At 37.3% G+C, this 142205-nt stretch overlaps 14 protein-coding genes and 1 long non-coding RNA gene across 17 annotated transcripts; 10 read left to right on the forward strand and 5 right to left on the reverse strand.

Annotated features, from left to right (window-relative positions):
* The first annotated feature begins 2408 nt into the window (after nucleotides 1–2408).
* Nucleotides 2409–14936, forward strand: LOC128383595 (protein phosphatase methylesterase 1-like). The gene is made up of 14 exons (XM_053343193.1): nucleotides 2409–2641; nucleotides 3809–3998; nucleotides 4108–4165; nucleotides 4694–4745; nucleotides 4975–5129; nucleotides 5225–5315; nucleotides 6173–6238; nucleotides 6671–6815; nucleotides 7637–7754; nucleotides 7924–7968; nucleotides 8808–8872; nucleotides 9442–9509; nucleotides 9838–9941; nucleotides 14866–14936. The coding sequence occupies exons 2-14, from the start codon at nucleotides 3867–3869 to the stop codon at nucleotides 14934–14936; spliced, it is 1170 nt and encodes a 389-aa protein (XP_053199168.1). The 5' UTR covers nucleotides 2409–2641; nucleotides 3809–3866.
* On the reverse strand, nucleotides 11571–30829 carry rnf150b (ring finger protein 150b). Its single transcript, XM_053343666.1, has 6 exons — nucleotides 29921–30829; nucleotides 21417–21667; nucleotides 21043–21197; nucleotides 19504–19600; nucleotides 18077–18347; nucleotides 11571–17166 (listed from the first exon to the last, which is right to left on the reverse strand). Exons 1-6 carry the CDS (start codon nucleotides 30381–30383, stop codon nucleotides 17048–17050), a joined length of 1356 nt encoding a protein of 451 aa, XP_053199641.1. The 5' UTR covers nucleotides 30384–30829; the 3' UTR covers nucleotides 11571–17047.
* A 2197-nt stretch (nucleotides 30830–33026) lies between these two features.
* On the forward strand, nucleotides 33027–35169 carry LOC128384181 (uncharacterized). Its single transcript, XR_008324054.1, has 3 exons — nucleotides 33027–33704; nucleotides 33907–34136; nucleotides 34967–35169. It is a non-coding gene; the product is annotated as an uncharacterized LOC128384181 (long non-coding RNA).
* Nucleotides 35170–37546: 2377 nt separating this feature from the next.
* On the forward strand, nucleotides 37547–39588 carry LOC128383597 (zinc finger protein 665-like). The gene is made up of 2 exons (XM_053343194.1): nucleotides 37547–37612; nucleotides 38093–39588. The coding sequence occupies exons 1-2, from the start codon at nucleotides 37547–37549 to the stop codon at nucleotides 39368–39370; spliced, it is 1344 nt and encodes a 447-aa protein (XP_053199169.1). The 3' UTR covers nucleotides 39371–39588.
* Nucleotides 39589–42017: 2429 nt separating this feature from the next.
* On the forward strand, nucleotides 42018–44755 carry LOC128384101 (zinc finger protein 501-like). The gene is made up of 3 exons (XM_053343681.1): nucleotides 42018–42111; nucleotides 42536–42619; nucleotides 43477–44755. Exons 2-3 carry the CDS (start codon nucleotides 42551–42553, stop codon nucleotides 44518–44520), a joined length of 1113 nt encoding a protein of 370 aa, XP_053199656.1. The 5' UTR covers nucleotides 42018–42111; nucleotides 42536–42550; the 3' UTR covers nucleotides 44521–44755.
* Nucleotides 44756–48225: 3470 nt separating this feature from the next.
* Nucleotides 48226–52270, reverse strand: LOC128384136 (cell adhesion molecule 3-like). Of its 2 annotated transcripts, none has more exons than XM_053343725.1 (5): nucleotides 52030–52270; nucleotides 51309–51575; nucleotides 49359–49604; nucleotides 49077–49214; nucleotides 48226–48327 (listed from the first exon to the last, which is right to left on the reverse strand). In XM_053343725.1, the coding sequence occupies exons 1-5, from the start codon at nucleotides 52058–52060 to the stop codon at nucleotides 48269–48271; spliced, it is 741 nt and encodes a 246-aa protein (XP_053199700.1). In that variant the 5' UTR covers nucleotides 52061–52270; the 3' UTR covers nucleotides 48226–48268. The 2 variants fall into 2 exon arrangements, with proteins under 2 accessions (XP_053199700.1, XP_053199699.1); XM_053343724.1 differs by having other exon boundaries at nucleotides 51309–51578.
* A 1691-nt stretch (nucleotides 52271–53961) lies between these two features.
* On the reverse strand, nucleotides 53962–61616 carry LOC128383598 (butyrophilin subfamily 3 member A2-like). The gene is made up of 6 exons (XM_053343195.1): nucleotides 61571–61616; nucleotides 58100–58453; nucleotides 57526–57739; nucleotides 56553–56617; nucleotides 55828–55944; nucleotides 53962–54665 (listed from the first exon to the last, which is right to left on the reverse strand). Exons 1-6 carry the CDS (start codon nucleotides 61614–61616, stop codon nucleotides 53962–53964), a joined length of 1500 nt encoding a protein of 499 aa, XP_053199170.1.
* Nucleotides 61617–64344: 2728 nt separating this feature from the next.
* Nucleotides 64345–65570, forward strand: LOC128384157 (butyrophilin subfamily 2 member A2-like). Of its 2 annotated transcripts, none has more exons than XM_053343747.1 (3): nucleotides 64345–64458; nucleotides 64835–65122; nucleotides 65228–65570. In XM_053343747.1, exons 1-3 carry the CDS (start codon nucleotides 64365–64367, stop codon nucleotides 65398–65400), a joined length of 555 nt encoding a protein of 184 aa, XP_053199722.1. In that variant the 5' UTR covers nucleotides 64345–64364; the 3' UTR covers nucleotides 65401–65570. The 2 variants fall into 2 exon arrangements, with proteins under 2 accessions (XP_053199722.1, XP_053199723.1); XM_053343748.1 differs by having other exon boundaries at nucleotides 64371–64458; nucleotides 64829–65122.
* A 32-nt stretch (nucleotides 65571–65602) lies between these two features.
* LOC128383599 (disheveled-associated activator of morphogenesis 1-A-like) lies at nucleotides 65603–67408 on the forward strand. The gene is made up of 4 exons (XM_053343196.1): nucleotides 65603–65692; nucleotides 66747–66803; nucleotides 66980–67102; nucleotides 67361–67408. The coding sequence occupies exons 1-4, from the start codon at nucleotides 65648–65650 to the stop codon at nucleotides 67406–67408; spliced, it is 273 nt and encodes a 90-aa protein (XP_053199171.1). The 5' UTR covers nucleotides 65603–65647.
* A 7004-nt stretch (nucleotides 67409–74412) lies between these two features.
* On the reverse strand, nucleotides 74413–76250 carry LOC128384166 (type-2 ice-structuring protein-like). The gene is made up of 4 exons (XM_053343755.1): nucleotides 76210–76250; nucleotides 75239–75385; nucleotides 75037–75136; nucleotides 74413–74544 (listed from the first exon to the last, which is right to left on the reverse strand). The coding sequence occupies exons 1-4, from the start codon at nucleotides 76228–76230 to the stop codon at nucleotides 74468–74470; spliced, it is 345 nt and encodes a 114-aa protein (XP_053199730.1). The 5' UTR covers nucleotides 76231–76250; the 3' UTR covers nucleotides 74413–74467.
* Nucleotides 76251–80134: 3884 nt separating this feature from the next.
* LOC128384159 (type-2 ice-structuring protein-like) lies at nucleotides 80135–82378 on the reverse strand. Its single transcript, XM_053343749.1, has 7 exons — nucleotides 82257–82378; nucleotides 82093–82168; nucleotides 81659–81703; nucleotides 81442–81545; nucleotides 80922–81068; nucleotides 80720–80819; nucleotides 80135–80227 (listed from the first exon to the last, which is right to left on the reverse strand). Exons 2-7 carry the CDS (start codon nucleotides 82151–82153, stop codon nucleotides 80151–80153), a joined length of 534 nt encoding a protein of 177 aa, XP_053199724.1. The 5' UTR covers nucleotides 82154–82168; nucleotides 82257–82378; the 3' UTR covers nucleotides 80135–80150.
* Nucleotides 82379–84555: 2177 nt separating this feature from the next.
* On the forward strand, nucleotides 84556–89185 carry LOC128383600 (butyrophilin subfamily 3 member A1-like). Its single transcript, XM_053343197.1, has 6 exons — nucleotides 84556–84580; nucleotides 86021–86123; nucleotides 86259–86600; nucleotides 87401–87679; nucleotides 87774–87911; nucleotides 88239–89185. The coding sequence occupies exons 2-6, from the start codon at nucleotides 86030–86032 to the stop codon at nucleotides 89183–89185; spliced, it is 1800 nt and encodes a 599-aa protein (XP_053199172.1). The 5' UTR covers nucleotides 84556–84580; nucleotides 86021–86029.
* Nucleotides 89186–91264: 2079 nt separating this feature from the next.
* LOC128383601 (butyrophilin subfamily 2 member A1-like) lies at nucleotides 91265–99767 on the forward strand. The gene is made up of 6 exons (XM_053343198.1): nucleotides 91265–91303; nucleotides 95075–95159; nucleotides 96695–97033; nucleotides 97637–97930; nucleotides 98025–98162; nucleotides 98800–99767. The coding sequence occupies exons 1-6, from the start codon at nucleotides 91265–91267 to the stop codon at nucleotides 99765–99767; spliced, it is 1863 nt and encodes a 620-aa protein (XP_053199173.1).
* A 2925-nt stretch (nucleotides 99768–102692) lies between these two features.
* LOC128384113 (low affinity immunoglobulin gamma Fc region receptor III-like) lies at nucleotides 102693–105919 on the forward strand. Its single transcript, XM_053343694.1, has 8 exons — nucleotides 102693–102754; nucleotides 103117–103263; nucleotides 103349–103399; nucleotides 103555–103812; nucleotides 104072–104323; nucleotides 104420–104548; nucleotides 105464–105539; nucleotides 105738–105919. Exons 2-8 carry the CDS (start codon nucleotides 103233–103235, stop codon nucleotides 105877–105879), a joined length of 939 nt encoding a protein of 312 aa, XP_053199669.1. The 5' UTR covers nucleotides 102693–102754; nucleotides 103117–103232; the 3' UTR covers nucleotides 105880–105919.
* A 9843-nt stretch (nucleotides 105920–115762) lies between these two features.
* LOC128383602 (butyrophilin-like protein 10) lies at nucleotides 115763–117120 on the forward strand. Its single transcript, XM_053343199.1, has 3 exons — nucleotides 115763–115868; nucleotides 116191–116532; nucleotides 116828–117120. Exons 1-3 carry the CDS (start codon nucleotides 115763–115765, stop codon nucleotides 117118–117120), a joined length of 741 nt encoding a protein of 246 aa, XP_053199174.1.
* Nucleotides 117121–142205: the final 25085 nt, after the last annotated feature.

Here is a 142205-nt window from a genome sequence, read left to right on the forward strand (position 1 = left end):
GTATGACAAACTGCAAGTCTTTAAATTGATACTACAGGATTAATGAATGATTCATGCCATAATAAAAATACAGTCATTCAATTAAAATTAAAAACTCATGACAGGAATGTTAAAGGAATATTGCACGGATACTTCAGTAGAAACAATGACTTAACAAGCTCATAATAATGTAAAGACTCATAAATCACAATACAAATAGAAAGATTTAAAAACCACAATTCAGCATTTAATCACCGTAATCCCACTACTGGGTATTATACTGTGACAATCATAGACTCATAACGATTCATTTATCCCCCTCTCTGTCTCTACATACCTGTTCAGGGTCCACAGACAGCATCGGTCAACAGAGGCGTTGTCGACGGTGGAAATCCCATCCTGCTGTCTGACGACTGCCTACCGAGGAAGACAGGAAAGCTTCAGCTGCTCCGTCGCTTTTCCCTCCTCTGAGCCCTAACAGAGGATGCCTTTATGAATAAATAAAAGGACGAGGGAGAGAGAGAGAAAGACAGAGGGCAGACAGAGATGCCGTCTCTCCTCCTCTTTCTGTTTTTATGCTTTCCTCTTCATTTGTTCTCTATTAATGTTCTTTAAATTCTTCTATGCTTCTTCTTTTTCTGTTTCCTTCCAGTCCTTCCTCATCTCCTCCTCATCCTCAGACCTTTACCTCCATATTGTTTGTCTTTTACTCCTTTTATAGTCTTTTTACACTTTCTTTCTTGTTCTCTTTCTAGTTCTATCCATATCTTTCCTGTTTTTTCTTCCTTTTTATTTTCAGACCTCTTCCTTCTATCTTCCCATCAAACGTACAGTTGATCAGTCGTTCTGATACTTATTGTTGTACGCAGTTTAGTTTTTGTTCTTATTTCATGTTAAGAATGAATTGGATAACAAACATGTTTACAAAATCATTTACAAAGGAATTTTAAAACAGTAAATTTGAAAAAAGTACTGTGTGAAAAAAAAAAAACTGTACTCATTCATTTCAATGAGAATGCTGCTCTGGCACCTGGTTGTGACAACAACAACAAAACACAGAGTGCTGCAGTGTTTGAATATTTGATAAGAAACTAATGGATTTAAAAACACTGACTTTTGCTTGTTTTGTCTTTGCTCCAAAAACAATTAATTCAGTTTTATCCTTGTTTGAGAAAATTTTGGCACATCCAGTTCTTGATTTGATCACTGAGCACTTACTCAGCGCTTGCATACGAACAAAGTCCCCTGATGATATTGTTATGCAAATTTGTGTCGCCTGCATAATAATGGTGCAATATCTTGTTGTCATATGAGCTGTAACTGTTTAAATGCACTGAAATGGGATATAATAAGAAACAAAGCTCTTCCTTTTTTCAATTTTGCGTCACTGTGACCTGAGGTACGTGAAGCTCTACAGTGAAAGGTATCCATTATTAAAATCTTACTTAGCAGTAGAGAAGGTATGTCAGGTATGTCATACTTAAATGCACTTTAAGTATCAAAAATACTCTTACGAAAAATGTCTCCTTTGTATTACATCAGTATACCTGGAGTTTTATTACAGATACATTCATGTGAAATCAGTAAAGTGGCTAAAAACAAGTTAAAGCTCATATGCATTTTTCTTTTTTTCCAGTTTGATTTTAATATTATTTTAACAAAATAAACTAAATAAAACTTGCATTCTTCCTTTAACATTTTATCATGTTTTTTCAATAATTAAAACATAAAAAATTGATGAGAAAATTTCACACATAAATTTAGCTTCATAATCACAGCATAACTAATAAAACTTGAACTCATATACAAACTGATTTCTGTAAACACACTACTCAAAATAGCTACTACTCGATTTAACTTAAAAGTTTGCCAACTGTCGCTAACGGTTGCCAATGCTAGCCATCTAGTGCTAACAGCTTTTTGTCTTTTTCTTTAACTTTCTGACTCTGCCGGATAATAAGGTCATTTTTACATTACATAATCTGTAATTAATAACTCACAGAGACACAGAGAAAGCAGCAGAATTATAACTGCTTCAGGTTTCTTTCTCTTTTCTCAGGGTTTGATGATTCTGGGTCGGCTCTGTCAGTCTGGATGCTGCTCTGACCCCTAACCCTCAACACAGTCTTTTAGTGGTGAAGCTGGTTTACCTAGTATTATATTAATACAGTTAATCTTTTTTATTTTTTATTTAATATTCAAAGTCATGTAGAAAATCATGTAAATTAATCTTCCTGTAATTAGGTTATCTATTTTCCCCATTTAATTCATCTATTGTTAAGATTTTGGTAACTGGGGGTTACATGTAGCTATGCCTTCATCCATTGGAATCAAAGACCTCGTGAACAACCTAAGATTGAGGTCTAAATTATAAAACTGAGAATCAATCTGCAGATACCCCACTCCAGATACTTTGAGCAAAGCAGAGTGTTACGCATCTTCTGGAAACATCTCCAAACTTCTGCCAATGTGCCACTAGCTGAGACTGCCAGTCAATGAGTGACGTAACCGAAGCCTCAATGGATTTAACCAGATTTCAGATAGAAGGAAAGCGTTTCGACTCTCAACCCTGTCTTTAAACTCGTGTGTCACGCCAACTTCAGCTGTCTCAGCCAATAGGATGCTGCAACAGTGATGCTACCTGACAACAACAGCTGACGAGGTATTGTCCTATTGTCTGTTTGTGTGTTTGTACTTGTACACCAGCAGTCAGACGGCTCCCTTGTTACTTGGTTGATGGATCTGGGACTAGGTGGACAGGTGGAGGGACAGCTCTTTCTGCTGTACAGAGTTTATTAAGGAACGCCTGGTTAATTACCTCTTACACAAACATATACCTACACATATATATACACACACACACCAGATTGAAGATAACCAGCTGTTTTTTGGACGTCTTCCTGCTGAGACGCAGCATGTGGGAGGAGAACTTTGATACAGAGCAGTAAGTCATCTCGCTAAAACTCTGAAGACAATTTTTTATCTGATGTGTATGCTGATTAAATGCAATCACAACTTGAAACGTGGGAGAATTTCTCTTCAAATCCTCATACTGAATGTTTCCTTACAAATAACACAAAATATAAGATGAAAGCCGATAGTTTGAAGAAACAAATGATATTACCAACCGTTACCTTCAGTCTTAGAGTACACAACAAATATACAGACTCAACTGTTGTATCATAATCTCAAACTAAAACCAGTTATTTGTATTATTTGATAATGGATGACCAATGTAGAACCAAGTTGCTAGCTTCTAATTGATGTGTACTACTAGCCACACACATAGCAACATCATCTAAAGGATTACTATAGCAGCTTTTTGAGACACTGGTTGTTGGTTTACATGAAAATGACTGACAAACATGGTGGTAGTCTTTTGAAATGGTAAACAAGCTAGCTAAGCAACATGTATTTATATACATTTAATGTTGAATAAACAAGATAAAACGTAAAATTATAATGTACCATGCTTAGCAATAAAATGTAAAAATGGAGCCATAATAAATAAGATAGTTAGATTAGCTGAGCCCTCATGTTAGACAGGCTATAGTAGCATTTAGCTAGGTTAGCAAGCCAAATAACCTCACTAATCCTGAATGCCAGATTGAGGGTGAAATTAGAATCATATTCATAATATGTAGTTTTACCAGAGCTTCTTTTCCCCCACTTTAACAGTTAGCTAACTAGCACTTGAAGAAACTGTTATTTGGAGGCTTAGCTACAATTGAGAATTGCTTGTTAAGCTTGGTATCTACTCATGTTTCAAAATGCATCCAGGTTGTGTAGATAGTATGTGTTTGTTTCTGTTTGTCCACATGTCAACCAGTGAGGTTGGCCGTAAACTAGACTACTCGCCGGTATCATGGCGAGAGTATTTTGACCAGATGGAAGATGTGAGTGTGGGACTGCCCGAAAGCAGGGATGTCTTCAGGGTTTATAAAGCTGGAAATGAGGGACCTCTGCTGGTTCTGCTACACGGAGGAGGACACTCAGCCCTGTCCTGGGCAGTCTTCACTGTGAGTATGAACAGTCGACAAGTTGATCAGACGCTGGACTGATTGATTGATTCATAGCAGCTACATCATGAATTACAGCAGCCTGTCTTGGTGTTGTTCTGTGTTGCAGACAGCCATCACCAGCAGGGTGACCTGCAGGGTACTTGCCATGGACCTCAGGGGTCACGGTGAGGCTTTAGAAAACTTAAATACGCAATGGGCAGTAAATGCAAGATTGTTGAGCTGAAAGACTGATTGTGTTTGAGTTGGGCTGGAATCATTGGCTTGAGCTTCCAGAGGGTGTCGTCGGACTTTCGGTAAACTCTGGTCAACAAAGTACATTTTATATAATTATAAAGTTGATTTGTGACTATTTGTGGAATTGTTATGTTAAATAAGTATAATGTTGTATTGTTTTGTAGTATTGTTTGTTTGTTTTGAGTTGTGGAGTCTGGTGTGTAGGATTTGTATCCTGTACCTGAAAACATTTAATGAATTTCAATAAATAAATTACCCATCTGCAATTTATTTTAAAATCAGTGACGAATACAAGTTTATCTGCTACTTAATTAATTTGAAGTCTGGTTTCTCTAGTCGTAAATCTAAATAGTATTTAGAGGTACTTCCACTCTTACAGAAAGGGGAATTATGGCTTAGAATTATGGCACAAAAACACAATTGATTTGCATTATTGTAAGAATTTGTTCTCTGTTAAGGTGACTCATGTGTCCGCCAATCAGATGACTTCTCAACTCAAACTATGTCCAGGTAACAACACAAGACATACAAAACCACAAACCATTCAGTTTCTGCTAATCCTACTGTATCTCTTCAAATCAACAATATGTTCTTCTAATACAGCTATTAGGCTACCAGAACAACTGTCGTACTGTTACTTGTATATACTACACTGCCACTGGTGATGCTACAAATGCTGTTACTTGTACTACTATCAATTTTCATATCTTTTTCTCTTCGTTGTCTTCCCGCCTCTTAGCGACATAGCCAATGTAATTCGAGCCTGCTATGGTGACACTGCTCCCCCCATCATCCTGATTGGTCATGGTGTCGGTGGGGCGATAGCAGTACACACGACCAGCAACATGTTGCTACCGTCCACTGTGGGCCTGGTGGCTATAGATGTTGTGGAAGGTAAAGAGGTGTTTGTAAGCATTTTTAAACTGTGATATTTTGATTTATATTAATTTACACATATCTACTTCACTCATATTCTTTTCCTTGTGCAGGTAGTGCGATGGATGCACTTCACAGTATACAGAACTTCCTGAAGGGAAGACCCAAGTCCTTCAAGTCCATGGACCATGCCATAGAGTGGAGGTGAGCATTTTAACAGCCTTGCAGTTCAACACCAAAACTCTCAGGGATAAGCTGGCCCAAAGTTAGCAGTAGTACTTATAACTTCAGCTGCTTCTCAGCCCAAATCCAACGAAACTGAAGGATTAAGGATCATATGTTATCATCTTGGACAGACCATCAGCTCTGGACTTATGTACAATAATTTAACATATGACTGCCAATAAATAACTTTAACAACTATACAACAGTAGCTACAATGTACATGATCTGTCAGAATACACTATATGCAAATTATTATTCGTTATTCATGCAAATTTGACTAGTTTAGTTCACGAAAAAACAAACAAAAACACACAGATTTAAACCAACACAGAACATGGACGTGTAGAAACGCAAAACTAGCAAACTGTAAAGAGCATACAAAACAGTGTTATGCACCAAACTGAAGCATGACAGGGTAAAAACACTAAAAGACCTTCATGAAATGTTGATGAACATTTAAGCTCTGAGGGTTGAAACATTAATAAAGTGAGTATGGTGTGTGATGTTGGAGTGTACAGGATTTTTTGGTCCTTTCACAGTCACGGTTTGTGATTTGATGTAACTGTCCACTACATTTTCTGGAGTGTCAGAATTTTGTGTAGTACCAATCAAGCTGCTTTGTAAAATTCACCTTGCTTGTACATTTTAGATACATGAATGTTTTCATACTATTCATATGTAGTGTGAACTTGTTAGCCACAGCTAGCATCAAAGTAGATTCAGTATCTTCAAGCAAGAAATAAACGTTACAAACGACCGGGGAGAAGACAAGCAGCCAATCCTTCAGATGTTGCTACAGCACTGTCGTCCTAATAGGTCTTTCCCTTGTCTTCCAGCTACAAGAGTGGACAAATCAGAAACCTGGAATCTGCCAGAGTCTCAATGGTTGGTCAGATCAAAAGGTAGGCTGGCACTGTTTGGTCAGTTAGAGATGCAAACTTAACAATTTATTTCCATTAATTTCCACCATCGTCTCCTTGATTAAAAGTTGATTACAGGTGATTGTTGGAGTGTTTTCGTGGGTGCATTGTGTCTTGTTACCTATTAGGATCTCTATTTTAGATATTTGCAGATTATTGACTTGTAGTTGGAATATGTCTATTTTATCATTATTTTATCTAATGTCATGAATTTAGTCTGTGATACTACATTTGCATAAATGTGAGAATATATAGTGTTTTCTGTAGTGTTGACTATACAGTTATAGCCCAACCCCAACAAAACAAAATGGTTTGAAGCTATTCAAAGATTCCAAAACTATTGAACTTGACATGACTAAAGGACTCTGACTTGCTATGATAAAGGCCTCTCATCTGCCTCTTACTGTGTGTTAGATGTGAGGTAGAGGAGGTCAACACTCTGGAGCAGGCCAGTCCAGTGACTGATGTAGTTGTTGAGCGCAACGAGGAGTTCTACGATCAGAGCTACGTCAACGATAAAGAAAACGCTGCCTCAGAGGTGAGCCTCAGTGAAGGCCAGGTATGAAAACGACTGCACAGACACACTGATGGTAAAGTAACATTCCATTGACTTACATTCATTACAAAGCATCTAACTTTTCCTTCATTAGATATGCAATCTTTGTTTTATGCTTTCAAGGATGTATTATTTTAATTACCACTTATTTTTATCAATGTGTGACAATGTGTTCTGTTTCATTCATTGTGGAACCTCCAGCCTTCCCATTCACCATTATCATTCAAATTGTATACACACAAATATGTAAACATGTAAATTATACTTACAAGGACATTGCACTGACTTCCTTTTATTTGCATTAACACCCAAGATAAACCTGACTTTCATTAATTACCAAACCCCAGAACCTGACCAGGACTCTTACTGACATGCCAAAGATCACTTGTGTGACTTCTAAGTCCTTTGCAAGTGGAATCAGTGGAATCATAAGTACACACACAAATATGGAAACATATAAACATGGTCCTTACCTAAGAAAAGACACTATTTACCTGCATATATGCACTAAGCTTTGAAGTTATAATAATGTAACAGTACTTCCATTGGCTTTGACTAATGACCAAACTACTTTCCAGTTGCAGACTAATATTTATTCACCAACCTTCAACCCTACACCTCAGCACAAACAGTATGACTTGATTTGTGCACCAAACTTTGTAAACTCTTCAAAATCCTTCACCTCCTGTATCTCAGATTCCTTCATATACATAAATGTATGCATTCACATAAATGTATATTTCATGTATACTTCATGCCATGTTCTGTGTTACAAAAAATATAACTGATCAACCTCCCTGTGTCTGTATGTGCATCCATGCCAGAGTGTGTACAAGTGGCGTATAGACCTGTCAAAGTCAGAAAAGTACTGGGATGGATGGTTTAGAGGAACCTCTAACCTCTTCCTTGCCTGTAACCTGCCCAAACTCCTGCTATTGGCTGGTAGGTATATCAAGTCGTCTATAAATTACTTTTAGGGTAAAAAAGATCATCATGTGTGCATTAACTTCTGTAAAATATTGCCTTACCTAAATGTCATTTGATACTTGACTAACAGTGGATTAAAGCATTTTAATGTTTCATATGTACCAGAAGCTGCTTCTGTTTTCAGGCATCGACCGGCTGGACAGAGATCTGACAATCGCCCAGATGCAAGGTAAGAGCCATAGAAATACGTTGGTTGTGGTTGGTGTATGGCCTTAACTTTTTATATAGTTACATAATCTGACAAATTATTTCGGGAAGTGAGTCACAATTAACCTGGTTTCCATCAGAATATAGTGAAAACTGGCAAAAGTGAAAAATAATTGTAAGATTATTGTTATTGTATTATTATTTCTAACCACTATTGTCATGCAAAACTTAGAAGTTGGTTAGTTGGGATAAACACCAGGTGGGGTTAATTTTCCAGTTAGTGTCATTAAACCATTGCAAAAGAAGAGGAAACAATGAGATGGCCTTGTTAAAGAGTGGCAGTTGAAAGTCAAACAAAAGAAAAGCCATGTCGAAAACATGAGTGAAATATCACATTTCTGTTTCGTTTCATGTTTTCATTTGAGGAATATTTCAGTCTCATCACCTTTCTCCACAAAGAGGAGGGAGAAGGAATAAAAATGAACAGGGTTGATGGGAAATGTAGTCCTAATTTGTCAAAAGGCTGCATGTAGAGTACATGGAGAAATATTGGGAATAATTGACATTGTGTTTCTACATTAACTGTGAGGGAAAAGGTGAAGGACATCTTCAATGCTGCAGACGTCTCCAGGGACACACACACTCAGATGTACACAGATACACACACCTTGAGGCGACAGTTCCTCTCCAGAGACAGCTGCTACTGTCAGTCAACAAACATGCTGGAAGTGACAGCCTATGTGTATGTGTGTGTTTGTGTGTGTGTGTGTGTGTAGGTGTAGGTGTGAGAAAGAGAGAGAGAGAGAGAGAGAGAGAGAGAGAGAAAGAGACATTCATACCTGTCTTGCTGTCTGCCTCCAGGTAAATTCATGATGCAGGTGCTGCCCCACTGTGGCCATGCAGTGCAAGAAGACAAACCAGACAAAGTAAGAAAACCATTTATGTTACAGTCTATCCAACATTACTGTGAATGTGATCTCAACACAACCACTGTTTAACATCAAGTAGTGCCACACTCCAAGAATTGCATGATCCTTTTAGGTTTAGGTTGAAAAATGACAAAATACAGTAAAAAGTTGAAATTGTGGAGATGTTTTTTTTGCAGAAACACAGACTAATTTCATATAGTAATACATTTTTATAAAGTCTGGTTAAATAAATCCAACCAAAAAGATTCAAAACCAACTGTATTTACAATAAAAATGTGCTCATTTTGAAGCTTGATCCCTTTCAGTGTGTTAAGTAAGTCTCCTAGTTTCTATTGAACTACTTCAGGTAGCATATCCAGGAGTTTACATCTGCAAAACACAACCAGGTTACTCCAAAAACCTGATCATGACCTGGATACTAGTATGGATGTAAACGTTTTTAATGAGAACTGGTCTACCATCTTTCCACTTTCAAAACTTTTTTGCCCAGTGGGAACACTGCCAACAATAAAGGTTAATCAGATACGAATAATTTGGTCTGTGTGTGTCTGTGTGTGTGTGTGTAGGTAGCTGAAGCTGTGGCCGCCTTCCTGTTGAGACACAAGTTTGCTGAACCAAGAAAAGAAACTACGAGGTAAAACATATAATTGACAAAAATACAGTAAACTAACATTAAACCACACTTAAAGCCAATATTACACCCTGCCTCTGTAATCTCACTTATTCTCCTTTAGACAAGCTAATAGTCTCCACGTCCTTCAACTGTTTAATAAAAAATGTACACTAGATGAAACTCAGAAAATGCTGTTTTCTCTCTGCAGCTCTTTCACACAATGAGGTCTGCAGGTAAGACGTTACTGAACAACTCTCAAGAAATGATTTATAGATAAAAAAATAACTGATAAGCACTGCAGCCCTACATGCTTGTTATGAACACTGTCCGTCTTTCTCTTTTATTTCAGACCAGCACAAATGAGCTCCAGATTTGGAGTTGACTGCATCCTCATTTTCCCTGAAGACCACCACAAACCTTCATTTTCTTCCTCCCAACTTCATCCTTTTATCGGTAGCTGCTGAAGTCCGTAGTTTAATTAAACTGATTGTAAATCTAATTGTAGAGACATTTGTGAGTGACTGCTGCTGTATAGTTTCTGTTCTTCAGTAATGTAACTGCCCAACTCTTTTCTCTATTTAAGTCTTTTATTATTATTAACAGATAAAGTGCTGAATATAATAAATTACAAGAAATTAATCCTTTAAAGATAAGTGTGCATTTGCTTTGACCATGACCACTGAGCTTTCCTAAAGCCCAAATCCACCAGAAAAATATGAAAAAACATTTAAAATTAGGTTATTTTTATCCACTAAATCCAAATTATATGAATTTGAGGCAAAATTATGATGGTAAATAAAAATAAAGTTTTTCTTTTGGAATTAACAAACTAAATTCTTCTAGTTTTTTTTTCCATTGTCATTCAAGTCATACTGTTGTGAAAAAATAAAATAAAACTTTGCTGAATGTTATTAGTTTAAACCATTTTATACTCACTGAGCTTTCTGGTCTCAATGAAAGTTCGATTATACTGCTAAGCTGACACCTAGCTAGCATTTCAAATGATTGTAACCGATTGTAACTCTAGTTAACGGAGACAAAACATAAAAGGTACCAACCTTGTTAGCTTTGTCCTCCGTTTTATTTGCATTTCCCTCACAAAGGGAGTGAAGGTGAATAAAAAATGCGTCCAAACTAGGGTGTAAGACGAATACGTAGATGGTCAGTAGTATTTAACTGAAACCAACATATTATTTCTGGAAAAAACAAATGAAGAAATGTACTTTTATTACCATTAACGCAGGGAGTAAAAGATGCTAATGTTAGCACACATAACACAAGTGAGACTGTTCAGGTGTCTGAGGTTTTAGCTCCTCCTATCAACACTGTGTTTCTGCTGTTACTATGGTTACTACTTACAGACGATGATGAAGATAAATATTATCTCCATTTGTCAACGTTACGACATTCTCCGGATGTATCTGTTGTGTACATAGCGTGTAGCACTAGCAGTGTCATTAGATAAATATCAGTTTAAACCTCACTGTGATTGATTTGACTCCATCTTTTTTTCTCTTTTGGTTTGTCGTTACTGTAAATGATATTTCCTTCATGAAGCTTCTCCAGAACGTGATTTATGTGGAATAATTTAAGTACTTTAGCCGTGCCAACCACCAGAGAGCAAAGACAGAGCGCCCTTCCAAAAAACAAAGGGTGTTGCATTCAATGAAAAATAATTGATGTTCTCTCATAATTATTGTTTAGTGTCTCATGATTACAAGTCCAGTGTCTTGCAATTAAAAGATTAACTTTGCATATAGTATTTTCTTAATTATGAGAACATTTTCATCGTAATTATAAGACAGTTTTAAGACAGATTTTTGTTTTCTTTGGTAGAAACGACAGAAAATCCAAAAGGTAGCAAGTTTAGCTGAGCTGCAAAATTTAACTAGTTTGAAAACTGATTATTCATTTTTTAGAGAAAAGAAATGCCAAATTGTCTGATTCCACCTTCTCAAATGTGACTAGTTTCTAGTTTCTTTAGTTATCAGACAGTAAACTGAGTATCTTTGGGTTGTGGACCCGACATGACGGTTGAGGAGCAAACCCCAGACTGTAAAAAAAGAGAAGAAAAACAAAAACTTGCAGTAAAATTTTATTTAAATTCTGTCCTGAATCAGAACACGTGCAACAACTGAAACACAGAAACAACTTGGCGTCACGCCGCCTTGTATTTACACGTGTGTATGCAGGTGTGTTTTTTTGTGTTTGCGTGCACAGGACGATCACACAAACAGACGTTCTGTAAAACAAAAGTTACCATTAATATTGTAGAAACACACATGACACATCACACCCTGTTGTCATGGTAGCCAAGGGGGTTACCAAGACTACAAACGCATCGGATCATCTCTCAACTCTCGCTGTCTCTCTGGAAGGATCTGTTTTTTTCTTTTCTTTTCTTTCCCCCTAAATAAAAACTTAACTCTGACAAATTCCTGATATTCATGCTTTAGTGATGACACTGAAATGTAAAATCCCCTAACGGGACTACATGGCTCAGGATTCACCTGCTTCATCTTTTCATTCACCTGAAAATATGAAAGTAACAGAAACAAGAGAGAAAAGACAAAAAGAGCAGAAGAATATGTCGAGATGCGTGAGGGGAGAGATGAGAAGAGACTTTTCCAGAACCTTCCAGAGAAACAGAATTAAAGTGCATCACCAAACGAGGCTGAGCAACCAATCAAAACACAGCATACAGGGATAACAGCCAATGGGGCTGCGCAGAGGAACCAATCAGACGTCATTACTGGCAGTGACATGAAGGTCCCACTTTAAACACATTGAAGGTTCATCACAGCGGTCTGGTTGGCTATAAGCTTCTTGATAAAAGACTAACTAAACCAACTCCTTTCAAAATAAAAGCATGAAAAACAGAGGACTGTATCTCCTGAAACTATGATTTAACTTCTCTTAATTATGAGACTTTAGGTCCTAACTATGACTTTTCTTGGTGTAGTTTTAGGATTTGTGCTCGGTGAGAAAATCAAGATCCACAACTCCTAATTACAAGAGCCGTATCTCATCATTACAACGACTGGTCAATGAATCATCCAACAGCAAATGTAATCATCCAACATTTTATAGTTTTCATTGGGAGGATTTGAACCTTTTCTTTGTTCTAATGTGAAAGTAAACTAAATATTTTCAGCTTTTGAACCAATGGTTGATTCATTTAAGTAATTTAATAATGAAATTAAACATTAGTTGCAGTCCTAATGAATTATGGATCCTATATTTTACTAATAATCTGATGGAGCGACTGGTTTCCTTTGTTGCCCGTCACTCATCTATCTCCCCTTGTTTCCTGTTTGTCTTTTAACTATCAACTGTCCAATAAAGACCCCAAAAGAAACAGAGATACTTAAAATCATAGTTATGAGATACAGTCTTCTTTTGTGTGACTATGGTCCCTAATTTGGCGTCATGAATAATCTTTCTGCCTTGTAAAAAGTATGAAGCCGAGTCTTTGAGAACAGCTGCTTTCATCTTTATGTATTTAGGTCAATTAATCAAAAACTACCAATGATTATAAAAGAGGAGCAGGAAGGTTTTCATTGACCGAAGTGTATGAAGGGTTTTAGGGCTGGGTATCAAAGCTCTAAGTTCTTCTAATGCTGATGCGATATGTATGTTTTGGCACCAATACCAAAACAATACTTATACATTTTTTATCTAAAACACAAGCAGACAAAAAGGAGAACTGCACTCAAATAAAATCTATGTGTAAAGTTATAATGCCTAAGACTTTAAGCCTGGCTGATTTGGCAACAGCTGTGGTCACTGTTCGGTTTAATGCTACAGTTAGAAATCTTTAAGCAGATAGTAAAGCATAGAATATAACATAACACCGATCTGGCATATATCTGTTTTGCAATGCAGCCAAACTAACTCGTGTCGAAGGAAGGAACTACAACTACTGTACAGAGGTCATTACAAAAAAAGCCAACAATAGATCTAATCGATAAAATAGGGCTTTGATTTATGAAATGTTTACGTATTATAACTTTAAAATCAGAAAAATCAGCACAGAAATTTTGAAATCTGAACAAATATTTAAAACCAGACATTTTTTCAGCTTAGTGTTATTATGGTCACGTTTCAGTCATTAACAAAGCAATACCCAACCCTGAATGGGACCAGCATGCCACAGCAGCCTCGGTCTCTAATAGAAGAAAAAAAAAATTCTTCGGAGGATTAGTTCAGTTCATTTTCATTACGGCAGTATTTAAGTCACAATAATAAAAGTAAAAGAATGAAAACAGTGCAAATGTGAAAAATAAAAAGACGCCCAATAAAAATTCCTGGAAAATAAAGCTTACAACACAAAGAAGTGACTTTAATTAAAACAAGATTCACTTAAAAATTGGCCAAGACAAAAGGCATACAAGTCAAATCATCTTCATATATTACAGCAAATAAGCCTCTCCACCATCTTACCGGTGTTTAAATTAACTAGTGTTTTTATTATATACTCGTAACTAACTGAACGGAGAGTGAACTGGTCCTCTGCCCTGATACTGAACTGTGAGGAGAGAAGAAAGATGAAGCCTAGGAAGCAAAGCAGGCAGAACCTTAAAAAGTATTTCTGTTCTATTGAGTCTGAGAGAAATCGAACTCAGTGGTAGGACTTAAAAAAAATCACAACACCAGTACGTCTTCTTTAGTGCCAATTGTAATTCCCCAAAACGTAACTTTTCGTCATTAAAACCAATTACATTTCCAAGTTATACATTAATATAAAGTCAACCGATTAACTGACAATCACATCATGTCCACTGTTAAGACACAATATGACAGGTTGATGATGTTTTATTGACCAAATTATTAAATGTGGAAATCATAATAATAGTCAGCAGATTTGTTGAGTAGAAAAATGATTGTATGTTGCAGCTCTGAGTCTGCAGGTCTGATATTATTTTATCTAGATACAGTTAAACTTATACATTTGTTACGATTATGGTCTTATTTTCCATTTAGATTGGCACAAAACAGACACCAGTATCAAAACAAAAGGGGGAAAAAAATCAGTACGTCATTGAGATCTCCGTCCTACACTCAAGCTCAATTCTCTCAAGTTCAATTTTCATCAGGCTACATCAACAATCAGATCCCAAGTGATTACGGACAAATTTACGATAGTTTAGGTTCATATCATCGAGGTCCTTTGCGTGCTGTATGTATGTACAATTATACGAATAGTTAACACTTAAATCTACCTGATAAAGACTCAATCACATTGAGAATCACCAGGCTGTGGGGTCATTGGGGGGGGGGGGGGGGTCAGTCCTTGCTGCTGGGTGTCTTCATTACAAAAATAAACGTCTCCTCTGGTAACAAAATAGACAACACTCTTTATCTCTCTCGGTTTCAGGAAGCTCACGGCGACACCACGACACGACCGCAGCCCTGCGCAGTCTGCTCGGTGGCGGAGTGAACTTGTGAAATATACATTTTTATATTTACATGTTCGGCTTTGAGCTGATGCACATGGAGTGAACACCAGTCACTAAAGCGGGGAGGGATTCTTCGTTCAACTCTCTTGTTTACAGTTATGAAAGCGTTTCTACAACTCTAACTTGGGTAACTTTTTTGAAAAGTCGTCTTTCACAGCTTGGTTTGGTGGCGTTGATTAAAACTCCAGAAATGAAAACAGTATCTAACGTCTACTGCGGTGTACAGACTGTGGGTTTGAAACGCTTCCTAGGTTTGCTTACGTACAGAGAAAAGATCCCTGACTGTAAAGCAAAAGATTTGATCCTTGATTGTCTGATGACAGGGTTAAAGGTCAATGTGTTTTTTAAAAAAAGGCAGCATGAGGCCATGATAGCGTGCGGTCAGGCAGACAGACAGAAGGACGGGCAATAAAACAAAACAAGGCAACACTACAGACAGGGTTCGTACCTGGCAAAGTTTGGACGATGCTTACCTAAGTTTACAATTCAGGAGAGAAAGATGTGATGGAAGACTGGTGAGGAAAGTCTTTTCCAACACTTCGACCTTACAGATCTTTTAATTAAATAAAGAGAAGAACAGGAGCCATATCTCAAAAAGATCCATTAACTACCGAGTTTCAAAAAGGTTTTAAAAACTGCTTGCTAGTTTTTATACCTTTTACTTGTTTTCGTCTGTGCTTTACAGTCACAAAATCTGCAGTGTCGTCGTCATCGTGAATTTACATTTGAACCATATGAACTGTCCTCGTACTGTATCATTTTCTGTGCCGTGCTGCAAACTGTCAAGAGCATTTTGTTAGTGTGTCCAGTTTTCTGAACGTACACGGGAACCCTGTTTAAAACCACAGCCAAGCACAAAGAGCATTCAAACCGAATACTGTCATTATACTATAAAGATAAAGAAGCCTTGAATTATACAGACAGGCAATTAGAGAGAGAGAAAAAACAAAATACTGTGTGTTTCTATTGAATACTGCAGTCAAACTGTAGTTGTAATACTGCCAGGACAAAGTCCGACCTTTTAGCAAAACACAAAAAAAAAGAAAAGAAAAAAAACGTACTGAAATGTCCGTTCAGAATAAAAGTTCTCCTTTCCAATATGAAAGTCAGTCACCGCACACGTCAAGAAACAGCGGCAAAATGAACCAAATGAACCAGAGATGAACTCTTCCGAGAATCCAGACAAGGAACAAGAAGTGAGCCTCCGTCACACAACGTCCATCAAGTTTGTGTAGTTGTGCCTCACTACCTGGAAAAACCAGGCGACAAAATATTCCACAAAAGGTCCAGAGACAACAGCACTCCTTACTGAAGTAGAACAGGTGGAAACACACAGGTCAATCTAGATTCCTGCTACTTTAAAAACACAACCTGGTGTCTCGAGTCCTCCAGTTTTACCGATGAAGCAGAATATCGACGACTTCATTTTGGCAGCCGAGACTAAACATGTGATTCGTTCTGAGGTCGTTGAGACTCAGGGTTGAATCCCATCCGTACCTTTAAAAGTCCAATAAAAATCAGACGAGAAACTTCCAGACAAGTTCCACGACATTCGAATGAAGGATTAGATTTATATTTCTGTCACTGTGGAAGTTTGTCAGGAGTAACAACAGATGGGAAGGACCAAAAGAAAAAAAAGTACGTGGATAGTCAAGTTCTAGAAACGGCACAAAATGAGGCAAATGTGGGTCGATTAAGACAGAACAGAAAGAGATGAGGGTCAGACCAAGGTAAGCAGACTGGATAACAGCTGTGTTGGTCCAGGATAATTCCTGGATCTGACCTTGCCAAGCCAGAGTAACACGAAGCAGAACCAGGTTAGTCGGTTTTTCTTCAACGTTATCAAAACCAATACAAACCTTAATTCAACGTAGGTCTGCCTCAGACAAGTCGGTTTGGTTTAACAAAGTTTTGTATCACAGGTCCAAAAAAAAAAAAAAATCAAAACAAAACAAAACAATCCAGTCAAACACTGTTGCTGGCTGTAACCAAACCAGAACCTGGCTCCGGTCTAGCTCAGTCTGGGTTTTAGTCACTTAAGTGTGAACCTGATGGGAGTTTTGGGTTCCAGGTTCTGGTTTGGCTCAGTTTTGGCTCCTCTCAGGATTTTTCCCCCAGCTGAGTCTGCTCCGTTGACCCCTCCTCGTCTGACAGACCCGTTTCCACAGCGATGACCAGTGATGCCACCGAGGCGCTGCTCGCCATTGGCTGGAGCTCACCTGGAAGGGGGGGGGGGGGGGGGGTCCGAATAGATCAGCTTCTAATCCACTATTTGAATCATTCAACTCTAACCAAACTATTAACTAACTAAACTAGACTTATTTCCTGTCTGTGTGGAGCCTCAGTAGCTAAATAAATGAAACACTGACTATGTGCAGGATGTGTTCTGTCTTTAAGTGTGATCATTAATAATCTGCTGCTATTGATTTATAAGTGGGACAAAGTTTATAGATGTTTGAAGCTGTGAAACTAAATAAGACGTGATTGTTTCTCTGAAGTCAGAGTGAAATTAAAAAAAAACATGTCAAAATAATTTCCTATTTCTGTTCTTTGTCATTTTTTAAATTTGTTTTGAATATATTCTTGTATCTTTGTATCAAACTTGAATATAAAAACTAAAACCTCTGACAGTAAACTGAAGAACAATTTAGACTTTGTACTTTAGCGAATTGTGACATTTTTCACCATTTTCTGACTAAGTTCTAACTTTAAACAAACAACGATCTTGTGCAATACTCTTGACCGCTGCTTCTATCTAATCTTTCATTTACTTTGTTTAATTCTATTGATTTTAGTAAGTGCAATACCCTCGTACTATGTCATCTTTTTAATCTGGTTGTCTTGTTTTCATTGCCTTAAAAGTACAAATGGAGAGGCACTCATTATATATTGAATCTCATTATATGTTAAATATAATGACAACAAAGTTTCTATTTCTATTTAAATAAACAAGAAAATAATCATCACATTAATCAATAATGAAAATAATTTAATTCAATTGCAGCTCTACACTAAGAAGCTCCACAAATGTTAATGTGAGTAAAAGTGTCATAAGCAGAAACACCACTAGGTGTCACTGTAGCGCCACAGATCTGGTTCCTGTGTGTGTGTGTGTGTAGTGTGTGTTACCTGTGTGTGTGTCCGTGGTGGCTGTCACTGGGCTGTCTCTCAGTGTGTCGGGGTCCTGGTAGTCCTGTGGCAGCCCCACCCGTCGCACGCCGGGGTCCAGCACCACCGAGGAGCCGCCCTCGCTCAGCGTGCCGTCACTGGACGCTCCGGACACCACGGCCTCCAGAGCCAGAGCCCCGACTCCTCCCACGCCGCCTACGCCAACCCCTCCCACGCCGCCCAGGGCCAGGTCGTAGTCCAGCGGCAAGTCGTCCAGGCAATCTGCGTTCAACTGGAGCGACACACACGCGGCAGAGTTAGAGAGCTACAGAGCGGACAGCAGCTGCTAGAATCAAAGCTTTGCCGGTAAAACGCAAATAAGCACGATGTCAAACCAGCTGTTCAACGAGTAGAAACAACTGCTTTGTCCACAGAGCGTTAGTAGTAGTTAGCTTTGTTTTTAGCTTGCTATGAACTACTGTCTGTATGTAACCAAACTGTTCAGCTTAGTTTGTCACTTATCTTACCATCTGACAAATGCTGGTAAACTAAAGCTACAGGCTGAACTAACCAGTCTGTCTTCTCTCTACCAGCAGCAGGCAGGAGGAAGAACAGATACTGACTGATGTCTGTTATCTTCATTCTTTCTAAACTTCATTCAGTGTCATACATATTATTTGTTGTATTTACATGTTAGATTTGTTTCCATGGAGACATCATGGAGTTTATAATCTTGGCTTTTGCTCTTCTAAAACATTCCTGTTGTTGCTCTGGAAACAATATTTAAGATATAAATTAAATCTTATCCTGTTCTGAATCAGGATAACTTCAGGACAATGTCTACTTCATCAGTGAGCATGCTTCACTTTTCTTCTTGTCAGTGTCTGAGTGGAAGTCTGTGAAAAACTACAGCCAGTGTTGTTTTTCTTTAAATATTGTAATGAGGGTAGTTCAAAATGTGAAAATAGCACAGTTTCCAGTTAAATAACATCACATTTCCTCGGGGGAGGATCCACCTGACTGTGCTGAAGCAACACATGGATAGACCTGAACAAATCTGAGCTGGTTTTAATGTATTCCACTGCTGCTGGGCACAAATACAGGAGAATCACCAGACTGATCAATAATCTGAAGCTGATTGAGATTCTTAAAGTGACAAAAACAATGTGATGCGTCTTCTCACTCACAAGCGATCTTTGTCTAAACACAGAACTTTTTATTTCAGCCTTTACAGAATTACTGAGCTACAGCCGATCTTATCCAGCACCGGTACGTTTGTCACTTTAAATCACAGACAGCGACCGGCAGCCTGAAATAATCAGCTGCTACCTAAAGGTTTTGTTTGATGAGTTCTGGTTATTTTGCAGCCAGGTAACCTTTTCCTGGATAAATACAAGTTAAAAACAAACACATGTAATTCCCGCTCCGATGCTTCCTGTCAGACTCACAGCGATGCCGAGGGCTTTCAGGATGTTCATCTTGCACATGGGACACGTGCGATGGTCCAGCAGCCACGGATCCACACAGCTCTTATGGAACAAATGTCTGCAAAGAAGAAAAAAAACAAACAAAAGCAGACGGATTTTATTCTGCAGTTAATCTGCATTTACACAAAACGCTGCGAGGAAAACTGAGAAAAAACAGCTGTTTTCATTTTGTGAACTCACACGAGGAAAGAAAGTTTCTGGGTAAAAAAAAAAAAAGCTTCCTTTTTTATGTGTTGATATCTCTTTTCATTCTCACATAATACTTGAGTCTGTGTTGAGATCACAGGAAAAACAAAAAGTCACTGTAGTCTTTACTTTCTGCACAATCTGGACGGATTTTTCTCTCATCGTGAGAAAACAGTCTGTCGTTAATTGAACTCCGCAGTTTGCATCATCACAACATTGATTCATCAAAAAGAAGCGAGTCATTTAAAGTTTGTTCTGAAGCCAAATAAAAAAAGACAGATGGTAATAATTAAATCAGTGAGTTAATATTAGTCCTGGTTCCTCTGAAACAGAAACATAAACAAAGATTATATTATAGACTATATATAGGATGCCTTACAGTTAAGACCACACTGTGAGATTATTTCTTCTTCCTGTGTGAAAATGTTCCCAGCAGTAGCATCAAAGGCGAGCAGTGGGACTCAGAAGCAGATTAAAGATTCGGCCTTCAAGTCTTGATTCTCAGCAAAGACCAAAAAGAAGCTCCACAGAGATTCATTAAAAATCACTGTTTAAGGTGATGAATGTGTTCAAATACTGACAGTGAACTTCATACGGTTTCTCTTCCAGTCTAGAGATTCTACTACACTGTTTTATTAGCTTTCCTTATGACACACAGAGTTTCTACACTTTCATTCTTGTTGTTTGCAGAGTTTCAGGCAATAAATGATTCAGGACAGCAACTGTTTTCTCCATTAATCAATGAGCTGTTTGCCAGAGGAGACGCCCTCAAAAGATATTCAGTTTAACGTCATAGAAGTCTTATGAAACCAGAAAATATTCACATTTAAGAAGCTGGAGACAGACTGTGTTTGGTTTAATGGAAGATGTTTTTCACACCTTCCTGAATATTTTGTGTAACTCTTCCAGATGTTAAAAAGGCTCACATTTATTCTATTTTCCAGATGTCTACGCTCTGTGGACACTGCTGTCTCAAACTGCATTTTCCTCTGATACAATACAGTCAAGCTTAGTAAAGTTAGACTTCAGAAAGCTTTGAGGTGTGTTAGTGCACTTTATGTCTGTCTTAAACCAACAGTGGACATTAAGTTTGTTTTTCTTGCTGTAATCATTCCTCCTGTTTATACTGACCATTAGAAGATCCCTTTATAATGTTTACAATGGAAGTAATGGAGGACCTTCTGCTTCAGTCGTCCAAATTAGTCAAATCAAGTATTCTATGTTCCAACGTTACAATGTTTTTAGTGTATTTAGTGCCTCTTTTTGTTACTATACTTCCACCACAGCTCAACAGAGAGACAGAGGTGTGTGTACCTGCAGGGCAGTATGCGGACCACATCATTGGGCCTGTAGCCTTCAATGCAGACGGCACAGTTGTCAAAGTCGGCCTCGGTCTCCTGGTCGCCCTTCCTGATGGTGCGAACCTGCAGCTTACTGATGGCTTTCTTTGCTGCATCACCCAGACGACGCTGGTGAGGAAAGGGAGGGAGAGAGAGAGTTGGGAGGATGACAGACAGATTTACGCCCGAGTGAGAGCGCAGTGGCAGATGTTTGAGAAGCCGATAAATCTCTGGTGTGCTGTGAAGTTCCTGAGTGACAGATCGGTGTTGTTTCTGCCTCCATGTGAACAGTTTCACCGCTGTGTGATGTCACCTCAGATAAACGTGTTGGTCTGATCTAGGCAGTACCTGGTTCCTGTCTCGCGCGTTGGCATATCGGAACCTCTGGATGTAGTAGAAGACGAGCCAGGCGAGGGATATGATCATCAGCACGATGAAGGAGATGGACACAAACACCACCGACGTCCGGCTGACGTACTTCTGCAGGTTCCTCGTCCCGATGGTGATCGTCATGGTGACCGTCACGTTGCGCTCCAGCAGCAATGCAACCTCGCGGCCTTTTGGCTCTGGGATCATGATGGCGACCACCTCACCTGTACCTGAAGAAGAGCGAGAGATGAACTGAGTAAATGAGTTCAAAGTGGGAATTTACCTCCATCAATATTCAATTTTAGTGAATAAACCAACATAAAACCACGATACTGTTGTACATAAATAAAGACTCATCATAAAAAGAGATCCTCTCTATTTGTTCATTATAAGTGGACGAGCTTCCTGATTTTATGTTATTTATGTGCTGTTATGATGTTAAAATGGTCAAAGTTTCTAAGTTCACACTCTGAGATCACTGATGCTTGTTGCTATCGGCTGAGATCCACCTTAAAAGGTCAGTCCACCTTAAGCTGTCCAACCCCACTGGACACAGCTTTGTCTAGGATAAAACAATGGTCGATCAGCACAAGTTTAGTCGTCTTTAAAGAATCTTTAAGATCTCAATACTGTAAAGTAATTTTGAGTAGCAAGTGTCCTCCAAGTAATGAAAGACAAAAAGGAGAAGAAGGAGAAACAATAAATAGCAAAAGAAGAAGTTGAGGTTTTATTTATCGGAACTGTCTTCTTCTGCACTGTGAAATTGTGGAGGTCAAAGGTCAGGCTGTGCGGCTCATAACACTTCAGCAGCGGAGAGTCGGCTCTCAGCTGAACCACACTGATCTTCAACAGACACACTGTTTGTATTTGTTGAGACGACAAGTGTGAACACAACGCTTTCAGCTCGCCACGTCTCAGGAGGAAATGTGTGATGTGTGTGTGTGTGTGTGTGTGTGTGTGTGTGTGTGTCCGCTACATTCAGGCTGTCTTGATCCAAATTTGGCAATTTGGTAATTTGAGGTTATCCTTGTGACTGAGGCCTGACTCGGTGCACACGTGGCCTCAAACAACCCCAAAGGTAGACAGAAATACTCCGGGGGAAAGTTCAGCTTCACAGCCAGATGAAAAATTAAACATTTATGGTTTCATTTCCAGATCTGACACTGAAATCTGGTTGATCAGCGACTGTTTCAGCTATCCAAAAAAGTGTAGGAGTTAAAACATGCCATAAATTCCTTCAACGGTTGCAAATGGATCCCAGAGCGGCTGGGAATGTGTCACCATGTCGACACAAGTTTGCAGCTAATTAGTGACACATGCGGACGGACGCGTTCACTGACAGGCAGCTGCAGGAAACTCAGAGGACGGAAAAACTGTGTGTGGAAACTGCTCTTTTTCTTTTCTTTAAGGTGTTTTTGTCCACTCACATGTGGAAAGTTGACTGACCACTGATCACTCACCAAAATGTGATGAAGAGTTTTCAATGGGGATCTTCTCTTGTTAGATTAAGTAGATTGTGAATCAACACTGTGCATCTTCGTCTACTGCTGTAAATACACATCGGATATCGCCTCCACCCTCTTTTAGATTGTTTATCTCACTCTGGTTGTGATGCACACAAACAAACAACTCTTTTTTTGTGGTAATGATCTCGTTTCTCTTTTTATTTGTATCGACAGAATAACAAACAAACGTGTGTGTTTGTTTGGGTTTGTCACAGCCTAATTTCTGGGACAACTTTCAAACAAAAGACCGGTTAATTGGGCACAACTTGTCAAACTGGAGACAAAAGCTGTGTCCCTGCGTTGATAATGGCTGATTTTTTCGGGTCATTGGTTAAGGTTTAGGTTATGCAAGTGTGTGGTGACGGTTAGGGCAAGAGATGAATAGAAGTCTATGCAAATGTTCCCAAAAGTGACTTAAGACAACTTGTGTGTGTGTGTGTGTGTGTGTAGTGGATGTTGTTCGCCACAAGTTGGATAAACTCCCCCGAGGACACTGCTGAACTCACACTCTACCCTTCCAACACGCACACACACCAACAAAATCGATTTGTCGCTGCCTAAAAATACACCCATGGGATCAATGTCCGCCTCTACCACACACACACACACACACACACACACACGTACATCAATGTTTGCGAGGCCCTCCTCTGACATAATCCGATCCTAACCTTTAACCTAACCTTAACCTACTTACAGCTAGAGATGTGCCGTGTCAAGTGTTCACGCTACGATCATCTCGGGTAAAAATATCACGATGAGCATCAAAGTTTCCGAAAATCCCACTTCAGTTACCTCTGCTTCCCCCTCGTCATGACTCTGTCTCTTCCGTTTCACTTTGTTGCTGAGGTTTTTCCATGTGTTGGTCACGTTAGGGTTGGACGATGTCAACACAATTAGCATATGACGAAGGGCCTGTCATCATTACTACTTTTGTTAGACAATATATTCTCTCAGAAATCACTGTAATAAACAATATTACTGTCATCTTAAGACCATTTTATACCATGACTGCAGTTAACATGGCAATATTGGTTCAAATACCAGACTTTCATATTTGAGACCTTAATCATTTACACCATACCTGCAGATTACATACATGGCCCACACACTAGGGCTCGGTAACATTACGAAAACGATGATACCAGTACCAATCCAAGCCCCCTTAAAGTGATTCTGATACCAACTGAGTACTTCATTAGATACCCATTAACACATTGTGTACACTTTGTCCGCTGTATAATGTGTGTAGTGTAGATACACTTTAGAGCGTTTAGGAGGCATCTTGGCTACTGAACTGCTAAACGCGCTAACTCAAATTCACCACGACTTCACCACCACAGACGGGTCGTAGCTGCTGTAGCAATGGGCCAATCACATGTCGCGTTAAATAGAAGAACGTTTGCCCTCCTAATAAGAGACAGGAGCTAAAACATACAGAGGCTGAACTAAGGGGCTGCATAAAGGACTAGTATAAGACAAAATAGGAGTTTTTCCCTTTAAATCAAACAATATTCCAGCAGAATCCCAGAATATAAATATATACCTGGAAATGTGCTGAATATGAACTCTGACCTTTATCTAAACTATAGTGTAAAGCCTCAAATGGTCATTAAAGGAAGTGAGAGCCGGTCAGTCTGTGGTTCATTGACGGTACAAATCCAGTAGACACAGCAACGTTACAGCACATCCTGTTTCTCTGTGAAATCTGATGACAACTTCCTGCCTGAATGGCATGAGACCAACCGTCCAAGCACAGCAAGGGTTTTATAATCATAATCGGCGTCCAGCATCTCTGTGAACTCACTGCTGCCGTTTCTACATTTTACATACAAATCACAGCACACGTCATTATTCTGACTTTAGAAAACAGCGTGGTAGCAGAAACTAAACCAGCTTGTTGTTATCAGCAGCTCTGAACTGATCTGTGGGATGAACGCTGGAATGATAAAGCCAGCTGATTCCACAGAGGCTGATTTCAGGCGGATTAACCCTCTTTCACAGCTGACGGGTCTGACTGGACCAGCTTTTTCTCTCCCAGTATACACTCTCCAACAGGCTCTTCCCAACACTCCCCAACTCTTTAAGATAAAGCGACGTTTCCTTGTAATCCCTCGTCACGTCGGGTTCAGTGATTATAAGTTGTGAGCAGTTCAGAGCTACAGTCCTTTATAAGACAGAGAAAAGCCAAAGAAATTAATATCACTCATCAAAATTAGAGCTCCAACGATTAGTCAATCTATCAATTGGTCGTTTACGCCATTAACAAAGTGAAGATGGTTTTTGCCATCAATATCTTTTGGTTTCTTTTCCTTGTCAAGTCATATGACGAGTATAGAACGCAAATCAATCCAGAAAGCACTCAGCAACCAATCCTGATAATTAATTTCAGGCTGCAACTATTAATTATTTTTCCTACCCATTGATCTGCTGATTATTTCCTTGAGTGAAAGTGAAAAATGTCTGTTAGAATTGCCCAGAGTCAAAGTTACTTCCTTACATATCTTAGTTTGCCCAACCAACAGTCCAAAAACATTCAGTCCAATAGAGCTGCAGCAATAATTAGATTAGTCGATTAGATGATTGACAGATAATTGTCAAAGATTTTGATAACTGATTAACCGTTGTAGTCATTGATGAAGGAAAAATAACCAACTTTTGCTGGTTGCAGCACACTCTTCCATATCATGCATGTAAACTGAACATTTCTGAATGCTCATTGGACAAAACTGGACTCGCTAAAGACATCGCTATTGTCACTTTAATGGTTCAAATGTTTTAGGTGCAGTCTGACATTAATAACATTTGAGAAGCTTAAAACAGCTAAATTTGCATGAAAAATGGCTACAATGATCGATTATCAAAATTGGACTGTTGATTTGACACAATACATTTTTCAGTCTGGGTCCCTGAGTAAAGCCAATCTCATCACAAAAACACTTGGCAGATTAAATGAAAATGGAAACAAGTACCATAACCAGAATTTAAATAAGAACCTGAACTCTTAACAAGACTCATAATCTCGATCAGAAAAGTTCAAATCTACATTACATAAGTGAGCAAATACAGCACAACTATCTGGGTACAGCGGTGAATGACACGCTGGCTTCTGAACCCGTTGCAGATGCTATTTCTGGGGGGAATTATTTAATATGTGCACTCGTGTCCAAAGAAAGATTCCCAGAAAGTTCAGTAAGGACATCGGACGCGGACCGGGGGGTGAGGGGGGACTGCCAGATCAACCTCTCTTTAATAATCAGCTCCAACTCCTGTTGTGACACTGGAAATATCTGGGTGAAGCTGCACATGAGAAAGAGGATTTAAAGTCAACACACACACACACACACACACACACACACACACACACACACACACACACACACACACACACACACACACACACACACACACACACACACACACACACACACACACACACACACACACACACACACACACACACACACCGTTAATGCTTTCCAAACTGGCTTTCCAAACTGGCGTCTGGGGATCTTCAGGGATCCCAGACGGAGTTTCCAGCTGACAGAGAAACATTTGTGTGTTTGACGGAGTGAATAAATACAACAGTTTAGACATGAGCACCTCACTTCTCCCTCTGCACAATATCAAATTAGCGGAGAGTTACAATACCGTTTTTCCTTCCCATCACTGATTCCAATACCTCGCACTTGCATATCAGTGGATACCAACTACCAACCTGATATCGCCACCGCTCGAAACTACAGCCTTGCAAACTGTACGTGTTGCATTGTGCCAGTCAATGCTTGCTGTGTTTGGACTGTTTTGGATCAGTAAAAGTAAAAACTGATTGAGTTTTATCCAGGTGTGTAACTACGGTAAAGTTTATTGGTTCCATGCATAGACCTGTGTACTCGCCGAAAGCCGATTCAACATTGTCAGGCAGTACTGGAGGGTATTGGTATGGGTACAACTATTGGTATCTGAACCACACTGGTGTCTTCTGTAATCAGTTGGTATGGACGCAGTAGGTCTGGGATTCCCTTTTTAAAAAGTGTATTAAACAGGCATTACTCGTTTGTAGAACTGTGACAGCACGGGTTATTTTTACTGCAGTGAAAACACAACGTATCCCCACAGTTTGGTGGTTTACAGAAACCCCCCCAGCCCATCCTTCATGTTCATACACCAGTTATACCAGACAATGAAACATGTTATAAACTATGATATATAACAGTGCTGGGTTGTTTTTAGATGTCTGTGATTATGTTAATGAGCCCAACCTGACTGCAGTAATGCATTTATTGTCACAACTCCAGTTGTTTGGTCCCAAACATCAGAAAATAGTGGAAATTGTTCATCATGCCTTCCCAAAGCCCAAAATAATAATCTTCAAATGTCTTGTTTTGTCTCAACCAACAGTCCATAACTCAAAGATGTAGAGTTTAATATTATGAAATAGAAAATAAACCAGGAAATATTCATATATGAGAAACTAGAAGCAGAGAATTTTGATATTTTCTTCTTTCAAAATGAGCAAAAAAACAATCAATTATCAAAACAGTTGGCAACTAATCAATTAATCGTTGCAGCTGAAAAACTTTATATCTTGGTTTTAAAATGCAATCATTTATCTTTATTTAATAAATGAGTCAATTAACAGAAAATGAATTGCTTCTTTTTTTTTTAAAGAAATAAAACTATAATTCTCTGATTCCAGCTTCTCAAATGTGAATATCTTCTGGTTTCTTTGGTCCTCTGGATGTCATCTTGGGCTTTGGGAAACATTAATTGTTTAATTGTTATCTTTCTTTATTTTATACCATTTTATAGATCAAACAATTAATCAAGTAATTGAGGAAGTTACATCTACAGATAAATTGATAATGACAGTAACGGCTGGTTGCAGCTCTGGTTGGCAAGACAACAAGACATCAACGAGTGTTTCGATGTGGATTTTTCACTATTTCCTGATATTTTATGAACCAAACGGTTGTTCGATAAATTGAGAGAGTAGTGTGCAGTTTAATCAATAATGAAAATGTTCAGCTGTGCCACAGACCTTCAGTCAGCAGTTTGTGTGTTGGCTCTTGGAACAAGTCTGTTAACCAGTTTAGACTGACTGGGACTGGATAAAATCCCTCTCAGCTCAAACTGGGCACCACTACAACTTGCAGGGAACTGAAATCAACTTAAAAATCTCTTATTTTCAAAATTGGGTTAAAATGACAGCCACTGGTTTCTGTGTGCAGGTTTAAAGCCTTGCTGCAGCAGCTCTGTGCACCTTACTCTTGATTTTATTGTTTTATATTGATTAACAAGAGCTCTGTCTGTATTAGTTTTTATGTTGTTTGTCTTAAACTTTATGTTACTGCTTGTCTGGGCCAGGACACTCTTGCAAAAGAGATTATTTTTAACCGTAATGAGGTTTCACTGGAAAGATAAAGGTTTTAAAAAGTTGCAATACTAGATACTTATCATTTTCTACTTTGCAGCTTAAAGGGTAACTTGTTTAGATTGTGCAATAAACTTAAAACATTAACCATTGCACTTGGATCTACATATATTTCACAATATCTGTCAAGGCAAAGAAAATCCTCATTTTAGCTGCGTTTACTTGCGTTTCAGGGGAAAAAACGGACAAATTAATTAAGACAAAAATCAAAAACACCTTTACGTTACATACTGTGATGATCCTTTACACAAACTGCACTTTTATACAAGAAACTTACTTTTTGTAGCTTCATTATTTTATTTATTTATTTATTATGGCCTAACTGATGCTGAATATTTGGGGCCTGAGTATTTAATTCTGATGTTGATATATTGGCTGTTAATATTATATGTACAGAAATGTGGTTATCAAACACTTGTGACAAAGATATGATTGTGTGTGATATGTGGTTTAATGACATCAGTGCACTGAAACTTCAAATATCAGACAATATAGTTACTGATTCTGATATTTCTGTGAAAGGTCAATATCAGCTGTTAATATTGGTTGGGCTCTAATTTCCATATTATATTCCTGTATAGCAATGCATATGACACATAAAGACCATATATATATATAATACTGACTTGTATGTTGCACTTGCTTCTTTATGTTCTCCTTTTGCACTACAAGTAAAGCACTGAGTTGCCTTGTTGCTGGGATGTGCCTTGCCTAGTTCTTGATAAATGCATATAAATCTTGAGGTTATTGATCACTTTGCTGCTTTGAAAGAGAGACGAGCACAATTTCAATACAAGTAATGTAGCGTAGTGACACAGTCTCTGTCACACACACACACACACACACACACACAATCTATTATCTGTTGATGTTAGTTTTTAATCGTTTTTTTTCTCGTTCAAATGCCGCTTTCAGGCAATATGTTCATGTGTCTATTTTTGTTCATGTTCATTTGTCTATATAATTGGCCAGAGATTATGTTTGTATTCATAGTTCACTGTTGAATGTGTGCACTTAAAGATAATTAAGCTCCTAATGAGAATTTAACATACAATGCCCTGCAAGTGCTAAACTACTCATTTCACTGGATAATGTCAATTGCAACAAGAAATATGAATACATGATAGTAGAGTGGTCTACTACTACTACTACTACTACTACTACTAATAATAATAATCAGAATAACCAATTTCTACAGAGAGGACCCTAAGATAGTTAATGAACCCTGAAAGAAAGACAGAACTATCCAAAGTGCATTAAAGCTGTTAAAATAAAACCTATTGAACCTGAAGCATAAGTGTTTGTCCCATCTCTAACAGACAGACTCACAGAATAATAATTAAAGCTGCATAAAATCATTTTTAGGAGAGAAAAAAATGGCCCTTGATGTGTGCAGAGTGTTGTTTGTGCAATGTTGAGCAATTGTATGTTAAATATGCTTTTTTTATGTTCTCCTTTTGCACTATGTGTAAAGCACTTTGCTGAAATATGCCTTGCCGTTGCCTAACTCCATATATAAAGCTTAGTATAAACGATGAACGTACCTGAGTGAGGCATGGTGATGGTGTCGTTGACATTAGCAGACCCCACGTTGAAGATGACCACGGCGGACGCGTTGTGTGCTGCAGCGTGGCGGATCTTGTCCTTGTACGTACAGTTGCCCCGGGCTATGAGCGCTATCCAGGCCCCTGACCCGGCCTGAGCGGGCACCGAGAACCGGGTGTTGGGGTCGCAGGCCTGTCTGTCGTGCAGGGCTGCGGGCAGGACCACCACTCCCTTTGCGTCCCGCTTAGGCGAGTGCTCTCCGTAGCGGCCGCACTCCGTCTTCTCGGTGCGCAGCTCCGAGGTGGCCGGGTCCACGTAGGTGATGTTGACGAAGGCGGTGTACCACTCCTCCCGCTCGGCCACGGTGAAGTCCAGACACAGCAGGTGGACGAAGCAGAAGGAGAGCAGCCACGTAGAGAGGGCCAAGCTGCGGCAGGCCGCCACCAGAGAGCCCGGGGCCATGATGAGGCTCCCCGCTGAGAGAGACCCTTCCGTCGGTCGGTCGCTCGCAGGAGAGCCGCCTACTCCACCATGATAACCAGCCGGCCAACCAGGAGATTAATAAGTAGGATTTAATTTTAATCTCGACACGTCTCCTTGCACCTCTAATTTTTCTTAATTTTTGTGTGGTTATTTTTGTAATGTTTTCAGCCGCTCCCCTCAGCTTGTCTCCATTTCAGAACAAAACACACAAACACCCACACGGGGGAAAAGAAGAAAAGCTGCAACGCACACAGCTAAATATTCAACTAACCGTGACAAAGAGGCGACTAAACTTCACCTAGACACAACACCGGCTGTGCATGAGCTGTTCCGCAGGGTTCCTCGTTGGTAATTTGGTGAATATTATCCGCACGAGAGACGCAGCAGGCCGGATAAGCTGCATTGTTTTGACTGGGCCTGAATGTGAAGCGCCCACTAATGGCACAGAGCACTTCCGGTGAGTTCCTGTAAAATAAAAGCGGTTTTATAACGGGTGAAAATCATAAAAAATGCAGGATTACAACTGCAACTACTCCCCGTTTTATAGTGTCAACACACACTATTTAGTATTTATGTTGATTCAGAAGTTTTCACGCATAAAACATGTGATATGCTACCGTAGTTGTTTTGTTTTGAAGATTAAAACATGCAATATCCGGTTTAAGTCTGTCTCATTCAGTCTGTCGTCTGTGTTCACGTAGCTATGTGTGTGTGTGCGCGTGTGTGTGTGTGTGTCTGTATGCGTCTGTGTGTGCGTCTGTGTGTGTGTGTGCATCAGTCCCAAACAGCGACACCCGGCGGTCCGGCAGAAAAACAGCTGCTGCACACAAGAAAAACCACAAAAATCCAAATTGTATTATTATATCACATTATTTTATCACCAAGAAACTTCAGTTCCACTTTCTTATGTTTGAGTTGAATTACCAGTCGGGAAAAGAGGACAACAAAGGCTCCAGGCTGTTTGTGTCTCCTGTATTTATTTATTTTTAACTAAACATAAAGTAATGTCTTGAATATATAGGCTATGACCATGATATTTTTCTCACATGGTGCATATTCTTAAACAAGTATTTGTTGATCACTGATGATTACAAACTGAGAACAATACTGGGTTAGTTGACCCTGGAGTATGAATACTGGTTGATTTATAGAAAAAAAAATTGAGGAAATGTGTGTTGTTCTGGAGATTAAATCTGACTAGAGTTGCAAAGATTAGTGGATTAACTGATCTGTTAATCAACAGAAAATTAATCAGCAGTTATTTTGGTAATCCAATCTCATTTTAGTCACTTTTTAAAACAAAAATCCCAGATTTCAGATTCTAAAATGTGATTATTTAGTGCTTTACATTCTCATACATGAGAGTAAACTAAATATCTTGGGTTTTTGACTATTAGTTACAATATTTTTCTCTATTTTTTTGACATTTTATTGATAAAAATGAGTAATGTACATCAGATCCTGCAATACTAGTAAAAGTACGTTTGGTTTATTTAATATTTGACAGACAACAATCAGACAGTTTTCAAGTATTATTTAAGAAACATGTTTGTAAATCAAACATCTGCAGCTACAGTGAATAGTACAAAGGCTCATTATTAACAAAAAAAACATTAACATTTGTATATAACAAAACCAAAGGACATTCAGTGACATAATGCATTCCCTAGCGCCTAATTCGAACCTTAACCATCACAGCTAAATGCCTAACCCTAACCCATACCCAAAACTGAACCTAATCCAATTCTAACCTTCACCCTAAAACCAAGTCTGAAGCCTCAAACAGCTCTTTGAAAGTGTGTCAGAAAGTGAGAACCAGCCAAAATGCCTTCACTTTCCTAAAATGTCCTTATTTCCTAGGTATTAAAATCAAATTGGGTCACAATGATAGCCATACAAGTTCATACACACACACACACACACACACATAGCATCACAGAAGTACACATGCACAAACATGAACAGTGAAGCAGTTATACAAACAAATTCCAGGGTCCAAAAACCACGTATAAATAAACATTTCCCAGTAACACTGCCCACTTTGGACCCGGTGATCAGAGTCTGTCTGTGTTGGTCTACTGATATTTAGCCAGTAGTTTAACCAGGCTGAGGATGAACTAAAGGACCAGGAGGTGAGAGGTCACCAGGAGGAAGTCTACTAGGTCTCCCCACTTTCAGTTGTTAGAGTAATTAAGTCGTATTACTGTCACAGTGATAATGCCTAGGCCTATTTCAAAATGTTGGAACTTTAAATCCAATCATAATCAGAACATAGAGGACCTTGAGTAGCCTATTATGGTTGTCAGTTCACACTAGTTTAAATGATTTGGCCACCAAATACAACACTGGGCCCTACTTTTTGTTATAGTGCAATGACCAGCAAACTAGTACATGGACTGTTTAGTATTTTTCTGACCTGACATTAATTACTAAACTATGTGACCATTTATGAGGCTACATTAGAGGTATGGCTGAAATAGTGTTGATCCGATCATGACTATTACGTCATCCAAAGCTGGATGTCCTCACACTTCAAAACTCAATCCGGCATCACTGCTTGGCATACAACACAGTAAAAGCTTTTTTCCAGGTCATACAGCTGCTCCCCCCTCTACTGTTCACCCTCTCTGCTGCTGACTTCAAGTACAACTCTGAGTCATGCCACACGCAGAAGTTTTCTGATTATACTGCAACAGTGGGGTGTATTAGGGATAGACAGGAGGATGAGTACAGGAGCCTGGTGGAGGACTTTGGGAAATGGTGCAGAACAAACCACCTGCAGCTGAATGTCACCAAGACCAAAGAGATGGTTGTGGACTTTAGGAGGTCCACCCCGCCTCTGCTACCAGTCACCACTGCAGGGATTAATGTGGTAGGTAGTCAGGACCTAAAAATATCTGGGGCTGTATCGGGACAATAAACTGGACTGGTCAGCAAACACAGAGCACTCTACAGGAAGGGCCAGAGCTGGCTCTATTTCCTCGGGAGGCTATAGGGTCCTTTAACATCTGTAGAAAACTCCTGATGTTTTACCAGTCTGTCATGGCCAGTGTCCTATGCTGTGGTGTGCTGGGGAGGCACAACTAGGAAGAGTGCAGGGCGACTGGTCAGGCTAGTGAGGAAGGCTGGCTCTGTTGTTTGCTTTGAGCTGGAGTCCCTGACATCAGTGGCAGAAAAGGGGACCCTGAACAAGCTGCTGTCAATAATGGACTGTGACTAACACCCCCTTCACAGCACTTTAACTGGACAGAGGAGTATGTTCAGTGGCAGACGTCTGTCACTGTCATGCTCAATGGACAGGTGAGGAGGTCCTTTGGCCCCAAGGCCTTCCAGCTTTATAGCTCCACACTGTAGGAGAAGGATGACTGACTTTTCTTCTTTTGTCTATTTGGACTGACTGACTGTACAACCTGATTTAATATGGTTTACTGAATGCCTTAATTTCCTTCAAGATTGAAATAGTATCTATCTATCTATCTATCTATCTATCTATCTATCGTAGTGTTTGCAGTCGGAGCGAGAAATGTCTGGTACAAACATAGTGGAGACGGAGAGGTGACCAAGAAACATCCGGAGAGGAGAAAGGACCCGCGGACATCGGTGTGGTTTTCAAACGGCGGAGGGACAGACGGAGAACACTGGTGGAGGGACAGACGGAGAACACCGGCGGAGGGATATACGGAACCCGGCGGAGGACTGGAGAGTGAAGGCGGACGCTGATCTGCCGAACAAGTGAGTAACATCAGCTCTGCTTCACATAAACTGTAACGTTACCTGCTGACATTCAGCTCACTGTCTAGTTAGTCATGATATGTTGTTGTTGTGATGTTAGCTGTAAAATATCAGAGTTGTTACTACAGCTGTTTGACGCTCTGCACGTTAGCTTCGCAGCTGACGTTAGCAGCGTGCTAAAGCAACCTACAACGTAGCTGCTGTGTAGGTGCTCACTGTGTATCTGGTGTTTGTTCACTGCTTTCAAACTGTTTACAGTCATGAAGACATATAAACAGGTTTGCTATCACAATAACATTATTTTGAGTGATTCATGGACCAACATGCTATGTTATCCTTAGCTTCAACTTTTGTCACTGCACAGCTAACTCCTGCTAGTTTTTACTCCATTGTGTTTTATTACATAAAAAGATTGATACACAGATAAACAGATTTACTTTATTTATCCACGATTTGGAAAATCTTGATTAAGAGCAGCAGGTTATCCAGGCACTGCAGAGGAAAAGAAAACACAGTGAATCAATATTAGACAATATAAATGTATATCTGTAAAAAATCAAACAATAGCTCAATACAAAAATACAATTTTGAACAGCTCCATGTTGTTAGTTAGATGATGTTTAATATGTTTGTTTAATTCAGCTGAAAAAATCAAGGCCTTGTGATTTCCAAAAACAATAATAAAATCAGCACATATTTGCTCCACACTGTTTTTACAATCCAACTGTATATGAATATTTAACATTTCACTGAAGCCATCACATCAGTCTTCTCAGATCCAGTAACAATGGCATAGACTTATAATGGGTCTGTATTTATTCTTTTTAAAGACATCCCAGATACAAACATGATGTCAGCTCCAGAAACCTCCCAGCCTCTCATCCTGTAGCCCTGCTCTGCACTCTCCTGGATTCTTCTCTAGACCTGCCCGGCTCCAGCTCTGCTCCTACCAGTATTTCCCCGGCCCCAACTCATCTTCAGCCATTTTCTCAGTTCAATATCCTATCTCTATTCCCCTTAATAAATGTCTTTTCCTTCAGTCGGGCCTCCTCTCCTCTCTGTGTCACACTTACAGTAACAAGCTTCAACTAACAATTGAGTATCTAACTATGTAAGACTTTATACAATTTACAAATATGTTTGTGTAAATTTTTCTTATTTCTACTGATATTCTGATTGTTTTGTTTTATACTGATAATAATACATAGATTAAGTAATTTTACTCTGCAATGACACATTGAAAAAATGTATTACAAACTTGGCTGTATACAAGTCAATGGAGAATTCACCAACTTCTCACTTGATTTCTAACCTCAGTAAACGTTTTCAAAATGTGTTTATGGTCTCAATCGCTAGTTTAAAGTCTTCTTCAATGCAGTCTGGTGTTCATTTGTGAAATTTTGGCCTCTCTGATTTTATATTTGACGATAAAGCAAGCTACGTGGCTACGTTGTGATTGACAGGTTGATTGACCAATGTCCTTGAGATCCAGCCCTCGCAACCAATCGCAGCTTCCCCGCTCCGCCGTTGGTCCCGCCCATTCGTCCGTCCATGAATCCGCCTCATGCCCATATAAGTAGAATCCGTGTTCATTTTTTTCCCGGCATGCACCTGAAATTTTCAAGATGGCGCTGCCTAGATTCGATACTATTGGCTTCCGAGCAGCAGTCCACAAACCAATGGGTGACGTCACGGATGTTGAGCTCCAGGAAGAGCACGAAAGGGGGGGGTTGCTTTGGTTTTCACTCAAATATCAACAACTTTTCTCCTCGTTTTCTTCCACATCGTTTAAGAAAATACAGGCAGCTCTGTTCAGAGGCAATGTGTGTTATATTGATGGAGAATGTAGGTGATATTTCTTACAGCATCCCATAGCTTTTGGCAGTCTGAAGCATTAAACAACCGTTGTGGTGGGGGAGGGACGATGACGTCATGTTAACTGTGGCGCGGGAATCTCGCGCATCGCTATAGGCAACAGGCAAGGACCTCAAGTAAGATTAACTAATAATAATAATGTTGATATTAGTTCGTTAAAATGAAATAAGTTATCTTTAACACAAGATCAGTTGATTAATATGCTCGGTTTTCAAGCGTTGTAGGTTACTGAACACTGTTGCTAGGCAACCAGCGACAAAATGGATGCCGCGGCTTCTTTTGAATCAGAGCTATAGTTGAGTTTTTTTAGTTTGCAGCGTTTAAATGCGCGGAGTTAATAGAAGAATAAACAGAAGGAAGAAACGCTGAATCTTAGAAAAAGAAGAAGAGGACAGAAGAGGGGTTTGTTCTGCAAGCTGTGAAGGTAAAAAAGTGTTTGAGTTGTCACCTCACTTATTTTATTTTAGGTTTTTATTTTTTATCTTTCTATTGTGTACTTGATATTTTCATTGTACTTCTATTGTGTTCTATTTATTGTGTTTATCTTGTTGTTGTTCGTAAGGGAACAAAATGTCGTCAATATAAACCTAAAAAATATCCAAAAATGTGTTTAAACTCAGTGAGTGTAATGATAACATCTGTCAGGTTAAACAATAAAGCCCTGCAATAAAACCTATAAAGAAGCGTGAACTTCTAATCATTGCCTTTTCTCCTTAGTGAGCTTGTAAATTTCTTATTTCTTCTATTATATGTTTTATGTGAACCAGAATTTCAGCATTTTCTTTAAAAATGACTCAAAACTCAAACAATGACTCAATATAAGTCGAGACTGATATTCAAGTCATTAATTTAATAAATAATTACACACCAAATGAGTCAGAAGTATGAAAAAAGAAACTAAATGATGAAGGTATTTAAGAGAATAGTTTGTGTTTGTTTAATCAAATTTGGTAAAAGTTTGATTAACAGGTGCAGCTGATATCTTGTAGTTTGTTGTAGTCTTTGTCTAGTAATTTGTCTTCTGCTTTTTCACCACTAGGTGTCGCTGTTTATCCACACAGAGAGAAAACACAGAGCTGGTTTACAGCTGAAATCACAGACAGGTGAGTAGGAGATAAAACAGTAATTCAAAAACAAATATAAACGAATATAAACATTAAAGTTTTTTTTTGATTAAACAATCCAAAAAGCAGCTGACGTGTTGTATTGTATTCAGCTATTTTTCCATATTTTTCTCTTAAAATCAGAATCAATTTACACAAAGTTGAGCTGTTTGATGAGTTGAATGTCACAAGTAAAAGAAACAAATGACTGCAGTTGAAGCTTTGCAAGGAATAAACTTCTTCATATTGTTCTTTAAATTATTTACAACATAATTAACCAGCTTCATAATACATGTTATGTTGAAATGTTCCAGTTTTTCTCAAGACTTTGAACCAGGACAGTATGATGGAAAAAGTGTCACTGGAAAAAAACCCCAACAAGAAACATTGTAGATTGATGTTATCTGTTTTGTCTAGAGGAGGAAGTAGAAGATGAAGACGAGGAGTGGGCGAGAGCAGAGAGGTGTCAGAGTCCAGGAGGAGAAAGCTCCTTCCAGGGTGAGACAGCATGAAAACCCCACCTTCAGTTTCAGGTCATTGTTTAGCTGTCCAGCTGCAACTTTACTGTTTTGGTTCATCTCAGTGCTCTCATGTTAGCAAAGTAAAGCGTAGCAAAAAGCTGTAAAAGACACCATATACTACCTACTCAAAACCAAACAGCAAATAGACACTGTTAGCTGTAGACTAGCTAGTGAACATACCATTGGGGGAATGCTGGGTCCCTGTAGGATAAAAAGCATGGTCTAGACCAGCTCTATGTGTATAGTGTTGCAACTTTTGTTGTGATCATGTGGCACTATGTGAATCAAATTGAATTGAACTGAACAAGACCTTGATGCAACTGTCCCCTACACCATTTGGAATCTCATTACCCATTTAGTACTCCTCCATTTATAGCACTTTAAAGTTACCCATTGTCTCTGGTAAATTCTGTTGCCAGCTGTCCTGTCTCTCTTTCTCTATATTTGTCTGTTATAGAAACAAACAGGAAGAAAGAGGTACATATATTGCCGCTGTCAGCATTGCGACAAAGCTGTCACTTCAGATAGAGATCTAAAACGTCACCTACTCATTCACACTGGAGAGAAGCCGCACAGATGTGACCAATGTGGGAAAACATTTACTCAAGACATTAATCTAAAAGTGCACCGGCGCATTCACACTGGAGAGAAGCCATTCAGCTGTGACCAGTGTGGGAAAACTTTCACTACAAGCAGTAATCTAAAAAAGCACCAACACATTCATACTGGAGAGAAGCCGTACAGCTGTGATCAATGTGGGAAAGCTTTCGCTCAAGACAGTAATCTAAAACGACACTGCTGCATTCACGCTGGAGAGAATCCGTACAGGTGTGATCAATGTGGGGTAATTTCCGCACATGAAAATGATCTAAAACGACACCACCGCATTCACACTGGAGAGAAGCCATTCAGCTGTGACCTATGTGGGAGAACTTTCGCTCAATACAGTCAGCTAAAAAGCCACAGACGCATTCACACTGGAGACAGGCTGTACAGCTGTGAGCACTGTGGGGAGGCTTTCACTCAAGACGTTACTCTAAAAAGACACCAACTCACTCACACCAGAGAGAAGCCGTACAGGTGTGAGCAGTGTGGGACAACTTTCACTCAAGACGGTTCTTTAAAAAGACACCAACGTATTCATACTGGAGAGAAGCCGTACAGGTGTGAGCAGTGTGGGAAAACTTTCACTCAAGACGGTTCTCTAAAAAGACACCAACGCATTCACACTGGAGAGAAGCCGTACAGGTGTAAGCTCTGTGGGAAAAGTTTTGGTCAAAACGGCGATCTTAAAGTCCACCAACGCATTCACACTGGAGAGAAGCCTTACAGCTGTGAGCACTGTGGAAGAACTTTTGCTACAAACAGTCATCTAATAATGCACAGACGCATTCACACTGGAGAGAAGCCGTACAAGTGTGAGCAATGTGGGAAAACTTTCGCCAAAGTCGGTAATCTAAAAATCCACCAACGCTTTCATACTGGAGAAAAGCCGTACAGCTGTGAGCAATGTGGGAAAACTTTCACTCGTGACAGTACTCTAACAAACCACAGAAGCATTCACACTGGAAATAAGCCTTACTGGTGTGGGCAATGTAGGAAATTTTTCGCCAATGCCAGTACTCTTAAAAACCACCAACGCATTCACACTGGAGAGAAGCCGTACAGGTGTGCGCGGTGTGGGAAAAGGTTCACTCATTCCAATTCACTAAAATACCACCAACGCAGTCACTGAACATAATACTGAACATGTTTTATAGACTGTTTAGCAGTGTCCCCCTGCCTTCTCTCCACACCTGTAATAACAGTGTTGTTCCATCCTGAGCTTCTCCACAAACTGAGAGCTACCAACTGTTATTTTAGAATCAGCATATATGCCATTAGCTGCCCACGTGACCAAATTTATTGAATGTTATTTTGAGGCAATTGAAACATCTGGGTGGGGTTGTTGCATCTGACCATTTTATTAGTGTTTTTTTTATATATACATTGTTAGTAGGTTAGCAGGTTAGCATGACGGTGCATATATATATATATATATGCACATACCTACATGCACAAAGAAAAAGGAAAATGGTTAAATGAGGCAAAAAAATTGCTATTTGATAAGGTTTTGATGAATTATTTATCCATCAAATATTCAATTTTCTTTACATTTTTGACTGTTCAGCCTCTTCATGGTTGAATCACTATATTACAGCTCGACATCTGCCTCCTCTTAGAATACACTGTTCCATATTTTGTAATTGTGATCCACATATTTAATCCATTCATTCCCCTGTTTCATTTATTCCAGTTCTTGGTTTCCAACTCTATCAATTTTTCTTTTCAGTTCTAAAGTGCTGTTTGCATTTGATTTCCAGTTGTTAAATGAAGGTTTTAACACCTATATTTTATATATTACACCTATACAGCATACTTTTATTTTTCCTGTATAGGTGTCTGTTTCTAGTGTGAGTTCAGATGATGATTTACCAAACTCATTTTGGTTGGACTTTAGTTTGAAGTACCTGTTAACTTTACAAAATGTTCATTATGGAGGTTTATAATTATTTGCCAGAGTAACAACAGAAAAAACCCTGAGTGATTGTTATTCTTTTTACCATAGCTTCTCAAACAGTCTGATTAAATGAATATTGTAAATTTTGATTGTAATTTTGGCTTGATAAATAATGATGTATATATTGACCTGAGTATTCCCTCAAATAAATGAAATGGATTCCTCATGTATTGCTTTATACTCTTTTCTCTCTCTTCAAACACATTAATGATGTTGCACTTAGTTGTTCAAACATACAGAAAAAAGTTTAATATGGCTGCAACTAAACATTCCCATCCTTGATTGTAGAACATTTGAAATTAATTGAAAAAATGTATTAAATTTGAAATGTATCAAACATAGCATTGCATTTAAAATGTGATTTTTGTTCAACATTCAGGAAGTTGATCTACTGTTGGACAGATAGACCTTCCAGCACGTAAAGTCAGAGTGAGTCAGGTGATGTAAAATAAGGAAATGATCCCTGGTGCATTATTAACATTACTACAATACTAATGCTTAAGTGTTCTTGGTAAAGACACTGAACCACAAATTGCTCTTGAAAGTTATGCCATCAGTGTTTGTGTGAGTGTGTGTGAATAAAACAACAACAACATAAACTTCAGATTAAACGTTTAAAATGCAATTCCTCTTTCAGTGGAAACCTAACTGTTGTTTTCAGACTTGAAAAATGGCGAACTCGTTCTTTAAGGAAATCCAGGCAGCTCTGTTCAGAGGCAATGTGTATTATATTGATGGAGAATGTAGGTGATATTCCTTACAGCATCCCATAGCTTTTGGCAGTCTGAAGCATTAAACGACCGTTGTGGTGGGGGAGGGGCGATGACGTCATCTCGACTGTGGCGCGGGAATCTCGCGCATCGCTAGGCAACAGCAAGGATCTCAAGTAAGTTTTAAAAAAAAAATGTTGATATTAGTTCGTTAAAATGAAATAAGTTATCTTTACACATTAAACACACGATCGGTTTATTAATATGCTCGGTTTTCAAGCGTTGTAGTTACTGAACACTGTCGCTAGGCAACCAGCGACAAAATGGATGCCGCGGCTTCTTTTGAATCAGAGCTATAGTTGAGTTTTTTTAGTTTGCGGTTTTTAAATGCGCGGAGTTAGTAGAACTAACAGAAGCAGAGGACAAAAGAGGGGGTTCTGCAAGCTGTGAAGGTAAAAAAGTGTTTGAGCTGTCACCTTTGGGCGCTGTTTTCTCTGTATGTTTGTTGTTAGCCGGTTTCACCTCATTAATGTCACATTTATTCTGCCTTTAAGGGACAGAAGCTGCAGAAATAGATGTAGAAACAACGTTTACTCGCTTTATGTGTCGAAATGTTTCTATACAGACACAAGCTGGTTTGTAAGGGAACAAAATGTCTTCAGTATAAACTAAAAGCATCCAAAAATGTGTTTAAACTCAGTGAGTGTAATGATAACATCTGTCAGGTTAAACAATAAAGCCCTGCAATAAAACCTATAAAAAAGCACGAACTTCTAATCATTGCCTTTTCTCCTCAGTGAGCCTGTAAATGTCTTATTTCTTCTATTATATGTTTTATGTGAACCAGAATTTCAGCATTTTCTTCTTTAAAAATGACTCAAAACTCAAACAATGACTCAATAAATGTCGAGACTGATATTCAAGTCATCAACTTAATAAATAAATACACACCAAATGAGTCAGAAGTAACAAAGAAACAATATAATGAAGGTATTTACGAGAATAGTTTGTGTTTGTTTAATCAAATTTGGTCAAAGTTTGATTAACAGGTGCAGCTTTGTTGTAGTCTTGTAGTAATTTGTCTTCTGCTTTTTCACCACTAGGTGTCGCTGTTTATCCACACAGAGAGAAAACACTGATCTGATCAGTTCAAAGTTATTCATCTTGGTTTACAGCTGAAATGATTGCACACTTGTAACCACACAGGTGAGTAGGAGATAAAACAGTAATTCAAAAACAAATATAAACATCTAACCCAAAGTACAAGTCATTAGTTGTAGTTCTATCCTCATTTTCAAACATTTGAGATGAAATGAGTTTCTTAAAAGAGAACAAACAAACAATCTAAACAGGGTAATTAATATTTCATAAGGCAAAGGGATGTAAAAACATTTTTATCAATATGATATTTTAGAGTATTTTTACAGTAGTTTTATGTAACATTTATCTTCAGTTCAGCATCAGTGAAATGAGAACATACAGACATTATAGTTAAAGTTTTTTTTGATTAAATAATCCAAAAAGCAGCTGACATGTACTTTGAGCTATTTTTCCATGTTGTTCTCTTAAAATCAGAATCAATTTAAATAAAGTTGAAACATTGTAGATTGATGTTTTCTGTTTTGTCTAGAGGAGGAAGTATAAGATGAAGACGAGGAGTGGGCGAGAGCTGAGAGGAGGTGTACGAGTCCAGGAAGAGGAAGCTCCTTCTTGGGTGAGATAGCATAATGAAATAATGTTGGGTTTTCCCAACATTATTTCTTCAGTTCTGTTTAACTGAATGAGAGTGTTGAAAACTGATTTAAATACATTTCTTATTGTCAAAACAGACTTAAGTTTTCACCCTCACATTGTGATTGGGGGAGAAAGGGGACTGTGGATGAGGTCAGATCTCAAACACAGCTGCAACTTTACTGTTTTGGTTCATCTCAGTGCTCTCATAGCAGCAGAGCAAAGCTGTAAAAAGCCACAGTACACTACCTACTCAAAACCAAGCAGCAAACAGACACAGTTAGCTGTAGACTAGCTGGTGAACATAGTGGAGTTTAACTGCAGAAGAGCCAGATATTACCCTCATTTGGTAGAGAGCAAAAACAGAACTAGAAGAGAGTGAATATTGGATTTACATTCATTAAAACATGCAAGTTTTTCATGCATGTTCACAACTTGTGTCTGCGGCTCCAGAGTGATTGTGATTCTCATTTACTTCTTGTGGTATCTAGACACGCAGGTAGTTTATGTTTTGTAGATATCTGAGATGACTTCCTCTACGTTTGTACAATGAAGGTGAATTGAATTCAGTTTGTGCTGCAACAGTGAGTCTATTTCCAGAAACCATATCTGGAAAGACACATTATACTCTGATTATCCTTGGTCAATTGCCACTATATGCATCAAATTGAATTGAACTGAACAAGACCTTGATGCGACTGTCCCCTACACCATGTGGAATCTCATTACCCATTTAGTACTCCTACATTTATAGCACTTTAAAGTTACCCATTATCTAAATTCTGGTAAATTCTAATGTCAGCTGTCCTGTCTCTCTTTCTCTATATTTGTCTGTGATAGAAAAAAACGGGAAGAAAGAGGCACCGCTGTCAGCACTGTAACAAAGCTTTCACTACATACCGTTATCTTAAATACCACCACCTACGCATTCACACTGGAGAAAAGCCGTACGAGTGTGAGCATTGTGACAAAGCTTTCACTATGAAGAGTTATCTTAAATGTCACCAACGCATTCACACTGGAGAAAAGCCGTACGAGTGTGAGCATTGTGACAAAGCTTTCACTATAAAGAGTTATCTTAAACGTCACCAACGCAGACACACTGGAGAAAAGCCGTATGAGTGTGAGCATTGTGACAAAGCTTTCACTACAGGCCGTTATCTTAAATACCACCTGCGCATTCACACTGGAGAAAAGCCATACGAGTGTGAGCAATGTGACAAAGCTTTCACTACAGGCCGTTATCTTAAATACCACCTGCGCATTCACACTGGAGAAAAGCCGCACGAGTGTGAGCAATGTGGGGAAGCCTTTGCTCAACAGAAAGGTCTAAAAAGACACCAACGTATTCACACTGGAGAGAAGCCGCACAGGTGTGACGAGTGTGGGAAAGCTTTCACTACGAACAGTAATCTAAAACAGCACCGACACAGTCACACTGGAAAGAAGCCATTCAGCTGTGACCAATGTGGGAATACTTTCAGAAACGACAGTAATCTAAAAGTGCACCAACGCATTCACACTGGAGAGAAGCCATTCAGCTGTGACCTATGTGGGAGAACTTTCGCTCAATACAGTCACCTAAAAAGCCACAGACGCATTCACACTGGAGAGAAGCCGTACTGGTGTGCGCACTGTGGGGAAGCTTTCACTCAAGACGTTACTCTAAAAAGACACCAACTCACTCACACCAGAGTGAAGCCGTACAGGTGTGAGCAGTGTGGGACAACTTTCACTCAAGACAGTTCTCTAAAAAGACACCAACGTATTCATACTGGAGAGAAGCCGTACAGTTGTGAGCAGTGTGGGGAAGCTTTCACTGAGGGCAGTTCCTTAAAATACCACCACGCAGTCACTGAACATAATACTGAACATGTTTTATAGACTGTTTAGCAGTGTCCCCCTGCCTTCTCTCCACGCCTGTAATAACAGTGTTGTTCCATCCTGAGTTTCTCCACAAACTGAGAGCTACCAACTGTTATTTTAGAATCAGCATATATGCCATTAGCTGCCCACGTGACCAAATTTATTGAATGTTATTTTGAAGCATATGGGTGGGGTTGTTGCATCTGACCATTTTATTAGTGTTTTTTTTAATATATACATTGTTAGTAGGTTAGCATGATGATGCATATATATATATATATATATATATATATATATATATGAAGAATACTGTCCATATACATCTGCACATACCTACACATAAAGAATGGTTAAATGAGGCAAAAAATTGCTCTTTGATAAGGTTTTGATGAATAATGTATTCGATTTTCTTTACATTTTTGACTGTTCAGCCTCTTCATGGTTGAATCACTATATTACACCTCAACATCTGCCTCCTCTTAGAATACATTGTTCCATATTTTGTAATTGTGATCCACATATTTAATCCATTGATTCCACTGTTTCATTTATTCCAGTTCTTGGTTTCCAACTCTATCAATTTCTTTTCAGTTCTAAAGTGCTGTTTGCATTTGATTTCCAGTTGTTAAATGAAGGTTGAGTAGGTTTTAACACCCATATTTTATATATTACACCTATACAACATACTTTTATTTTTCCTGTATAGGTGTTTGTTTCTAGTGTGAGTTCAGATGATGATTTACCAAACTCATTTTGGTTGGACTCATTTAGTTTGAAGTACCTGTTAACGTTACAAAATGTTCATTATGGAGATTATAATTATTAATATTTTAAAAAATAGCTTTTTGATTAGCATTTGATTAATAATGCATCCATCAAATATTACCTTTTTCTTAAATTGCTGACTCTTCAGCCTCTTCATGGCTGAATCTCTATTACAGCTTGACATCTGCCTCTTAAAATACATCGTTCAATATTGTTTAATTGTGATCCACATGTTTAATCCATTCATTCCACAGCTATATCAAATAAATCCAGTGGATTCTTTATGTATTGCTTTATATAGTTTAACTCACTGTTCAATCACTGTCCACACTTTCAGAAAGAAATGTAATATGGCTGCAACTAAACAGTATTCCCATCACTGATTGTAGTACATTGATGAAATTGATTGAGAAAATTGCATTAGATTTTAGATTATCATACATAAAAACTAATTCCCATCTGTTACGCAGCTGTCTTCATGATGAATAGGTTTTCACTGCAGCTGAGGGAGCTGAAACAATGAGGTATGCTGCAGATCAGTTGTAATAATGGAAGTAGTGGTAGTGGAGGTAGCAGTAATAAGTGGTAAACCAAAGCCCTACAATTACATAAAATAAGTTACTTGACCTAAATTGACTTTAGGTCAATTCATGAGGACTGTATATTAAATACATAAAAAATACAAATAAATGAGCTGTATTAATATAATAGTTTAATAGGCGTCCCCACTATGAAAGACTATGAGAGACACCGCACCCTCTCTCTCCACCAGAGCCGACCCAGAGTCATCAAACCCTGAGAGACGAGACAAACCTGGAGCAGTTATAATTCTGCTGCTTTATGTCAAAGAAAGTATTGGTGAGTTACTAATTACAGGTTGTTTCTCATGTCAATATGACCATATTAACTGGCAGAATCAGAAAGTTAAAGAAAAAGAAAAAAACTGTTAGCGCTTGCTGTTCTACAGTTAGCCGTTGCTAACCGTTGGTGCTAACGGCGCTAACGTTAGCAGTTGTTGGCTACCAGACCAAATTATTGGGTATTACAGGCTTGTGGCTCACTGTTAAACTGAGTAGCAGCTACTTTGAGTAGTGTATGTGAGTTATTGTTAAAGTTGTGTTAGTTATTCTACTGTAAGATAATGCACCACTTCTCCCGGAAAATTGTTGCGATTGGAAATGCTTTGGTATTCATGTTTATTTCATTTATTTGCATTGGACCAACACAAAAAAACACAGAGAAAAAAAGTCAAATCTGATATAATAGCACATAGTACACAGAAAATAGACTGGACGAGTATCAGCATCTACTCAAATAATTGTATTTCAAGCATGTAATTTGTATTTAGACTCCGCCGTGGCAAATAATAAGTGCACAAAATATAGAATACAATTGCAGTTAAAAAGGAGAAAAGTTGACTGACCTTTGTGTGTTGTGTGTGTGTGTGTACCAAGCTTACACACATATTTTGAGTGCAACTATTGGCCTATTTGTAGCTTTCAAAGTGGGACACACACTTCTTTTTGTCTCCACTTCTGAGAAATGAGACTAACCTAGTTGTCACCACAATCTACCCACACATGTAAAATTTATATGAGAATGTGAGAAAGACAAAACCACTAAAAGGCAATTTGAAATAGTCATTTGTTTCTTTTAAACCATACCTTTCCCATTTAGTTTTTACCCTTTTAGATTAGATTCCACATTTGCACAATCTTTCATGTTTTGATTAATTTCTATTTTTCATTTCCTGCAGATTTGTCTTTTTGTTGATTTGGGGTTTTCACCGGAAAGAAAGGAAATGTCAAAAGGAAGAAAAAAAAAAGTAAGACAGTTGGACTAAAACTTCACACCTCGAACACTTGCAAGGTGAAAACAACTATGTAGCCCAAACCACAAACTGGCCTCACACAACCCCTTCATTTCCTGTACACAAACAACAGCAGCATTTCACAAAAGAAAGATGTAATTTGTATTCATACCTATGCACAAATCAGCCTATATGTTTTTATATGTTCCTCCTCTCTCAACCAAACATGATTACACAAAGGTCAGTTTTACTTTCTTCATAAGCATAACAGTTTTAACATTCAGTGTCAAGTGTCAGGTTGAAACACCCTAATGAGATGGTTGTCTGTTAAAGATGAAAGGATCAGTGTGTAGGATTTAGTGGCATCTAATGGCAAGGTTGACAATTTCTCCACAACTTCCATTTCAGTGGCCGGGAAACTTGCGAAAACTTATAGGAAGGAAAAGTCAGTGTTTGCTTTGTCTGTTCTACTGTATGACAGACTCTGTGGAAGAGATCCCACTCCCAATGTATAAAGGGCTCCATCTATAATACTTCTGAATATTTGCTGTGTTGCGAATTTCATACTTATACTTTTTACTTTTAAGTTCTGCAGTTGCCCTCACAAAGGGCTTACTGTTGCATGCAGTATGCATCCAGAATCTTTAATTTCTGCCAATAGGTCACTGTAAATCTTGCACACTGGTCCTTAAAGTGGCACAATTAATATATTTGATTCAACAGCCAATCAGAAGTTTGTAAAATAAGTTAATTAAGAACATTTTGAATGACTTAAAGTTGACATTGCAGATCTTGCTTGAATGTTAAAGTCCATCTCTACTCAAAAATGTGTTTTGCTTGACATCAGACACACATTATTCATGGGTGCTAGGTATTTTTGTGTCTTGAAACATGACGAAAGGAGGTCTTGAAAAGACAGAACACAACAAAACATGATTTATATTTAGTCAGGATTCAGTGGTTAGTAGGTGTAAGATGATAAGTATGTGTATGAGGAAAGAAGCTGTATGCTGTATGTATGAAGCCCTTTTGAATGGTCACCACACTCTTAAATGGCCTTAAACTGATGAATCTGCTGCTGTCAAATATCAAATATGGCAGATAATTCAGGTCAATGCTGGTGGTTAGATTGGGTCCTCAGCATATCTTGCAGTGTTACATGATGCAGAGGTGCTTTACCAGTTTGCAGCACTACACCATTATTTCCATAATGACATCATTACTTCCTCTTCTCTCTGTTTGCAGGTGAGCTGTTGTGAGCAGAAAGAGATAAACATCATCAGTTGCTATGTTTACCATGATGTTATTATGCTGAAGTAGTAAGTATGTGGTTTTACTCAGATTGAGATGTGACCTATATGTTATGTTGCAGTGTTGGGGGTTTACCCTTCAACATCAGCCTCCAGTCTGTCTGTCATGATAGCAGAACGATTCATTTTAAAAGAACTACATTCATAGTACAAAGATGTCCTCACACTAAGAAACAACACTCAGTGTAACACTATAAGTGTTTCCCATACACATACATAGGTTCCCTTCCTTATCTTGTCTTGAAACCATAAAGCCACAGCTTCTTTTTAGATCCCTTTCTTTTCCTGGAAGTATGGGGAACTGTTGATGGTTATTGGATTTTTGAATTAGATCTGTGTGTTTGTTTTACAAGCAGCTACATACCAGCTGTTTGACATTTTGCTATTTATCTTGTTATGTGAAAGCGTAATTCTTTGTTTCCCCCAAAAGGAATGCTGCTTTGGGGCTTAATGATTTTGTGGCTGCAACCGATTATGTTTCACATTTTATTTTAAAATTCAGTTTAATCAGTTATCCTTAAATTTGGAAAGTTGTTACAGAAAGTAAACAAAAGCAAAAATCTATCTTCTAAATCTATCTGCACAGTTTTAATGTTTTTGTCTGATATGAATACAGCCTGATCTGATTAGCAGACATTCGTTATTAGAGGCAAGAATGCCTACTTAAACACCTGCCAGAGTGTTCTTACCTCTGTTCCTATCTCTGAAAATGAGTCCCAGTAAGATGGTGGACAGCAAGTAAGGTATTCCCACCACCAGGTGACACATGACTCTGGAGACAGAAACTGAACAAGAAGCTGGAGCCGGAGATGGAGATGGAGGAGAAGCTGCGAAAAGAAATAAACTCTTAATCTTGAACAATGCGATAAAGATCAGACCCAATAGGTCAAAAAGAGAAACTCCCTTAATTACTGTCCTCATACGTACAGTATATTAGCATTAGGCAACTTTATAGAAAGTAGTTATTATACCTTCAACAGCCACCCAGCTGCCAATTGTTTCTTCACCCGGAGCGATGCTGCACTTGTAGAGTCCTTCATCAGACTTGGAAACATGCTGGATAGTCATCTCTCCTGTGGAGCTGCTTCCAACGGGACGGCCATCTTTATAGAAACTAAACTTCTGGTTGGTGATGTTGTTTGAATCCTTGCAGTGCAGAATCATAGCAGCTCCCTCCAACACTGGCAGCGCAGGACTCTCCAGGACCACCGAGCGATCTTAAGAAGATTTTACAGAGGAATCATATCCAACACACTACATATTTATCATAATGTTATGGTTTAAAACTAAAATAATTTCCAAACTAATAGCAGATAAATGTGACTATTTTCTCAACGTGAGATTTCTATCAAGGTTTCACTTATTTTAAATTGAAGACTAATTTTGAAACAAAGCTTTTAAGTTTTCAAGTGTAAAAAAGGATAACCAACTGTGACAAAATCTGTTCACTGATTGGCTGCTGCCATTTGTCACCATTCAAAGGTTGATTGCAACTGTCTAAAGCAGAAGATTATGCAGGTTTATAGTGCTCTGAATTTCTCGGCTTTATTTTGCAGTATTTGCGGCATGTTTGGAAGCTGACAGATGGAAAATGCTCCTTTTTAATTGTTTGTTTTTGTCTTTAGGTTGCATAATATTCAGAACAATCAGCTAGTTTCCCAATCACCTGACCAGAGTAGCCTATTTTATAAATCACCAGCAAAGATAATTAGTCATTAAATCAAAAAATGCAATCACTGCAGTCTTTCTAGGATGATTTAACATGCGTGAGAACTGTAGACTGTCCAAAAGCCCTCGCAGTTGAGTTCCTACTCTTTTGCTCCGTCAATATCACATGATGTAATTTTCAAAGGCTGCAGCCAGTATTAGACAAGGTAATACTTTTACTTTTTTCTTAGTTGTTGCTTGTAAAAAGATGTTCCTGTTGCAATCACTGACCCAAACATGATGACGACTGAATTTAACTTACAAAATGTTTTCTTATGTTATAAAATTTAGCTACTTTACCATCAAACCCCATTTATTCTGCACTGCTTACCAGGAAAAGCAGAGACGGCAAATTAACCCATTGTAATAGATTTATTTAATTTATTATTTTATTTTAGCTGCAGAACACAATAGAGAGAAATTTCACTCAGAAACCAAACCACAGAAGCTTTCAATCATTCATTTTTTTACTTTTTAAAAATTACCACGGCAGATAGTCCTACTTACTTTGTATGTCGATAAATGAAATGATGTTTAATACAACTGCATAGAGGAAACATGTTAGATTGAGTTTAGATTCAAATTGAAGTTGGACCAACAAGATTTTTGACATGCATTTTTGTAAAGGGGACATATTATGCTTTTTATGATGTATCTGTTATGTCTATACTGTTAGGATGTTGAATAGCTATATTAATCATAGTTAAAGACCCTTAATGCTTCGTTTGAAATGTTTTTTCTACGTTGCCAATAAGCTGACATCAGCTGTTGGGCATCCCCATGAATAGCCGTCTGTTACAAAGCTGCTTAGGTTTTTGTCCACTCATATTTTGGATTGGATTTGTGCTCCATTGTACAAATGTATTAGAGAAGTTGACATCTTGAGTAAAAAAATGAGAAATAGTGAAATCCCACAGCTATAGTTTTTTCTGTGTTTTGTCGTAGCCTCCAGAGCTAGAGGAAGCTTCCTGAAGCTGCCCATTTCGGAGTGGGTTCACCAGGAGGGGAGCCATAAAGAGACAGGAGCTACAATGGCCTGTTTCAGACAGAGGCTGAGCTGAGGGAACTTTTTAAGGATTTAAACAACTGGAGCAGACTACTGGGAAAAACAGAGGTATTTATTTTGTTACTAGCATCTATAATATCTATATATATTTTCATTCAAAAAATTAACTTGACTCAACTCAATACTTTTTCAGTGTTGTGTGCAGTACCAGTGACGGTGATGTTGATGCCGTTGCTCTGCTCCCCATCTGGAGACTCGCACCAGTAAACCCCGGTGTCAGATGGGTAGATGTTCCTGATGATGCAGGTTGAGTCTGAGGAAATGAAGCCCCAGCTAGAGGAACAGGGTCTGACCCCACCCTCCAACGTTTTCCTCTTCACCTTCCATCCGGTGGAGTTAAGTTTATCCTTGCAGCTCAGAGAGACTGAATCGTACTTGGAGAACTGAGACCTGTCGGGGGTGACATGCAGGCATGCTGCTGAGAAGGAGGACAAAGGGGGAAACATTAAGGAAAGGAAGAGAAGAGAAATAACAAGTGGAGAGAAAGAAACAGACAGAAGAGACATGCATGGGCATCAGGGAGATAAAGTTGGAAAGGAGCAGGAATGTATAAAAACAAATATAAAAGCATAAAAAGCAAGGACAAGGTATGAAAGGAAAAAGAAGACATGTTAAGGAAAGGGAGGAAAAGATGGGACAAGAAGGCAAGAATGAAAAAGAATAGAGAAAGCAAAGAGGAAGGCGAGAAGGGATGAACTGTAGAGAAGTAGCACGAGATGTCAGAACAAATCAACAAAGAAGAAAGCAGAAAGATGAATGTGGAATTCAAAAAGACTATCAGCAGCTTGTTGACAGGGTCTGACAAGTTTAACTAAAACTTCATTGCACACTGGTGAGATTTATTAATATCAGAGTTAGTTTGTACTCACACAGCACCAAGCAGAACGGTGTTAACTGCATCCTGTCCCACCGCTAACTGATGGACGAACTGGCTGATCTGCGCACTTCCTCTCAGAAAAATGAAACCCCCAACACACTTTCTCTCTCTCTGTAAGGTGTCGTGTCAGCTGCTGGTGTGATATTCTTCAGAATTAAGCATCAAAACAAAAAAATCTCAAATGTAATAAGACATTTTCTTACTCTTTATTCCTTATTCCATTGAATCTTACATTAGCCTACATTATTGAACAGGCTAAACTACAGTTTATGGCCTAATTGGCTTGATAGGCAACTTCTACTCTACCATGACCTGCTCAGTTGTCCAACATGTATAGTTAGTTCCACTTGTCTCACCAATAACCACTAATTAACAAATAAGCAACACCTTTTGGATAAATATAAAACCTATACTGATTAAAGAATATTGATTAGGGCAGCTATAAAGGAAAACCTAAGCAATAAGTGGCCACAAGTGTTGCATTTCCCTTTTAACGACAACCAAAGATAAGTGTGAACATCGTGCATTGTGTCAGATTTCCCCATTTTTTGACCTTCATTCCAAATTACACCAATTGCTATAATAACATTGAAGCAGGAACTGTCAAATACAATCCCAATTTTAATAATCCAGATCTCATTTATCAATTCTAAGAGCCTTTTGTCTTTAGATTTAACTTCAGCCTCATGAAACACGATCAGAAAAGTCTTGAAAAGCTGACTAATGGTGAATGAAAACCATCACTTAAGACCTGATACAAAAGCGAAGTAAAAAGGTGTAGTGTCAGAATTAATCCACCAGGTGGTGTTCTTTATCTTTTTTGGGTCAGAGAGTTTTATTACAACAGTGAGAAAGTGCACATACAAAATGACAGCTTCAAACACAAGTTAAATAACATCCTATTTTGCAGACTATGTACAAAATTGGTAAGTATGTATATTTGTTTATGTAATTTAAATAATGACACCCTACAACCCATTAGTTTGGAATTGAACATTTTCAGCAAAACAAAAAGATTTTTCATTTCCCTATTAACGTTTTATTTATTAAAGCAACATTAATAGTGTTTTAATAAAATAAATAATGATAATGGTGATAATTATAATACTAGTGTATGTGCAGATATTAATTTAATGTTGTTCGTTTATGCTCTTGTAAAGGGAAAAATCATTTTGTGCACAGACAATGTTCATTTACATCATTCATTTAAAAACACTGGCAAGATTGTAGCACCAAAATTATTTACAAGCAGTTTGTTGCATATTTAGGACAATACCTCCAGTTATTTCAGTAAAAGAAGACTAGTCTTTGCAGCATAAATGCAGTAGAAAGCCAAAAGAAATGTCCCCTTACATGTGTTATATTGTATATGTTCTTTCAGAAATATGATTTTTGAATTGCAGGCAAATAAATTAGTTATAAATTAGCTATAAATTAATGTGAATAGTAAGCCACACTGGTTGACATGTGATATCTCTGAGGTGAAGGCAGAAACATCAGACCTATGAGAGCTGTAAACATGGGATTTTAAAAAGGTTTTTGAATGTACTTATTTGCTTCGTTTGTGTGAATTAGATGAGAAGATTGATACCAACCTTATATGTGGTAAGTGAAAGCTGGAGCCACCAACTGGTTAGCCTAGCTTAGCTTAAAGACTGGAAACATGGGGATACAGCAAACCTGTCCCTTTCAAATTGCAACAAGCTAAAGCTCATTAACTGAGGGTTTAAAACATTCTTTGAGTTTATAATGAAATATCTAATATCTATGTTTTTAAACAATTTAAAGTGCCTGCTTCTTTTCCCAGAAGAATATGACAGCGATAAGAACCAAGATTTCTCATTAACAACTATGTTTTATAGATAGTAAATGGTAATGGTTTAAGGAACTCCAACCTTCACACTTAGCTTTGGGGCCTTTTTTCTTATGACACCAACATCTCTGCTTCTTCGGTCACATGCGTCAGTAGAAAGAAGCGGTTACTGGAGGATAGTCTCCGCTGAAGCCTTGGAGCGTTTGGACGTGGTGCTCTACTAGACTCACTATTTGAATGTTCATTAGCTCCTAACATTGTCTTTGACGTGCTGGCAGAAGAGGAACTGGACAATGTGCAGTTAAAAATATCTGGGCTGCTGTTATTGCGATGCTTTCTTTGGAACGGATAGCCAGGCGTTGGATTGCTATTCTGCCTCGAGATTCCACGTTTTGCTACCTCGTTCAGGGGAAACTTGCCAGAATTTGGAGGGTTTCTGTTGGTTGAGGCCATTGGTTTTGGATTGTTGTCAACAGGTACGTTTATGGCTTCAGGGCCGAGGTCAGAGGATGGACTGAGGACTTTTGAGGCATCCAGTGAGGATTTGGAAGGACTGCAGAGAATAGTTGACTGGCTGAGCTGGCATACGACAGAACTCAACCTAGTTTTGGGCTCATTCTGTAGTTTGAGGATGATTTTGTCTTGCTCACAAAGCTTTGATTTGAGGTCAGCAACTTTCCTTCTCAGTTGCTCAGTGGTGTCGTTTACATTGTTGTCCGCTATGTCCCCCTTCTTCAGGAGCAACCGACTCTCCGAAAGGGTAATCCTACTTTCATCTGACTCCTGTCTGGACATGGGTGGTTTTTGGCTCTCCGCTGTGTGAATAAGAAAAAAAAAGTGCTCTTAGTATTCACATTAATATTTTGTCTGGTTTATTACAACTTAATATTTTCTAAGGTTTAGTCACAAGTTCTGTCAGTTGTGGTAACTTTTTATCAGTAATACGTAAAGTCGGTCAAGAAATGGTCAGTCAATCAGTTACTTTAAACAAACAGGTTGGATAAACTCATTTAGATGAGAAAACAAAGGTGAACATTAAAATTGCTGCCTAAACTGTCCGTGGTAAATATCACAGTTTACATATGACTCCGTGCTTCCTAACCTAAAAAAAAACAGAACAATCACACTGTGGTATGAGTGTTGCCTCAGGTACCAGTGAGAAGATAACATTCAGTGTGACGGATCATTGAGTTTGAAGGATTTTCAGATGACGAAATACTGCACATTGTGTCATAGACTGAGACAGGATTTTACAACTCGTAAAAAACGAGGCTGCATTCTTTTCATGCACTGACTTGTTACCAACCAGTGTAATCATCTGACTGCTTTAGTAGTAGTGACACCATTGTGCACCCAAATTGTATTAATAATCACGAAATATCCTTAACTTTTGTCACCATGAATTCTCAAATGGAATAGAAATGAAATAAATGAAGAACAATGTTTGCAGATCAGTTCCTCTTAGCCGTATTAATTTCCTCTTGACGTCAAACTAAAGACTTCCTGCTTCTCTTTTTGAGTTTGAGAATAAATGAATCACCAGCAGCTTAACATAACAGAGTAGGGAGGAGAATAAATCACAATGTTTACAAACGTGACCCACATGAGCGTGTGACTGAAAAAGCTTTCTTGCGTCACTGAATACAAAGGTCGAAGTCACGCCTGTTCAGAGTTCAGAGATAATGAGTTTATACTTCAGTCTTAAGTGTTTCCACTAGTATTTGCACACAACATCTATAGCTTGGTTAAAGTCTCCTGGTAGGAATGAATTATGTTATGTTTAGAAACCCAACAGCTGTGCTTCCTACTTTGTTTATGTGTTTCAATGACTAATGTCAGAGGAGCTGATCTGGCATTTAGTGGTTCATAAACCTCAAAAGAAAGGTCGCTCTGCTGGTCAATGTATAGCCAGGCTATATTATTTTCTAATTGAGAAGTGAGTTTCTTCGTGAAATTGTCTTACTGTTGGTCACTTACCAGATTTGCGACATCTCTCCCATATAAGAACAGCTGATCCACACAATAACATTGTCACTAAAATGGTCACTCCGACAGCGGCGCCAATGATTAGAGTGCAGGACCTCAGGCAGTCAGCTGGAAGAGCAACAAACATGATGCTGATGTAAGTAAGTTATCTGACGTTTCATAAGTTTTATGTTCAATGAAACTAATTGGTCTTTAGGGCAGAGCACAAGTATTTATCTAGCATGAACAGAAGTCATTACTCTATAAATCTAATGGAGTTGGTCAAATGCTGCAAGTGAAATTTTATGAATTACCAAGAAATTGCTCCTACAGACAGTAGTATAGAATCAGACAAAGTGTGTGACAGTCAAATATGAAAATTATTTCCTAACAAGATCAATCTCAGTATGTTCAATTTACTGAAATAAGAAAAAATAATAAAAAATACTCAAGAATCAAAACATGCACCAATGACCAAAATATTTTGCCTGAATAATGTCTTTACATTAATGACATGTTAAACTCATAAAAAAGTGTAGCATTGTTTCCTCTGTTATCTCGTCTTCAGTTTCATCGGCCCAAACACATCTATCAAGAAATATTTAATTTTTTCAAATTTAGTTATATACACCAGTAGATATCCTTCGCTCCCGACAGTGAAACTACACAAAGTAATGGCAGCTGCATGTTCTAAGTGTAAATATGAATGTGTGTGTGTTGTTGAAACTTTAGTATACCTGGTATGAGGATCTCTGTGATCCTGGTGTGGCTGGTATTTGGCTGGTGAACTCTGCAGGTGACTCTATGAGTAAAAGACATTAGATTAGAGTTTTAGTTTTTTTTTAGTTTATAAATCATACATGTTGAATTTTCTCATGGAAAAAGACTTTAGTGGGTCACTCTGAATGCACACGATTCAATTAACGTTATACTCTAGGCCTTCCCTTTTAAATAAAATCATCTGAACTAATGTGTTTAATATTCTGGTATATTTGGTACAAGCACAAGAGAACCTACATTATCAGTGATCTTATTTACGTGAACAAAATATTCCAGTTCTTACCCTTAATCAAAAAATGAGAAAAATCTTTCTAAACTGGTCACATGGGTAATGAAAACAAATATTCCCCTTTTCCACCAAAAAATTCGACATTCAAAATAAACCGTAGTTCAGAATATCCGAACAGAATACGCTGTTTATTTGTATCAAATTTGGAATATTGTCATATTTGGATTAATAGTGGAATATTAGTGTTGGATCATCACACTGTCAGGTCGGTTGTTTGACCTGAACTTCTCCATCTTTTAATGTACCAAAGCCTTATCGTTGAAAATCATTATTTTTCATCAATAGATAACAGTGGATTGAGCTAAATGTAAATGTAACATGCTCGCAATGGCAATGCAAACATGCTAATGCTAATTGTGTTTACCCATATGTATACAGTATGCATATTGGTCTGAGTTAGTTTCTGCTGAGAATGCAAACAAATATATTGTTGGAAGAGGTCTGTCTGCTCTTACAGCTAAAATAAATCACTGAATGTCCAAGCAGTTGAAATTGTGCAGTTGAAAAATGTCACAACTTTTGTCAGTGTGAAAGCAGTGTTTATCCAGAGATCAGCAGGTAGGCTTTGACCTGATGACAGCACTGGATTAAAAAAACAAACTTGTTAGATGAAAGTTTTGAGTGATGAACTGAATTTGAACCTGTTGGTAGCAGTCTGCACAGTCACTCTCCTTCTCACACTGTAACATCCGGTGTGGTTTTGATCTCTTTTTGGCTCCTCAGCACTAATGTCGTTTCCCTGATCATCCAGAAACGTTATCTCTGGTTGCGGCAGCCAGCAGTTTGCCTCACATTGAAGAGTCACTCCTCCACTTTGAGCTGAAACTACTGAGAGTTTCGGCTCAGACGACGCCCCTATAAAAACAAGAATGACATAAGGTGTAACTTTTGAATTTCATCCAAAATTGTTAGTTATTAGTCATTATTTGTAATTGTTCTGTTAAGTCTTTTTCCGCTCATTAGAGATAGAAAACAGTCATGACCAAACTTGTCACGACGAAGAAAGATCAGAGCAGTGGTTCTTGCTATATATATATAATTTATCTATACAAATAAACATTTAATTCAGGAATTGAACTGAATTGGAATAATCTTTCAGGCTTTTGCAGCACTCATAGGTTGACAGTACAACATGTCCAAAACAGGCACGTTTAGGGAAACTATGAAGCAGTGGTGATACCTTTACTGTATTTAACTAAACACGACAGGACGTACCAACAACCAGCTCCAGTGTCGTAATGTCTCGGGTGTTAGGGTTGTTCCACAGTCTCATACATTGATATTTTCCTGCATCAGACAGTTGCACATTGGAGATCCTTAATGAAATGTTTCCATTTTTCAGTTCTTTGGTGACGAAGCTTGTCCTGTACTCAAAGGCCCGATTCTTCATCTCATATGTCTCGCAGCCATCCCGATACAGGAAGATGACATTTGGATGCAGACCCTCTTTGGACCACTCGATTGTTGGAAAGTCATTGATGGCAGTGATATCGAAGCTGCAGGGCAAGATGACGTCCCCACCAGCAAAGGCAAAGATTGTCTCGGGTGCACCATATACCGAGGATTTACCTGGAAAACACAGACATAAATCATTTGGAGCCTGACAAAACGCATCCGGTACTGTGTTATTCTTGATGTTATTTCTAAAACAACTGAGACAAGGTGGATAAAATATTAGAAACACCTTCCTGTGTTGACTGTATGCAGCCCATCCCTTTTTTTCTTCTTCCTCTTCCACTTTTTTTGTGTCTCAACTTCTAGATGATATTGTTTGCTATAGTAAAAATCTAGGTCTTTATCACAATACCTTTCTCAAAGTTCAGAACACATGTCCACATATTTGAGGAGGTCATATGATCTGACATGATCACATCTGTCATAGACCTCTAGACTGTGTGTAATATTGTAACTCACCTAATGAATTTGCACTTTTCAGCATGTTTTGAACGGCTACACTCAGACAACACCTGTTCTGATCATACCTTCAATGAAACACTAATCAACACATTCTTACCAGCCATGAGTACAGGAACAGCTGATAAAGATTAAGGGGCTTATTGCAGGGCTTATATACCCTCACTTTATAGTAGATTTTCAAATGTCTCAAATCTGTAAATATTGAAAGGGCACCACTATCTCAGTCACTACATTGTGGCCAAAGATGGTGCTACAGCTAATTCTAGTCTGGTTGTTGGAAAAGTACATACAGTGGCCCAATGTCTGAAATTCTGCGCAGGAAAGAAGTCTTGCATCATAGCATAACTGTTATTTTTCATGTGACACATTGTTAATACTTGTGAGTTAATCCCGTTATTGTTATGTGAAATAAAGGAATCATCCATTTATCTTTTAAAATGTCAAGAGTAACATGCACACACCCACATATAAAAAAACATCCCCTCCTTAATCATCAAAATCCTCCTGTGGTTAAATTAGTTTAGACTCACTTCCGTTGTTCTTTCCCCACTCTGAACTGCATGTGACAGGAGTGTACAGTGTGATTATGAGTGCGTGGGCAGGCAGGCAATCTCAACTAACTGAAAAATAGTAAGCATATTTTGTGACTCAGGCCTTTCTTAAGTCAAACACCTCCATTCATAAGTGTGAGACTCCACATTGCGGTGTACCAAAACCGTAACATTAAGCTGAGATCCAGCAGTTCCTCATACTTAACTTGTCAAGCAGGTCAAAACTTCCGGTATCTACCTTAAAATTTCCAACAGTGACAGTATTATAGCTGACTTACAGTGCTCTGATGGAAAACTACTGGTATGTTGCTGTTGCTCAACATTATGGCACATGAAAGCCCTAACATTTATTTGCTAGCATGTGTCTCACTGTTGTTACACTGCAGTAAAAAGTCAATTAAACAGTTATGTTTCACCGATGTAGGCTACTACTTCTTACATTACATCAATGAATTTTAAACAGGATAAAGATTAAATTTATACTAGTATACGCTACAGCTTCTGTTAATGGTCAATCTTGTTAAAAGCTAGGCCTAAGGCTTGTCATTTGCCCCAGGACTAACTCATCTAGCTTGGAGGCTATAAAAGCTCAACATCCATCAGTGATTTTTTTAAAAGGGTGCTTAAGGACAGTTGGATACAACTCTCTTTTGGAAAAGTACCTTGTGCAACAGTATCAGAGTGGATTCTTTCACTCCTACTCCCACCAACAATGTGTAACATGAGACAAACTTCCTCTATAGCCAATTCTAACGCATATGGTGTATTTGTTGCACAAGCAATCCAGCATATTTTGGATTTTGTTGAACAGGCTTAGACCATGCTCAACAGGTTTTCAGACAGAGCTCAAGCATGCATTTGACAGAACATAGATACTCTTATTAAAATAAACATAAGACATAAGCCTGCACATCAGTCTTGTCCATTTTTTGTTACGACATATAGTACACGTGCTGAACAATTCAAATAGATCATTAATAGAAACTGGGCCATTCTTGAGTCACACCCTTTGAGTAAAGTTCACCCTGTGTGCTTTTAGACGTGCTCTCACTCTGAGGGACAAGCTCATGCATTCATATCTTCCAGCAGATAAAAAGGACTTGGTTGACCAAAACTGGCTGACAATACCAAACATTGACAATGACATACTTAGGAAGAGCATATGCTACTTGGGAAAATGTTACCTTCAACCAGTTTAAGATCTCAGTGTCACTCAAACTGCTCTACTGCTAGTACAATAAAGTATTATCAATGCATGAAACAATGATAACGAGGTAAATTAACTTTTTTTGCCACACTGTAATGTTTGGTTGTAAAACTTTTAAAACAATTAAGCCATTAACCACCAACATATAACAGCACCACGTATACAACCCAATACAACATTTAAAAAAAACAAGTGTCTCAGAGGATATTTATCAAATATAAAAGTACAAACAACAAACTACAAACTAAATCTATACTAAGGCATAAATGCATGTCATGTTAACATTGTGTACCTTATTCGCGTCATGAATACACAGTCTGTATATACACAAAGAATGAGGTTTTAATTTATCTTAAGTTATTTATCTTAAGTTATTCTGCTCTTCCTGATATAAGCTTCAGAATAACAAAAATATTCACAACATGGTATTAAATTAAATCTCAGTTCTCAATTCATATCAATACAAATTTATCTGGAACTTTTTGTTTTCCACCTTAGTTTACAATATTCAGAGCAGCAGTATAGTAGTAGAAGCAGTAGTATTGGTAAAATTACCAATCAAAAGATAGTAGGGTTAGTAGTATATTGTTAATATTCACAGTTTATTTCTGTGAACTTCAGATTCTGCAAAGAGAAAACTGTTGAATGAGTGCTGAGTGAGTGACCCATCTCACTACAATGAATGTCTTCAACAACCTCTTTGACATATAAGAAAAACACTCTTTAAAAAAGCCTACCACCAAGTGTTTTATCTGACCTTTGTGACTTTGTGCTCATAGAGGAAGCGCCTACATTTAGAAGGTACTGTATTTTGCAATAACAGGCTGATTAAAACTGGGAATGCACACAGGATTTTTTACACATTTCTATACATTTCAACCAGTTTTATTTGGCTACTAATACATTTGATTCTAATCCTCATCAATCATTCCCCTCGAGATAACTCCCGTAAAAGCAACATTAAAAAAAAAGAACGAAAAAGCCTACAAATGTCTTGCAGAGTTCACATACCTGTACAAGAAGACAGCAGAGCGGCACCCAGGACAAGATGATACATCACCTAAAAATGTGAGTTGGATTTTTCCTGCTGACAAACAAACTAACTACAAAGTAAAGTTTTCAGATAAACCTTAGTCAGTCTCTGCAACCCAGAGCAGTGCCTCAACATCTGCTTCACAGAGCGTCTGAGTGAGAGTGAACTCCATTCAAAAGTTTTAACTTTCGATTTGCCCACGAACGTCATACCAAGACGCGTTCAATGCCAACTGGGAAAATTCATATATTTGACTTCTTCCCACCTTAGTGCGCTGACCTATCTTCAGTTAAAATTGAAGATGCTCTTTTTTAAATGTTTCTGTCCATGCCACCTGAAGACTCTCTGCACATCATAGCAACTGCAAGAAATCTAGAGAGCATTCTGATCAGTATTCTTCACTGATAAATAATAATATAAATAATAATGATAAAAATGCTCAGTAAACTCAAACATTTTAATTTGGCAAAACATTTTGAATGCAGCAGTTTTACTTAAACTGTTAGTGTAAGTAAAACTGCTGCATTCAAAATGTCGGTTAAACCTGCATTAACTGATTAGGATACGTTTCGAAAAGACATTTACGGTTGGTCATTGAACCCTCTCACCATTTGTCACATTAAGAGAACTGCTTTGGCAATTTACGGCCACAAGGTGTCCCTGTAGAGTGCCTGTCAAATCAAAGAGTAAATAAGAGAGTGAGAGTTGCACTTTCCACCCAACATATCGTTGAGAGAAATCAATGAATCAAGTGAAATGAAAATGTAATTCATTACTAACAACTAAATAATTAAGCAAAAACAAAAAATACAGTTTTGGAGGTGGTTTAGTTGTTTGATGATCAGATAACAGTTGTTTAAATCCGTCTTAAGACAACAGTGAAAGGTTCCTTGCCGTAATCATTCCTCCAGTTTATACTGACCTTTAGAAGATCCCTTCATTCATGTCCTTCTTTGGCAATGTCTCTCAGTCTCTCGCTTTACAGAAATGTGTCATGCTTTCAAATGTTTATGTTATAGTGATCAGGGGGTATTCCGACAGGAGGTCCAACAAATTCTCTAACCCTGAACTCTGAGTTGACTTACTATGAGATGGGGAATTCTGAGTATCCGGTGCCAGAACAGCTGATCTGAATTAGCTCAATCAACTATACACCTTATACCACCGCATCAATGGAGGCCCGATACCTTGATTCACCATGGCAACTACTGAGAGAACAAGCTCGAGTTACGTCACGTCACTGTAACTGGAGCTCCCCCTGCAGGCCTGTGGCGAATATGAACATATATTTCACAAAAAAGTAACACAGCTGCAGACGGGGAGAGAAGCAGCATTGGAGAAAATTGCTGCCCGAGTCAATGCTTTTTAAAGTTTTAATGCACCACTCCATTGACTTAACTTACCTCACTTAAAATTGTAGCATACAGGTGAGAAAGTGGTGTAACGTAATTGGAAGCAGCTAAAAATGAAATACAAAAACATTCAGAAAAGTAAGGCACATTTTGCTGGGCTATGATTGTACCTAGTTTTGATTTTATTCATAATTGACGTACAGTAGGCTATTAAACAAAGTCAATATTAATGCAGTGGCTACTCTGAGTTTTCCACAGTTGCCTAGAAACAAACTCCTGCTCCTAAACAGACTCAAAGGGAAAGTCATATCAGAAAAGCAGAGCCAATCACCATAATGTGTTTAATGTTTAACTTACTTTTACGTTGCAAATGTATTATCCGTTGATCTTTTATATGCTGTAACCACATTGCTCTGTTCTGTTTTAAGTAAGGTGTCTGGCACTTTGTTCGTGTAGAACAGGAAAGAAGAAATAGAAATGGTTTTCTGCAAGAATTGAAAGTTGTCTGAGAGACATAACACACCATATAGAAGAGTTATTGATTATCCTGCAGAAAAGAGGTTACTGCAGACAGAGAAGTGTGATTGTAAACAGAATGTTAGTGTTAATGGTTGTGTAGGTCAAGGGGAAGTTGAGTCAATGATTTACAGACTTGGCAAATGGCCGACACATCTCATGGCAGGTAAGCTGTCTTCAGTTTAGTTTAGCCTTTTCTACATGTTTCAACTTCTAATTTCTGTTTTACAACTCTGTATCACCTTACAAATGGTAAGAGTGGGTCTGTGTTCTGACTGGCCCCTGCAATAATACTCTGTAACAGATTATTAGAAGTATATTTTATAACCTTTGTGTGAAAAAAAATTGTGACGGCACATTAAATGTATCTGAAAACGTTGAGTGATTTTAATATGATTATCAATCAGCCTATGGTTTATGAGGTTATTTGAACAGGAACAGAGTTAGTCCAGCAGTGTCGTAATATTTTAACAAGTAATTAAGAAACAGTCTTAACCATGCTGACAACAAAAGTGAAAGTATAAATCTATGTGAATTACACAATAGAGATGGCATGTGCTTGGACAGCTACAAAACATTCTATATGTAACTCCATTAATGGACATGTTGCCAATAAATAAATATTCTGCCAGTGAATGTTTGAATTCAAACAGAGGATCAATGAAAAGAGAACTTATCATATAGAAAATTATGGTTATTTTTGTCTTTTCATGTGTAGTCCACCCATGAGAGGATTTTTTAATATTAGCCAAATCCAAAAAACAGTTGAGATAAAAAAAAGTATAATTATTATTCATCTTAAGCCTTATTATTCTTGACCAGACTGATTATTTTGCCCAAACACTAATTCCAAGGCATGTACTCAATTTAATGTATAACTCTTTCCAAATGTCAGAACTGCAGGATGTTTCACCAGATGAACAGAGCTTCCCTTCAATCTCCACCCAAAATCCTCTGTGTTTTGATTCTCCATCTTCTCCTAACACACTCGATCTCAGGTAAATTTTGATTTCATGGTGGTGTAGATGAAAAGTTAGTAGATTACCAAAATGATACACAGTTTATTGGACATTGTTACTCAAAACTATAAATATGGACCTCATGGTGGCACTAGAGGACAAGTCACCAAACACAGTGGGATTCATCTTATGTAGACAGATGTCCATGTACTAAACTTTCATGCTTGCTTGACTGATGTTGCTATGTCTTGAGCTAAGCCCATGTGATCAACAAAAAAACATCTGTGTATAACGACCCAATAGGATTTAAAAAACTGAGTAATCATTTGAGACAGAACACATATGCTTTACTGTATGGCATTGGCTTTGTTTTGTTTACAACTGTGTTAAAAATATTTTTTTCCCACAGTGTCAGGTGCTGTCTGTTCGCCTATCATCAGATTAGAAAGTATTGACAGAGACAGAGGAGGAGTGGTGTTGCAGTGTGAGTCTAAAGGCTGGTATCCAGAGCCTGATGTGTTTTGGCTTGACGGTGAGGGAAACCTCCTCTCTGCTGCACCTACAGAGACAGTCAAAGGTCTTGATAATCTCTATACTGTCAGCAGCAGAGTGACTGTGGAGAAGAGACACAGCAACAGCTTCACTTGTAGAGTCCAACAGAATAACATCAACCAGACTAGAGAGACACACATTGATGTTCCAGGTAGAAGAGGCCATTTCTTGCCTAAAATATTGGTTTTACTTCCAAATGGCTCAACTCCAGCGTTAAATAACTTTTATGTTATTCTGTGTGTCGTATCATTTGCAGAGGATTTCTTTAAGGTGCAGTCCAGTTCTTCTCCTGTCATCATCGGTTTGGCTGTTGGTTTAGTTGTTTGCGTCGTGGTTGTTGTTGCAGTTTTCTTTTTTGGGTGGAAATGGAAACAAAACATGATCAGTAAGTTACAGTTAATTAATTGTAGTGACTCTCACAGGGTTTGATGAGAATAGTTTAAAAAATGTCTAATTGTGTAAATTGTATTTTTAAAGTTATAATATTCTATTACAAAGTACTTATGAACAGTCAAATAGTCTGACTTCTTGTATTACATGTCAGACTGACATCAACCTTCCTGAAATAAAAGTAAAAGTTTTTTATACTTTAAGGTCACTGCCTTTGTTTTACACAGAGACCAAGGAAACTGAAGGAGGAGGAAACAAGAAGCTTTCTAAAAGTGATGATCTTGAAATGCAGCCTCTCAATGCAGCAGAAATAGATGGAGCGAATCTCACAGTAAGTCCAACAGTGTCAGAAGAGAACAAGGAGAAAAGAAAAGAAAAGAAGAACAAACTTTGCTGGATAGATAAGAGTTGATTTTACTCCTTTCTCTTGTAGGTTTCTCTCCTTTTGTATTTTAGAGTGGTCTTGGTCAAAGTAAATCCGATGCCTTTGAACATGATTACTTTCTTGGCCCATACAGTGCAGAGAACTTTTTGACGCTTCTCCTAGGTTGAAAATTTAACCACAATTGAGCTTGATGTCGGACCACTTTGTGTGTGTCTTCTCTGAAATGATCGATGTGCTGCCATATTTCCTCCTTTACCTGGTGGATCCTTACATTGTTCTGTCTTAATTTGTTTTCCAAATATTCCAGTTTTTCAGCCATTTGCCATTTTTTTGCTTTAACAGATGAACCAATACTTGATTATTAATCATCGCTCTCTTTTCTAATTTGTTTATTCTTTGTTCCGCAGCTGAGACATCTTCTCTTGTTCTGTTTAACGCAGCTTGCATCTCTCTCACTTCAGTTCTTAAATTTGAGAGGTCTTGTTTTGTCTCATCGGAGCGTTGTTGAAATCCCGATCTGAAGTCTTTAATTTGCACAGCAATATCTTCTTTTATACTCTACATCAAACTTTCGAGACTGTTTTTTTAGAATAGTGATGAAACTGACATGCTCACAGTAACTCCAGCAGTGTCAGAACAGAACAAGGTGGAAAAAGAAGAGAACAAATATGTGAGTAAATACACAACAGATGAATTAGTGGAGGAAATATAAACCAAATACTTCAATATTTATATAAAGAAACAAGACTTAAGGTCTCAAAGGAGAGAGTGAAAGGTCATAAAAGGGCAGGAGAAGACAAAACAAATACTGGAAGTTAGATTTATTGCAGGCAGAATGAAACACTTTTCTGACAACTGCACAATCTGGGAAAGAAGGCCCTATACATTTTTCTGTGTCTTGTAAATTTCGACCGGGTATCGTCCATCATCTGTGTCATTACAAATGGCCAAATAAAATCATGTGTTGCATCTTGTCTCTCTTCATCTCTGATCTGAGCAGCAGCACAAAGAAGAAGCTGAGAGCCTGAGGAAAGAGCTGAAGATCAAGAACAAAAAGGTTCATCTTATAGTTTTAAGTCACATTCTTAACATCATCTATAGTCAGACAAATGCAAACAACTGGGTGCACGTCCAGACTGAAACCTGATTATTTATCTGTCACAGATGTCAGTTTTTTGTTTTAGGGTTTAAATGACAAACATTTCTCTGATCTTTTCTCTCTTAATCCTTCAGGTTGAAAACAAACAGGCTGAATGTGATCTACTCATGAAGCTGCTGCAGCTCCATGAAGAGAATCAGAGGACAATGAGAGACCTGCTGACCCTGAAGGAGAATCTGGAGACCAAGACCAAAGAGGTTCATCTCTTCATCTTCATCCTTTTGTCTTTATTTAATGTCATCATTTCTTTTTGATGCAGACTGAATGGATCCATATATCATCTTAACTTTATTAAACTTATTCTTCTCAATAACATGTTGCATATAAAATCATTTTGACTATATGTAAAGTTACATTTTCATATTGGATTTAGTGTAACTGTGTCATCAGGTTGTTTAATTACTCACATGTTTTAATATTGTAACCATGTCTCTGTTTATCTCTCCCTCCTCCAGCTGGAGACAATAAAAGCTGCCTGGTTACCAGTAAGTGTTTATTGTTAAGTGTTTGTAATGACTTTTCAACAGAGTCTTCTAAGGAAACACCTCAACACAAAACTAATTAATTATTGTAATATATCCATTATGTTTGTATAATGGAGCCTCCTCACCTTTTATCAGCAATAAATGCTGACTGGATTCTCTGCTGCTCATTCATGAATTTCTTCATGAACCTCATTAACAGATTAAATTGTGCAGCAATGAACAACTTTATCAGAGCAGAAGAGCAGCAGAGAGAATTTGAATGAGTACAGTTTATTTTGAGGGGAGATCACATGTTAGCACTCACACACCTGAAATAAAACTACACAGAACACTTTGAAACAAAGTGAAATGTAGCCTCTCTACTACATGTATAACTGAGTTTACTCACTTGTTATCCAACAAAAGTCAGATGTTTGTCATGTGGGTCATTGTGTAGTATGTTCAGTCTCATTTCTTCATATGATCCAGAGTACCAGGAGGGAGAAAGCTGAAAAAGAAGTGGAGACACTGAAGAAGGAGCATCAGACCAAGCAGAAGGAGTTTGAGACCAAAACCAAAGAGGTTCATATTTATATATTTTCCTCAAAATATTTATTCCAGTTACAAACTTGTTTGTTTTTTAGTTCCTTTGTGTCCTCTTTTTTTCTTTAAAACAACATATTAATAACATATACTGCACATATGTAAATGACAGCAGGCTGCTACAATCATTTCTTTACTGTTATTCTGTTAATGTGACAGATAACTGATCATTAATCTGCATCATGGTCTCCTTTACTACTTTTCTTGTAAATGTGGAGTTTCACGTTTTATTCTTTGTGATTTAAAACAAAAACATAGACTGAAGAGATTGACTTGACTTGACAATTTTATTATTATTTTATTTTTAATGTAGCATCTCTGGCTGCATACAGATGTATTATTTAAATCACTGTGGTTCAAAGTAAAAGTGGCAACATTAGAAACATGATATAATATAAATATATATAATATCTCCACAAACATGAACTCAGTTTGTGGTGCTGTGTGTTCACATGTTGCTTCTCTGTTTCAGAGCTATGAGACCAGTGATGTGACAGAGAGAGAGTATTAATTAGTCACCACACACTCTGATCTATATTCCACCTCTCCTTCCTTTTTCACCTACAGTATATGAACCAAAACAGAAGGTCTGCTGCACACCTAAGACCTGCTGCTTTGTACTGGATGTTACAGCTGTGTCATTAAAAGAGAGTCCCAGCAGTTACTTCAACACCTTCACAGATGTTTATCTGATGCCAGCAGCTTAAACTAGACACACAAATAAAACCACAACATTACACAGGCTTCATTGTTTCTCTGTTGTTGTATGTTCACTAAAATATGTATTAAAATATAACATGTCTCATCTTGTCTCTCTCCTCCCAGATTAAAGAAAAACAAGCTGAACTTAAGAAGCTCAGAGATGAAAATCAGAGGAAGGAAACTGACCTGCAGAGACAGAGGAAGGAGACCAACAACAAGGAGGTTCATCTCTCTAATGTTCTGTTTCTATTCAGATTTCTAGTATACTAGAAAATAATTAATAAGTATGACGTGTTGTCTGAACACATCTGAAACAGATGGTGCAAGTACAGCAGTTACTATCAATTAAGAAAAAGCTCTTTGATAAAAGTGAGTCTTAAGAGGAGATTGACAATATGACACTGAGTTTTTCTGACCGAGCTGAGCTGTATTTAATCTGTAACTTTCTCTCCTCCTTTTGTCATTTACACTTTCTTTTCAGGAACATATTGATTTGTTTTCATCCAGCAGTAGATGTCTTCTGTGTTCTCACATATAGAACATGTTTATGTTCTCTGTGTGGTTCAGATTATACTTAGTGGAGTCCAAGTCAAGACTGAGACCAAAACCCAAACATGTACTTGTTCTTTAATTCAAATGCTGAATGAATCAGACCTTTAAGTAGCCTTGAGTTTCTATCTTAGCTGTGATTGTGTTGTATAATAAACCATGTCTTAAAAAACAGCATGTCTCTCATCTAGTCTTTCTCCATGTCTCTCTTCATTCACAGTGGGAGGAAAAACAAGCTGAGCTCCTGAAGGAGAAACAGAAGAGAGAGGAAGAAGTGAAGGATATGAATAATCAGCTGGTAAATGTGATCATAATGAAGTGTCTGAATGAAGATGGCTGACGTTAATGAATTACAGATATTAGTGATACACACACATAAGCAGTCACAGTGTGTCAGTGTGATACATGATGGTAGTTTAATTGATCACTGCTGTGATGTTGATTCTGTTCACCTGAATGACAAACTGCTGAGTCAGCAGAAACCAGAGTTTGATATGTGAGTGCTGCAGCTTCCTCTGCTTAAAGCGATGGTCTGCTGCAGGAGGAGAAACAGAAAAGAGAGAAAGACGTGAAGGACTTGAATGAGAAACAGGTTAATCTGATCATAATTAACTTTTTTTACATTTTTGATAACACGAATAAACACTTTATTTAAATAACTGGTCAAAAGAAACTCTAAGATGCACAAATCACTTTTTTGTGTCATATTCATGTTTAACTCAAAGGATCATCAATCGATCAATCTTTATTTGTATAGCGCCAAATCACAACTGAGTTATCTCAAGGCACTTTCCACATAGAGCAGGTTCTAAACCGAACTCTTCAGGATTTAACTTTAAAGAGACCCAACATTCCCACATGAGCAAGCACTTGGCAACAGTGGCAAGAAAAAACTCAAAACCAGACTCAGAGTGGGAGAACATCTGAATGAAAATCACCAATGAAGCTAGACGAGAAAGCACACACAAGAAGTCTTCAAAATGTTTTCATGTTTCTGCTTCATTTATCATCGTTTATCATAATTTTAAATAGAACATACACAATCAGACATCATCTATGCATAGGCCTAATAGGTAAAATATACCTTTTGTTGCATAACATCCACTGGAGAAAAAATGTACAAGAAATATCTTATTAAAACCTTATTTCTGAGAATAAAAGGATTTAACAGATATTCTGGAGATAATTAATTTGAATTTATGATATTTCAAAATGACAACAAGAGCCAGTTTTGCATGAAAGGGTTAATCTAAACCAATAACTGCAGTCATCTCTCTTTTTTAACTTCTCCTTCCATCACTGATTTATTACTGAGAACAAACTAAACTGAGAAAATCTGAGACACAAGAAATAACTCTTTTCTGTATGTGTGTGTGTGTGTGTGTGTGTGTGTGTGTGTGTGTGTGTGTGTGTGTGTGTGTGTGTGTTGTCTCCCGTCTCCCACAGACACAAGGGGCAAGCCAACATGTCAACACCAACCCGGCTGGAAAAAACTCAACAGAGGTCTTTGTGGAGGTCGACCCAAATGGAAAATATCTCCGTCTCTTCAACAAGTCTAAAGAGGTGATGGTGTTTGTGTGGATGAACTGTGTATAAACATGAGAACATGTACTGTTAGGTTTAGTAGCTCTACATTGATGAAGTGTATCCAGGATTATTTTAAATGGACCATTAAAGCCAAGCTAACGACCCTCTACAGTATTTACCTCAGAATCTACTTTCTCTTGTTTTCATGTCAACACTTTAAATGTCACACACTCATGGATTTAACACTGTAACATTAACTTGTTTGTTTTTCCTTCATCCTCCTTCTTGTGTCCAATTTCTCTCCTGCAGGACCTGAAACTGGAAGGATGGAAGTTACGAGTGAAGCTCAACGACCAAAACCCCATCATGTTCACATTTGAGAAGTCAAATATACTCAGAGTTGAGAAGTTTGTCAAGGTAAGTCTTTCTTTCTTTCTTTCTTTCTTTCTTTCTTTCTTTCTTTCTTTCTTTCTTTCTTTCTCTCTTTCTTTCTTTCTTTCTCTCTTTCTTTCTTTCTTTCTTTCTTTCTTTCTTTCTTTCTTTCTTTCTTTCTTTCTTTCTTTCTTTCTTTCTTTCTTTCTTTCTTTCTTTCCATTTATTCAGCTCTTTAACATTAAGTGCAAAATATTTTGATTGTCATTTTATATATTTTATAATTTTGTTATTATCTGTGAACTTTGTTTTTTACAGATATGGGCCAGTGGTTGGGGTCCCCATCTTCCTCCCTCTGACCTGATATGGAAGGACCTGAAGCGTTGGACCAAAGGAGACAAACTCCTTGTTGAGCTCATCAACTGTGATGGAGAGATCGTGAAAACCACTGAAGTATAATAATCAGCCAGCTGACACACAGTGTTTTAGTTTATCTTACAGTTACTTTTTTGCTCCTTTTAAACTACAATATTCTCCCTGTTTACCAACTTTTATCACCAACTGTGAGATGTCTGTGAAAAAAGAGTTTCCATTTATAATGCTAAAATACTGAATGTGAATAGTCACTTGAAAACAACTAAATTATACATCAGGGAAACAAAAAAACACTTTTTGATATGGAATTAGAACTTTAAAAAAAAAAAAAAGTTCTTGTAAAATGGGGTACCTGCTCCGACCTGTCCACCGTGTTTATGCCCAGTCCGACCTAATCACCGGCTATTTCCCCGTGTCTGTCTGCCTAGTAGCCTATCAGAGGTATTAGTTTCCTGATGGGAAATGACATAGCGGGAGGAAAAGTGACTCCTTCACTGGAGGTGTTAGACTCACCCCAGCGCATTGAGCCTGGGCAGGTAAATCCTAAAAAATGTAGGTCGGTATTCTGCTTGTGTGGTAACTCGTGCACAAGCATTAAAAAGGAAATGATGTGTCTTGGACTGATACTGTGCTCATGTCAGCCTTTTCAGATCAGGCTGGGAAGGGTGCTGTGGCTGAATGAATCAAACCTTTAAGTAGCCTTGAGTTTCTATCTTAGCTGTGTTCTTTAGTTTCCTCTGCTTGAAATATAAACATGAGCAACTGGCAACATGTTTTTTTTGTATGATAATAATCTGATTGGTTGACAAGTGTACATGCAAGTTTAACTAGTTCTCAGGTCAGGTAATCCATTTACACTGATCCTTTGGAAGTCCTGTTATCAGTCTAATAATCAGTCTGAGATGTCCTCATATAGAAAATAACAGATCCACAAAGTGAGTCTGTTATTTTCATATATCAGAATAGTTCATTGTGTTTTAACACTTACAGAAACACTCCAGCCTGTTTAATGTGAATACAGATAAATACTGTCATACAGTACCAGTCATGTCTTTCTCCACAGAGGGAAAATACTTGATCGATACTGGATTAAAATGTTTTTCAGATATACTGAGAGGTTTGAAATTCTTTCTTAAAGCAAACTGAATTATGTGTAGTTTATATAAAGAATAGGCTGCTTTTTCACACTTTTGAGCTATTCGACACTGAAGATAATTATCCTCAGCTCAGCCCGAGACCAAGACGTGGCACTGGGAATGTAGTGGAAACAGTCACCACTGGTTAAATTGAAAGTTTAATGGTTCCACTCTTATTTACAGGTCCCATATATAGCTCCTGGGTAATTAGCAGGTATAACTGTTTAAGTTTATGACATTTTGGCAAAACATTCTGGTGAAATGTAAATTATGAGAAAAAAATTGATTTAGTAGAGTCTTCATTTCTTAAAATACTAACTAATTTACTTTCAGTGTGTAGTTTTGTGTGTCGGAAATTCCTCATCTAATATGCTAAAATCAAATTTTTGATACATTAAACTAAAATACACACTGAAAACTGAGTATTTTCTGTCAGTTGAAGAACTGTCAGCAGTCTACTGTATTAAGATTTTTTGCAAATTGACAACAACAGACCCAAATATAATGCATTGGTACTACCAACGTCACACTTTTTTCTGTTTTTTTTTAATAATTTGTAAAAAAAAAATGGAACCACTCTTTTTATAGAATCCCCTAAAAATGAACCAGTGTTAGCAAATTACTCCAGGAAATTAGTATAAAATGAATGACCTGCAAAATAAAGCATTAATCATTTAATCATATGTATAAACTAAACATACCCATTCCTATAAATATCACATATGACACATATCACAATTTAATATGAATTTGAAAGGTTTTTTTAACCATTGAAATGTATTTACTTAGATGCCATAACGAGGTGTGTTATTCAGTGCTGACCCGGTTTGATTGTTTTGGATCTGTCCCAGTTTAAGAATGAATTTCCAGAGAAGAGATTAAGAATCAGGATCATAAATACACCGCCATGGTAAATATTATTTGCACCCGGATTGAGCATCCTGTGCACTGACACAGCTGCAAACACTAGAAAGCTGTTGGCCTCTAATTGGCTCCACAGATGGGACTAAAAGGTCAGTCCACCAAAATGACTCCAACTTAAAAGTCATCTAGCTGCATCAATGCATGTAGATCGTTTGTGATTTGCTTCTTGGTAGTTTGGGAGATTAATAGTTAAGTCTGTGTGACTCACAGCACCAACATTTTGACATTTAAAAGACAGGTCTTCTTCTTTCTTAAAACAACAGCCAGCAGTCCAAATGAAAACTGAAACATGTTATTCTTACTGTAATCATTCCTCCTGTTTATACTAGGAGATCCCTTCATAATGCACTAAGATAGTGATTGGGGACAAGATCTGTTCTACGTTTGAGCAAAAATGCATTTAAAGGTTGATATGAAGCTTATATTCAGCTTCAGCTGTCTGAGTAAATTATATCAAGTGGATATCTGCCTCATTTACAGTATTTTTAGCATCAACATTTATTCTTATATACAGAAAGTTGTGAAAACAGGCAGATGTATATCAAGGAAAATGTATGTGAAGTGTCAGTGCTTAGTTAATCGTATGATCGGCATCTTGATTGTGGCAAAAAATGACAATCTAAAGATAGATTTATGATCTAAGCATTTTATTCTTGCATACAGAAAGTCGTGAGAGCAGGCATTCATTTCATAACATGTCCAGTCTTCTCTTATAAAAGCCAAAAGGCCAAAGAGACAATCCATCTTGTTTATGTCACTTGTCGCTTCATTCCTTAACTTAGCGTTACAGATACAGAAGAGAAATATGTAAAATGCGTTATCAAGCCTTCAGGTTACACATGATAGATGACACAAAACTCATCCAGTCATGTTTCTACAGATACATTAAGTTTCTGTTTCAGCTCAGGAATCACATGAGGGTCACGCCACAGACAAACGGGAGCTTAGTCTCACAGTCCATGTCATCCAGGCATCCCTCCTGGTCTTCTGTAAGAGGCAAAAATACAGCAGTCAGTAAACGCCACACTGTGATGGACTGTAACAAAGTACATTTACTCACATAATTACAATTTTAAGATACCTTACATGAGTATTTCTATTTTATGCTACTTTATACTTGTATTTTTGACCCTTATAAAGTAGTTAAAACTAGCTCCACTTTGAGCTGAATACTGTTCATACTTGCTGACTCATCATTATTAATAATGTACTTTATGAAACGTATTTATGTATAATGAAAAATCAGACTGAATACTTTGAATACTTCCAGTTCATTTTATCAATAATACCATTTTTATGCAACATTTTAAATGCAAAACTTTCTCTGTGGTACCTGGATTGTAGCTAAGCTAGTGTGTCTATTACAATAAATAATGTGATGTCATGAGCATATATGATAATGGAATAATGTGAATGAGAAGTAATTAACTGATTCACATTATTTATACCATCTTATGCCGTCAAGGTTGACTGGTTTACCTTCAAAGGTAAGGTGCAGACAGTGATGTTTGTGGTCTACAGAACAGAAATCATAAAACTGATCGAAACCCAAAATATCAGTCCAGGACCAGGATGAATCCTGTGAGGCAAAATACAAAATAATGTTGTTTGAGTTAATATTAATTTATATAATATTTCCTTTAAAATATGGTCAGACCTTGTTCAATAATGATTTATGTACCTGTGCTGTCTTACGGCCTCCAACCCATACTTTTCCATGCTCATGACCGGCACTCTTAAGCACATCACGAATGTCATGGGCGGCCTCAGAGTCATACACGGATGCAAGGTTTGCCGACCAGGAATGTGAAAGTCTCCCACAGTTTTCCTAAATAAGAGAAAAACACAAGAACAAAATAACCCCAGGACTTCGAAAGACGATCTTAAGTGAATACAGAGTTAACCAGAGGTGGAAAGTAATTACATGCTTAGATTGTGTAAAGTGAATTCAGACATTTTCTTCTAAACACATTAAGTAGTTTATAAATGTATTTCTAAAAAAGGTGTAAAAAGCATTTCAACCATTTAGATTTGAATTGTGGAGCTAGGCTTCACTAACTGTGTTTCAAGGTGACACTTGGTAGGGGGCGGGGCTTCAGCGAATGGGAGCAAAGAAAGAGGCTGATTTTTACACAACTTTGAAGCCTAATTTCATATATTTAGTGATTATTTTTAATCATTCAAATTTGGCAGAGTGGTTAACAACACACTTTTCTGTGGTATGTCAAACTCAGAACACATATTTATTCTTACTTTACACTTCTTTAAGTGTTGTACTGTACTTACTTGAATATTCATATTTTATGCTACCTTATACTTTTACCTCAATTCATTTCAACTGGAATCCAACACACTAAACCAGTGTTTCCAAACTAGTTTCAGCTCGTTGTTTAGCTCTTCAACCAAAACTCTTGGATTTACATTCACTAGGTGAACGGAAACACGACTCCAAATAAATGATAATATTAATATGTAGCAACTTCAAAATGTCAACTTAAAAGGGGATGATATGTCAGTGTTGTGTTCAAAACTTGTTTTCACTGCCCCAAAGCGGCCAAAAATATAATTTAACATCAATTGTTTTTCTTTCACCACTTTAGTTAAATTATTGTAGAGACATTTTACTCTGATTGAAGTATTAAGCCCCATTACCTCAGCTTCAGACCAGGTCATTTTTGTTGGAACATAGAGGAGACAATGAGTGCTGAAAGTAGTCATAGTCCATCCATCAGGGCAAGAAAAAGAAGCATGATGGTCTGAAGACAAATACAGAAAAAATCAAACAAGAATATGCAAATGCAAGTCTGAGGTTTTGCAGAACATTTTGTTATTTATGTTTATTCGTTGTGAAATTCGTATATCTGCTGACCTATCGAAGGTGCTGCTGTGGTTGTTGTTGTGAAGAGTGACCAGCAGTCTGGGGAATTTATCAAAGCAGTGAGATTGATAACACAAACAGGCATCGATACACAATAAACTGTACATTCACTTTCTACAATCATTTCCTCAGTCACAAGATAAGATCATCCTTGGTCTGTGGATTAGCTACATGAACAGTTTAATACAGCAGAAGAAGAAGTAACCTGATCATTTGTTGACCTGTGTGTGGACAGAGTCAGGCTGCTGTTTCCCCCGTTTCTAGTGTTTGCGCTAAGCTAAGCATTCTTTCTAATCATTCCTCCTGCTGTAATGTAAGTGATGGAGGACAAAAACCATTGTCCTTTGTTTGTGCAAAGATACATTTAAAAGTAGATTTGATGCTTTTTTGAGGCTTCAGAAGTCTGAGTTAGTCGTATCAAGTTGGTATCTGCCACATTTACAGTCTTTTTAGCATCAAATTCCCTCTTTTTGTTTTCTCGGACAGTGTTTCCCTGTTGAGCTGCAGTGGAAGTATAATAACTACGGCACTAAAAAAACTGTAATATTGAAAGATATGTACTTGATTTGACTCACTGGATCAACTTTTAAATACAGTTTTGCATTTCAAAGTCCCCCATCACTTACCTTCTAAGTGCATTATGCATTATCTACTCACCAGCAGTTGGGGTCAGAGCCATCATGACGCAAATGAAGAAAGACACAGTCAGCATCTTCATGGTGCAGAGATAATGCAGACGTTGAAGAGTTTGTAGTAAACCTGCAGAAGGATTTTCTTCTCTTCTTACTTCTCCGTCACCTCCTGCTTAAAAAGAGCAGCTTTTATACACAGTGAATTCTTATCATTTGCTTTAAACAAATACCTCTACCTACTCCACCCCACACTACATGATGGATTATGGGATTATAAAATTTATGACTCTGTGGCGGATTGCTGTTTACTTAAAGGGAAATTAGTGTCGGCCATGAAAGTGAATCCTGTCAACTGTGACCCTGAGCAGATTAAACATTTTAGAGGATGGATCAATCAGCTTAAATGTTCAATATTAAACAACATTTTTGTAGCATGTTTTACATTTCAGAAAACTCTCTTATTTGATTGTTCTTGCTCTGTGACACACTGAGTAAAGATAAAATACAGTTTTTAAGTGAGGATTTTATTTATTTCAACAAAGGATTATCCGACACCAACATGGCCTGTGTGGAAAAAGTATTTACCTTTGTAGTGACTAGATCTACTAATTTAGCAAACCTCATTGAAACTTGAGTTCCGAAGGGCTAAACGCACTCAGGCCTAATTACTGCTAGCCCTGTTCAATCTATACATCACTTAAATACATATACTTAAGATCTCAAACAGTTTAGAATGAAATATAGTATATACACATAGGAGATCTTAGAAAGAGCAAATACATTCATGGAACTGCATTATAGCAAAAAAATCACAAAAAGCACGTTATGTCCCCTGTAAATGTGATTTCTATGACAATGGAGAATATCACATTTACTTAGCAGAAGGGGAAATGTAGATGTGTGTACATGACACTTTACTGCCTTAGTAGGGGTTAGGTGTCTTAAACATGATGCCAGAAGGAGCCGGAGGTTGAACAGCTTGTGATTGGTATCTGACCGTTACCCAAACCTTCTGGACCACAGCTGTCCCTTTAACCACCTACAATAAAAAAAAAAACATCAAGCAGATGCCGCTCCAAACTTGGTAAAGGTAAAATATTGACAAAACTATAATCTAACTCATAGTTTAGAGGATAGGTTTACAAATGTTAAAGTCAAGTATCTCAAATTTGTATGTTAAGTGCTGTACCTGTACATGTGTGGACACCATTGGTTAAATTCAAAGTTTAATGGTTCCAGTCTGTTTTTCAGGTCCCATATATAGCTCCAGGATCATTTGCAGGCATAACTGTTTAAGTTTATGACATTTTGGCAAAACAATTTGGTGAAATTTGATGCAAATTGTAAGAAAAAAGACGGTTTATAAAAGGATTGATATATTATTCATAATTTGCCAAACTTGTTAGTAAATTCTACTTGTTAGTGGAAAGTTAGTAAGTTAGTAGAGTCTTCATTTTTTAAAAGATTAATAATTTACTTTTCAGTGTGTGCATTTGTGTGTCAAACAATATATTTGCACATTACATTATTTCTTAAAAACACTGGTGAGTAAGCATTAAGGAACAATTTCAGTAACACTTTATTTTACAGATTCTTACTATCTGACAAATTGCTAGAAAATGTCCAATCTAATATGCAAAAATCTAGTTTTTGACATACCAAATGACACTGAAAACTGAGTATTTTCTGTCAGTTAAAGAACTGTCAAAAGTCTACTTTATTAAGATTTTTTGAATTAACAACAACAAACCCAAATATAATGTATTGGTACTATCAACTTTAGACTTAGTTCTGTTTTTTCTGGGGTTTAAAAAAAATTGTAAAATGCCCTAAAAATTAACCAGTATTAGCACATTACTCAGACAATGTCCAGGAAATTAGTATAAAATGAGTGACCGGCAAAATAAAGTATTACCTATTTCATCTATATATGTTTAAACTAAACATATGAAGTCATATAAATATCACATATAAATTTGAATTTGAAAGGTTTTTTTAACCATTGAAATGTATTTATTGAGTTGCCATAATGAAGCGTGTTATTCAGTGCTTACCTTGTTTGATTGTTTTGGATCTGTCCCAGTTCAAGAATTCATTTCCAGAGAAGAGATTAAGAATCAGGATCATAAATACACCGCCATGGTAAATATTATTTGCACCCGGATTGAGCATCCTGTGCACTGACACACCTGCAAACACTAGAAAGCTGTTGGCCTCTAATTGGCTCCACAGAGGGGGCTAAAAGGTCAGTCCACCAAAATGACTCCAACCTAAAAGTCATCTAGCTGCATCAATGTATGCAGATAGTTTGTGATTTGCTTCTTGGTAGTTTGGGAGATTAATAGTTAAGTCTGTGTGACTCACAGCACCAACATTTTGACATTTAAAAGACAGGTCTTCTTCTTTCTTAAAACAACAGCCAGCAGTCCAAATGAAAACTGAAACATGTTATTCTTACTGTAATCATTCCTCCTGTTTATACCAGGAGATCCCTTCATAATGCACTAAGATAGTGATTGGGGACAAGATCTGTTCTACGTTTGAGCAAAAATGCATTTAAAGGTTGATATGAAGCTTATATTCAGCTTCAGCTGTCTGAGTAAATTATATCAAGTGGATATCTGCCTCATTTACAGTAATTTTAGCATCAACATTTATTCTTATATACAGAAAGTTGTGAAAACAGGCAGATGTATACCAAGGAAAATGTATGTGAAGTGTCAGTGCTTAGTTAATGGTATGATCTGCATCTTGATTGTTGCAAAAAATGACTAATCTAAAGATAGATTTATGACAGTTGTTTTTCAATGTCTAAGCATTTTATTCTTGCATACAGAAAGTTGTGAGAACAGGCATTCATTTCATAGCACGTCCAGTCTTCTCTTATAAAAGCCAAAAGGCCAAAGAGACAATCCATCTTGTTTATGTTACTTGTCGCTTCATTCCTTAACTTAGCGTTACAGATACAGAAGAGAAATATGTAAAATGCGTTATCAAGCCTTCAGGTTACACATGATAGATGACACAAAACTCATCCAGTCATGTTTCTACAGATACATTAAGTTTCTGTTTCAGCTAAGGAATCACAAGGGGCTGATGGCACAGAGAGATGGGAGCTTAGTCTCACAGTCCATGTCATCCAGGCATCCCGCCTCTTTTTCTGTAAGAGGCAAAAATACAGCAGTCAGTAAACGCCACACTGAGATGGACTGTAACAAAGTACATTTACTCACATAATTACAATTTTAAGATACCTTACATGAGTATTTCTATTTTATGCTACTTTATACTTGTATTTTTGACCCTTATAAAGTAGTTAAAACTAGCTCCACTTTGAGCTGAATACTGTTCATACTTGCTGACTCATCATTATTAATAATGTACTTTATGAAACGTATTTATGTATAATGAAAAATCAGACTGAATACTTTGAATACTTCCAGTTCATTTTATCAATAATACCATTTTTATGCAACATTTTAAATGCAAAACTTTCTCTGTGGTACCTGGATTGTAGCTAAGCTAGCGTATCTACTACAATACATAATGTGATGTCATGAGCATCTATGATAATGGAATAATGTGAATGAGAAGTAATTAACTGATTTACATTATTTATACCATCTTATGCCGTCAAGGTTGACTGGTTTACCTTCAAAGGTAATCTGCAGACAGTGATGTTTGTGGTCTACAGAACAGAAGTCATAAAACTGATCGAAACCCAAAATATCAGTCCAGGACCAGGATGGATTCTGGGAGGCAAAATACAAAATAATGTTGTTTGAGTTAATATTAATTAATATGATATTTCCTTTAAAATATGGTCAGACCTTGTTCAATAATGATTTATGTACCTGTGCTGTCTTACGGCCTCCAACCCATACTTTTCCATGCTCATGACCGGCACTCTTAAGCACATCACGAATGTCATAGGCGGCCTGAGAGTCATACACGGATGCAAGGTTTGCCAGCCAGGAATGTGAAAGTCTCCCACAGTTTCCCTAAATAAGAGAAAAACACAAGAACAAAATAACCCCAGGACTTCGAAAGAAGATCCTAAGTGAATACAGAGTTAACCAGAGTGTTGTACTGTACTTTAGTAAAAGGTACTTAACTTGAGTATTTACATGTTATGCTACCTTATACTTTCACCTTAATACATTTCAACTGGAAACATTGGCATTTTCCTTTACTACATTTATCCAACAGCTTTAGTCACTAGTTAGCTTATATGTCAGTGTTGTGTTCAAAACTTGTTTTCACTGCCCCAAAGTGGCCAAAAATATAATTTAACATCAATTGTCTGTCTTTCACCACTTTAGTTAAATTATTGTAGAGACATTTTACTCTGATTGAAGTATTAAGCCCCATTACCTCAGCTTCAGACCAGGTCATTTTTGTTGGAACATAGAGGAGACAATGAGTGGTGGAAATACTCATAGTCCATCCATCAGGGCAAGAAAAAGAAGGATAATGGTCTGAAGACAAATACAGAAAAAAACAAACAATTATATGTAGATGCAAGTCTGTGGTTTTGCAGAACATTTTGTTATTTATGTTTATTCGTTGTGAAATTCATCTATCTGCTGACCTGTCGAAGGTGCTGCTGTGGTTGTTGTGAAAAGTGACCAGCAGTCTGAAAAATGTATAATAGCAGTAAGATTGATAACACAAACAGGCATCGGTACACTTCTGAAGAAATAAACTGTACATTCACTTTCTACAATCATTTCCTCAGTCACAAGATCATCCTTGGTCTGTGGATTAGCTACATGGACAGTTTAATACAGCAGAAGAAGAAGTAACCTGATCATTTTTTGACCTGTTTGTAGACAGAGTCAGGCTGCTGTTTCCCCCGTTTCTAGTGTTTGCGCTAAGCTAAGCACTCTTCAATCATTCCTCCTGCTGTAATGTAAGTGATGGAGGACAAAAACCATAGTCTTTTGTTTGTGCAAAAGAACATTTAAAAGTAGATGTAAAGCTCATATGAGGCTTCAGATGTCTGAGTTAGTCATATCTACTCACCAGCAGTTGGGGTCAGAGCCATCATGACGCGAATGAAGAAAGACACAGTCAGCATCTTCATGGTGCAGATGATTTTCTTCAAAAAAGAGAGAAACACACATTAGAAATAATTCTGCAGAGAAACGTAGTAAATAAAGAAGACAATAGATGGATTTGTGGCAAACCTGCTGCAGAGTTAACTTCTGTTCCTCTCCGTGTCAGCTTGTAGTTTTGGACTTTCTGCATAGAAGTGATGATCAACTGTGGAGGGGAAAGCAAAACCAGCCCTTAAATACAATTACATCTCTGCGCAATTCATTTGAGGTGCTTCACACTGACAGAAAGGCAAACATAAATTTGATCTGCATTCCAAATCAAACAAAGTTAGCATGGACAGACCAGCTTGGCTCTACTGACAATGCTGTATGGATTCAACAACCATCCAGCATGAAGAACATCCGGGTATTTTCTTCACACCTGGAAGCCGATTTCTTTGGCCTAGTGCCACTGTGTAACTTTCATAGGACAAAGCCATCTTTGAGTCCCGTCCCAGTCCTCTTTAACACATCCATGAGACAAACAATAGTTGTAGTTTCTTGTTCTTTTCTCAAAATGTCAACTATGTATATGACTATAAATAATGCCCTTTTAAGGTACCAGTTAATCTACTTTCACCAATTTTCCTGGCCTCAGCCTTCTCCCTCCCTCCCCCACCCCTCTCCCACCTTAATGAGCCAGTTAGTAAGTAGCTGAAATGTAGGAATATTCTTGCTCTCAGAGGTGAGTAATTATGAGTTACATTTACTGCATTTCATGTTCTCAAGTAAATTGCACTCAAGTAACATTTCACCCATGAAAGATGCAGTTTAAAGCACTACTTAAAAAAAAAGTATACTGCAGCAGTATACAGTAAAGTTTAATGCTGAAAAAAGTATAAAATTGGTAATTTTAAGTTTTGTCTAGCCATATTTTGAGTGTGCTATTTTATTTCTTCTTTTAATATGGTGTTATTTTCATCAAAAGTCTGTGTATTTTTGTGTGTTGTGCCTGTCTGGCTGGTGTTGTGAGGCTCTTGGTTAACATTTGTAGCCACACAGATCCATGTCTCATTTTAAGGTGGACAGCACAAGATTCGGATGGCATAACTGCACCTTTTCAGTATTTCTCTTTCGGATTTCGAACAGTGATTGCAGATGAGCTGTGTTTGTGAATGCTGTTTTGAGGTCAGTAAATTAGAGCATGTTGCAGACTCTGAGCTGCCAGAGAGAAGCAGAGTGACTGTGGAGAAGAGACACAACAACTTCACCTGTAAAGTTCAACAGATGAGGATCAACCAGACCAGAGAGACACATATTATTGTTCCAGGTAGAAATGTAGTTGTCGATGTTTCAACCACTGATAGTCTTCCATCGGTTAAAGAAAAGAGAAGGAAACGCACTTGTAGGCTTAGAAGACAACTGACCATGCAACATTACATAATTTGATATTAGAAATTGTATTTGTCAGGAGTGCAGTGGTACAAAAAAGAAAAAAGAAAAAAGAAATAGGCAGTGAACTAAAGAGATGTGGAAAAAAGTGATATAATCAAATTAGTCATTCTTCATCCTATTTTAGAAAAGTGGATGCACAGGTCAGAATGCTTGACCTGTACAGTGAGCTGATCTGCTGGCTCTGTTGTGCTGTTGGGGTTATTTTGCTGCCATGATTCAAGTTCGTTTGTCTCTCCTCACTATACAAAGTTGTTGACTTTTCTTCTTAAAAAATGAGTCAAAACAATCAATTATCAAAATAGTTTGCTATTAATTTAAATGTTGTTACTTGAAAAACTCGAAGGGTCACTGATCCGTAGTAGGGATAAAGGTTTAATGTATCATTGCAAACAAGGAAAAGAAAAAGAAATCATGTCTCCTGCTGCCTCTGTTGCTCTACAAAAGATGGACCCCTGCCAAACCTCCTCCGCCCAGGTGCATGCTGGTCCCCACACCTGCACTGAACTAAACAAACTTGCTCTCGGTACTTCATACATCTACTGTAGATGTGCTGAACATTCATGAGAAGCCCAACACTGCCTCCTACAGTAAACTAACCAAGGTACCATGTTGTGAGGTCTACGTTTTCCCACAGATATAGCCTTATTAAAGAAAATTATTTGGAATGAAACTTTCTACCGAGACATATCAGAGAGGCCACTCACTTTTAAATATCAACAAAACACATTTATACAACCTGTAATTTTATCAGCTTCATCCCTTCCTGTCACCCAGTCTCTGCTTTTATTATTATTATTATGATTATTATGATTATTATTATTATTATTATTGTTATTATTAATATTTTACTGTATGAAAACCAGATTTATGGGCTCAGATAGATGTTGATTATTACATGAAAATAAAGTTGAACGTGAACACGACATTCAAGGCGACCAGAAGCTGCGTCATTCCCTCCTCTATTTTTCGGACTTTGGACCCTGCAGCTCCTGCCACAGATTCTCAGAGACACACAGCAGGTATGAAGAAGATTATGTGTTTGACTTGGACTCTATATCGATATTTATATTCTGTTCTATTTACTTAAAAGAAGAAAGAGACACACACATACATAGCCCACTCTGTGGTCTCATAGCCGCAAATGTTTACCCCTTCTCCCCTTCTCGTGTCACTTCCCGATTTTTTTTAATTCCTTATCGTGTTTCAAAATCTGCAATATGTAAGAATTTGTGCAGTAAATGTAATTCAATCATTATACAATTTATTAATCCACAAAATCCCACTAATATAGCATGCTGGTTATTCTGAGATTATTTTTTAAGGATAATTAAGGATGATCTGCGCCCGCATGTCTTGTCGTTTACGAAGATCAAACAGCCAACAGTACGTCACTTAAAACAACAGCTTTTTATATGACGATAAAATCAAAGTGTGCGCTTTGAATCTATATATTTGTATCCATATTATCATGAATTTGAATCATTTTTTCCTTCGTCACATATGAAAGTGAAACGAAACTCTCATGCGCAATGAAGTGTTCCTTTAAGGACACACAATGCACACAGTGGAGGAGAGTTATTTAAACAAAATTGTATTAAGTGTAAAATACAACAAATTTTAACTCAAAGTCAAATCACGTTTGAATTCACACGGTTTAATTCATTATGAACATGAAGATGTAGCTTAGCGACCAGCAGGGAGCGCAGTTGAGCAGGTTCACGAGGCACAGCGTGGATACTTATGTATATTAATAGCAGGTACAGTTTAAATTAGGAAAACTCCTCTACTGGACACCTGTCATACAGCTGAGCATTTATTTTTGTATCTTAAACTTTATTTAAACATAAATTAAAACAGTAGAAGTGTCTTTATTATGTGAAAAAACAAAACAAAACAGTAATAACATTGTTTCAGTTACATAAAGATATATATATATATATATATTCTACTTTTCTTTAATTTACTTTTCTTTTGATGATGCATTAACAAATATATATTCCTTTGTGTGCCAAAAAGTAATAATTCACATGTGAAGAAATGTGCATTTTATTACTCTAAACTAGTCAATTAGACCTCAGTGAGGGTCAACTTAGTTGATTAATTGATTTTTAAGGAACAATGACCAAATTCAACTTCTTAAATGTGACATGTTTTGCTTTCTTTTGTCTTCTAGCTTAGTAAACTGAATATTGTGGACTTCTGTGAACAAATTAAGACGTTTGAGGATGTCATCTTGGGAAATAGTGATCAACATTTTAGAATGTTTCTGTGTATTGCTTCTGTAAGGGATGTATGAAATATGTCAGCAGTTTAATATCATGTTTATAAACATTTATTGTAAAATTAAGTTTTACAATGATAAAATAATGATAAGTGTGTTTTTGAGGTATTAAAGAGGGACAGTGGTCAAAGTATTTGTCTTTATTACCATCATCCTAAAGTTTTATTACTATTTTTAGACCTCCAGGATGCTTCATATGAGGGTCAAATGGTGCCTCGGCTTTCAGTCTTGTGCCTTCAATGTCCTGGTTATTTACCTCGCCTTGATACACAGAAGTAAAGGTAAATTATTCACATTAATAACAATCTGGTTTATGCTAACATGTAAACTGTTGAAGTTGTTCTGGAAATGTAGTACTGTATGTCATCCAGATGCTGCAGAAATAACTAACACAAATGTACTGTATATCTTCTCAGGTGAATCTCAGGTGATTTGTCCATCTGATCCGATAGTGGCAACAGTTGGTAATGACATCATTTTTCTGTGCCGCCTGGAACCCCCCATAAGTGCTGTGGGGATGACAGTGGAGTGGGCGAGACCTGACCTGGACCCCAGATTTGTCTTTGTGTGGCGTGATGGAGTGGAACTGGAGAGTAAAAAACATCTGTCCTTCAAGGGAAGAACATCAGTGTTCATTGATGAGCTGAAAAATGGAAACATTTCACTAAAACTGTCAAAAGTGAAACTCTCTGATCAGGGAACATACAGATGCCTCATTCCACAATTACTTAAAGACTCTACTATTAAGCTTGATGTTGGTAAGTGAGCATGTTTTGTGTTTGTTTATATTATTTTGTAAGGTTTCGCTAATGCATTTATATAGGGCTGCAACTAATGATTATTTTCACTATCAATTAATCTGCAGATTCATTTCTGGGCAAAAAAGGGGCAAATGTCATTAACTATTTCTCAGAGGCCACAATGATGTCCTCAAGTTGCTTGTTTTTTGTCTTTTGTTTGTCTGACTAAGAGCCTAAACCCAGAGGATCAATTTACAGTCATATTTGAGAAGACTGACGGACTATAAGAATATTTGGCATGTTTGCTTGAAAATGACTGAAACAATTAATCAATTATCAAAATAACTGCCAAGTCATTTTTTAAAATCAATAAATCGATGATTCAACTAATAGTTGCAGTTCTACATAAACATATACAGTATACCTCTGCTGTGACCTGATAAATATTGGTATTAAAATGTACAAAACTGAACACACCTGAAACTTTTCAAAATTGACTTTCAAAGTAATTTACACAAGAGAAAAACAAGTCAGTACAGTACAATTATATCAAATCAGGACACCAAAAGCACAGAGAACTGACAAAATACCCAACAACAGAACATTTGTATGGAAATAAAACGGGGAAATAATCAATACCAGAGTGAAAGCATTTTGAAACTAAAAGCTTAAAAATATTATTTTAAGAAGATATTTTACTGATGCTGTAGAGTTATGGTTATTGCAGTGTTGTAGGTAGCAAGATAGCTAGCCAAGCATGCTAACATAGAACATATTGTATTTGAAACTCAGTATCTCTAAAATCTTTCCATTATCAGGTGCTGTCTCCTCACCTGTTGTAAGTATGACCAGAAACAGCAGCGTGGTGGTGTTACAGTGTGAGTCTAAAGGCTGGTATCCAGAGCCTGAGTTGTTCTGGTTGGATGGTGAGAGAAACCTCCTCTCTGCTGAAACTACAGAGACAGTCAGAGGTCCTGATGGTATCTATACTGTCAGCAGCAGAGTGACTGTGGAGAAGAGACACAACAACAACTTCACCTGTAAAGTTCAACAGACAAAGATCAACCAGACCAGAGAGACCTACATTATTGTTCCAGGTAGAAATGAAATGAGAACAATATAAGTTTAAAAAGCATATAAATCTGTGTGTCTCATAAAAATACATTTCTGTTCTGTGTTTTATCATTTCAGATGATTTCTTCCCAGTCCCAGACCTGCCTGGTTCTACATCCAGTTCATCTGTTCCTACCATCATTGGCGTGATTGTTGGCATCATCTTTATTCTTGCAGTTGTTCTTGTCGTGTGGAAATGGAGACAAAACAAACTCAGTAAGTCTAACTTCTTTAAAATGACAAGCTGTCTGTCACACTTCTTATTGTATAGAAATGTCATACTTACTTTATTTAATGATCATATGCCTGAGGTCTTTAGTTTTGACATGTAGGTGTCTCAATAGTCCGAAAATGTATTTCTTTATTTAAATGGATATTGTGTCATTTCCAAATGATGAAACTAGTTAAACTTTTCTTTATATTCAAATATTACCGAATCTCTTCTCCTTCACACCTCTGTTTGACTTTTACAGCTTCAAACATTTATAGGAAAGCAAAGAAAAAAAGGTTCATGTAAACATTGTTTATTGTTTCTGCACATAGAGAACAAGAAAAACAACGAGGATGAAGAAACACAGAGAATGAGAGAGAAAAGCAACTCCACAAGTAACGATCCAGAAAAAGAATCCCTGATAAAAACCGAGAGAGAAAGAGAGATGATGAAGAATGAGGACAAGAAGATGAACTCCTTAAGTGAAGAAACAAAACTTCAATGTGCAACAGAGAATGAAACACACCAAAGAGAAACTAACAATGTTCTGGTCCAGACACAAGAAGGAACACTGCAACAATCTGTTAGTGAAGAAGCAAACCTTCCTGTTCCAGTAAAACAAGAAACAGACCAACTACTGAAAGAAGGAAAGATAAAAACTGGTTTGGACAAGAGAGAAGAAAAGACTGAACCAACAAGTAAAGGAGCAGAATCTACAGGTTCAGCAGAAACATGCCAAAAACAGTCAGAGCAACAGTCTATAAATAATGATGGAGAAGGACAACCAGTGGGTATCATAGCAGGAGAAGTAAAGAAAAATGAGGAAGATGAAGAAAAGAAAACACAATCTACAACTAAAGCAGAAAAAGAGAAGGAGACAGAAATGGACAAAGAGAGGGAAAAACTTCCGAAACAACTACAGAAAAAAGAAAGAGAAGAGAAAAAATTTGAAGGAAAGATTTCTAGATATAATAGACTTATGAAGGAACAAGAAGAACAGATAAACCAACTCAGAGCACAGTTGGAGGAGGTGGAGAAGAAGCTTCAGTCAGTAAACAGTGAAGAAGACGACGCAGAAACACAGAAAGTAGCAGCAGCAGAAGAAAAATGTGCAAAGAATGATCTGGAGAAGAAGAAGGCAGAACTTCAGAAAGACTTACAAAAATTAGAGGATGGACTACAGAGAAACAAGAGTGCTTTAAATACTGCAACAGGAAAGAAAATGAAAATAACAAATGAAAAGAAGGAGAGTCAGAATGATTCAGACGAGGATCTTTGATGCTATGAAAGTCAAAAGAATAGCAGGCAACAAACTTTAAATTCTTCATTTGAACATTTGAACTGTCTTCAGCTGTTTAGAGACCCAATGAAACGTTTGTATGGGAAGCATTTACATATTCAATGTAATGCTTGAATGTGGAAATCATTATCGGCAGATAAACTGACATTCCTTTTTGCTAATTTAGATTTACTGAAATATTTTTACTCAATTAAATGTTCAGAAAGGGTTTGTTTTCTCGTCACGGTCATAAAAGAAATTAAAAAGAGGCTATATTTATTTATGTTGCAACTAATTTGTTAACTGTTATCAAAACTTCGAGCCACACAAACACAAATATATATGGTCCATGAAAATGTTACACAACAGTTACACACAACTGTGACACTCTCAGTGTGCATTTGTCATTTAAATGAGTTTTTAATATGAGTCGAACTATAAGGTCCACATTTCTGCCTTTTGTGTTTAGTTCTCAGTGGAAAATATGAGTACAGAAATTCGACCCTCTTCTCAGCAATCTATACCAGAGCTGCAACTAATGATTAATTTTTTAAAAAATCTGTCCATTATTTTCTGGATTATTCAATTAGTTTGTTTCCTAAAGTGTCCTCAAATGTATTGTTTAATTAATTTCAGCTCTGGTTCAAACTAACTTTATGTGATTTTATAACACAGTCTCCTAAACATTAGAGCTGATGGATCCTAAAACTTGGTGTTTTGTGATGCTGAGTCTGACAGTTACCATATGTTGCTCCAGTGAAACAGGAAACTGACCTAATCTTCATATAACTGCATGAACTGTTGCCTTCAGTAGTGTAAACCATCAATACACTGTTTGTTTTGTTTGTCTTTTGTTTATGATGCAATTAATTTAGGTGTATTGATTGTTGTAATTATGTCTTCTCTCTCTCTCTCTCCTTGTTTTAAATATAATTTGAAATACTTATCAGTTTGTCTTTTTAAATATATACTTACTTAAATATTTACCACCAGGTACTTTATTTGAACCCTTGAGCCTGAAAAAGTCAAATTGGACGGCCTTCAATGTCACCTGCTGTGAATGTGATAATAACAGCTCTTTAATCTTGACTGTGGTTCAACTGTAAATGGTTATTGTTGTAAGATTATTGTTTTGTGCTGTGTGAATACATTTAAAGTGATATCAGTCCTTTGTGTTTAAAGGACTGTGTTACACCTGAATAATTTATAATAACTATACAATAAAGTGATTGATGAAATATACAAGAACACAACAAATATGCAAAGCACATAATATATTATAATGTTATATATATATATATATATATATATGTATACATATTATGAAGTATTTTACATTTGAATCATACAATTGTTTATTTGTTTGGATCACCTTCCTAGTCTTCCTGATGTCCACATTTAAAACCATAAACCTTAAAGTCAACACAATTGGATAATACAGTTTGAACGTAGTCAGGCCCACTCTGATATTCCTTATATGTGGGCATTATTTTGAAACAGAAATCAAGAAAATTGTCATTTAGATTCATTCATGCATAAAAACATTTAAGAATTTAAACAATATCATGCCTTAGATTAACCTGTGTTATCAGTATGGATGTGGAGAGAAATATCTTTAGGATTGATTAAGTGAAACTTAACTTACTATTGCTCTGAACATGTGCACCCAGCATAATTAAAACAAGAATCACTGGATAGACAAAAGGAAACAAGTCATATCAGCCATAAACTCATTGACTGTAAAATAATATGTCAAACTTGAAAGGAAACAGAGAAACCTTAGACTCAGTAATCACATAGTCTGAAGCACAGTGCTGTAAACTCCATGCTGTCTTTCTCGGTTTTTTTCCACTTGAGTTAATATTTTTGGAAAGTCAGCATTGACTTTGTCACAAATACTCTCCCATATAGCAGGTTTTCCTGGTAATATTTTTTGTTTGCTGTAATTTATTGTGTTTGTTAACCTCTTCCACTATAACCTCTAATTCCATGGGATCAATTTTCATTTTGCGCTTGCAGGCTTTCTGCTCATCCAAACTCTTATCACTCTCATTGGTTTGTGTGTTGTGTGTCAAGGGCATGACGCAGATTAGTGCCAAAGAGTCTGGATCTAGTGAAGTGTGAATACACTCCATCAGATTTAAAGCAGTCTTTACAGTTCCAAAAGATCTTGAAGTTGTTTTACTGGTAACTTTATCCCATTAGTGAGCCAGGCTGATGAGCCATATGTTCAGGCTAAGGAGTCTACTAAGACATTACATTCCTTTATCAAAAGTTGGTATCGATCCATATCTGGTAAATGTTGTAGCTGACAGTAGCTTAGTTTTCCCAACAGCAGGGAAATATTGTTTTTCAGGAAATCACAGCCAGTTTTTCTCCTCATGATGTGGAAAGATCCAGTGTGGGCAATAATTTTGATGTCACTTGGATACATAGAGAGGATGGTTGGCAACATCTCTGCTAACTCCCTGACAGATGTGTTATCCACACTTAGATATTCAGTCCTAGCAGTTTGTACATGGTTGATAATGGATTCCTCAACCAGGAGGGGCAAGGTTTTCTTCTGGCTATTGACCGATTCACATTCAGATTCAGATCATTTACTGTACACTTCGGTAAATTTGTTGGGGCTATATCTCAGATTTTGGCTTTCCTTACAGTTACCGGTGTCATAATTTTCCCTGTGTCATCGTGAGTAGTAGTCAGGGGATTGTACCTGGCACCACACGGTGACCCTAATTCTAAAGTGATGGTTAGAAAAGGAGAAAAAAATGCAAGAACTTGAAACTGTACTAGAGACATGACATCATGGAATAGTTATCCTGCAGGAAAGAGGTTACAGCAGACAGAGACATGTGAGTGAACACAGGATGTTTGTGTTAATGGTTGGGCAGAGGCTGAAAGTATGAACTGTTTATGATAACTGTTCAATGGGCTTCTTTCCTGCTGCAGAAGTCAAGGAGCCTGTATGCATTTCATCTGCAACATCATCAACAATACAATACCAGCAAAAACAATGAATGGCTACACTAATAGCACAAGTAAAGGAAGAGAAAACCTGGGATTTCCACTGGGTCCGTCAGCTACTGTAGTAGCAGCACAACTAAACGGCCCGATTTTGTTAACTTGCTCAATTTTGGTTGATTTGGTAATTTTCTTTGATTTTTGTGCTGATGTCATGTGTCAGTAGACTACGTAGCTAGATGGAGTCTTTATCTGTCTGGTTTATTCCTGTTTGTTGCTGAAATACGATCGGGAGGCTGCACGGATTGTTTTATTTTGAAAAACGGAAGTTTTATTATGCCGATTCAGTGTCTGACTTCCTGTCTAGTGCAATCTGCTCTGTTGAGCTTGTCGCGAGTTGGAAACGGCTCCGTCAAAAGGCTCCTTAACGCTCCCGGTGTGAGTTGACGCCGGGCAGAGGACGGAGCTAAACCGTAGCACAGCCGTTCCGCGCCACTGACGGACCCGGTGGAAATCGAAACTACTACTACCACAAACTGCAGTCCAAAGAAATCACCACCTGGTAGGTCATCTTTTGAATTCAATTTAGCATTTTCTACAGGTTTCATCTAAAAATCTGTATCACCTTACAGACAGTAAGAGTGGGTCAGCGTGGCAGAGAGTTGTGACTGTACATAAACTGTATTTCAAATGTTGAGTGGGGGTTACTTGAACAGGAAGTGGGTTTATTTCAACATCACACCGGTGGATATTGAACAGTTTATCAAATACATTGAAAATATTGAAGACACTGGACTTTGTATCATAGAGAGGACTCTAATGAAGGCTAATAGATTAAACAAGTCTGGCAGTGTCAGAATATTGAAGAATTCAGTGAGAAGTCTCAACCTGGAAACAAAAGTGAAAGTACCATTAACCATTAACCTGTTTTGATTGTGTTTCAACTAAAAGTAGGCTGAAACGTTTTTGAATGTAAATAAATGTGTTCATGAATGAATAGTTACTTCAAATAAACCAGTCTTTAATATAAAAGCATTTTTCGCATTTTTTCAGTTTTTTAGTAATACCAACAAGATAATTCAAGTTGAACAAAATCCAAGTTAAAACAACAAAAATCACTAGTAACATCAACAAAAGTGTATTGATTTTTATTATTTTTTGTTTTACAAACATTAAAATAAAAATTTACTTCACTATGCATCTTGTTAAATTAACTTATCTTTTTAAGGCAACCAGAGGGCTGCTGCACAAAAGCAGACTTAAGAAATCCAGGATAACTGAAAAAGAAAAGGCATCCTGGCTTAATCTGTTGCATGCATGCCAATCCAAGATGAGGATATGCAGCTAGGGCAAGCCAAGTAATTCAGATATGTGCACATTCATGGCTTTCTTAAATAGACCACTTAGTCAATCGCAGGTTTACTGATGCAGAAAAAGATGTATTGCACACTTCTCACCACGTAAACAACAGCTTCTAATGGAAGCTAATGAGGAGGTGAAAAATATATTTTAAAAGGGAAATATGTCAGATATAATTAAACTGAGAGAAAAAGTCTGACAGACAATAACAGATCAACTGAATGTGTAAGTAGTCCAAATATATTAACCACTGCTCCACTGAAACCGTCACAATAACAATTCAAGGAGTTACTTCTCATTTTTACAATGGACAGTTGTACACTTTACTTTAAAAGTGACCACTCAGGAAATTATATAAAGGCTAACTACATACATTTGTCAACAATTCAAGAATATACTACAACCATATGCACAAATCTCTCTCTCTGTGAATAAATGAATTATATAGAGGGGCGTGGCCAGGGAAGATGTTGAAGATGGGTAGCGGTGATTTCAATAGCCTATCAAATCTGACAGAGCTGCCTTTATTCAGATTTTCAGCATCTCTAACTGAGTATAAGAGCATGCCTCTTGTGAAGAAACTCAGTGAAACACAGATAATCTGTTGATGGTGAGGGTGTGGCCCAGCGCTGCACAGTGCTGAACTTTGGTGTTTAAACTATATCTAATGTGGCCACTGATAAATCAGGGTAATTAAGGTCAGGGCACTATCAATGATTTACAGAAATTAACTGTGTGGTCTATTAGTGAACTAATAAAACATCACACAGCAGGTAGTATAAAACAGTTATATTAAATATAGTAAGATGCCATTACAAGACAGAACACTATAAAATTTTCATTAAAATTCAACCAGTTTTTACAGACAGCCCCTTTATAGTGATGTGAACACTGGAAATGTCTCTTCTCTATTCAATTAATTGTACTTTATATATTGCAATTAAATCATCATGTTTAAGTCGCATTCTGACAGACCAGGTACCGCTAAAGATGCCATCCCACCCTCTTGTTAGCTAATTACTCTAATGTTAGTTAATTTCCCAGCTATTTTCAAAAATGTTCAGACTGATTTATTCTAACTGAAAGCTATTGGCTATGATGTAATCAGTAGTGTAACTAAAGTATCATGTAAACCTTTTAGCTACCACGGGAGCATTACATTTTCTAAATACATTGTATCAGTTCTTCATTGAGGTGATGATAAAATTATAACTATTACATTTAGAAAAGCCACTACAAGTGGTAATGAAGGAGACTGCCAAGTGCAGGTCTTTGTTTAATTCAGCATATAAACAGTTCATGTTTTAATAAACATCAGTAAGATGTGTTTTATATTATTATGTTATTTAATAACATATTAATAGGAACTTGGTTATGTGTGTGTTTGCTAGTTTTTTTTCAATGTACATGGTCTGATAGGGAGAATCCATACACACCATTTTTTCCCTTTTTAATCTTCACAGAGGTGAAATTTAAATGACTGCTCCTTTAAGCCTGTGAAAGAATGACTGGAGCAGTTATTTTAGCATATTTCTCATACACTGTCTCTCTGGTTTTCATTTTCAGAACTACAGGATGCTGTCCCTTAAATCCCCGCTCGGACTCCTCACTGTTTTGGTTTTCCATCTTCTGCAAACGCACTCTTCTAATGGTAACTCACACACGTTTTTGCTTATGTTTATGATTTTGTAATATTATTACAAAATCACAATCATCAATATAAGCTATTAAATTCAAAGACTGTTGGTGAGTGTTTTGGGAAACTGGCATGTTGGCTATTTAATCAACACAATATAAAGTTATCAGTTGAGTTAAAGCACAAATGGCAGAAACATCATCTATCATCACTAATTTACATCTGACATACAAGTAAATAGGGTCATTATGATTTGCTGAAGATGATGAATCTAGCTGTGCCACTCCATGAACTCAAGTTACCCATTACAAAGCCCTGTCCACACTGTCCTCTAGACATTATGTTTTATACTACAAATTACAATTCAAAAGAAACATAACTGGTGCCTGAATTATGTTTACTGGCAATGTTTATTCTAGCCAAGGAAGTACTTCTTTCTTGTACTGCACATAATTCATAAAGGGGTGATCAAGGTTCTGATGGGCATACAAAGTGCAGGATTTTAGCACCAGAGATTGAGGTCCACGTACCCTGCTTTAGGTTTGAGTAACAAAAACAGCGTGGGTGGTAAGGAACAAGCCATTAACGCCTTGTATTGACAGCACTGACCAAGATGATCTTTCACAAACTTTAAGTGCTTTGTTTGTTTATTTGTTGTATTAGTACAGTTTCACCTAGTTTAGTGGTTACTTTTTTATCCTGTGGATTTTTTTATGTTATGTGTGGCTATCTTGACTGTGGATGTAGCTGCTGTACTTAATGTAAGTAGTCTTCTGAGCAGGATGAATAAAGTATAGTTTATTTTTCTTTGCTTTATTGTTCTTATAAGCACATACAGTGGGGCAAACAATTGAAATACACTGCAGTGACCATTTTGCAGATATACTATTATGTTGCTCACATTCCATTTCTCAAAATGTTTTTCAAATAAAAGGTTGATTGTATGCCTGCATGGAGAATAGTTTTAATTGAGGCAGCGCACTGAAGAGCATGTGTATTGATTGACTTTAATTGGCCATAGCTGTTTCTCATTAGCTTTGTGAACATTCAGTCACAGCTGCATGACCAGTCACATCTAATCACATTCATGCAGGATATTATGACCTGACATTATTACTGCTGGAGCTTGACCACCTCAATTTTTCCTGTTGTGGTACATACTTTTGATTTATTCATGTACATGCATGTTTAGCATTAGCATCATGCATCAGAGAAAATTCTAAAAACAAATATTGAATAAACAATTATATCAGATGTTTGCTTTTTTTAAATCCCCATCCTTATGTAAACACATAAACAGAAATATTCTGTTAAAGGCAGAGTTTTTCTTACTTAATAGCAGTCTCAAATGTTAATGGGATTTTGAATGAGGTCTTCTTACTTCTGTAACAAAACCTGGAATTTCCTGTTCACTTCAGCTTAGCAGATTTTCTCAACAGTAAATTCTTGTCTTGATCACACTGGTTGTAATACGGATGAAAATCATTGATCTTACAGAGTCTTAGTTACTTCCTATTGCAATAATTAATAATCAGTCTGTTTTATTCCAGGTCAGTCTCAGTTAATTGGTTCATCTCAGCCAATAGTGGCAACAGTTGGTGATGATATCATTCTGCCATGTCATCTGGAACCTGCAGAGGATGTTACTGCAAAAATATTGGAGTGGACAAGACCTGACCTGAAGCCCAGTTATGTCCATGTGGTGCGTTCAGGTCAAGACCTTGTGGAAACAAAACATCCATCCTACAAGGACAGAACATCACTGGTCATTGAAGAGCTGAAGCACGGAAACATTTCACTGAAACTCTCCAAAGTGAAACTGTCTGATAAGGGAACTTATAAATGCTACATTCATGAAAATAGACAATCTTCTGTTAATTTGGTTGTTGGTAAGTAGAAACATATTGTATGTGTTCATAGTACTATTTGGTGCACAGTAGAATCCAGTGTCAAATTCTGGTATGAACAGTTTCAGTCATTGTTGTTGAACAACAACAGTACAACCACAATCACAAGAATGTCAGTGTTATTCATTGTTACATAAATGTCTTTATTCCTAATTACGCTATTAATAAAATTATTGTAAGATATTTGATCCTTCTAGATGTAAATGGTCCAGTTCAAGAGTTCAGAAATCAGCTGTGTTTGACCATAAAAGCCAAAGTAGTTACAGATAAAATGTGGATGGTGGCAACTTGAAACAAACAGCTGAGGATTTAAGAAACTGAACAGTTGTTAGATACATTAAACAGAGATATAGTATCATCATTGTCCTAATGTCTTGTTGACAGACTGAGAACTTTACAGATTTTTAGATTGGTGCAGTATTAGAAAATCTGTATTTATCGTATTTATCTTTAAGTTTTGGACAGCCGGGGACTCATTTCATTAGATTATCCCCCTGTTTATAATTTTTTAAGATTCATTTCTGTTTCTTGTCCAAGGTGTATTTTTTCCAATGACACATTTGTTCTAAACTTTTCTGTTTTCAGTATCAGATGCAGTCTCTTCAGCTTTCATCAGTTTAGCAGGTATTGACAGAGACAGAAAAGGAGTGGTGTTACAGTGTGAGTCTAAAGGCTGGTATCCAGAGCCTGAGGTGTTTTGGTTGGACGGTGAGCGAAACCTCCTCTCTGCTGGACCTACAGAGACAGTCAGAGGTCCTGATTACCTCTATACTGTCAGCAGCAGAGTGACTGTGGAGAAGAGACACAGTAACAACTTCACCTGTAAAGTTCAACAGACGAAGATCAACCAGACCAGAGAGACATACATTATTGTTCCAGGTAGAAGTGAAATTGAAACAATCTAAGCTTAAAAAGCATATAAATCTGTATGTCTCATAAAAATACATTTCTGTTCTGTGTTTTATCATTTCAGATGATTTCTTCCCAGTCCTGGACCTGCCTGGTTCTACATCCAGTTCATCTGTTCCTACCATCATTGGTGTGATTGTTGGCATCATCTTTATTCTTGCAGTTGTTCTTGTCGTGTGGAAATTGAGACAAAACAAACTCAGTAAGTCTGTAACTTCTTTAAAATGACAAGCTGTCTGTCACACTTCTTATTGTATTGAAATATCATACTTACTTTATTTAATGATCATATGCCTGAGATCTTCAGTTTTGAAATGTAGATTTCTCAATGGTCAGAAAATGTATTTCTTGATTGAAATGGTTAAGTTGTTGTGTCATTTCCAAATGATGGTGTTACTCAGCTGACACCTGATGTTAATGCAGCATTAGAACAAAGTTGTACTCCAACGTTGGATTACCATTTGATTATGATATGGATTTGGATGGACATATATCTTACGTAAACAGGTGAGGTTGACGAGACGTTGGATATTGGTTGCTTGCCAACACAACTTAAAACCAACTAAATAACAACGTCAGCTTGACGTTGATATTTTTATGTGAAACTGACGTCATCTTTAAACGTCTCAACATTGGCTTTTAGTTGCCTGATGTTGCAACCAATATCCAATCTATCAGCTTGGTAGTTCAACTTTTCTTTATATTTAAAAGTTACAGAATCTCTTCTTGTTCATACCTCTGTTGGGCTTTTGCAGCGTCAAACATTTACAGGAAACCAACTCAGAATGGGCACAGACAAAAAAGTTAATGTAAACATTGTTTATTGTTTCTGCACACAGAGAACAAGAAGAACAACGAGGATGAAGAAACACAGAGAATGAGAGACATAAGCAACTCCACAAGTAACAATCCAGAAAAAGAATCCCTGATAAAAACAGAGAAAGAAAGAGAGATGGCGAAGAATGAGGACAAAAAGATGAATTCTTTAAGTGAAGAAACAAAACTTCAATGTGAAACAGAGAAGGAAACACACCAAAGAGAAACTAACAATGTTGTGGTCCAGACACAAGAAGGACCACTGCAACAATCTGTTAGTGAAGAAGCAAACCTTCCTGTTCCAGTAAAACAAGAAACAGACCAACTACTGAAAGAAGGAAAGATAAAAACTGGTTTGGACAAGACAGAAGAAAAGACTGAACCAACAAGTAAAGGAGCAGAATCTACAGGTTCAGCAGAAACATGCCAAAAACAGTCAAAGCAACAACCTATAAATAATGATGGAGACGGACAACCAGTGGGTATCATAGCAGGAGAAGGAAAGAAAAATGAGGAAAATGAAGAAAAGAAAACACATTCTACAACTAAAGCAGAAAAAGAGAAGGAGACAGAAATGGACAAAGAGAGGGAAAAACTTCCGAAACAACTACAGAAAAAAGAAAGAGAAGAGAAAATCATTGAAGGAAAGATTTCTAGATATAATACAAATATGAAGATACAAGAAGAAAAGATAAACCAACTCAGAGCACAGTTGGAGGAGGTGGAGAAGAAGCTTCAGTCAGTAAACAGTGAAAAAGACGACGCTGAAACACAGAAAGTAGCAGCAACAGAAGAAAAATGTGCAAAGAATGATCTGGAGGAGAAGAAGGCAGAACTTCAGAAAGACTTACAAAAATCAGAGAAAGCACTACAGAGAAACAAGAGTGATTTAAATACTAAAACAGAAAGGAAAATGAAAATAACAAATGAAAAGAAAGAGATAATTGAAAAATTAAAGGAGATTCAGATTGATTCAGACGAGGATCTTTGATGCTATGAAAGTGTTGTGTAAAATTTTGGTGATAATTACCAATAATGAACAATGTTGTATCTGTTAAAAGGTTACTTGATTGTTGACCATCGTTTGCTAAGGATGATCAAATCTGAAGGCATTATGTTAAACAAAGAGGTATATGTGATTCTGCAACTACTGAGTGAATAAGTACTTTATGATTGAACAATTATAGAAAACCACGATATATGTGATTAAATATAATCTGCACTTTTATTATTATTATTATTATTATTGCTTCTATAGAAAAAGAATGCAGTAAGAAAAGTAACCTGGCAGTATTGAACTTGAAGTGACCTGTGGTAGATCTGCTGAGACAGCTAAAAAGCAGCTGTGGGTAATATTGGGTTACACTGGGTGAAAAAAACACATCTCAAGGCTGAGAATGATGTAATCCAAAGGGCTCCTAAGGACCCGAAGCACACCATGGAGCAAATACAGCTAACGATAACGGTATAGTTGGGGGCATCTTAGGAACAGGTGCCAAAAGAATGAGATCATGTTGTTTTGAAAGAAAGCTGATTGGTTGAAATTCACTCCAAAATGGGGGTTGACTGTGGTTCAACTGTAAATGGTTATTGTTGTAAGATTATTGTTTTGTGCTGTGTGAATACATTTAACGTGATATCAGTCCTTTGTGTTTAAGATTTTCTCTGTGTTATACCTATGGCGTCAGAATTGGGACTTTAAGATTTAGATATATCTGAGTAGAAATTAATATGAATATGACCGGATTTATAAATGTATATATAATTAATATAAATATATGACCGGATTTATAAATGTATATATAATTAATATAAATATATGATCGGATTTATAAATGTATATATAATTAATATAAATATAAAAATGGGACACACAAATAAATGTATATATGTATATAAATATACATACATTTGTTAATATATTGTCGAGATTTGAGAATAAATATGCTTGACTTTGTGTGTGCAGTCTGGCAGTCTGCATTTGTGTATTCATTGTTCGCATTTGTGGATCTATTTTATGCTCTCGTGTCCATGGCGTCATTTTGACACACTTCTACCGTGCTGCAAGATCCACAAACAAATGCATGCCGATTTGAATGTGAACAAGGGCAAAGCCCTCAATTCACGGAATATCCACCAGATGGCAGTGTGCCCTAACCCTAACCCTAACCCAATGGCATTCCCATTCAAGCAGTTCAAGACAGGAGGGTCCGTAAACACACCTCGAGAAAAGTAGCAACAGCGTATGTGTAGAGAATGTAGTTCTAGTGTAGTTGGCGTTGGCTACGGCCCACGGTAGCCTGTGTCGGAAATGTCGGAAGCAAAAACATAACACTTTGGTGTGGGGTGTACAGAGCAAAAATGGCAATTTCTTCACTAGGCAGCAATGCCCCAATTGGCGTTGAAGTGGTTGTTGTTTTTTGTTGTTGTTTGTTGGCATTGAATCTAGCCAAATTGAGGGAGGTCAATGTGATGAGTGGAAGCATGGCAGCCTACAAGTCAATATGTGTGTCACATTTAGCTTGTCTTAGTTTTATGTCTCCTTGTAAATTGTGTTGTTTTGCATTGCTGCTGTTAATATGGGCCATGTAACCAGTATAACCAGTGTAAGGGCCTTGGAAATAGCACTGAGACGTAACTGTAGCCTACGTTTTCGGACAGCACTTTATTAAACAAAAATAATATTGTAACGTCTCTAATAACCACACGCCAAGACGTTAGCTGGTTTAGCTGGTCCTTTAATCTTCAGGCTAACACAGGCTACCGTGGGCCGTAGCCAACGCCAAAATAACAAAATATACAACTTCACAAGCCCTGCCGTCTTTCACTCAACAGAGGAGAACTACACTCTACACATACGCTGTTGCTACTTTTCTCGAGGTGTGTTTACGGACCCTCGGACAAAGCCTCTGTCTTGAACTGCTTGAATGGGAATGCCATTGCCCGGCCTGCACACTGCCATCTGGTGGATATTCCGTGAATTGAGGGCTTTGCCCTTGTTCACATTCAAATCGGCATGCATTTGTTTGTGGATCTTGCAGCACGGTAGAAGTGTGTCAAAATGACGCCATGGACACGAGAGCATAAAATAGATCCACAAATGCGAACAATGAATACACAAATGCAGACTGCCAGACTGCACACACAAAGTCAAGCATATTTATTCTCAAATCTCGACAATATATTAACAAATGTATGTATATTTATATACATATATACATTTATTTGTGTGTCCCATTTTTATATTTATATTAATTATATATACATTTATAAATCCGGTCATATTCATATTAATTTCTACTCAGATATATCTAAATCTTAAAGTCCCAATTCTGACGCCATATATACCTGGATAATTTATAATAATTGTACAATAATGTGATTGATGAAATATACAAGAACACAACAAATATGCAAAGCACATAATATATTATAATGTATAACATATATATTATAATGTATTTTACATTTGAATCATACAATTGTTTATTTGTTTGGATCACCTTCCTAGTCTTCCTGATGTCCACATTTAAAACGATACATTAAACCTTAAAGTCAACACAATTCGACAACATAAGACGTATATTAGATGATAATATTAATATGTATGAGTAAAACTTACACTGCAAAAACTACAAATCACCATATGTACAGCATCCAACAAAACATAAGTATTTCCATATTTGCTTTTTAAACGTTGATTTCTGTGTTAATTCAGTCAGTATCACAAATAATTCCATGTTTTCATTGATCTATATACTTCTGTGCTTGTTAGGCTATTGCTTAACTTTTAGGACAGCAATGCAAGTGTGTAATTTTGATGTTTATGCTGTATGGACACGGGAGAACAAGGTGTTAAATGATTAGCTCACCATGGACAGGATGTGAATGTGAACACATCTTTTATTCCAGGTGACCAGAAGTTGCGTTTTTACCTTTTTTCTGGACCTGACTGCAGCGCCTGCAGTGGACTTTCAGGTATACAGAGTGTTGGTTCAATAAATGTTGTATATTCTGGGCTTGTGGCTTTTTTACAAACTTGATGTGTGGGAAATTATTCAGGACAGATATTTGAACTGTTATTAATTTCTTCAGTTCATATTTCAACCAGATATTGTTAAGTTGTAAAGTCTGAAGGTTATATTGAGGTTTTTTCTAAATGAATCTGGAACACCAATTACAGAGAGGTGCATCGCTGCCATTAGTCCCCACCACATTATTGAAGGAGTATTACCCATTGAGTCCAGTAGAGGGCTCTGCCTGTGCTTATAGAACTAGGGTTACAATATTTTAGCCTTTGTGCTCTCTGTTGATTAAACCTGTCTCATAGATATTTGTAGAATCAGACCTGCTGCTGCATCAACATCAGAAATACTTCAGGAAGAGGAGGTTCTGAACTACATTGTGTTTTAGTTGCATGTCAGTCTGATACTCAGACAGTCCGCAGCAAGACATCATGGAGGTTACAGCTCTCTGCATCAGACTGTGTGAGTACTGAGTTTGTCAACCTTCCCTCCGTTAATTTGTACAGCCAGCATATTTTATATCAGCTGTCTTCATTTGTCTCTCCAGATGTTGTACTGATTGCACAAGTTCATCACGGTTACTTTGCTCAGAAAGCCGGTAAGTTGGGTATTGTTAATTAGCTGTTGGGCCAATGTATCCAGAGTTAAAGTCCTTCTGGAAAGATATCAACAAAGAAATGGAGTATATCATTACATTACTCTGTGAGTTTTGTAAGTCGTGAATGACTAATTTGGAAAAAATCTCTTACTCAGATGCAGCGTTTCCACGTATTGTTCCAGACAGACTGCAGTTCTTTCTATATGAGAAAGTGTCTGTACATTGTGATGAGAATGATGGCTTCACTGGATGGAGGCTGAAGACGAACCTCAACAAAATCCCCTCAGCAAACTCTTCTGGCTGCCACTTATCATCCTGCACCATTTATCCCATCCTTCAGTCACACAGTGGAGAATACTGGTGTGAAGACGAAGAGGGTGGAAAAAGTCATGCTGTCAATATCTCTGTCACTGGTATGATTAACTTTTTTTTCTTTACAGACAATGACAAAAAATGATCTCATGTATTTTGTTAGTGATTGTATCTATATTTAGACATTTACTTGAAGCTAATGCTAACAAAACTGCTACTAATAATAATTATAATTACAATTGCTGTTTATGATAAACCAAAGTATTTGTGTCTACATCTTGACATTTTTTATATGTGTATATATATGTACATATGTTTACAGTATAAAAACATCAAATATCATTTTATCATGTTGTTCAGCTGGTTCTGTGATCATGGAGAGTCCTGCCCATCCTGTGCTGGAGGGAGAAGACGTGATTCTTTACTGTAAAATCAAGAGAACTCAGTCAAATCACATTGCAGATTTCTACAAAGATGGATCTCGTCTCAGCACCCGGTATACTGGCAACTTGATCATCCAAAATGTTTCCATGTCTGATGAAGGACTCTACAAGTGCAGCATCTCTGGAGCTGGAGAATCACCGGAGAGTTGGCTGAAAATTTCAGAACAAAGTAAATATAATTTAAAAAAAAAAACTTTTTTAAGGTGTGTTTTTCTCTCTGAATTGAAAATATGAATCATAATGTTAAAAAAAATGCTTTTTCCAGCACCTGATGAAAAGACCACCGACAGTCCCCACAGTGACTCCCCTCATCTCCTGTGGATCGTTGTCGGTGCTTTATTGGTGGCTCTGCTGCTGTGGGTGGTGGGACTGTGTCTCTGTAGGAAACACAGAGGTACAAAAACATTTCAATAATTTTTTTTTTAAACTTCAACAGCTATAAACATGAAAAATAGATTAATTCAGCAGCTTTCTCTCTCTTATCAATAGTGATTGTGAATAATTGCTACATTGGTGTTTGTAGGTGATGACCCACTATTATACTATTCTAGACTTCTCTAATATCTGTCTGTAGAAGCTAGTGTCTCATTTCGTGTAGATGCAGGTAACTTGATCCACTCAGATATAAACCATACGAAAAAATACGTACACAAAGGTTGTCTCAATACGTTTATTTAGCCATCTACATTGTAAGGTTTGACTGTGAGATGGAAAGCTAAAAATCCATTGGACATGCACATAGAGAACAGTTTAAAATAATCTACAGCTGTATTGCTTGCATCATCATTATTTTTTCGTTTCACCTTTACAAGTCTTAACAGTCACATCGACTGGTTTCAGATTAGGTTATTAGTATTAATGTAATTTATTCATCCTTTCATGCCATTTTTCTCAGTCACACATTTTGATTTCACTTCACATCCAGCCACTTCCTCCTCTGTTTTGCTGTCTGTTGCTCCTAAACACCTTTCCTTCCAATTCCTTTATTAAGTCCCTTTCCTTCATCACTTTGCCTGATTATTTTATGTACTGCCTAGTCCTCCAATCTCTTCCTACCTTTCCTGTGTCTGTTTACTCTTGCTGACTGGTTGCTTCTCGAAGACCTTTGCCTGCTTGGGTAAAGACCTTTGACCTTTTTCTGCCTCATTGAGTCTTTGAGAGTTCAAAGACATAACAACAACTAAAACTTGTAAAAAATGATACATAAAAAGTTATCATGAAATGCCAAAAGCAATACATAGTAATTTCAATGCTTCACAAGTAATCAGAACAATACAAAGCTTTTGAATACCGTGTTTTTCCCAAACAGAGCCAGATGTGTCCAAAGCAGACATCAAGTTACTGTCACCAGAAGAGAGGATTTTCTGTTCTGTAGTCGTTTACAGGTGAGGCCGAGGCTTTCCTCTATAAATTGCAGTTCATTTTCTTGCACTCATCAAGGTTACAACCACAAATTAAGTATAATGCTCATCACTTTCATGTAGACTCTGTTAATATAGGCCCTTCCATTTAGCCCTTTTTGACAAACCTTAATAGGCCAAATATAAGTTAGTAAGTGTTTGCATATGTTGTGTCTTTTACAGGCCACTGACACTGACTGAAGGACTAAGGAGACGGTCTGTTCAAAGCTCTACTGCTGTATTTTCACCCTGTTCTTGTCCCGAGCCGTCAAGTACCACCGCTTTGTCTTTGAGTTTCAGGAGGCCAAACCGTCACAATCAGTGATGTTACAGCAACTACTAATAATAACAATACAGTAACTTCAGATGTCTGGTTGTCTCTCCATTATCAATATTCATATATGTATGTTTAATCATAAATAAACTAGTCATGAAAACTTTACAACCTTTTTCAGGCTCTTGGTTGTATGATTTCATAGTTAAATATCAGCAGTGCATTAACAGAAAGAAAGTAATAACCGAAGTTCATAGTGCAGCTTAGAGGCAAAATGTAATATTCTCCAACACATAGCACATGACCTGTCTTATCACTTTTGTTCTGCTAAATGAGACATTTTCCATGTGAAGAATCCACCCTCACAAACTTAATAAATAATGATTATAAGCCTCCCACAATATGTTTATGAGTCCATGTCTCTAAAATATTGATAGGACATCACATCCAGACATGTCCGCCAATTTCATAGAACAATATGTTCCAGTTTAAAATAAAACTAAAACAGTTCAAGTCAGGTGTTAGTGTCAGTACCTCAGTGTGAACGAACCAGGTCTTTCATGTAAAGCCACAATCACAAAGACACAGGAAGAAATTACACTTGTAGTTGATTGTTAAACAACAAAAAGCAAAAAAGTACACAAGGCAAGGTGAGTGGATAAGTTAAAAAAATGGAGATTTAAACATTTTTCTTTTAAGGAACATATCAACAAATGAACCAAAGTTCAGTGTTCTCATTTGTACTTGTGCTGTAAAAGAAAGGTCTGAGTAAGTTTCTTATTAGGCTCTGCTTGTGTTGTATCTTTGTGACAAATTTATTATAACAGATGGTAGAGGTTATAAGAAATATAATTAAAAGCAGTTTATGTACTATAGACTCTGTAAACATTCATCACCACTACTATCTGACCCTCTGTTAGCATTTTTAAAAAGGTTGTGGTTTATCTAGGCTCTGCTGCTCAGTCACATGATCAGTATCTATTTCTAAGAGTGAGACAGTTAAACCACCTTGCTGTCTGTTCACGCATCTGGAGATGCTGCTCACAAGAACAGAGCTGCTGCTGCAGATTTAAAATACATGCGTTGTGGTCGACTACCAGCATGATGCTCTTACATCGGTTCGAGCTGAAGCAGAGGCACTATGTTTAAATACATGTATAGCACAACACAATAAACCACTGACGTATTACACATGCTCCCTTTCAGGCCCGGTTGCAGGAGAGACTTCACACCACATGCAGGTCACAGGTTATAAATCCACACAGGTCACATGAGTTCAACTTAAACACATTTTGATATGAGTTTGAATTAGATTTCTCTTTCTGCTATGACAGCACACTAACACTGAACTTTGCAGGTCGTCTTTACTTGCTCTGTTCTTCTGTTGAGTTGAAAGTCCCCTTTGGATAAAATATATATGTTTAAATATTTTTAGCCTTTATTATACTGACAGTAGAGCAAGACGACAGGGGGGAGAGAGAGATAAGGGGCAGACATGCAACACAGGTCTGCTGCTGGAACTGAAGCATAGACGTTGCAGCAATGTGGCCTGTGTCTTAACCAGAAGCTGTGCACGTTAAAGAAATATTGTGATATTGAGCCTACTCCGATGCACGTTATAGGCGTACATTCAAAAACTGTAACTCTCTCATTTTTAAACTGGACAACAAGCTGGAGGTATTCTGAAAAGTATGCGGCCCTTACTTAAACATAATATTGAATGATTAACTGATTGACATTGATATATTACAGTTAAGGCTCTTTTTCTTGTTCTTTTGGTGCTCTATCTCTTTTCTGGAGGCCTGGATGGTATTTTCTTTGTGATGATGTCTGACCATGGGGGTTTATGCCACTTGTGAATGAGATGTTATGTGAATAGCAAGGTTTTTTAAGGATAATGTGATATAGATTGGGAGGTGTAATGATGCTGTATGCTGATTTTTTATGATGATAGTGCTTACCCTGTGACTTCTTTTTCTTTTATTTATTTAATTTTTCATTCATTTATTTGTTTTTGTTTTTTTAATTTAATTTTATTTATTTATTTATTTTACTTTTATTGGTAGGGTCTGTTTCAAATATGTTTTCTTTATTTCTTTTATTTTTTTGTCTTTGTGCTATTTCACTTGTATGGTACATTTATTTTCCTATGTGATAAAGTTGTTTGTATTGAAAAACAATAAAAAAAGTGCATTACAAAAAAAAAACCTCTAACTCTGGTCTAACCATTTGAAGCGCTTTTTACGCTACAAGCCACATTCACGCATTCACATACAAACTCACACTGATGTTGGCAAGCGATCACGCAGGGTGCTGACACAACCTTCGTGAGCAATTTGGGGTTCAGTATCTTGGCCAAACACTTTGACATGTGGACTGGAGGAGCCGGGGATTGAACCACCAGTCTTCAGATTAGTGGACAACCTGCTCTAAATGTACCTCCTGAGTCACAACTGACCAATATATTCATCATCAAACACCCCAAATATAGACTGATGATGATAAACTACATCGTCCCTGTTTAAACATCTTCATCTTGACTGCTTAGAATTGTACACTGGATATGATTGTTTACAGGTTTTCATTATGAATATATGCAGTCCAAAATGCTCTGAAATATATACAATTTTAAGAGAAATGAAACTCAATCAAACAGCTGGAAATGTCTGGATTTTATGTCTTATATATGGATGATATCTGTGTGATATACACGAATAAATGACTTAAAGTAATTAAATCGCTGGCTGAGTGTAGTATTAACTTAGCAAAATATCCTCTGAATATAAATGCACTGCTATTTGCATGTAAAAAATTACAACAAATAATAAAATACATCTTTGCGTCACAGCTTTATTCATTAAAAATATAGTATAGAGGAGACAATCATATTTACATTGCAATGGATGGATTACAGGCCAGGTGGTGATGCAAAACATTTGAATCAAAAGAAGTTTTACAACAATATTAAAAAAATACAAATATATTGAGTTATTGTAACATCACGGAGTATGGCTGTATGACTCTTTCCTTCAGTCAGGTGTCTCTGCTCTCGTTGACCTGTAAACACACAGAAATTACAATTAGTACAAAATCATGGAGTCAAAAAGATCTTCACACAAATACATTATGTAATTAGTTTTAATTCTAGACCCACATGTAGGACAAACAATGTGTCACTGTGAGAACATTTAGCCAGAATGATTTCCTACTCTGAGAAGCATGATGAATGTGACCCCAGATCTCAAGTCCAACCACAAAGTGATCAGCTGCATGCCTGAATATGAATGGTGGATAAATCATCCAGCTAAACCTGCATGTTAGACTCAAAAGTAGGTCTAGTGGAATAAAAACACTGAATGTTACACTTTGTTTAGACTTCCCAGCAGCTGTATCTAAGGCTCTATTTCTTGGATATTGGTAGACTCTGCTATGAAGATATGTTCAGTCTCTTCAGTGACAGAGGTTACTTTTTGCTTGTAACATTGCCAGTGCAAGCTAATTCTTAACTGGCATTCCTTATAAGGCAGAAATTTCATTAAATACAGTAAATATAAAAAGAAAGAGTTGTTGTATCAGCTGCAGTCTTGGCCAAAGTTCATACCTGTTGGGTATCTGCTCCAGACACATTTGGTTCTGTTTTGGAAACAAATTAAATTATCAGAGTTTTTACCTGGAAAACAAAATTTCATCTGAATATGAATTAACTATAAATTACTATTGCATTTGGCCTTAGCTTTAAGATCAACAGAATTAAGGGTTTTGAGGCTCTTTATGTTGGAGTTTAATCAGTGTATTTTGTTCAGTATTAATGATATAAAACTTTGTTGTATCTTGTCATGAAAACACTGAACACAAAGTGACATCAGCTCATCTCACTGAGCAAAGAACAAACCTGATTTATTTTTTTAATGGAACAAAGAATTTATCTTTGATTGGTCAAACATGTCAGCCTATATAACTATAGCCAATGGCCAATAACCATGAAGAAATACATTTGCATATATGCTAATTTATTACCCAAGTAACATCACACAAGGGTCACACATCCCCCTGGACACTATCGGAGCACAGAGACTGGCAGACACAAATGCAGGCAGGCAGAATCATTTCTCTAGTATGTTCATTCAGTCCAAGAGTCGGAAACCAGGAAGTCCAAAATCACAGGGCAGAAGTACAAAATCTCAAGGCAGAAACTCAGAATCCAAAAGGCGAAAACTGGTCAATAACACTAGGAATCTAAACTAGGGATAACACTGGAACTCTGACAGGAAATTGACAAGACATTCTGGCACTGACACACAGGGGAGCACTGGTTATATACACACAGGAGGGAAGGGATAACGAGACACAGGTGAAACACATAAGGGCGGGGACAGGTAATCACACAGGGAGCAGGAAGTGAGCACAGAGACTAGGGTGTCAAAATAAAACAGGAAACAAACGCATGACAGACCCTGACAGCCACAAGAAAGTGGAGTCTTGAACCATAAATGATTAACTAACAGGTTAAGAACCTGATGACCACCAGACTCCTTAATGTAGTAAACATGAGCATTTCTCAGACACAGACCTATAGGCTCAAAGCTGTGATCATATATTCACTCAGAACTCACATCTTACTTAACTTGGACTGAGGCAAGGAAGCAGCAATAAACTTCTTAACAATAGCAAAAAACACATTCCACAAGACAGCACAGGTATGAGTCATAATCATGATCTAAAATGATTAACTCAACACTAGTTGCTTCTTTACTTTTACACTCTTTGTATACTGCTCATTCACTGCAACTGCACGTGTTTTATGTTAAATGGTTTTTAACATTCAAGCTGCACAACTTCTTTCATGTAGATGGCTAAATAAACCTACTGAGGGGGCCTTTCTCTTTGCCTGTGGTTTTCTCGCGTGGTTTACAACTCAGAGAATTACATTTTCACACACATCTATAAATATGTGGAAGGAAACTGTCTTTCTCTATTTCATTATTGTGAGCCCAGTAGTACCTGAAATGAACCATTTACATTTTTATCTTCTCATTTTTTTATCTTTGTCACCTCAATTATTGCCTGTAGTAGAATTTTTTTACTAGAAGTTTCTCTGAAGAATAACAGACGAGTGATGAATCTTTCTCTTTACTCATTACATGCCAGCACGGAGAAGGACACACAATCGTTCCGCCAAAGTCATAAAGTAATAAAGTACAGAAACCCTCTACTGACCCTCTACTAGATCAGAAACGGTCAGTTTTACTAACAGGCGTCTTATCTGATTGTTCAAAACGCCTGACACGTAGGCGTTTACAGTCGTTAAGGCACACACGACACAAAAAAATCCCTCACAGGTCAAAATAAAGGTCTTACTCATACTGTATTCTGCACATACAGCATTTGACAAGATTTAATTTTTTTCTAACGATTAGTGATGAAGTCTCACTGGAAGCCAACAAATCACAAATATCACTTCTGCCACTTTTCACTTATGGCTGCATGTGTTTCAGTGCAGACAAGCTATCGATTAGCTTCTTTAATAGCAAACATTATGTAAAAAAAGAGAAGAAGCATTCATTCTCCCAAAGACTGTGACTTAGTACAAAACATCACTTTGTTTTTGTTTGCATCTGTAATCTTGATAGAAAGTGACGAACAAAAGTAGGATTACAAAAACAAAAATATTGATCCTTGCAGCCTACCTCTCTCCTTTGTTACATCTTCATATGCCACCTCTTCTGGACCAACCACACCACCAGCACCTGTGAAAACAAAAAATGTGCATTCGACTCTCATTTGCTGTCAAGGCCGAATTTCTGTTTAAATTCTGAGCTGTTTTGCATGTGCATAAGAGGTATTGTATATAAAATGAGCTAAGTAAAAATGAAATTTAAAAAATGTATAATATTATGTAACTCTCTCTTGTCTTTGTTTTCTGACAACAGCATATGTTGCAAGGTCTGAATTAAGAGCACGTTCCTCTCCTGAGAGCGAAACAAACTGTAAAATTCTAAAAAGGAATAAATATCAGACATTTACCTTTTTATCAGAAAAAATTTATATTGGAAACAAATTCTTATATCAGGAAGATGCATATAATTAACCAAGACAAAGGGGTATACACACAATACGTGATGTACTTTTTATGTGATGTACAATTAAAATCTTTACATATTACCAGAGGTTTTATGTTTCCTTGCAACCAAGTACTATGGAATACAATATTTTTTCAAAGGGACTGGTCTACCTCATTGTAGGGGAGAAAGAGCTGAACCACAGCTAAATCAGCAGCTAAACAGGATGTATAATTACCTTACACTGTCTGACCAACACAGATGATTTAGAGGATTTAGAACTCGCCCCTCATGCTTAAATCAGTAAAAAAGAATAAGAAGAAGTGTGTTTAACTTCAAATACACTTACCCCTGTTTGTGCCTCCTTCAGTTGTATCTTTTGTACGTTTGTGTTTGCAACAGTAAAATAGTCCGACTTCAAACAGCAGCAGCAGAGCCATACATAAACCTCTGACAACAGTCCAAGGCGGGTTGAACACATCAGGCAAGCGACTCTCGGGAGAAGTCTCATTGTGAGAAGTCTCATTATAAGATTCTGAAAATATAAAGAGAGTATGTACTTTAACGTGTGTACAATTCCTCTAGCCTACACTTGGTTTGGAAATACTATTACATCTCACCTCTCACAGCTCTGACAGCCAGCCAGCTCTCAGGTGATTCTCCATATTCAGAGATGCTGCATTTGTAAAGGCCTTCGTGTGATATGGAAACATTTTTTATGGTAAGATTTCCTTCATAGCTAGTCCTGATGTGACAGCCATCTTTATAGAAATCAGCTATGTTGTCAGAGCTTTTTCCACTTTTACAGTACAGAGTCACATCATCTCCCTCCTTCATTGGTTGAACAGGACTCTCCAAGATCACAGACCCATCTGTGTAAGAAATATGTTATGATAAACATGTAATGATTTCACACTCAATATTATTCCTCTTAAGATTATTAATGTAACGACTATGCGTGCTAAGTAAGAGAATATTTCACAAGTAATTAGATGATTTTCACAATGGCATTTTACTACCAACATAATCACAAAGATTTATCAAGCAGATTTTTTCATTCTTAAATAAGCTAGTTGTACCAGTAACAGTGATGTTGACAGCTCTGCTTCTCTGTCCATCTCCATCCTCACACCAGTATTCTCCACTGTCTGATTCAAATGCAGGTTTAATGGTGACAGATCCTGCTGATGTCACCCAGTTAGGAGTATATGTTTGCTTTATTTCCTTGAGTGACCTCATCACTTTCACTCCAGTCAAGACATTAAACTCACAGTTTATGGAGATGGACTCATATTCAAAAAACTGCAGTCTGTCTGGAACAATATGAAGAAAAGCTGCATCTAAAACAGAGAAAGAAAGAGAATAACAGTGTAAACTCTGCTGGTGCTGAAAATGGAATACATGCATGTAAAACATACAATTTGACCTCACTGAGAGCCACATGGGTGAGGGTATTTTTATCAGCGTTTTTCTTTTAAATGGACCATTTATTTGCATTGTGCCCTTTACATTATTCTACATGTACAACATTGAACATTATACCCCACAACCCTTAAACTATTAAACCTGCTGTAGCTCTATGTGGGGTCAGCCTAACAGCCACATCCTCATTAGTTAAACGCATACATTGAAATTTCAGTTTGCTGCCCTGCAAGTGAGAGTGGCCAGACCATGGTTAACATTGTGGTTTTTCATTCATGTTTAAAATGTTTATTTTAACTTCTTAACAAGGATATGGTGTGTTTACACTGGATATTTAGTTTAAAAACAATTCCCTTAATTTGAAAAACTGCAGCTTACCATCAATTTGAATGCAATAACTGTTGTGAACTTGTGCCACGACCACCATCAACACAGGGAAGAGAGCTGTATCAGACATAGACAAATTTAAATGTGGATTTATGCCAAATTATGCAAAATAATCTCACACAGAAACAGGGAGACAGACTCAGTACTTACATAGTCTGATGCAGAGAGCTGTAACGTCCATGATGTCTTGCTGCGGACTGTCTGAGCATCAGAGTCAAATTCACATGAAGTGAAATATAGGTTAGACCCTCCTCTTCCTGTTTGTTGGATCTACAAATAAATGTGTGAAGCTTAGACAGAAAAACAGTTTGAAACCACAGTCTTTCAGTGCAGATTGAAAAGGGGTTAAGTATCAGACTTTATTTTTCCATTCATACATGATAATTGGCACTGAAGGGTCATCAGACAACTTAACAGCTTACTGTATAACTATAAACTCACAAGGAACTAGGCTACATAACATGGTTTGAAGTTATCATTACTTACTTATTATTAATTATTACTCTGCAACAGTATTTTGTTAATCTGAAGAACATTCTTTGTAGAGCACATACTGCCAAAGCTCTCCTCTGTCAATAAATATTTGTCCTTTAGTTATTTTCAGTTGCTAAAGGAGGACAGTTTGTCTGTGCTTACTGTAAGATGGAGACTGTCATTTGCCCCAATTCAACATTTGTTTAACCTCAAGTGACAGCTCCCTCTAGTGGCTGTTGTGTTTTTTGTCCTTTGGCCGCAAAAGAGGAAGTAGTGTGACATCTTTATAAAGCCACAAAGTCTACAGAGGAAGGAGGTAGTGGGTGAACACAGTGCAGGTTTAACATGGGACAACACTGTTGTGTCTTGCTGGGAGTCAGAATTGATTTATTATAAACACCCAAATCATTTTGTTGTCAGTAAAGTTGGCATCTTGTATACAATCATATCAGACACGATTGCAATTACTTTTAAAAGTATTTTCTTATGTGTTAAAACAGAGGGAAACTTTAAAATAGGCTTATTTACAGTATAGGTTCACAGTTTTTCAAGTGTTTCTTAAAACAACAGTCAAAAGTCCAGATGAACATTAAGATAAGATAAGATGCCTTTATTGTCACTCTACTTGAAATACAATGAAATTGCTAGTGCCCATCACAGTGGTATTTTGACATACTACAGAATACATACATACAAATATACATTCAGAAACACACACAATCAATCATGGCCTATCATAAATCCAGTATTTCAAATGAGGACTTTGAACATTCAGCTACTTCCGTGTGGTGAGCCAGTTGATGAGGAACACAACAGGTATAAGATCTTGCAAATTCAATTGTTATCTCTTAATTCTTAACATTAATAATGCTCTCGATTATTTTATTTTAAGTATTTTAATAATAATTTCATAATAGTTTGTAGTAAAAAGCTGGTCTGCTGTTACAGTTAATGATTGTCTGTTTCCTAATGTGTTTGATATGCAAAGACTCAACATTGTAGTGGTGTGTTTTTAATATGTAACAAACTGCATATTACGATCAGTTGACATGTTTGCAATTTTCTGGATTCATGTTACCAACATAACATTTTTCTCTTTGAGGAAATATGTATACACACATACATATATACAGTTCACAGTGGAACTACTGTATTGTGCTTGTTAATGTTTTACCTGCTTTATTGCAGCACAGAGTGTCTTCTAAAAGAAAATTACCAACGGATACAGGCAGCCATGTTACGGAGAGACAGTTGATAATAGATAAATAAATAAATAAAATAAACAACATACCAAAAAGAATCTAATTAATTCAAGTGAAGTAGAATTAAATATGAACCGACAAAAAACATACAGAATACAATTTCTATGTAGTGAATCGGAATGACAGTAATAATGAAAAAGAGTTTTAAATTTAGATTTGAAAAGTTGTTGCACATTAAAGATTATCATGAAGTAAATCCATCCATGCAGGTCCTGGACCAGACCAGACCAGGTGTTCCCACTTGTACACTCAGTCGAGTTGCTATTGTCTTTATGATATGCTATATGACTTTATAGCTGGTTTCTTGAAATTATGTTACAGAACTCCACAATGCTTCAGATGAAGGAGATGCTGTCTAAATATGGACTCTCAGCCTTCAGTGTTTCAATTTTCCATCATGCTGTTGTCCTGCTTCTCCTGCCGGACTGCTGTGGAGGTAACTAACACACAAACACAACAGAAATAACCTGGTCTGTGTTTATAAGGCAAACCATTTTAATGAAACATCTCACAGTGTACAGTACATCTGTACATTGAGGCAAGACACTAAAACTGGGATATTTGAAGATGCTTTCTATACTGTACTACTGAAAAGTGTTTATTAACATTGCCAATAAAATAAAGTCATGCAATCAAGTGAATGTAGACATACAGACGACATAAGAAACACTTCATATTTCTTGTGATGAATATTCAACGTTACAAATATGAAATAGTTTAGACTGGTATGAATCTAACCTCATTATGTCTCTATCCAGGTCAGTCTCAGGTAGTCGGTCCACCTCAGCCAGTAACGGCAACAGTTGGTGATGACGTCATGTTGCCATGCATTCTGAAGCCAGCTACAGATGCTGTTGGTATAACTTTGGAGTGGGCGAGACCTGACCTGAAGCCCAGGTTTGTCCATGTGTGGCATAAAGGTCAAGACTTCCAGGTTAATCAACATCCATCCTACAAAGGGAGAACATCACTGTCCATCGAGAGACTGAAACATGGAGACGTTTCATTAAACCTCTCCAAAGTGAAACTCTCTGACAATGGAAAATACAGATGCTACCTTCCAGATTTGAAGAAAGACTCTTTTGTTGAGCTTGTCGTAGGTAAGTCTGCAAATGTGTTTTACTGCCCATAACTACTGTATTTGCAAGGCTTGACAAAATACATTCACTTGCCTCCTTATTAGATATACCTGTGCAATATAATGCAATTGTAACACAGACCATGGCAGTACAGTGTGACGGTTGTGGCAGAAGTGGACAGTAGTATATATGTATATATATATATATATATATATATATATATATATATATATATATATATATATATATATAAAAGAAAACAAACAAACAAAAAAAATGTGTGTCCTACATCATTTCTGTTGATCTTCATCATCAGGGACTTCCTCCTCTCCTGCCATCAGCTTAGCGGGGATCGACACATCTGTCATGATGTTACGATGTGAGTCTAAAGGCTGGTATCCAGAGCCTGAGGTGATCTGGCTGGACGGTGAGGGAAACCTCCTCTCTGCTGAACCTACAGAGACAATCAGAGCTCCTGATGATCTCTATACTGTCAGCAGCAGAGTGACTGTGGAGACGAGAAACAGCAACATCACCTGTAGAATCCAGAACAACATCAACCAGACCAGAGATACACACTTCATTGTTTCAGGTAGAAATTATAACTAAAATGATGACATGATCACTGTTTCAGAGGTTACATTTTATATACATTTCACAATATTTTTTTTTTTTCAGATGATTTCTTCATCATTCTGTGTAATTCCGTTGCTCGCATCACTGTCAGCTTGGCTGCTTGCTTAATGTGTGTTCTTGCAGTTGTCTTTGTTGTGTGGAAATGGAGGCAAAATGAAACCAGTAAGTCACAACTTTATTTTTTATTTTTCATGTTTCTAATTTTCTAAACTTAAGATGATATAATGTCTCTGTGGTGGATGCACTGATACAAAATAGCAATAAAAATGTACAACTGTGTTTAAAATGGTTTGTAATACAATGTTTTGTATTTCGTATGTGTGTGTGCTGGAAATGATGTGATTAGTGTTTTAATGTCACTGTCATGTTTCAGCTGTGTGTTTCTGTCCTGTTCAATATCAACACCACTGTCTGCAAAAGCAAAGCTGCATAAATCAAACACTTGTAATTCAACAGTTTCCTTTCTCTGTTAACAGAAAACAAGAAGAAAGCACAAAGAGAAGAACAGCAGCTCATAGGATATAACAACATGGTTGATACACTGAAGGAACAGGAGGAGCAACTGAAGAACCAGAGAGATGAACTCAAATCTCAAAAGGACAAGATAGATACACTGGTGAAGGAGAAAGAGGGTCTGTTTTATTCAGTGGAGAAAGAAATAAAAGAGAAGGAGGATAAGAGTTTCATCAGTGTACCAGAATACTTGAAGCTAAAAGACATAATATTAGAGTACAAATGGAACCTGAATGAAAGAGTGAAAGAACTTGAAAAACTTGTAATGAACACAGAGAAACTATTAGATAAGACAGAGACAGTGATTAAAACAACAGAAGAGTAAAAGGAAGAGGAGAACAAAAACATTGAAAAAAATATCTGAAGTTGAAATAATCGCCAAGAAACAATCATAACATTTATATTTGATGAGTGTATTGTCTCATTGGAAATTAAGACTACTCCCCTCACTGTTTGTTGTCTCCTCTTTCCCCCTTTTATTTTAATCCCTATGTATTATGTGCTTGTTGTATTTGGCTGTTGTGTGAAAAAATCAAAAGTTCATTAAAAATAAATAATATTCATTATTTTCTCTACCAGTACAAGTCACTCTGTGGAAGATTCTTGTAAACATTTAACAGTTTATATTCAGTGTTTCTCACTCAAATTAACTGTGTGTGTCCTGGAGGTCAAAGCATGAAATTCTTTCTCCATAAAACAGAGTGAATATTTCAAAAGTGCATCATTTACATCCGTGCAGCCAGCAGCAAGTAATCCTCTTCTTTCTTACATTTTCTATGATTCCTACACTGTGTACAAATGTGCACTTAATTCAATCTTACACTGCTTTTCTTGTAATAATACTATGCTCTGATGAACACTGAGAAAGTCATGATTTGATGATAACATGATGTTATTATTACCATACATTCCAAATAACAATTGCAATTAAATTAACTGTGTAAGTATTGTGTTATATGTTTCACTAAGTTTTATTTGTTTCATCTTGTTTTCAATAAAATTATGTTTTTAGAGAAAATTTTGATTTTATGGTACTTTCCACAAATGTGCATTGTTGCCATATAGCAACTAATTAACGCCTATAATAAAAAAAAGATTATTTATATTATTTAAACTATTTTAAGTAATAAAAACACAGAAAATCTTTTTTTAAATCACGCTAATATAATAATTCATTCAATACAGGGTTAGGAATATAGGCATTTTTAGCTTTTCAATTAACTGGATAAATTACAGATTGTGAAAAGAAAAATAATCTTTTTAATAAGTGAATACATTTGTTAAGGTTGATCAGACCCACAACTAACAACATTTTATCTAGATGGAGAATAAAAAACATGAAATATATGCAGTGATACACTTGAGATTAATCTGTAATCTCCACTCTGTCATATTATGATGTGTCAGATCAGTTTAATCAGCTGCAGTTTCCAATTTATAATAACTGTTCCAAGTGAAAGCTGCTTATTTATCATTGCTCATGTCTCCTCAGGTGCCCTTGGTGCTCCCTAAACTAGAAATAAGTGCTTTGGGAAGCAAGAGTATTAAGAACAATCAAATAAGGGGATTGGTGTGTGCCTACAGTGACAACTTCAGCCCTGGAGCACCTGTATTTCTTGACTACAGTCTTGAATCTGAAATCAGCAGTGAGGTTAAAAGACAGAAAAAATGCTGGTAACTAGGAAAAACCACAGTTTATTGTTTTGTAACCTAATTTTACTGTAGTTTCTTTGAACGCTCCTGTTCAGACCAACAAAGTTAACTTACTTTCACTCTTACATGCTACAGTGGAAACTTCTGATAGAAAGGAAGGAAGCAGTAAGGATGAAGCTTATGCAAGACTTTGGATAGATTGAAATATCAACAGACCCCAGCTGCTGAACTCGCAGCCCTGAGCTGTTCGAGACAATGAGGTCCACTTTTAAAAGGAAGGACGACCTGAAAATATTTGCTGAAACTTGCAGGGGCTTTTGTAAGCAGAAACCTACGGAAGCGTATTGCATTCACTTTTCTTTTTTTTCAGTTTTTCTGAGTAATATATTTTCTATTTCTGGTTTTATGAGTAATATATTTTCTTCTGCTTTTCAGACTAATTTATTTTTCTGTTTTTGAGACAATTTTTTTTCTGCATTAATGAGATACTTAAAAATCCTGCAAGAAGCTCCCACCTGCACGTCACATTAACCTACTAACCTACTAACTCCTAATCAGTCGATTCTCCAATTTCAACTACAGAGTCAATTTCTGGTTATTTGAACTGCTATTGATAAGGATTTCAAGTCAGTTTTCTTCAGAAATTGCTACTATAGGCAAACATCAGCTGATATGTCAACTTAAGTTGGCCACAGCTAGATAATGTCCACCAATGCTAAATATAAAAACATGAACGTGAACAAATGGAACAATGTAAGATAAGATTGAGCAAATACATAAAACCCTTGTTGTTTGGCTGTTGATATCAAATGCCTTAATACATAAAAAGTGATTAAGTGTAAAATATACTGTAGATTAAATGAGAAATATTGAAAAAAGGTACTAGGTGTGTATATTAGTGATTGAACTGAACTGAACCAACTGATTAATGTTTCTCTCTGTGTGGTTGCTCACAATTTGCAGCTATCACCCATACCTCATTGTAACCTTGAACTAAACCCTGACCTGACCTTAACCATAAAACCAATCCTTGAAGCTGCAGTCTGTAACTTTGAGAAAATAGTGGCATAAATAGTTGTAATAGTAAATAGTTGCAAATCATTTTACGACCTGCAGAGAAGACACTAGCTGCTACTGCTTGTTTTATAGTGATTTTAAGTTCATTGTTTCTATAACTTCACACTAACATCAATCGGTCTCTAGGTGGCAGCATTATGTGATTAAGGCTTTTTAATGTCTTTTTGCTCAACAGTTGTGAATTTATTCAATTTGAAAGACTAAAAAAACATCAAACATCTATTTTTTCAATAAACTGACAGTGATTATTTATTTCCCAATATGTGATGTATCCCTGGTGCATTAACCACTTAACATACGCCCCTATTTTTTATGTTGTTAGCCTAAACGACATGCCCAAGTTGTGATCCCACATAGTTTGAGACTCAGAGATGTGTCTGGTATCATTGGAAAGGAAACACTCTCAGGATTCTGTGTGATTCTGTGACTTACTGACAAAGAGTGGCAGAGGTTACAATGATGGGGTTGTTTACTCGCCCATAGGTTTGCCTTTACAATGACATGTGTACAGACATTCAGGGACCTCTCAGCGAGATATAGACACAATGAGGCCACATCCACAGGTCTTGGCTTCATGCAGTCCAAATTTGGAGTCAAAAGACCAAAAGATGAATTTTTCAGAGTTATTTTTCAACAGGTATGTCCATGCGTTTTCCTCAGGTCCTTTTTGGAGACTCCAAATGGACACTTGGTTACCATGGTTACCAAGGCTGTATAACCGCAATCAAACACCTATAACTTCACATCCCCTTTGCCTACAATCAAAATCTTGGTCTCTAATGAAAGCTGACACCATATTATTATTATTATTAATATTAACATTACATATAACCATTTTTTTTTGTTTGGCCATATCTATCTATCTATCTATCTGTTTATTTTGGTATAAGTCATATGTCAAGTCGAAGAAGAACCAACCGTGTACCAAAATGCTGAGTGCGTAATGATATATGGTTCAATTGTTTTACGCACCGGGCGCACGCCGGTTACGCTTGGAGTTTGTTTATGGACAGTCAAACATAATAGCTTAGTGTCATACACCGTTGGAAACATCAGACTATTGGCTTTCACCGAATATTTCCATAGGCTAGAACAGCAGTCAATCAAAGCCATGTCGTCATTGTTGTCGGTCACATGTACTGCCTAATCCTAAACACCGATTGGCTTGTGTGTGGTGTCGTCAGAAGCAGAAGAGGCTCACGGTCGTAAACATCTAGTCACGTGTACTCTGAGATGGACGTGCAGGTCAGGAAATGACGTAAACGGGCCGTATATGGTTTGTTATTTGTGTTATTACGTTACGTGTTGGACTAAATACATGTTGACATATTGAGGAAAGTATTTCGGTTTTATGGAAACGGATTTCATATTTCACAAGAATGGATACTTGGCGAGCTGTACAGAAAGTCCTGAGTCAAGTCCTGAGTAAAGGGATAACATAACAGAAAGTGAAGTTCTGGTGGAAACTTTTGTCGGAATTTACTTAAGTTGAGCTCATGTGCCCGAAGTGGATTTACAAATTATCTTCATATGATGTTAAGTCTCTCCTGTGATCTGTCCCCAAAGGGAGCATTTGTAGTATGTCAGTGGTTTACTGTGTTGGACTATATGTGTATGCACGTATAGTCCAACACATATAGTATGCATGTGCTTCAGATCAAACCGATGAAACAGCATCATGTTGGTATTCGACCGCATGGGTGTATTTAAAACCTTCTGCATCAGTTCTGTTTTTGAAAGTCACGTCTTAAGACGTGTGAACCGACAACGAGGTGGTTTACCTGTCTCACTTCAATAAAGCGCTCACACTTAAAAATAAACACTGATCATGCGACTGAGCGAAATACCCCAAATAAACCACAACAGCCCTTTTAAAAATGCTGATACAAGGTCAACTACAAGTGACAATGAATGTTAACAGTTTCCATAAATCTAATAAATGTCAAAAGTTCCCTTAAATGCACAATATCTGCAAATAGTTTTCTTTATTTTTCTGTTTCTGTTTTAAAGACAAAGTACAAACATTTCTGTATCTGATGCTGTATAGAAATCATATACTTTTAAAAATTTCATAGATTTATTTACGGCTGTGGCTCAGGAGGTAGAGCGGTCTATTTGTTTTTGTATTCTACTATTTGTAGATGTATATTGCTTCATAACAACAAAAGTAGTGTCTAATGTTCATCTTTGTTTAAGTCTCCAATTAATGTAACTTGGTTAAGTACATAAACTGAAATACATACTGTATCACCCTCAGCCTTGCCTGTAGATGACTGAAGAACAGAAACTACTAACTGGGGCTTGATACCTTCTCTGGACACCTCTGGCCCTTCTTTTCGAAACAATTGAATATATTTTAGCCTGTTATCAAAACTGTTAATTTACCCAGAGAAAATGGAAAGGACACCCCTGCGACAAATATAGATGTGTACAGTAGATAGGAAGGGCTATTTAAGGGGAGAGATGAGTCTGAGTCTGCCTCTCATTACCTTGCTAGTCACTCTGGACATGCTTCCTCAAACATTACTATCAGAAAAACCCATTGTCAACTTATGTAGCATTTTTTTTATCAACATTCGGTTGTTTGGGTTAGGGTTAGGGCTGCATGACCTCTTGTGTCGGAGAAAGATGAATAAACAATAAACAAAGGTGAACTTTAACTGAATTTGGTATGAAGTATCCACTGGGCCCCACAATGAGTGTAAGTGGGGACCATGTGTGGTCTGTTAATGGAAAGTTACTGTACTATATGTGTATAAACGTGCGTGTCTGCTTCAGCTCAAACCGACATAACAGTCTTGTGTTAGTTGTCGACCACAGTGAATTTATTTTAGATGTGCAACATCTCTGTTCTTGCAAACAGCGTCCTCAGACACGCAAGCAGACACCTAGGTGGTTTACCAGTTTTACTTCAATGAACCGCACGGTCAGCACTTACAAACATTTCTATCATTCTAACCAATCAAAGTGCTGGAAATGTCATCTGCATTTGAGAAATACCTGATCAAACAATGAGAAGGACTCTGACCTGAGTGTATTATTGTATTAACTTAGCAATAAATACGCTCTGAATGTAAATGTCTTTGTATCACAGCTTTATTCAGTAAAAATGCAGTACTGAAGAGACAAACAAATGTACATTGCAATGGATGGATTTAGGGCCATGTGTTGACGCAAAACATTTTAATCAAAAGAAATTTTACAACATTGTGAAAAAACATACAAACATATTGAGTAACATCACTGACTATGGCTGTATCACTCTTTCCTTCAGTCAGGTGTCTCTGCTCTCATTGACCTGTAAACACACAAGAAATACAATTACTTCAAAATCATGGAGTCTAAAACATCTTCACACAAAGATTAATTAAAAGATTTTTATTTAATTTATAAAACAATGATTCACTCATGGACTGACATAACTTCTCTTTAAGACTTTTCACCAGTTCAGGGCCGTATTTATCAAGCATCTGAGAATTACTGTATTACTGTGAAAGCTGTGCTGAAAGTCAACCTGCAAACACGTCAACCTCAAAGTAGTTATTTATAAAACGATGACTTTCAGTAAGCAGAAAGATTACTCTATGGGAGAGAGTGTGACATCACAGTTTTACGCCACAAAGCAGAAAATTAATGACATAAGAAATTTATCAAGTTTATATATGTCAAATGTAATTGTATATTTGCAATTACTCCATTTAAATACAGTACTATTCAAATGTTTGGACACTGTTTCCCATTAGCTTGAATGAGGAAGTGGTGTCCACAATGTCCAGGAAGGGTGTCCTGGTGCCAAGTGCACATATGGACACCCTTGTGCTTGAACATGGTGTTCTTATGGACAATCTGTGATGAGCACAGAAGTCCAATAACTGAACACCACTCGGGTTCAGATGGTGGGGGGGGCGTTCCTCCCAATCACACCCTTCAAGGTCTCACTGTCGCTGCCGACGTTAGCATTGAAGTCCCCCAGCAGAACAAGGGAATCCCCAGAGGGAGTGTTTTCCAGCACCCCCTCTAAGGAGTCCAGAAAGGGTGGATACTCTGAACTGCTGCTCAGACCATAGGCACAAACAGTCAGGATCCGTCCCCCCACCCGAAGGCGGAGGGAGGCCACCCTCTCGTCTACCGGGGTAAACTCCAACATACCGGCACGAAGGCGGGGGGGGAAAGTGTTGCCGCCCCTGCCCGGTGCCTCTCACCAGCGGCAACTCCAGAGTGGACGAGAGTCCAACCCCTCTCGAGGAGACTGGTTCCAGAGCCCTTGCTATGCGTTGAGGTGAGGCTGACTATATCTAGCCGGAACTTCTCAACGCCGCGCACCAGCTCAGGCTCCTTCCCCACCAGAGAGAGCTAGCTTCTGCAGCCGAGGGTCGGACCGCCAAGGTCCCCACCTAAGGCCGCTGCCCAGCTCACACTGCACCCGACCCCTTTGGCCCCTCCCATGGGTGAAGGCCCGGCCACCAGGCGCTCGCCATCAAGCCCCACCCCCAGGCCTGGCTCCGGGGGGGGGGGGCCCCGGTGACCCACGTCCGGGCAGGGGAACCGGAGGACCATATATCGTATTCATCATAAGGTTCTTGTGAGCTACGTTTTGTCTGGTCCCTCCATCCGTACCTGTTTGCCATGGGTGACCCTACCAAGGGCATAAAGCCCCCGACAACTGAGCTCCAGGGGTCATTGGGACACGCAAACCCCTCCACCACAATAAGGTATCAGCTCAGGGAGGGGCTGCACCCCTTGTTAACCCATTGTTCCACACATAACAAAAATGGATAACGTCACACAATCTTGCAAGATGCCCCATACCAACATATACTGTATTGTTATCGTTCAGAAATAGTATAACCCTGTTACTATTTGAACTGGCTTTGATAAAAAAAAAATCATCACGCAGCTTGTGAGGGGGACATTTCTTCAAATTAGTTTTAGTCTGATCTCACCTCATCATTATCTTTATGACAAACATAAGTGTTATATTTACCCTACTACAATAAAGTTTAACATCATCAAAAGGCTCAAATATTGTTCAACTTTTGTCAAAACGATCTTTCAATAAATGTAAATCTGCTTTAACGGAACAGTGATATCTCTGCCTGAACATCTGGTGACCCCTGGGTCTCTCCTGGACATCAGCTGAGACATCAGTGATTTCCTAAGTTTTACTTCTAGAAGTAGGACAAAAAAGTGTCACTGTGAGAACATTTGCAGTGATTTTCTACTCTGAGAAGCTTAATGAATGTGACCCCAGATCTCATGTTCATCTACAAATTAATCAACTGCATGCCTGAATATGAATGGTGGCTAAATCATCCAGCTAAACCTGCATGTTAGACTCAAAAGTAAGTCTAGTGGAATAAAAACACTGAATGTTACACTTTGTTTAGACTTCCCATCAGCTGTATCTAAGGCTCTATTTCTTGGTAGACACTGCTTTGAAGATATTTTCAGTCTCTTCAGTCACAGAAGTTACTTTTTGCTTGTAACATGGTCAGTGCAAGCTAATTCTTATAAGGCAGAAATTTCATTAAATACAGTAAATATAAAAAGAAAGAGATGTTCAGCTGCAGTCTTCACAAGCTTCATACCTGTTAAGTATCTGCAGATTTTTTTGGCACAGGCATCTTTATTTGACAGTAGCGAGGCAGGAAATCATGGGAGAGAGGGGGTATGATGTGCAGCAAAGGTCCGCCAGCCGGGACATGGACCGGGGTCCGCTGCGTACATGGCCATATATGGCTTAACCACTCAACCACCTGTGCACCCCATTTGGTTCTGTTTTGGAAACAAATTAAATTATCAGAGTTTTTACCTGGGGAAAAAAAAGATTTCAACTGAATATGAATTAACTATAAATTACTATTGCATTCAGCCTTTGTTTTAAGATAAACAGAATTAAGGCTTTTGAGGCTCATCTTGTTGGAATCAGTGTATTTCGTTCAGTATTAATGATATAAAACTTTGTTGTATCTTGTTGTGAAAACACTTAACACAAAGATGAGCAAATATTGTGTAAAAGAAACTTACAAAAAGTGACGTACAAAAGGAGGATCACTAAGAACAAAAATATTGATCTTGACATTTATCCTTCCAGCCTACCTCTCTCCTTTGTTATATTTACATATATATCCTCTTCTGGACCAACCACACCATCAGCCCCTTTGAAAACAAAAGAATTACCATTTATTATTTGCTGTCAAAGCCGTATTTATGTTTCATTTCGTAGCTCTTTTGCATGTGAATAAGAAGCATTGTATACTGTATAACTTAAAATGTTACTTAAAACTAAATAATACCATTATCGAAAAATATTACATCAGTTAAGTAAAAATTAATTTAATATTTATCCTTCCAGCCTACCTCTCTCCTTTGTTACATTTACATATATATCCTCTTCTGGACCAACAACTTCATCAGCCCCTTTGAAAACAAAATAATCATCATTTATGATTTGTTGTCAAAGCTGTATTTATGTTTCATTTCTTAGCTCTTTTCACACAGGGTGTTCAGTAAGTTTAACTTCAAATACACTTACCTCTGTTTGTGCCTCGTGTATCTTGTGTACGTTTCTGTTTCCAATAGTAAACTAGTCCAACCACCAGCAGCAGAAGAGCCACACATGAACCACTGACAGCAATCCACAGGTTGAAGCCATTAGAGCGGGAACTTATGAATGGAGTCTCATTTTGAGAAGTCTCATTGAGAGAAGTCTCATTTTGAGAAGTCTCATTGACAGATTCTGAAAATATAAAGAGAGCATATACTTGAACTTATGTTGCAGTGTTATGTTTTTATGCAAGGGGCAATTTAAAAATCTCATATATTTAACCCTCAGATACTGTTCAGGTCAAATGTTTTACTTTTGAGAGCAGTAAACACTGCCTAGAAATGTTTGTTTAAAAATGAAATTGTATAGCTTATCCTAAAGATAAAAATAAATATAATAATAATACATTTTTGTCTATTGAGATGTGTTAACAATTTGACCCTTTGACTATATATTAAAAAACTAAACTAAACAATTCACAACATATTTTTGTATTCATTAACATTCATTATGGCCGGTAGGATCAAGACCTTAACTCAGTGATAGATAGTATTTCCCCATAAACAAATACGGTAAAAGGTAAAGAAGATGTTGCTGCTGTCTGAAAGCTTCATTAAGTATTAATCATGTATTTATTAATGACTGATGAGGTATATAATGATGAGAAATATGGTTCAGTAGTTGACACTAATTATTAGGGGGTACTGTGAAGGGTCAGAATATTAAAAGTGTGTAGGACCAATATATTCTGTGACTATTCTTACACTATATATGGATATGAACCAGGAAACACAATTTAGTGACACAATTCTTCTAGCCGACACTTGGTTTGAAACACTGTTACGTCTCACCTCTGACAGCTCTGACAGTCAGCCAGCTCTCCGCTGATTCCCCGGCTCCAGAGATTATACATTTATAAAAACCTTCATTTGATGTGGAAACATCGTTGATGGTCAAGTTTCCTTTGTAGTCAGTACTGATGTGAAGACTATCTTTATAGAAATCAGATGCGTGTCCAGAGCTACTGTCCTTCTTTTTACAGCGCAGAGTCACATCGTCTCCCTCCTTTACTGGATGAACAGGACTCTCCAAGATCACAGAACCATCTGATCAGTGTGTAAGAAATATTTTATGTTAAACACATTTATTATGATTGATCATGATATTTAATGGATTTAAGTTGTGTTTTTGTTTGGTTTTCTTGACAAACTTTATTCACGCACAATGTAATTTCTCTTTTGGAATAATTACAGTATTAAAGATACTATCTCACCACTAATTGCTTGATTTTCAGCAAAGCATTTAACTATTCGTGTGATCACAAAGATTTATCAAGCAGATTTTTTCTCTAAAACAAACTAGTTGTTGAACATACCGGTAACACTGATGTTGACAGCTCTGCTTCTCTGTCCATCTCCATCCTCACACCAGTATTCTCCACTGTCTGTTATAAATGCAGGTTCAATGGTGACAGGTCCTGCTGATGTCACCCAGTTAGAAGTATTTGTTTGCTTTATTTCCTTGAGTGACCTCATCACTTTCCCTCCAGTCAAGCCATTAAACTCACAGTTTATAGAGATCGACTCATATTCAAAAAACTGCAGTCTGTCTGGAACAATACGAAGAAAAGCTGCATCTAAAACGGAGAAAGAAAGAGGTTGACTTCATAAACTCTGCTGGTGCTGAAACAGCAATAAATGCATGTAAAACATACAATTTGACCACATTAGATATTTTTATAGGCGTCTTGTTAAATAAACTATGTGTGCCCTTGACATTATTCTACATGTACAAGAGTGAACATTATGCCCCACAACCTCTTTTGTTCCAAACATGCAGTGTTTTAAGTGATCAAACCAAACTATTAAACCTGCTGTAGCTCTATGTGGGGTCAGCCTAACAGCCACATCCTCATTAGTTAAACGCATACATTGAAATTTCAGTTTGCTGCTCTGCAAGTGAGAGTGGCCAGACCATGGTTAACATTGTGTAAGGCTAATCCTTACCCTAGCCTTTTACAGTTCATGAAAGTGTATTTAAATAACATTTTCAAAATGTTGCACTATTAATCAAATTATTAATGAGGATATGGTGCTTGTACTGAATATTTAATTTACAAACAATTCCCTAAATTGAAATATCTGCAACTTACCGTCATGTTGAATGCAATAACTGTTGTGAACTTGTGCTACCACCATCATCCACACATGCATCACTGGAGAGACAAAGCAAGAGAGCTTTATCAGCCAAATTATCAATTCATGTGGATTTATATCATATCATGTAACATAATTGTTTTAATAGCTGCCAAATTCAGCTTATATATTTCTCTGTTTTGGAATCTCACACAGAAACAGAGAAACAGAGTCAGTACTCACACAGTCTGATGCAGAGAGCTGTAACGTCCATGATGTCTTGCTGCTGACTGTCTGAGCATCAGACTGAAATTCACATGAAGTAAAATATAGGTGAGACCCTCCTCTTCCTGTTTGTTAGATCTACTTTGAAACCACAGTCAGTGTGATCTGAAAACCTGAGGGGGCGTATAGGAGTTTATTTTTGTATTCATACATGATAATGGCCACTGAAAGGTTATTGGACAATTTAACAGCTTACTGTATAACTATAAAGTCATGTAACAAGGAACTAGGCAACATAACTCGGCTTGTACTTATTATTAATTATTACTTTGCAACAGTATTTTATTAATCTGAAGAATATTCTTTGTAGAGCACATGCTGCTTTTATCAAACCAAAGCTCCCCTCCACAAAAAAAGTATTCTTATTTTCAGTTGCTGAAGGAGGACAGTTTGTCTGTGCTCACTGTAAAATGGAGACTGCCATTGGCCCCAATTCAACATTTCTTTATTCTAAAGTGATGGCTCCCTCTAGTGGTTGATGTATCTTTTTTTCCCAGCAAAGTAGGAAGAAATGTGTCATACTGCACTTTTCCACTACACAGTTCCAGCACGACTCGATTCGACTCGGGTTTTTTGAGTTTCCACTAGGGATAGTACCTGGTACCTGCTACTTTTTTAGTACCTGCTCTGCTGAGGTTCCAAGCAAGCCGAGTCTATACTAAATGTGACGTCAACAGACTGCCGGCCTCTGATTGGTCAGAAGACTCGTCACTGGTAGAGTCATGAGCCGTCCCACACAAGAATCAAACTCGGCATTTTTAAATACCGGCAACAGCGTTACAGCCATACGGCTCAATTTTCTTGCTTTGTGTGTGATAGAAAGACACATACAGCAGCAAGTACACCACTGCCTCCATGTCCTCCATTGTTTATGTGTTTGTGGTGCGTATAAAACGAAGTCATGGCAGTATCACTGAGCCGTGCTATGACGACCCCGCCCACGTTGAGTAAGTACCTTTTTGTAATGGAAAAGGTCGTTCCTGGAACAGTGTCGAGTTGAGTCGAGTCGTGCTGGAACTGTGTAGTGGAAAAGCACCAATAGTTATAAAGCTACAAATTCTACAGAGAAAGGAGGTTTGGGTGGTTTGGGTCAGCACAGTGCAGGGTTGACATGGGACAACACTGTTTTCCTTCAGTTTCTTACTGTCAGAATTGGTTTATTTTAAACACCCAAAGCATTATGAAAATAGGAAATCACCAAGGCACTCATCTTGGAAAGAATAAAAAGCCTTTATTTTAAGGGAAGCACATGTTAAAAACTATACTTCTATGCATTTCGGCTAAGGAGCCATTATCAGGAAGTGACTAATGACTCTCCAACAGGTCAGGTTAAAAACATATGACATCTAACAGGTGTGGACAATCAACAATTAGCCAGTGGCAGAATGAGACAAAGGAAGCCAAAACTACATTTATTGGTCAAGTTCAAGTTCAAACATATCAGATACAATTGCAATTACTATTCAAAGTATTTTCATATGTATTAAAACATGCACAGAGGAAGCTTTAAAATATGTTTATTTATAGGTTCACAGTTTTTCAAATATGTCCTCCTATGCAAAAATGTATTCATCTGATATTAATATGAAGCTTCAGCCATAAAAATGAGTCACATCAAATAGATATTCTTCATTGTAACTGTGATAAGTCAAGCTCATGATAACATCATAAATGGGAAGACAAAAACTGTAATGAAAAACAGCTTTGTAGGTTATGTTTACAGGCTGCTTCCTGACTGAACACAAAGGCCTAGCTGTGTAGCTGATGTGCTATCCTTTTACCAGCAGGGGGTGCCAACAGACCACAACACAGAGACAATAGCTAATTGACATTACAGCAACAGTACCCCTGCAGTAGCAAAAAGATGGACTTTGACACTCGAAAGACCGTAATGTTGAAAGAAATGACTGATTATTGTGATGATTACACCGACTATAATACAATTATGAACTCGTCCTTTAAGTCTTATTAGTTCAGTCCTTATCTCAAATTCAGTAGAATTTACAATTAAACTGAATTTGGTGTGAAGACTCCCCTGTGACTGGGCCCCATGAGGGTCAGTGGTACCATGTGTAGTCTGTTAATGGAAAGTTACTGAACTATATGTGTGTGTAAACTTAGTGTGTCTGCTTCAGCTCAAACGGACATAACAGTCTCATGTTGGTCGACCACAGTGAGTTTATTTTAAATATGCAACAGCAGCTCTGTTGTTGCGAACGATGTCTTCAGACACGTAAACAAACACCGATGTGGTTTAATTGTCTCACTTCAATGAACCGCTCACTCTTGAAAATAGACATTGGACAGCACAAATGGACAGCACTCACATACATCTCTATTCTTCTAACCAATCAAAGAGCTTTTTATGCTGCAAGCCACATTCATGCATTCAACCACTGATGTGCTAGCTGTCACGCAGCGTGCTAGCACAACCATCATGAGCAATATGGGGTTCAGTATCTTGGCCAAGGACACTTTGACATGTGGACTGGATGATTAAAACCACCAGTCTTCAGATTAGTTGACAACCTGCTCTACATGTACCTCCTGAGTCACAGATGACCAATATATTCAGCATCAAACACCCAAATATCGACTGATGATGATAAACTACATCGTCCCTGTTTAAGCATCTTTAGCTCAACTACTTAAAATTGTACACTCAGTCCAGGTCAAATGCCACTTATTATTAGATATGAGTATTTACAGGTTTTCAGCATACTTTGGTCCTGTTTCTGTTTTTAAGACAACAAAGTAAAAGCAAGGTATAAATAAATAATCTATACTCCATCAGCTCATCACAAAGGTGACAGAACATCAGCAGAGCTTTACATCAAACGTACTAATTGGAGTTATGATATGATACAAAGTGTTTGGTCTCTTTGCTGAACTTTTCATAAAAGTTAAAAAACCCACCTAAGCTCCAACTTTGTCACATTCATACTTCTTTGGTTTTGACTAAATCATAGTTTTTTGTATTTTCCATAATGCAGTGAAAAAAGAAGACCATATTCTTGACTCTGAGGAAATAATACTATACTATTGTTTTTAAGAGAAATGAAACTCAATCAAAGTGCTGGAAATGTCTTCAGCATTTGAGAATTACCTGATCAAACAATGAGAAGGACTCATAAAGTAAATAAATCATTAGCTGAGTGTATTATTGTATTAACTTAGCAATAAATACGCTCTGAATGTAAATGTCTTTGTATCACAGCTTTATTCAGTAACAATGTCATACCGAAGAGACAAACAAATGTACATTGCAATGGATGGATTTAGGGCCATGTGGTGATGCAAAACATTTTAATCAAACGAAATTTTACAACATTGTGAAAAAAAAATACAAACGTATTGAGTAACATCACTGACTATGGCTGTATGACTCTTTCCTTCAGTCAGGTGTCTCTGCTCTCATTGACCTGTAAACACACAGGAAATACAATTACTTCAAAATCATGGAGTCTAAAAGATCTTCACACAAAGAAATTCTGTTATTTTTATTTACTTTAAAAAACAATGATTCACTCATGGACTGACATAACTTTTTTAAAGACTTTTCACCAGTTCAGGGCCGTATTTAGCTGCTCAAAGTCAACCTGCAAACATGTCAACCTCAAAGTAGTTATTTATAAAGCGGTAAGTAGTAAGCAGAAGGATTACTCTATGGGAGAGAGTGTGACATCACAGTTTTACGCCACAAAGCAGAACATTAATTACCTAAGAAATTTATCAAGTTTATATTTGTCAAATGTAATTGTATATTAGCATATACTCCATTTAAATACAGTACTATTCAAATGTTTGGACACTGTTTCCCATTAGCTTGAATAAGGAAGTGTGTCCACACTTTTGACTGATACTGTATAACAAAACTTTAGTAAAATATACTTAATTTGACACAGCTGTGTGAAATCAACCCTACATTTATCAGTTCCTATAATATTACTGCATCTTGCACATACACATGTTGCAAACCCAATGTGCACTGTGGTTGAAATTCTATGAAGAACATATTGACTATAGCACATAACAAAAATGTATAACGCCACACAGTCTTGCAAGATGCCCCATACCAACATACTGTATTGTTATCATTCAGATATAGTAGTATAGTATAACACTGTTACTATTTGAATTAGCCTTGATTAAAAAAATCATTATGATGTCAGACTCCATAAAATATTTTACCTGTTGTGATAAAGTTGAGATATCCTTCATCATGCAGCTTGTAAGGGGGACATGAGTGTCTTCAAATTAGTTTTAGTCTGATCTCACCTCATCATTATCTTTATGACAAACATAAGTGTTATATTTACCCTACTACAATAAAGTTTAACATCATCAAAAGGCTCAAATATTGTTCGACTTTTGTCAAAACGATCTTTCAATAAATGTACAACTGCTTTCATGAAACAGTGATATCTCTGCCTGAACATCTGGTGACCCCTGGGTCTCTCCTGGACAGCTGGCAGCTAATGCTGCTGTGAGGCGAAGGCTCCTATTTCTTGGATATTGGTAGACACTGCTATGAAGATATTTTCAGTCTCTTCAGTGACAGAGGTTACTTTTTGCTTGTAACATGGTCAGTGCAAGCTAATTCTTAACTGCCATTCCTTATAAGGCAGAAATTTCATTAAATACAGTAAATATAAAAAGAAAGAGTTGTTGTATCAGATTTCATACCTGTTGGGTATCTGCTCCAGACACATTTGGTTCTGCTTTGGAAACAAATTAAATTATCAGAGTTTTTGCCTGGAAAACAAAATTTCAACTGAATACTAATGCATTCGGCCTGAGCTTTTTGAGGCTCATCATGTTGGAGTTTAAACAGTGTATTTTGTTCAGTATTAATGATATAAAACTTTGTTGTATTTTGTTGTGAAAACACTTAACACAAAGATGAAATAATACACAAAACACTGCTGGGTTGAAGATTAAACAAATATTAAGGAGAAACAAAGTGACATCAGCTCATCTCACAAGAACAAACCTAATTAAAGCTGCAAGCAGCGATGATCGGGCCCAAGCTCCCCCGCCCCGCCACTACTGAGCAAGACTTGCTGTGACGCATACACAGTCAATATAAAGTTGGTTGGATTAGGAGGAATTCATTAAAGTATGTGGTGTGAAAATTCTATCAAACCGCGCCAAAATTGCAAATTCACTTCAAAATGGCCGACTTCCTGTTGGAGTGAGGTTATGGGTCTAAGAGACTTTTTTGTGCCTCTTAATGTGATACATATATATACCAAGTTTTGTTCATCTATGTCAATCTGGAGTGAGGGGCTCAATTTCCTTAATCTTCTACGGGGTGCAGTACCCCCATTTGGCCAGCAGTTCCTGTGTAATGGCGAAACATCAAAATTCCTCACATCGCCACGAAGAAACTAAATCCCTAATCAGAAAGTTTTTGATAACTTTTCATCTCCAATGTCTCAAGATGTTTCTGAGTGAATTTGAAGTCGGTCGGATTAAATCCCTAGGACAAGTTCGTTAAAGTACGAGGCGTGGAAATCGCCGAAATGGCGCCAAAAACGCAGATTCGATACAAAATGGCCGACTTCCTGTAAGAGTGAGGGTATGGGACCAAGAGACTTTTTTGTGCGTCTTTACACGATACATATGTGTACCGAATTTCGTTTGTCTAGGACAATCTCAGGGGTGGGGCTCGCTTTTTTAAATTTTCTAGGGGGCGCTATTGAGCCATTTTTTCTCGCCCATTTTCGTGATCCTTAAAATATCAAATTTTTCGCCGGGTCGGACATGATTGCACATTTTGGTGACTTTTCGGGCACGTTTAGGCTGTCAAAAAGGCGTTTACTTTATAGGAACGATAATAATAATTAAAGCTGCAAGCAGCGATGATCGGGCCCAAGCTCCCCCGCCCCGCCACTACTGAGCGAGACTTGCTGTGACGCATACAGAGTCAATATAAAGTTGGTTGGATTAGGAGGAATTCATTAAAGTATGTGCTGTGAAAATTCTATCAAACCGTGCCAAAATTGCAAATTCACTTCAAAATGGCCGACTTCCTGTTGGAGTGAGAGTATGGGTCTAAGAGACTTTTTTGTGCCTCTTTATGTGATACATATATATACCAAGTTTTGTTCATCTATGTCAATCTGGAGGGAGGGGCTCAATTCCCTTATTCTTCTACGGGGTGCAGTACCCCCATTTGGCCAGCTGTTCCTGTTTAATGGCGAAATGTCAAAATTCCTCACATCACCACGAAGAAACCAAATCCCTTATCAGAAAGATTTTGATAACTTTTCATCTCCAATGTCTCAAGATGTTTCTGAGTGAATCTGAAGTCGGTCGGATTAAATCCCGAGGACGAGTTTGTTCAAGTACAAGGCGTGGAAAACGCCAAAATCGCACATATTTTTCAAAATGGCCGACTTCCTGTTGGAGTGACATCATGGGTCCAAGAGACTTTTTTGTGCGTCTTTACAAGATACATATGTGTACCAAATTTCGTTTGTCTATGTCAATCTGACTTGAGGGGCTCAATTATTTTTTCAATTTTCAAGGGGGCGCTATTGTATCCAGTAGGTGGCGCTATTGAGCTGACACAGTATTGATGCATATACGTGTTCAGGGCGGGACCCTCTACATGCGTGATTAATTTGGTGTAGATAGGACGATGTCTGTAGGAGTTATAAGGACTTCCTGTTTAATGGCGAAGGATCGAATGGCGAAGGAAATTGTCGGCGCCGCCACGGCCAAACCGGATCCCTAATCAGAAAGTTTTTGATAACTTTTCATCTTCAATGTCTCAAGATGTTTCTGAGTGAATTTGAAGTCGGTCGGATTAAATCCCTAGGACAAGTTCGTTAAAGTACCAGGCGTGGAAATCGCCAAAATGGCGCCAAAAACGCAGATTCGATTCAAAATGGCCGACTTCCTGTTAGAGTGAGGGTATGGGTCCAAGAGACTTTTCTGTGCGTCTTTACACAATACATATGTGTACCGAATTTCGTTTGTCTAGGACAATCTCAGAGGTGGGGCTCGCTTTTTTTAATTTTCTAGGGGGCGCTATTGAGCCATTTTTTCTCGCCCATTTTCGTGATCCTTAAAATATCAAATTTTTCGCCGGGTCGAACATGATTGCACATTTTGGTGACTTTTCGGGCACGTTTAGGGGGTCAAAAAGGCGTTCATTTTGTGAGACGAATAATAATAATAATAATTTCTACGATTACAATAGGGCCTTCGCACTGTATAGTGCTTGGGCCCTAATAATAATCTTGACGATTACAATAGGGCCTTCGCACTGTATAGTGCTTGGGCCCTAATTATTATAGTTTCTAAAGGACCAAACACATTTGCATATATGCATATTTATTACCCAAGTAACATCACACAAGGGTCACACATCCCCCTGGACACAAGAAAGTGGAGTCTTGAACCATAAATGATTAACTAACACTAAACATGTCCTACTCTTAAACTGGCCTTACTGTACTAACAAAGGTTAACATGAGCCTTCCTCAGGCAAAACCTTCCATCTCAAAGTGATGATCAAACTGCACAACTTCTTTCATGTATATGGCTAAATAAACCTACTGAGGGGCCCTTTCTCTTTGTCTGTGGTTTTCTCACGTGGTCTACAACTCAGAGAATTACATTTTCACATGCATCTATAAATACGTGGAAGGAAACTGTCTTCCTCTGATGAGCTGCTTGAAAACATTTCATTATTGTGAGCCCAGTAGTACCAGAAATTAACAAATTTAATTTTTATCTTCCCATTTTCCTTCTTTGCTACCGCAATTATCGCCAAAATAAAAGTATTACTTGCATTGTATTCTGCACATGTAGCATTTTACATAATTTAAATTTCTCCAATGATTAATGGTGAAGTCTCAGTGGAACTTGTGCCATTTTTCACTTATGGCTGCATGTGTTGCAGCCATAAGTGAAAAGTCGATTAGCTTCTTTGCTAGCAAATATTATGTTAAAAAAAGGAAAAGAAGCATTCATTCTCCAACAGTTTATGTGACTTTGTTTGAAACATCACTTTGTTTTTGTTTGGATCTGAACGTACAAAAGTAGGATCACGAAAAACAAAAATAGTGATCTTGACATTTATCCTTCCAGTTTACCTCTCTCCTTTGTTACATTTTCATATGTCACCTCTTCTGGACCAACCACTCCATCAGCCCCTGTGAAAACCAAAAAATTAACATGTGACTTTCATTTGCTGTCAAAGCCGAATTTCTGTTTCATTTCTTAGCTGTTTGTGCATAAGAAGCATTGTATGTAAATCAAAACCTATTACACCAGTTATATAAAAATGAAATTTAAAAAAAAAAGTATAATGTTATGTTACTCTTTGTTTAACAACACTTTCCTCTCCTGAAATAATTAATAAATAATAATTAAAAAAATAAAAACAGACATTTTCTTTTTTAATCAGAAAAACAAATTCTTAAATTCTTATATCAGGAAGTAGCATATATTCAGCTAAGACAAGAACAGAGGGTTATACACACAATACGTGATGTACTTGTACAATTAAAATCTATCTTTACATATTACTGTAAGCCATGATATATTCCAGAGGTTTTATGTTTCCCTGCAAGACAGTAAAGTGTCAGGAGTTGAAGCCAATGTGGCACCTTTTAAACATAACTTCACAACGCTACATTAGTTTGACACCTATGATAGTGCTGCTTTCATAGATCAAACATAAATTATCTAATAAATAATCTGAGGTGTAGAACTCGCTGAGGGGCTTGAGTTTAAAAAAAAAGTGTGTGGGTTTAACTTCAAATACACTCACCTCTGTTTGTGCCTCCTGCAGTTGTATCTTGTGTACATTTGTATTTGCAATGGTAAAATAGTCCCAACAGCAGCAGCAGCAGAGCCATACATGAACCTCTGACGGTCAACCACAGCAGATACCCATTAGGGACGGGAGAAGTCTCATTAAGAGAAGTCTCATTATGAGAAGTCTCATTAAGAGAAGTCTCATTATGAGAAGTCTCATTATAAAATTCTGAAAACATGAAGAGAATATGTACTTTAACTTATATTGCAGTGTTATGTTTTATGGGGAAATATAAAACATTTAATTTCATATATTTAGCCCTCAGATACTGTTCAGGTCATATGTGACCCCTTTCGAGAGCAGTAAAAACTGCCTAAACATATTTGTTTTGACCTGACATTTTACTTTTCTCAAGTGACACAGAATAGATAGAAATGGAGGAAAAAGGAATATTTTCATTTTATTTTTGAAAATTTGTTTGTTTTGTTTTGTCTGTTTGTTTGTTTTCTTCATATTCAATAATTCATTCAAACCTAAAAAATATTTACTCCATTTAAGAAAAAAGTATTAATCACCCATTTCTAATAACTGATGAGGTATATATGGATGAAAAATGTGTTTCAGTAAGTTGATATGATAATTAATTTTTAGGGGATACTGTGAAAGGTCAGAGTATGAACAGCACATGGGGCCAATATTTTCTGTGACACTATATGTGGATCTGAACCAGCAAAGACAATTTAGTAACAATACAATTTCTCTAACAACACTTTGGTTTCAAACACTGTTACATCTCACCTCTGACAGCTCTGACAGTCAGTCTGCTCTCTGGTGATTCTCCAGCTCCAGAGATGTTGCATTTGTAAAGACCTTCATCTGATGTGGAAACATTGATGATGGTCAAGATTCCTTCATAGCTAGTCTTGACGCGAAGGCCATCTTTGTAGAAGTCAGCGATGTTGCTAGGGCTACTATTCTCCCTTTTACAGTACAGAGTCACATTGTCTCCCTCCTTCACTGGATGAACGGGACTCTCCAAGATCACAGAACCATCTGTGTAAGAAAAGTGTTATGATAATGATTTTCATATAGGATTTTGCTGCCCAACTCTATTATTACTATTTACAGGTAGTAGTTAATTAAGGATCTTATAGAGACTTTTTTTGGGCTTGACAAAGTCTGAGGCTGTGGGAATGGATGTAGGTTGAGCAATTAAACAAAAATCTTGGGTCTTTGCAGATGTCAGGTAAACTTTTTGTGACACTACTGCAATCTGATGGTAAATGTATTTTATGTTTACTCCATGTAAAGCTCTACAGTTAGCTGGATAGTAATATGGTAGTAACAATTACTTCTGTTAAACTGATTGCTGGTGTAGGTTGAGAATTATGCTAATGCATGGTACTAATCTTAGTCATATTGTGGTGTTCACCCAAGGTAACTCTGTAAGATGCCCTCAAGACTAGTTGATGTGAATTAATTAATGTTAATGGCTGAGAGGTACACTAAAACTAGACCATAGGCCCTTTTCACAGCAGACATTTTGACTTTTCACAAAGCAAGATAAGTACAGGTGGAAACACAAATAGTGTCAGTCAACCTGGAAAGGCAGCCATCACTGAAGTCATTAATTCCACCTGTGCTTTTCCTGCTTTGATTAATAAAAATGCGTGCAGAGAAAAGTCCTGAGGTCTATTACGAACAAATAAGTGGACCCGTTGTGCTATAAATAACATTCCCGTTGTATTCAGACTCAGTATCATTCCTTTTAAAACTATGAAAGTTGTGACTATGCATGCAATTTAAGATACTATTTCACTAGCAGTTAGATTTTCCCAAAGGCGTTTTACTACTGACATGATCATGATGGATTTATCAAGCAGATTTTGTCTCTAAAATAAACTAGTAGTTAAACATACCAGTGACACTGATGTTGACAGCTCTGCTTCTCTGTCCATCTCCATCCTCACACCAGTATTCTCCACTGTCTGATGCAAATGCAGGTTTAATGGTGCCAGATCCTGCTGATGTCACCCAGTTAGGAATATTTGTTTGTATTATTTTCTTGAGTGACCTCATCACTTTCCCTCCAGTCAAGCCATTAAACTCACAGTTTATAGAGATTGACTCATATTCAAAAAACTGCAGTCTGTCTGGAACAATACGAAGAACAGCTGCATCTAAAACAGAGAAAGAAATAGATTGATTGTAAACACTCTGCCGGTGCTGAATCAGCAATAAATAAGTAAACCATTTCGTTTTTAGCATTTGTCATTAGCATGGGGAAAAACATTCAAACTCCACACAAAAGAGCCGAAGTCGGCCGGCAGGTTGGTACCTGGGACCCTCATGCTGTGAGGCTCGATGCCCTAATTAGCTAAACATATGCATCAAAATTTCAGTTTTCTGCTCTGCAAGTGAGAGAGGCCAGTTCATGGTTAACATTGTGTAAGGCTAATCCTTACTAGCCTTTTACAGATTATGTTAGAAAGTATATTTATATCAAAATATCAAAATGTTGCACTGATATGGTGTTTCTACACTGGATATTGAGTTTATGTCAAATCCCTTAATTGAAATATATGCAGCTTACCATCATTTTGAGCGTGAACTTGTGCTACCACCACCTTCAACACAATAATCACTGGCGAGACAAAAGAAGAGAGCAGTATCAGTCATAGACAAATTTAAATGCAGATTCATGCTTTTCGGAAAACTACAAATTCATGCTGTGTTTCATCAGCCAAATCATGCAACATAATTACTTTAATAGCTGCCAAATTCAGCTTATATATTTCTCCTTTTTGGAATCTTACACAGAAACAGAGAAACAGAGTCAGTACTCACACAGTCTGATGCAGAGAGCTGTAACGTCCATGTTGTCTTGCTGCTGACTGCCTGAGCATCAGACTGACATTCACATGTAGTAAAATATAGGTGAGACCCTCCTCTTCCTGTTTGTTAGATCTACTTTGTGGTGTCAAAACCTGAGAGGACGTATAGGACTTTTTTTCTGTTTGTCTATTCATACGTGATAATGGCCACTAAAAGGTGATCAGACAACTTAACAGCTTACCACATAACTATAACCTCATGTAACAACCTGGCTGGAACTTCGTAAAGCACATGCTGCTCTTGTCAAACCAAACCTCCCCTCCACAAAAAATGTATTTAATAAAAGAGGATAGTTTGTCTTTGCTCACTGTAAAATGGAGACTGTCATTTTCCCAAGTTCAACATTTATTTAATCTAAAGTGACAGCGCTGTGGCTGCTCTTTTGTCCTTTGGCAACAAAGGAGGAAGTAGTTGTTGTTAAGCCACAAAGTCTACAGAGGAAGGAAGTTTGGGTGGTTGGATGGGTCAACACAGTACAGGGTTGACATGGAACAACACTGGTTGGCTTCTGTTTCCTACTGACAGTTAGAGTTGATTTATTTTAAAGAGGACCAATAATGTATTCATTATTTTAACCCAATTACGTGAAGTTGGCATCTTGTGTACAGCAGTCCTTAAAAAATGCATGATCATATATTTTGGACAAATAATTAAATAGTTAGACAAAACATGAGAAACACATGCAAGTGCTATTAAAACATGCACAGAGGGAAGCTTTAAAGTAGGTTTATTTATAGGTTCACATTTTTTTTTCTTAAAACAACAGCCAGAAGCCCAAATGAACATTAAAGCTGTTTTTCTTGCTGTAATCATTCTTCCTGTTCAAACTCACCATTAGAAGATCCCTTCATAATGTACTTACAATGTAAATGTTGGAGGACAAAATTCACAGTCCTCCTTCTGTGCAAAAATGTATTTAAAAGTTGATAAGAAGCTAATATGAAGCTTCAGCCATCCAAATGAGTCAAATCAAGTAGATATCTTTCAACGTAACTGTGATGTTTCATGCTTATGATAACATCAATAAATGGACAGACAACAACAGTGAACAGTAGCTTTAGTAAAGCTTTGCAGGTTATGTTTACACATGACAGACTGCTTCCTGACTGAACATGAATGCCTAACTGCATAGCTAATAGGCTAACTTTCTACCAGCAGGGGGTGCGAACAGATCATA

The sequence above is a fragment of the Scomber japonicus genome, chromosome 22, assembly GCF_027409825.1.
Source record: "Scomber japonicus isolate fScoJap1 chromosome 22, fScoJap1.pri, whole genome shotgun sequence".
NCBI lineage: Eukaryota > Metazoa > Chordata > Actinopteri > Scombriformes > Scombridae > Scomber > Scomber japonicus.

Excerpts from the sequence above, each read along its gene's own strand:
- LOC128383601 (XM_053343198.1), top strand. The coding sequence starts at position 91,265 with ATGACGCAGATTAGTGCCAAAGAGTCTGGATCTAGTGAA. Across the intron at positions 97,931-98,024 it reads GACATACATTATTGTTCCAG|ATGATTTCTTCCCAGTCCTG; the intron begins GTAGAAGTGAAA and ends TTATCATTTCAG. Across the intron at positions 98,163-98,799 it reads ATTGAGACAAAACAAACTCA|AGAACAAGAAGAACAACGAG; the intron begins GTAAGTCTGTAA and ends TTCTGCACACAG.
- LOC128383598 (XM_053343195.1), bottom strand. The coding sequence starts at position 61,616 with ATGTATCATCTTGTCCTGGGTGCCGCTCTGCTGTCTTCTTGTACAG. Across the intron at positions 57,740-58,099 it reads GACACTGGAGCTGGTTGTTG|GGGCGTCGTCTGAGCCGAAA; the intron begins GTACGTCCTGTC and ends TTGTTTTTATAG. Across the intron at positions 56,618-57,525 it reads GTGCAGACTGCTACCAACAG|AGTCACCTGCAGAGTTCACC; the intron begins GTTCAAATTCAG and ends TTTTACTCATAG.
- LOC128384113 (XM_053343694.1), top strand. The coding sequence starts at position 103,233 with ATGGAGGTTACAGCTCTCTGCATCAGACTGT. Across the intron at positions 104,324-104,419 it reads GCTGAAAATTTCAGAACAAA|CACCTGATGAAAAGACCACC; the intron begins GTAAATATAATT and ends TGCTTTTTCCAG. Across the intron at positions 105,540-105,737 it reads TGTTCTGTAGTCGTTTACAG|GCCACTGACACTGACTGAAG; the intron begins GTGAGGCCGAGG and ends TGTCTTTTACAG.
- LOC128383599 (XM_053343196.1), top strand. The coding sequence starts at position 65,648 with ATGCAGCCTCTCAATGCAGCAGAAATAGATGGAGCGAATCTCACA. Across the intron at positions 65,693-66,746 it reads TAGATGGAGCGAATCTCACA|CAGCACAAAGAAGAAGCTGA; the intron begins GTAAGTCCAACA and ends TGATCTGAGCAG. Across the intron at positions 67,103-67,360 it reads TGGAGACCAAGACCAAAGAG|CTGGAGACAATAAAAGCTGC; the intron begins GTTCATCTCTTC and ends TCCCTCCTCCAG.
- LOC128383600 (XM_053343197.1), top strand. The coding sequence starts at position 86,030 with ATGCTTCATATGAGGGTCAAATGGTGCCTCGGCTTTCAGTCTTGTGCC. Across the intron at positions 86,124-86,258 it reads CTTGATACACAGAAGTAAAG|GTGAATCTCAGGTGATTTGT; the intron begins GTAAATTATTCA and ends ATATCTTCTCAG. Across the intron at positions 86,601-87,400 it reads TACTATTAAGCTTGATGTTG|GTGCTGTCTCCTCACCTGTT; the intron begins GTAAGTGAGCAT and ends TTCCATTATCAG.
- rnf150b (XM_053343666.1), bottom strand. The coding sequence starts at position 30,383 with ATGGCCCCGGGCTCTCTGGTGGCGGCCTGCCGCAGCTTGGCCCTCTCT. Across the intron at positions 21,668-29,920 it reads CATCACCATGCCTCACTCAG|GTACAGGTGAGGTGGTCGCC; the intron begins GTACGTTCATCG and ends GCTCTTCTTCAG. Across the intron at positions 19,601-21,042 it reads GTCCGCATACTGCCCTGCAG|ACATTTGTTCCATAAGAGCT; the intron begins GTACACACACCT and ends TCTTCTTTGCAG.
- LOC128384157 (XM_053343747.1), top strand. The coding sequence starts at position 64,365 with ATGTTTCACCAGATGAACAGAGCTTCCCTTCAATCTCCACCCAAAATC. Across the intron at positions 64,459-64,834 it reads CCTAACACACTCGATCTCAG|GTGCTGTCTGTTCGCCTATC; the intron begins GTAAATTTTGAT and ends CCACAGTGTCAG. Across the intron at positions 65,123-65,227 it reads GACACACATTGATGTTCCAG|AGGATTTCTTTAAGGTGCAG; the intron begins GTAGAAGAGGCC and ends TATCATTTGCAG.
- LOC128384101 (XM_053343681.1), top strand. The coding sequence starts at position 42,551 with ATGAAGACGAGGAGTGGGCGAGAGCTGAGAGGAGGTGTACGAGTCCAG. Across the intron at positions 42,620-43,476 it reads AAGAGGAAGCTCCTTCTTGG|AAAAAAACGGGAAGAAAGAG; the intron begins GTGAGATAGCAT and ends TGTCTGTGATAG.
- LOC128384136 (XM_053343724.1), bottom strand. The coding sequence starts at position 52,060 with ATGCAGTTAACACCGTTCTGCTTGGTGCTGT. Across the intron at positions 51,579-52,029 it reads ACCGTTCTGCTTGGTGCTGT|CAGCATGCCTGCATGTCACC; the intron begins GTGAGTACAAAC and ends CCTCCTTCTCAG. Across the intron at positions 49,215-49,358 it reads CAGCTGGGTGGCTGTTGAAG|CTTCTCCTCCATCTCCATCT; the intron begins GTATAATAACTA and ends TTCTTTTCGCAG.
- LOC128384159 (XM_053343749.1), bottom strand. The coding sequence starts at position 82,153 with ATGAAGATGCTGACTGTGTCTTTCTTCATTCGCGTCATGATGGCTCTG. Across the intron at positions 81,546-81,658 it reads CACAGCAGCACCTTCGACAG|ACCATTATCCTTCTTTTTCT; the intron begins GTCAGCAGATAG and ends ATTTGTCTTCAG. Across the intron at positions 80,228-80,719 it reads TCTGCAGATTACCTTTGAAG|AAAAAGAGGCGGGATGCCTG; the intron begins GTAAACCAGTCA and ends TGCCTCTTACAG.
- LOC128383597 (XM_053343194.1), top strand. The coding sequence starts at position 37,547 with ATGAAGACGAGGAGTGGGCGAGAGCAGAGAGGTGTCAGAGTCCAGGAG. Across the intron at positions 37,613-38,092 it reads AGGAGAAAGCTCCTTCCAGG|AAACAAACAGGAAGAAAGAG; the intron begins GTGAGACAGCAT and ends TGTCTGTTATAG.
- LOC128383595 (XM_053343193.1), top strand. The coding sequence starts at position 3,867 with ATGGAAGATGTGAGTGTGGGACTGCCCGAAAGCAGGGATGTCTTCAGG. Across the intron at positions 3,999-4,107 it reads TGTCCTGGGCAGTCTTCACT|ACAGCCATCACCAGCAGGGT; the intron begins GTGAGTATGAAC and ends TCTGTGTTGCAG. Across the intron at positions 4,746-4,974 it reads TCAACTCAAACTATGTCCAG|CGACATAGCCAATGTAATTC; the intron begins GTAACAACACAA and ends CCCGCCTCTTAG.
- LOC128384166 (XM_053343755.1), bottom strand. The coding sequence starts at position 76,230 with ATGACCTGGTCTGAAGCTGAG. Across the intron at positions 75,137-75,238 it reads GAGGCCGTAAGACAGCACAG|GATTCATCCTGGTCCTGGAC; the intron begins GTACATAAATCA and ends TTTGCCTCACAG. Across the intron at positions 74,545-75,036 it reads TCTGCACCTTACCTTTGAAG|AAGACCAGGAGGGATGCCTG; the intron begins GTAAACCAGTCA and ends TGCCTCTTACAG.
- LOC128383602 (XM_053343199.1), top strand. The coding sequence starts at position 115,763 with ATGCTTCAGATGAAGGAGATGCTGTCTAAATATGGACTCTCAGCCTTC. Across the intron at positions 115,869-116,190 it reads CCTGCCGGACTGCTGTGGAG|GTCAGTCTCAGGTAGTCGGT; the intron begins GTAACTAACACA and ends GTCTCTATCCAG. Across the intron at positions 116,533-116,827 it reads TTTTGTTGAGCTTGTCGTAG|GGACTTCCTCCTCTCCTGCC; the intron begins GTAAGTCTGCAA and ends CTTCATCATCAG.